Source organism: Sander vitreus, chromosome 10 (assembly GCF_031162955.1).
Source record: "Sander vitreus isolate 19-12246 chromosome 10, sanVit1, whole genome shotgun sequence".
Lineage (NCBI taxonomy): Eukaryota > Metazoa > Chordata > Actinopteri > Perciformes > Percidae > Sander > Sander vitreus.
Genome location: NC_135864.1, coordinates 14,806,037 through 14,947,112, shown reverse-complemented (window position 1 = coordinate 14,947,112; position 141,076 = coordinate 14,806,037). Strand labels below are relative to the sequence as shown.

The 141,076-nt window shown below is 40.0% G+C and overlaps 12 protein-coding genes and 1 non-coding gene across 23 annotated transcripts in view; 5 read left to right on the top strand and 8 right to left on the bottom strand.

The window, feature by feature from the left end:
• kcnk4a (potassium channel, subfamily K, member 4a) overlaps positions 1-3,019 on the bottom strand; it is a 14,487-nt gene extending 11,468 nt beyond the window's left edge. For both annotated transcript variants that reach the window (XM_078260461.1, XM_078260462.1), the window contains exon 1: positions 2,501-3,019. The gene's annotated coding sequence lies outside the window, so the exon portion shown is untranslated. The remainder of the gene's footprint in view (positions 1-2,500) is intronic.
• A 938-nt stretch (positions 3,020-3,957) lies between these two features.
• LOC144524302 (uncharacterized) lies at positions 3,958-26,152 on the bottom strand. 3 transcript variants are annotated; one of them, XM_078260459.1, is made up of 19 exons: positions 26,063-26,152; positions 23,987-24,078; positions 23,695-23,872; positions 22,971-23,167; positions 22,652-22,755; positions 21,552-21,616; positions 20,176-20,440; positions 17,823-18,016; positions 17,026-17,151; positions 16,687-16,815; positions 14,739-14,861; positions 13,669-13,804; positions 11,768-13,191; positions 9,935-10,804; positions 9,262-9,578; positions 8,969-9,068; positions 7,779-8,388; positions 6,894-7,025; positions 3,958-6,484 (listed from the first exon to the last, which is right to left on the bottom strand). In XM_078260459.1, exons 3-18 carry the CDS (start codon positions 23,854-23,856, stop codon positions 6,907-6,909), a joined length of 4,941 nt encoding a protein of 1,646 aa, XP_078116585.1. In that variant the 5' UTR covers positions 23,857-23,872; positions 23,987-24,078; positions 26,063-26,152; the 3' UTR covers positions 3,958-6,484; positions 6,894-6,906. The 3 variants fall into 3 exon arrangements, with proteins under 3 accessions (XP_078116585.1, XP_078116583.1, XP_078116586.1); XM_078260457.1 differs by having other exon boundaries at positions 25,954-26,144; XM_078260460.1 differs by having other exon boundaries at positions 20,176-20,437; positions 25,954-26,144.
• A 3,084-nt stretch (positions 26,153-29,236) lies between these two features.
• On the top strand, positions 29,237-32,095 carry LOC144524301 (protein RD3). The gene is made up of 2 exons (XM_078260456.1): positions 29,237-29,544; positions 30,284-32,095. The coding sequence occupies exons 1-2, from the start codon at positions 29,237-29,239 to the stop codon at positions 30,654-30,656; spliced, it is 681 nt and encodes a 226-aa protein (XP_078116582.1). The 3' UTR covers positions 30,657-32,095.
• A 216-nt stretch (positions 32,096-32,311) lies between these two features.
• stx5a (syntaxin 5A) lies at positions 32,312-40,800 on the bottom strand. Of its 2 annotated transcripts, XM_078260454.1 has the most exons (11): positions 40,709-40,800; positions 39,667-39,737; positions 38,060-38,115; positions 37,871-37,941; positions 37,614-37,730; positions 37,173-37,229; positions 36,992-37,073; positions 35,724-35,810; positions 35,469-35,572; positions 35,114-35,235; positions 32,312-33,663 (listed from the first exon to the last, which is right to left on the bottom strand). In XM_078260454.1, the coding sequence occupies exons 1-11, from the start codon at positions 40,769-40,771 to the stop codon at positions 33,504-33,506; spliced, it is 990 nt and encodes a 329-aa protein (XP_078116580.1). In that variant the 5' UTR covers positions 40,772-40,800; the 3' UTR covers positions 32,312-33,503. The 2 variants fall into 2 exon arrangements, with proteins under 2 accessions (XP_078116580.1, XP_078116581.1); XM_078260455.1 differs by lacking the exon at positions 35,724-35,810.
• A 6,651-nt stretch (positions 40,801-47,451) lies between these two features.
• Positions 47,452-62,910, bottom strand: vegfba (vascular endothelial growth factor Ba). Its single transcript, XM_078260453.1, has 8 exons — positions 61,881-62,910; positions 58,517-58,568; positions 58,227-58,423; positions 58,049-58,122; positions 57,910-57,945; positions 54,255-54,338; positions 51,580-51,798; positions 47,452-50,517 (listed from the first exon to the last, which is right to left on the bottom strand). The coding sequence occupies exons 1-8, from the start codon at positions 61,956-61,958 to the stop codon at positions 50,496-50,498; spliced, it is 762 nt and encodes a 253-aa protein (XP_078116579.1). The 5' UTR covers positions 61,959-62,910; the 3' UTR covers positions 47,452-50,495.
• A 2,618-nt stretch (positions 62,911-65,528) lies between these two features.
• Positions 65,529-70,226, bottom strand: dnajc4 (DnaJ (Hsp40) homolog, subfamily C, member 4). 2 transcript variants are annotated; one of them, XM_078260451.1, is made up of 8 exons: positions 70,150-70,226; positions 69,546-69,620; positions 68,687-68,811; positions 68,466-68,556; positions 67,892-68,073; positions 67,066-67,233; positions 66,518-66,604; positions 65,529-66,377 (listed from the first exon to the last, which is right to left on the bottom strand). In XM_078260451.1, the coding sequence occupies exons 3-8, from the start codon at positions 68,776-68,778 to the stop codon at positions 66,281-66,283; spliced, it is 717 nt and encodes a 238-aa protein (XP_078116577.1). In that variant the 5' UTR covers positions 68,779-68,811; positions 69,546-69,620; positions 70,150-70,226; the 3' UTR covers positions 65,529-66,280. The 2 variants fall into 2 exon arrangements, with proteins under 2 accessions (XP_078116577.1, XP_078116578.1); XM_078260452.1 differs by having other exon boundaries at positions 69,546-69,616; positions 70,150-70,202.
• Positions 70,227-71,613: 1,387 nt separating this feature from the next.
• nudt22 (nudix (nucleoside diphosphate linked moiety X)-type motif 22) lies at positions 71,614-77,783 on the top strand. Of its 2 annotated transcripts, XM_078260448.1 has the most exons (7): positions 71,614-71,832; positions 72,565-72,701; positions 73,098-73,785; positions 73,854-73,973; positions 74,933-75,030; positions 77,177-77,270; positions 77,428-77,783. In XM_078260448.1, the coding sequence occupies exons 2-7, from the start codon at positions 72,613-72,615 to the stop codon at positions 77,545-77,547; spliced, it is 1,209 nt and encodes a 402-aa protein (XP_078116574.1). In that variant the 5' UTR covers positions 71,614-71,832; positions 72,565-72,612; the 3' UTR covers positions 77,548-77,783. The 2 variants fall into 2 exon arrangements, with proteins under 2 accessions (XP_078116574.1, XP_078116576.1); XM_078260450.1 differs by lacking the exons at positions 71,614-71,832; positions 72,565-72,701; positions 73,098-73,785; positions 73,854-73,973; positions 74,933-75,030 and adding an exon at positions 75,037-76,977.
• On the bottom strand, positions 77,420-84,409 carry LOC144524296 (heterogeneous nuclear ribonucleoprotein U-like protein 2). Its single transcript, XM_078260447.1, has 11 exons — positions 83,774-84,409; positions 83,051-83,127; positions 82,667-82,909; positions 82,432-82,544; positions 82,009-82,275; positions 81,645-81,767; positions 81,438-81,539; positions 80,961-81,129; positions 80,209-80,436; positions 80,075-80,127; positions 77,420-78,081 (listed from the first exon to the last, which is right to left on the bottom strand). The coding sequence occupies exons 1-11, from the start codon at positions 84,292-84,294 to the stop codon at positions 78,004-78,006; spliced, it is 1,974 nt and encodes a 657-aa protein (XP_078116573.1). The 5' UTR covers positions 84,295-84,409; the 3' UTR covers positions 77,420-78,003.
• Positions 84,410-85,836: 1,427 nt separating this feature from the next.
• On the bottom strand, positions 85,837-90,839 carry LOC144524295 (transmembrane protein 179). The gene is made up of 4 exons (XM_078260446.1): positions 90,349-90,839; positions 89,039-89,176; positions 88,756-88,834; positions 85,837-87,943 (listed from the first exon to the last, which is right to left on the bottom strand). The coding sequence occupies exons 1-4, from the start codon at positions 90,669-90,671 to the stop codon at positions 87,746-87,748; spliced, it is 738 nt and encodes a 245-aa protein (XP_078116572.1). The 5' UTR covers positions 90,672-90,839; the 3' UTR covers positions 85,837-87,745.
• Positions 90,840-94,719: 3,880 nt separating this feature from the next.
• Positions 94,720-94,792, bottom strand: trnaf-gaa (transfer RNA phenylalanine (anticodon GAA)). The gene has a single exon. It is a non-coding gene; the product is annotated as a tRNA-Phe (tRNA).
• Positions 94,793-94,994: 202 nt separating this feature from the next.
• On the top strand, positions 94,995-98,254 carry hs6st2 (heparan sulfate 6-O-sulfotransferase 2). Of its 3 annotated transcripts, XM_078260445.1 has the most exons (3): positions 94,995-95,094; positions 95,440-95,913; positions 96,818-98,254. In XM_078260445.1, exons 2-3 carry the CDS (start codon positions 95,453-95,455, stop codon positions 97,644-97,646), a joined length of 1,290 nt encoding a protein of 429 aa, XP_078116571.1. In that variant the 5' UTR covers positions 94,995-95,094; positions 95,440-95,452; the 3' UTR covers positions 97,647-98,254. The 3 variants fall into 3 exon arrangements, with proteins under 3 accessions (XP_078116571.1, XP_078116570.1, XP_078116569.1); XM_078260444.1 differs by having other exon boundaries at positions 94,995-95,913; positions 96,821-98,254; XM_078260443.1 differs by having other exon boundaries at positions 94,995-95,913.
• Positions 98,255-99,362: 1,108 nt separating this feature from the next.
• Positions 99,363-122,388, top strand: mbnl3 (muscleblind-like splicing regulator 3). 3 transcript variants are annotated; one of them, XM_078260440.1, is made up of 8 exons: positions 99,363-99,670; positions 106,958-107,948; positions 113,856-114,020; positions 114,705-114,908; positions 115,002-115,241; positions 116,166-116,319; positions 121,169-121,263; positions 122,281-122,388. In XM_078260440.1, exons 2-8 carry the CDS (start codon positions 107,775-107,777, stop codon positions 122,296-122,298), a joined length of 1,050 nt encoding a protein of 349 aa, XP_078116566.1. In that variant the 5' UTR covers positions 99,363-99,670; positions 106,958-107,774; the 3' UTR covers positions 122,299-122,388. The 3 variants fall into 3 exon arrangements, with proteins under 3 accessions (XP_078116566.1, XP_078116568.1, XP_078116567.1); XM_078260442.1 differs by lacking the exon at positions 99,363-99,670 and adding an exon at positions 105,190-105,520; XM_078260441.1 differs by lacking the exon at positions 99,363-99,670 and adding an exon at positions 106,472-106,877.
• A 10,509-nt stretch (positions 122,389-132,897) lies between these two features.
• On the top strand, positions 132,898-137,177 carry rap2c (RAP2C, member of RAS oncogene family). The gene is made up of 3 exons (XM_078260439.1): positions 132,898-133,945; positions 135,062-135,347; positions 135,929-137,177. The coding sequence occupies exons 1-2, from the start codon at positions 133,673-133,675 to the stop codon at positions 135,338-135,340; spliced, it is 552 nt and encodes a 183-aa protein (XP_078116565.1). The 5' UTR covers positions 132,898-133,672; the 3' UTR covers positions 135,341-135,347; positions 135,929-137,177.
• The last annotated feature ends 3,899 nt before the right edge of the window (positions 137,178-141,076 follow it).

Below are 141,076 nucleotides of genomic sequence, written 5' to 3'. Positions count from 1 at the left end.
TTGAACTGTGTTTACCTTTGACACACACACACACGCACACGCACGCACGCACACACGTACGCACGCACGCACGTACACGCACATGCACACGCACAAACGACGGGAACTGCTTCTTGGTCTGGGTCAGCCAGTCCTGACAATGTTCTGATATTTCCCAGAGTCTAGCCGACTGTTAGCATTCTGTGCTAATGGACTGTTGGCTTTGGTTTGTGTGGACTGTCGCGCTCTCTGGCCCTGGCTTCAACACTGAGACAAATTATTAGTCATCACTGTCTAAACCTGCGCTGGCATATTTTGATGTTTTGCTAGGAAATTGAGTGAGGGGGGCTTAGAAAGAACAGAACTGTGGCTGAGTGATCTAATCTTAAATTAAACAGTGGAGGCAGGTGGGGAAATAAATCATGAGGTGAACTGTTTGAAAAGAAGCACGGGCCTGGGCGATGTACATTATTCTTCTAAGGCGGGTGTATAAGACAAATCTACAGAAAGAAAACTAAAAATATAAAATAGCTGCAAACGTTCCTCTCAACGTGATTACCTGCTAGGTTTACTGTCATGTTTGGGGACCTGGAGACCCAGAGCCCTCTTTAACAACTCAAAACAACAAAACATACTTCAAGTCAAAAAGATGTTTTGCATAATGTTACTTCAGTGGGATGTTTTGAGCTTCACTGGGCAGCGTTTATCACTCTAGAAGGCTGTTTTCATATTCATCTGTCGAAGGAAGAAAGTTTCTCTGTGCTCACTTTAAATATGAGTTACACCTGTATGTACAAGTTGGACTTGTAGTGTGATGTGGATATTCAAAACATTTAGTACACATACAGGTAAAATAGACTTTACAGTGAAGCAAGAGACATTCTGCGTCTAATAGATAGAAAATAAGATAGAAATAGAAAACAAACAATATTTGCATATATATATTTAGGAAGGAGAACAAACTGATGTAATTTTTAAGATTTCTTTAACTAGATAACTAAAATGTATTGGGAAAAACATGGGGGGGTGGGGGGTGCCTTTAACATTGTTTTACCATCTTCTTAAAAATGGCCTTTCCTAAGTTTAGAAGAAATAACTGCTTATCAAGGATTTAGACCTCATATGAACATAACAAAATAAAATGTAAATAACTTAATTATGTTCTAGGATAACAAGCTGTAGGTCTTATTCTGTAAATGACGTTTTGGCAAACAAAGAAATATAGACTTGCTAATATAACAAAACATTAACCGTTTTGCAGCCCAGATTAGCTCAGTTGGTAGTGCAGGCGCACACATAGAAATTTACTCCTCGACACAGCGGCCGCGGGTTTGACCCCGACCCGCAGCCCTTTACTGCATCTCATTCCCCTTCTCTCTCCCCTTTCATGTCTTCATCTGTCCTGTGGAATTAAAGGCCTAAAATGCCCCAAAAAATAATCTTAAAAAAAAACAAACATGAACTATTTCCTTGTTTCGTGTAATAATAATGCATTATGGTCATTTTTATATATTTATTTTCACCATCAAATGTGTAAACTTTGGGACAAACAAGGAAAGAGTTACTACTTCAATACTTCTACATATTGGGATTATATAAGGGCAGAAGAAAAGAAAAAAGTTGATTTATTCATATTATTTCATTTTCAATAACATTTTATTAAGTGTCAAATCCTGACATAAGTTTTCTTGGGACACTTTCCAGTTACAGTAGGTTCACACCACACTCTACAAAAAGAGGCCTGTTTGTGAACGTGACTGTCTGCCACAGCCGGAGAAACAAAGGCCTCTTTATCTGTGCCGACAATCCTCCAGAGATGAATATAAGCGTCTGTTGATGAGTACGTAGTATCTACTGAAGAATTTATAGTGCTGGGAGAAAATAAAGCTCCTTTAGATGTAATTACCACCAAAGTATTTGCCTCTTTTTCAGTGAGCCAACTCTGACGTCAGAGAGAGATCACAGGTTACATCTTTTGGTTCTCTGGTTTCATGCTCCGGGAAAGAATGATCCTCAAAAATAATGATAGGCCTGTTTGGGCTACAGAAGTCCCATAGAAAAAGATAAACAAGCAGACATTTTCCTCTGAGGCTATAAAACCAAAAAAGAATATTTCCAATTAAACGCTTATCAAATACAGAAGCTGCGCTCCCAGAAACACTGATGCCCGAATCTTAAAATACAGTTTTAAGCTAAGTTCCATTCTAAATGTTGCACTTCAATGACTGTGTTGTCTGTAGTGTCAGGGTTGAAAGAATTTGTATTGGCAGGGGATTGATCAACTCTTTTTAAATCAGTGTGACAGTCTGCTACTATACTTTGTAACCTATACTTTTAAAAAAAACTTTGGGGAAAGGCCTGACAGCTACACATGCAAACTGGATCTAAAATCAAGAAGCATGCATGAGGAAAAAAAAAATACATTTCTGATTATATAGTGACAAACAGAAGTCTTTTTTCAAAATAACTGATGTTAAAACTCTCAGAACCCCCAGAAAGAAATTATTTTTGCCTGTCTTACCTTTAGTTTGGAGAATTGTTGCTATCCAAGTTCGTCTCATGCAGCATGTGCTGTTCTCTCACCATTCAGCACTCAGCGAGGAGTTGTGTGTGTGTGTGTTGTGAAAGTGCATGTGTGTTTTCTCCTTGGAAGGTGTTTCCCCATTCTCGGGACCCTACATCACTCTGAAAGAGGAGAGCCGATTGTAGGAGGAGGAGAAGAAAGGGACGGGGCATGTGAAGTCCATTACGGCTTTGCGAGTGTGATTAAGTGCCGTCACTGCAGAGGAAGACCAGAGGGCCTCGGAGTTTCCTGAGATGGATGTGGGGGGGCTTAGTTCTCTAAATCCTTGCCTTTTCAACCTCTGTATTTTTGGGAAGTAAAAAGAGACACTTGCTTCTTCAACGTCAGAGTTATGGTCCACACAATTTTTCTTGCACTTAAGGAGTAATTGCATCATGAAATAAAACAGACTATAAAGTTGGAAAGCCAGACTCTTCCATTGACTCTTTCATTCTTTGATCCAAGTCTGCTTCTTTAAAGCTTTCAGCACCTTCTCAACAATGTGTTCATAACCAAGAGGCAAAGGGAGAGGACTTTGGTAATTGCGGAAATACTTGTGTGATTTAACCAAGATATTCCACTTAAACACTTTGAGACACTCCTCACTGGACCATGGCACTCATTTAGACTTAAATGTCCACCAGCTGTAAAAAACAAAAAAAAAAAAAAAAAAAAATCCTCACACTCAGCTGACCAAACAGGCCACATCACAGCATGAAATACAAAGTACACAGCCCGACTTCTCAGACCCAAAGGTGCTCAAAGATAAATAAATCCAAAAGAGAGACAACAGTTAAATTAAGAGCAAGCCTTTTATTCCAGCCGCAAACACAACACAGATACATTCACATGAAAGTGTCCAAAACAAGGCAACAAATGCACAGTGAGTCTGACAATCCTACCTCACTGCCAAAAGACTACAGATCCCAGAGATATGAAGGCAGCTGAAAGGGTGGTGAATGTGTGTTTGTTTTGTTTTTTTTTTGGGGGGCAGATAAATTGTGATGGCATCGAGTGACTCTGACTGAGTCAAGGCTGGGAAAGAACGACTCTACCTTTAACCCTTGTGTTTTCCTCGGGTCAAATTAGACCCGTTTTCAAAGTTTTTCATATCAGAAATATGGGTTTCTTTCAACCAAATTGCCCCAAAATAACATGGATGTACATTGTATAGAACCCATACGACATAAAAAAAAAATTATGATTATTTACATAACATTTTGGGTGTTTTAGTCAATTTCATCGCATTTACAAAAATGTTTAAATGGTTTCAAAACCGTGTCCTGAATACATTTTGACAGTCTGTGATCCACTCAACATCCTCCGGTCTTAACTAATAGTAAAAATAATTCATAATTTCTGCTTTTTTTTAGCTTAACAAATTTGGTATAATGTCATGTAAATTAGGTTTAATGACCAAAAACGTTTTAAAAAGCGTCAAAAGCATCAAAAAAAGGGGACAAAAACGTGGAGAAAAGGGCCCAAAAAAAAGTTCAGTTTCAGTTATGACCCCGAAGGACAACAAGTTCATGGTCAATGGGAAGACAACATACGGGTTAAATAAAATATAAACATAAAAAAAAACACTCCACACTTTTAACAAAAATATGTCCGCCGAAATAATCTCAAGTCATTGAAAGACAGCTCAGCAAGGTTTTAAAATGACAGGTTCACCTTTTTTTAAGTTTTAAAACATGCTCACATGCCAATATGTATAATTAATGGTCACTTTAATAGTTCCCTCTGTCCATAATGGGAACAAAGAGAACCTTTCTTAAAGCAAATTCAGTGTAATTAATCAGCAACAAAACCCAGTCTTGTTTCTGAAGCTAATATAAGGCTACAGTTTTGAATAAACTTTGTGATCTTGTGCCGATATCGACAGAGCTAAACTAAAGAAAAGAGGCAAAATCTCCAGGAGCTATTGTGACTGACCACTACATCACCAAGCTTTGAGACCAAATATTTTGCTGAGACACAAATTCATTTCACTTTACCACCTTCTGGTGTGACCAAACCTACACTCAGACGGCTCAAGTTTCATATTAGCTTCCATTAAACTTTATTTTAACACAGAATGAGGACTGTAGATTTCGTCCCCCTTTCTAACATTAATCAATTATCTTACTTCATTTTTCTAAGAAAAGGATCTCTTGTGGCCAGTATGGATAGGAGAAACAACTACAACAACCAGCAATTTTTTCAATGTACATGTGGACATGTGAGTATAGTATTAAATAGCCCATATTATACTCCTTTTCAGCATCAAATTTGTACTACTAGAATAGGTTTACATGCTTTGTTGTTAAAAAAAACATGTTTATCATATTGCCCAATGCTGCAGTGCCTCCACGTGAAACACTGTCTGAGCTCTTGGCCCTTTTTCTGAAATAGCCTAGTTTGCTTTGATTGGTCAGCTGGCCCACTCTGTTGTGATTGGTCAACCAAATTCAAACAAGCCACTGTGTGGGCTGTGCATGGTCAGGCAGCACCAATGGGCTCTGTGTCAATGGGCACATATGTAAAACTGGGATGGCATTCTCAATTAATTACATCACTAATTGAGGAATTTCAAACGGGAATGTGGGCGAGCCGTTTTTAGGCAGTTGAGAAAAACTGCTGCCTGTGGGAGAGAAAGCTCCATTTGGAGTGAAATGTGTTTTTTTGTATTTATTACATACACAAAAAATATATATAATACAATAAAAGACAGGAATAATAATAAAAAAAGCATAATAGGGGCTCTTTAAGATAGACCTGAAAAAATGTGAACCTCCTGAATCCTTTAAACTTACAAGGTCAAAGCAAGACAAGTGGTGAGATCCTGTTATAGGGCATAATACAAACTGTACATCAACTCCAAACGTATCTACAAAATCTACAGTGTACACACACGTGAGCTACTGTTGTGTATGGCACAGTAACAAATGTGCAAAAACCAAAATCTATCAAAAACAGTCACATCACTCAAATAAATTATATCTGATCAAATACACCAACTGAATTTATCTGTACGCTCTGCTCATAAAATAAAGCTTCAAATGATTAGTTTTTCGTAAGTTCAACCACTGAGTGCTCGTTAGTGTAAGACAGAGAAGCAAAGCAGCAGCAGGAGGAGAGAGGGAGCGCAGTGTGCATCACCATACATGGAGCGGAAACCAAAGCAGGTTAGACTGAGTCATAGACATGTGCTCGCCTCTCTCTCTCTCTCTCCCTCTCTCTCTCCCACACACTCACATATATACAAACAGTAACGTCAAGATGAGGACACACATGTCCATATTCACAGCTAACGTCACACACATGCTCACTATGCTTTCACATAATTTTTGTAAACACCGGCCTTCAACTAAAACACTTACAAGTGCCCATAAAGAAGCCACTTCAAGGATTGAAAAGAAAAAAATCACATTTTCACAACAGGCCTCTCTTGGTTTCACCCTCTGGGAAAACAAGTCACGCTTATCTTGACAGGCACTTGTTTAGAAAAGCATCCTCTAGGCACTGTTTTATTCAAAGTAGGCTGCAGCTAGACCCATAAGTTAATGCAGAGACACTAAAAACTAAACAATCCCTTTGGAAAAGTGGTTGTAAACTTCAAATAAACATCAACAAGCAACACTAAATCACTACCTCTGTACCTAAATATAAAGTGGGTGTAAAGTGACAGCATTGTGATGGCAAAAAACAGCAAAGTATCCACGCAGCAATTAGAGGATAAACTAGTGACCACACAATGGAAGTGTTTATTCTGCAGACCCAGTTACCTGCACATATACAAAAGTCCATGTGTGATAGCAGCCCTTTTTAAACTGGTCCTGTGTTGGTTTGAAGGTCTGAAGTACTTCAGGTTGCTGGTGACTGGAGTGTCCCTGTATGGCTGCTGTCGTCCATCACTGAGGTTTATCGTCAAGCCACAGTGATCAGTTCTTTTCACCAGATCTATAGACAACAACAATGCAAAAACATGCAAATGTAAGAATATATTTTAGGATAGAGTCAAAATCGTTACTAAAATAAAAATAATAGTTTAAGACAATATTTTCACTTGTTTGTGACTATATTTTTTAAACGATATGTCTGGTGAAATCTTTAATTTGCAAAAGACCTAAACCAATAATGGATTGCTCCTATGAGCCACACCGTTGCACTTGGTGACATGTTCCTTGATTATGAACATGGGCACTAGGGCTGCAAGTAATGATTATTTTCTCCGTTTCAAGTCGAAAGTTGGAAAATACAGAGACGAAAACTAACATAATGTTCATTTTGGTCTTTTTCTATTCAGAGCCCTTTCAATTTCTTGAGACTTAAAATCTACACCAGTTTTCTCATCGTCTCTGGAGGTTACCTGTAACTGTGTTTTAATCTGTTTCTTCCTCCTGTCTCGGGTCTTTCGGAGGAACAGGTACGACAGTCGTGCCTAACAGACCTCTTCTCACAATGTAGGGGCACGAGGGACCACTGGGGATGTCGGCAAAACCTACAGGATGGGAAGAGGGGGGAGACAGAGGAATAAGTAAGAGGATTAGGGGAAAGCAGATGAAGGACAGAGTGTGAAAGCACAAAAATAAAGAGCACATAAAGAGAGGAAGCACAGAGAGAAAACATCACTAATAGCAGGAACTTCTGTTTTCTGTACAATACAGGGTCAGAAAGTCACAACCAAGATTCCGATACTCAGAGACTGCACCCATGAACACTATTAATGATACTCAACCAATTTATAATCCAGCATTTGTTTTTGTTATTCCAACTACATTTTCTACCCTCACCTTTTTAAAGTTTTGATGTTCACAGCAGAGCAATACTTTTAATGATGGTGATTGTCAAATAAGTTCATATTGAATCCTCTGCTCTTTTGTTTTGTTTGTCAGAATGGAAATCCAAATATCTCCCGTTAAAAAAGCTATTTGGTTATACAAATTAATTAAGATGTATATGTATGCATGTCATTTTAATATATATGCATCCAGTATTGAGATAGGAAAAAAATATATGCCTTCTAACAACTCCAAAGCTGTTTGAGGACACTTTTGACAAAACAAGACACATATCTTGTTCATTTTCCTTTAAGCACAGTTAGCCAACAGAGGAGCTAGGCTGTAGGGATGATGCTTCTTTTCAAGTACTTTGTATTAATTGTGTGTTTTCGCAATTCTACACAAACCTAAAAATACTCAAGCCCAATGTTTTCCTTTTTTTCACCCCACAAACTTACAGCTAACAAAGTTACCTTTCATGACGACTTCCGGCAGTCCATAGGGTTCATACTCTGTGTCGTCAAAGGCCGCTGACAGCTGTGTCCTGTTACGGCGGATTCTTTCAGCCAGATGGGCCGGGTCAGCCGGGATAGGGAAGGAACCCGAAAACAACATTTTGTCTCCTAACTTTGCTCCCTCACATAACGGGACAGGAGAAACATGAGAGACAGGAGGTGATTCTACTAACTCTTCTTCATCTTTCTCCTCCTCCTCAGTCTGTGTGTACGCACAGTAGAGTTCAGAGGCTGTTGGAGCACTGCGAGGATACAAACTCTCCTCTGTTTGACTGCTGACGCTTTTCATTTCTGCCCTGACATATCTGTCTGAAGAATCGTTGGTTGGGTTTATGTCATTGGTTGCTCTGGAAGCATCTGGTTTGGCCCCAGGATTCCCTGTGCAACACTCAGCTGATTTGGTCCGCTTTGGTCCTGTGACTTTGTGGGAATCTTTGGTGGCATGTGGTTGACCCATTTTCTCAGATGACATTTGAATAACTTCAGTGTCTCTCCCCTCTTTGTGTTGTGTTTGACAGGTATTTGACTGATGTAACAGGTTGATCTCCAGGTTTTCTTTTTCAGATTCCTAAGTCAAGAGAAAAAAACAGAACAATTAGAGGCATAATCCTACATACCATATACAAAAATGTGTGCCCAATACCTGTAAGTCAAAAATGTATTTGTCAGGTCCGTAATTTCCTAATCATTTTATAAGAATTCATTAATATTTTTTATTATTGGAAACCTTGGTTCTCTGAGTGAAGAGACTATCTCTTCACAGTACATATGGAATAAGTAACAGTGTAACTGTTAGTTATACAGGAGAGAAGCCAGTCATTTGAGTTTGCGGCAAAACCATTCAGTGCTCGGTTTTCATTTTGTGACTTTCGATTGAATAGGAAATCCTTGAAAAGGACTATTTTTCCAGTCTTATTTCTTCACTGAAGTTTTCTGTAAAATAGTGTTAAAATCTCTTCTCGTCTTGATCTCGTGAACCCAATCTTGTGTCTGGTCTCGTCTCGTCTCATGAGCTGGGTATCTCGTCCCACCCCTACTTCTAAGCGATATCTACTTAAAATGATCTCTCTATAAAACCCTGATATAAAGAGCCTAAAACACATATGGTGGTCTGGTATGTAAGTGAGTGATGATTAAAAACAAATTACCTTGTCAATTGTGGCAGAGTCCTGATCGTATTCCTGAAGCGCTGCAGTCTTTTCAGAAGGATGGGGGCTCTTTGGTTCAAGGAGGTTGCTGTGCTGAAGCCTTGTGGTAAAACAAGACCAAAAAAGTTAATTCAAAGCTAAACAAAAGACAGAAGCATATACACAGACATACATTAAACTGTACATACATACATACATACATACACTTTACTTATATGCATTTAACACAAGCTTCAAATGTAAGTTATTGCAGTATTTTTCATCGTTCTGTCGCCCTGGTATTAGTGTGTTACCTGGAGAACAACATGCAACCCTGCAGTTTGTTGGAGGGGCAGGAGAGGAATAACTCATCTTCTCTGATGACTGTCACATTACCAGGGCTCTCCTGAACACCGAGGTAAGAAGCCTGAACCTGGCCAGTCTGTTGGTTTGACTGTGACTGTCTGACGGCAGATATCTGGTCCAGGGTCTCACTCAGTTTGTCTGTGTTGGGAAGGAACTGGTCAAATGTTGGTGCTGGTTGGGAGGCCAGTTTCCACATAACAAGCTCTCCGGCCTGCTGCTGGGTCTCCGCGGAGAGAGTCCGTAGCCTCATCTGCAGCTCCTCCACCTGGACAGGAGTGGAAGGACAGACTACATCAAGCAGACGTTCAAAATAAAACTCACTTAGGAAAAACACAAATCGTTTACAAGGAAATGCTGAAACTGGGAACAATTTTATGTTGGTGGAAAATAAATAAGATGAATGTTTTCCTCTTCTGATGTAATATAACACACCTCTATTCAATTCAAAGGAAGGACATGAATTCAGTTTCCCAGTGAAGACTATCAACATCATAAACTCCATTATATATTTAATTTTCCTGTCTATGTTAATTACTTAAACTGTTTTTGTCACCTTTTTTTCATTAAACATATCACATTAGATCAATGTTGTGATATTAAGAGGTAGTACACTGTCACTACCTGTTGCTGTAGGCGGTTGATCTGAAGCTCAGACACTGCCTCCAGCTCTTCTTCAGCCTTTGTAGTCCTCCCATCTTCCCTCCTCTTCACATCCTGCAACAGTGACTGCCGTGCGTCAGTGGTGATGTCATTCGGCACACTGGGTGACCTCTGCTCCACCAAGCAGGACAGAGCAGCATTTCCTGTGTTTTGGCTTTGCTTGGCTGGGTCTTCTTGGTTTTCACAGTCAGTGTGTAATAATGGGGTCCTGGTGTCTGAGACAGTCGAGCCTTCTAGTCTTTGTTTCAGCAGCTGATTCTCCTGTCGGAGAGCGAGTAGTTCTGCAACCACGTCTGCTGTTTCTCCATCTTGACTGCACTCAGTCTCACCCATCACACAAGCAGAGTCATGGTTACTCTGAGTCTTGGGCTGAGCGCCTGGATGCTGTTCCCCTGACCATAGGGCTTCACTGTCTGATTCATCACTATTAGGTGCTGGTCTTTCAGCATCAAATGTCACAATTTCTAGTTGACCTGCATCTCTCTGTGCATCAGAGTCACCGTCGGCCAGAGAGTTTGTAGTAAGGAGGTTGACAGCACACTTATTTTCCTGGTTTGCCTGAAGCCTTGAGATCACCACCAACCTCTCATCTTGTGTCTCTTTTTTTTGTTCTCCATCCTCCACCACTTTGACCGTCATCTCATCTCTTCTTTTCTTCTCCGCTCCCTCTTTTTCAGCCTGGAGTGCCTCCAGCTCTTGCTTGTAGCACTGCACTTCCTCTCCCTGGTTAAGGAGGGCACTCTCCTTCTCTTGCAGCTCAACTAAAAGACCAGAGATGTACTGACTCTGCTTCTCAAAAGCTGTGGTTAGCTGCTTTGTCTGACATGTCACCTGAGAAGAAAATAAAAGGACACACGAATAGAGAACACGTTGAAGATAAACGGGTAATAAGCCACTCCAGCCAGAACTTTACGGTGTTTTAAGAACAGCCACACAGCCCATTTAAAAAGACAAACCTAAGAATGCTCAGGTTTCAGTGTTGACAAGACTCTGTTGAAAAAGTTGTATGCTTCCTTTACTGAGTCAGTTCAAATATTTGCGAATATCTGTTGATTTGGTAACCTCAATCTACAAACCAAAGCTTAATAGGAAGAATTGTGAATGCATGCCTTTAAGTCGCTGCTGTGCATTTAAATTATTTTTACCACTTGTAAATGAGGGCCACACAGAAAGATCAGGTCATCTTATTGGACTCCCAGTGCCATTTACACAAAGAGTTGTATTTGCTTCCATCAGGACGGAAGTTTATTTCCTTAGGTGACAAATATATGAAGTCTTTATTCCATCAATTATTGTTTTTTTTTTAACAATATGTAATTTGGCCTGGACCCCTAGTTTGTGGCTTCTTTTTCTCACTGGTTTCTCAGATGGTTTTGGTGAAAGTTAGGCAATGCCAGTGATGTTGGCACTAACCTGTGTACTGTACTCTTTTTTTGTATTTTGTATTTATTGCTGTACCTTTCTATATGTTTTATTGACTTCTGCACTGAGTGTCTAGCTGCATTCATAAAACAGCTATAGAAAGAATATAGAAAAAAAACATATGTTTAATAAATCTGTTTTAATAACTCATATCTATTCAACAATACCATTCGGCTATCAAAACCAAAGTATCACAGTCAATAAGTGACATAATAAGTTTAACACTTAGATGAAGATGTCTACTTACAATGCAAGTGTTATGATGTAGTATATAACATAGTTTTCTTTGTATCTTATCAATATACAGTACATTGTTTAACTCTGGCTGGACAAACCTAAGTACTAAACTGTATATCACATCACATCACTTACCTGGCTTTGCAGGGCCTCCAGTTTAACCTGGTACTGGTTAGCACGTTCCATCTCTTTTGTATTCTCCTTCTTCAGGCGCTCTACCTCTTTTGCCAAATCTGAGAAGGCTGGCTCAACCTTCTGGAGGTCAGAAAGTGATCTTTTGTGGTCTGACAGGGATGGCCCTTTCAGATAGTTTTGTCTGTCGTCTTCCAGAGATGAGCATTCTGGATCTATCACTGTTCGCTCTTCCTGAATGAGACCTGCTGTGGCCTGAGATACAAGCATGTTGCGTTGGTTGGTGGACTGGCAGAAGAGGAGGTGCTTCTCTGGCGAAGGGAGGAGCTTGTTGTCGCAGCAAACAATGTTGAGCTCATCATTATGGAGTGTCAGGTATGTCAGCGGGCTGTTGGCAACTGAGAGATTTTCTTCTTCCAGTGAGTCTTCTTCTCTACTGCACTTCAGTTCTTCCAATTCAGCTTTGAGTTCTTCCAGTTTCATGCTCAACTCCTCCTTTACATCTATGTCTGTGTTTGTTATTTGGTTTCTCTCCTCTTCCTCTCGCTTTCTCTCTTCTTGTTCTAAAGCCAGCTGGGCTTTCACCTCTGACAGCTGTTTCTTTAGCTGGATATTAAGTTCTATCAATTTACTCTCCCGGTCTTCTAGTGCTTTGTTTTTCTCCTCCTCCTCTCGCTCCTTCCTTTCTATTTTCATCTCTGTCTCCAATGACGCCATGGCCTTCCTCAACCTTTCTGTCTCAGCCCTCTCACTCTCCAGCTGTGCCCTCAATTCCTTTTCTTGCTCGTCCTTATCCACAGCCTGGCTGGCACGTTTGCGGCTGAGTTGTTTGAGCCGGGTCCTGGCTTCTGTCTCGGCCTGTCGTTGGGCTTCTAGGTCCTCAAGTCGTTTTTGCAGTTCTTCGCGTGCATCATTTAGCTCTGAACGCAGTGTGGCATTCTCCCTCTTGAGGTCTTCAGAGGCCTTGAGAGAAGGAGTCTTTTCAGAGGAACCATCCATAGAGGCGTTAGTGGGCGTACTAGCAGCAGAGTGAGAGGAACTAGAGATTACTTGATCAAATGTGGAGTGCTCGTTTGTCCCAGAGCTGTCACTCTCTATCGCCTCATTTCTACTTTTGTTCTCCTCGTTACTTTTTCTTCTGTGTCCCCTTTGTAAACACTCAGAGGATGGGGAGATAAGGTTGCTGATGTCTTCCGAGTCGATGCCTTCTCCCGGCTCTCTGTCAGAGGGGCAAGATGCTGCGACCTCTGCCCTTCTCTTATCCACATCCTCTTCCCTCTTCTGCTCGGCTAGGGTGGTGGTGTTGGGCCCCTTGATGTGAGTTGATGGTCGAGAATGAAGAGAGTAAGAAGTTTGAGGGGAGAAACTCTGTCCAACAGTGCAAAACTGGACAGGTTGTTGAGGGTGTGCTGGGACAGCCTTTTGCTCTGGAGTTAAAAGAAAATAAATACAAACAGCAGATTAAAAGATTAAAGAAGATACAAGTTTTTTTTTTTACTACAGACCACATAGGCATTAAGAAATTATAGGCTGGAGGAAAAGCAGAAAAGACAGAGCTTATCTTTTTATCAAGTGTGCTACTGGAATAGTTTTTGGTATTTTTATTTGACAAAATAGATGTTGTATTATTGACCAGTAAGAGGCAGCACTGGGATAAGAGACTTAAGCGTTAGAGGGGATTTAACACGGCATGTATTGTACAGCATACACGAATGTCAAGTACTCATTATGACTTGTCCACTTAAATAATGAATGTGAAATGTTTCCAATTCTAAGTTTATCAACAGGACGGCATCCACCGACGAACACTGGTTTAAGCCAGTGTCAACAAGTATTTGCACATAATTACCATCTGTACATATCATGATATTTGTCCTCTCTCCCACCCACAGCTCGCTCCTCACCCTGCAGTTCTTTGAGGAGATGAAGGGTGTCGGCTCGTTCCTCTGCCAGTCTCCTCCCCTCCTCCTCCAGACCTCGCTCTCTCTTCCTGCTCTGCTCCAGACTCACTGCCACACCCTCTGCCTCACGCAGGGCTTCCTAATGATAGGGTAAAAAATACAAATAAGGTGGACTGAATCCAGTCAAATGCTCAGATTAGTTGGAGTGCTCAGCTGATCCTTCATTGTCCATAACAATGGTCTGTTTTGAGATTAAATTTTTAAATATGTGTCTGTTGACATTAAAACCTCTACATCAGCCTCTCTACAATATGTCTACCAGAATCCCATGATAAGGCAGATTACTTTAAAACTATATAAGAAGCAGGTATAATTCTGCCGGAAGTTTAAATTTGATTTGCACCTGCCTGGGTAATTGTATTTGTGCAGCAGGACTTCCAGATAAACAATAACTTTGTAAGAGCTTTGTATTGACAGCTATACAGTGTCACAATAGCAACAAACCACAGACAAACAAGTCACAGATAAAGACAGCATTAATGCTGATGATGCAAGCTGGTATACATGTAATGAACTGCCACAAACAAACTGCCACAAACAAACTACTCTGGAGTGTTATATCCTCTGCAGCGTGGCTGTACCAAGCTTCTGCAAATGCTTTACTTGTGTACAAGTTCAGCAGTTCACCATCTAGATTCATAATGATAGTAATAGTACAGTTGGGCTTTTTTTGAGTACAGTAGAATGAAGGTTCATTCCTTGCCATAGGAACAGGGGAGGCAATTTAAGAAATTAATATCAGACAACTCATCTTTTTAGCTCTGTGAAATGATACACCCACATCTATACCTTTATTAAAACATAATAATGCAGCTGGATGATTGAAGAAGCCACAAGTTACTTATAATTAATTTACAGTTTACTTATTATAAAAATCATGGACTGACATATTGCACATTAAGATGCTGTTTAAAAATGTATGGAGTTCATTTTATACCCACAGCTAATGAATAATTAAATAAAGTGAGACACTGACTCACTAGACTCTGGGTGTGTGTCTATGTGTGTGTTACCGTCAGCTTGGCTTGTGTCTGTGCCTCTTTCTTCTGGCTCTCCTGCAGCTGCCCCTCCGTCCACTTTAGTTTTTCTTTCAGTGTGTCCAACTCTTTGTCCAACGCCTGCTTCTGTAGAGACAGCTGATAGAGGATATTATGACTCAGTAGCTAATAAAAACAGGGAAAATGAAATCAAAGAAGATTAGAGGGAAAGGATATAAGAAAAAGACAAGCAAAACAACAAAGAAGAAATAAAGAAATTAATGGATGTTGTTGTAGGAGCAGGAATCAGGACCAGTGAAGGGGAAGCAGGAGAGCAATCAGTGATCAATAGCGAGCATAAGCTGTGTCTAATGTCTAACTCTCTGGGGAAAGTGATGAAGACTAAACAAGCTGATCGGCTTCCCACCAGTGCTCATATCAAATTCTCATGTCATGGTACATGTGAACAGTGTTAAAGGTAGCGTTATTGTGGAGTGCTGCTGTATAAGATTACTGATCCAATTTTAGTAATCACATTACATTTACTAAACCAACAAATGGGTTACTTTATTCAGCCTTTTTGGATTCATTATTCTTGTGTCTTATGCTACCTTCATGTCACGTTGGAAAAAGCAACATGTACAGTCAGTGCACATTAAATAGCAGACAAGGTGGCAGTTCAACGCTGTAGGCTTTGACTTCTAAAGTTATACTTTAGAGAAGGTTTTTACTGTGGTCATTAAGTACAGACAACTTCTGCCACTAATATGGACTTTGTTCTACAATATTCATTGACCCAATAATTCCAATTATGCCGAGAACAGTACATTTAGTGATTGAAGTTCATGTCATATTATGTAATCAGTTTAACTACTTTTCTCAGGAAGTAGTTCATTACTGTTTTTTTTGTGTTTTGTCATTTGTGTGCAACTTTAAAAACTGTGAACACAAATTCCACAAAGAGCTGTGTAAATGTGTCACTTGGATCACAAACTGTGCCTCTTTTGTGTGTTTTGTGTGTCTCTCTGTAGCGTTATCAGATATAACAAGATAACATCTGTGTGGTTTACAAAAGGCTTACAGTAAGGTAAAAAGGGACACTGCGGGTAGAATGAATGCTCACTTTTAACACCATGTCTAAAAAGCATAGGTTTTTTTTCCAAGAGGTTTTTGTCAAGAGGCTCACGCTTGTGCTGAGATTAAACTTTGTGTTATTGTTTTTCTGATACAAAAATAAATACCACAGCATTCCTTCAGGTAAAGGGTATTGAAAAAGAAACAAAAATTACAACATTTACACTTCAAGCGCAAACACATTCCTCAATATCTACATTCATGCAACTTGCCTCAACACACCATCATACAAATCTTCATCTACCATCATCCGCATCCTGCAGCCATGCCTTTACACCTCCCTTACTATGAACTGTTGACTATTTCTCACACACAAGTTATGAGTTTGTTTCACGCTTCTATAACTAAAGCATTCTGCACCTTCAAACGTAGTCACACGGTCATTACCTTCGCAGCTCAACCTTTCCACTGGGGAGAAACCAAGAGGAGAGGACGAAGCAGAGAGGACGAAGCAGAGAGAACAGCGGGTGGGGGGGGGGAAACAGAAACACAGAGGGCAAGAGAGTGAAACAGAGAGTGAGAGAAAACAACAAGGGAAAAAAGCAAGCGTGGGAGACGAAGCAAGATAAGTTTATTGACCTTTGGATTAAATAATACAAGTCCCAGGAGAAAGAGAGAGGGAGACAGGACATAGAAAGCAGGAAAGAGAAACAGGAAAACGCTGAAAAAACTGATCAGACATATGAACCAAAATATAAACAATATGTACATTTCAGTGCCCAGTTTCCAGTGTTGATACAGATCTGAAAAGGCTTTATCTTGGTAAATGTGTTTGTATGAAAAAGCATATTAGAAGGCTAGTTTGCCTTGTTCATGTGTATGAGTTTGTGCACCTTGTGTGTATATTTACCTTGTCAGCCTGGGCCTGCAGGGCATTGTGGAGCGTCCTGGCCTGCTGGAGCTCCTGGTTGAGCTTATTCACTTCCTGCTGATGCTGCTTCTCCAGACACTGCCTCTCCTTCTGAAGCTCCGTCAAATCCTGGAGGCAACACACACACCAAAATCTGAGTCACTATCTTCAACTGTAAAGTGGAAAAAATTTACTTTTTTCTAAGAGTGGAACGAAACAAAAAGCAAGCTGGAGACAAATCTGAAAATGTCTCTCGCTTCCTTTAGCCGTTTCTCCAAATCGCTTCTTTTAATTATCTCAGTCTGTCATCTGTCCATATTACCCATTCGTCCATCTCACCCTCTGATGTTGTTTCTCCATCTCCTTAGAGCGTTGTTGGTGTTGCAGTCGGCTGCTCTCTGCATTTTGCCTCTGACACTTCAGCTCCTCTTGTAGCTGCTTCAGCCTTTGCTCAGATCCTGATGCCTGCCACACAAACATGTTCTCTTTAATATTGACAATAAGACAACTTTGGGCTTAGATCGTGTACACAGCTAAATATATTGCAATTACTGTCATGCATTCAATTATTCTAAAGTGTACATGTAAATGGTCAAATTTGTTTCTTTGTATATGTAAGTCACTTCTCTAAACCTATTTTATCGACTTGCTTTTAAGTGGTGTTATATTGTTTTCACTTTGTTTTTATCTTGTGATGCTTGATTAGGGTTCTGCATTTGACATTCTGAAATCAGGAAAGCACCAACACTTTGAGAGCTTAGCCTAGTTACTCTTAAACAAGACAATGGGAGAATTGGCAGTCTCTCCTCGGCACTGTACATTGTTTGCCAAAAGGTTAGATTTCACAAAATATTAGCTAGATTGTTGTACACCTAAGAATAGAACAAAGGCACTGTTTTTCCAGCAACAACCTTTATAAAGTGCCCGATAATAACTGATTGTGTAACAAGTAAAATGTTCCCAACATGTTTGTTATTTTCAGAAAAGTCAAAGAGAAATGTTTTGACAAATGAGGGCAACACCCATTATGTCACAAAAACAATAGGGCTTATGGGAAATACAGAACATTAACACAATGTGTTTTCAGTAGTAGTAGCACCGCCAGTTGTATCAGCTGTGATAGTAGGTGTTTTTACCCGTTCTCTCTCCTGGGCCATGCCTGTGTGGGCCAGGCTGAGTTCGTCGCGGGCTTTCTGAAGGCTAAGCTCCCTGGCCGTGAGCTCCTTTTTGCTTTGCACCATTTCGTTCTGAATAGACTTCAACATCCCGGCCTTCGCACACAGCTCCTCCTCCAGAGCAGCTACACGACTCCGCACTTCTGATAAAGATGCTGGTGGATGGACCAAAACACACAGAGACATGTTGGTTATTAAGCTCATCAACTCACCTAAACACCTTTTAAGTACAAACGCAAGACAATTTTAAAAACAGAAATGAAAATTTCAACGTTTGAAACCAATGTGGGACTTAAGGGTGGACTAAGAAAAAGAACAGGAAATCAATACTTACAGGGATATAAAGTTGCATTAAGATTAGTAGATACAATGTTGATGAACATATTGCAACTTTGGTTGTAAATCTGTGTCTGTGTATTCATCTCAAAGTGGGTGTGTTGCACAGACAGTCTTCTCTCTCTCTCTCTCTCTCTCTCTCTCTCTCTCTCTCTCTCTCTCTCTATATATATATATATATATATATATATATATATATATATATATATATATATAATATTTGAGGAAATTAGAGTTGTAAAAATATTAGAATCCTAGAGTAGGAAGGATTTTACTTTAAATGGGGGAAGGGTGAATGAGTGGGTGGAGAGCGACAGAGAGAAACCAGGGGATAGGAAATACTGGGAAAACACATATTTTAACTGAGCATCAACATTATCAGCAAGAATACCCTAATTTCTTACAACTGACCACCAACAGTCAACGACACACAGTTCGGGTCTTCACAAATGAGGTCAATCCATACAGACTGGCTCACTGACGACCACAGCGGTTTTAACTCTGGATGATACTTTCACAGAGCCTGCGAGTGTCAGGCTGCTGGTTTCCAAAGCCAGGGATGAAATCAATGTCTGTCCGATATGTTGCCCTGTATCTTTTTTTCTGTTCCTTTAATAATACAACACTGTTAAACCTTTCAAGTGAAGAGCTGCTACACACTGAAGCATCTATAAATATTACCGTTATCACCATCTTCACTTGCCTATAAAGAAAAAATCAACAATCTACTAATACACATGTATGTATTTTACAGTTTTTTCCAGCTGTTGTGAATGTTTAGTATATATTTGTATATTATAATCACAATTTGTTGTACTACTAAGAACCCAATGTTGTTTTCTACAATTTTTACATTTACCAAATACAACCCCATTAAGAAGCAAATCTGAATAAAATCCAGCAGCATATACTGTACATGTGTGACTTCAATGATGTGGAGAGGAACATGATACAAAACACAGCAGCAATAGCCAACAAAAAAAGCACACCTAATGTAAGCACTGCACCGTCCCTCCCACTCTGTATCCCAGCAGCTAAAAGGATGTATTGTTTCAGATTGAACGGTCCCCTTCCTCCTCTGAACAAACACACACAGAGTGGAGCAGAGAGAAAGAGGAGTGTTGTATCACAATTATAAGTGTACTAAGAGCCACTGTACATCATGAAGCTGGCCTAAGAGCAAATACAGGAGTCTGTGGCTGAGCCAGTGAGTTCTACACAACCTCTTACGTAACAAGTACTGTTGAGGTGCCTCTGTCTCTCTGATCTGATGTGTGTGTGTGTGTGTGTGTGTGTGTGTGTGTGTGTGTGTGTGTGCTCAGCCTCGACACAAAGCAGGGGAGAGGCTGCAGCATGATGATAAATACTTTTTAGCCCTGGGGCCTGTTTAATACCGGGTTTCAGTAACCATCCCTAAATAGAATGATTTTTCCATAGTTTTTTTTAATCTTGTTTTTATTTATTTACTGCTGCTGCACTGGTTGCCACCAACGTAATTCCGTTGTGTCCATACAACGATAATAAAGTATATTCACTTTTATTCATGGCGTTTCAGGCAGTCTTTTACGATGGGTTCAGCGTGCATGTTCATATCACGATGGCAATGAAAATATGATTTATCGGTCAGCACTAAAATCAAGGGATTGTATCATAAAGCAAGACTACCAAGTTTAATGGATAACGGCAGAACTTCTTTTTACTTTAGTCCATGCTGGGTCCAGAGGCCTGTACTACGAATCAAGATCAACATGCCCTGGATTTCTTTCAGTAACCCGGCTTCGCTAACCTAACAACCGCGGTCCCGCATAAGCTGTGTCACCACGGTGGTTAACAACTAGTTCAGTCAACCCAGGGTTTCCCAATCCAGCGACGCCTGCATTCACATAAAAGGGGCGGTGTTTGCACAGCACGACCAATCGCAAAACATGTACCAGCCAGTCGTGCCATATTACCATGTTGACCATTTGATGTCACTCACTGTCTGTCTCTGTCCTGTGATCCTTCTCCTTCCCATAAACCCTCTGCTCCTGCTGGCCTTTACTGATGACATCAGCGCAGAGCGTCTGGGGAGCAGAGGGAGACAGTCTCCTGGCTGCTGGCCTCGAGTCATCCCGTTCCCACGGAAATGCAGACAAGGGAGTGGAGAAGGTATCTGATTGGTCGGACGGATGGCGGTGGGGTGTGTTGTTGTGTTGTTGTCGTGGTAACGAGGCTGTGCCTACTTCAGAGAACTGGAGCTGCTGCTGAAGCGAGGACAGCAGAAAGGATAAAGCAAAAAAGAGGGTGTGAGCCTTAACAGGATGTCAAACAAAAAACAACATTAGCAGAATTTACAAAACAGGGCTTTAGGGCTCAAGCTCATTCACTTTGACTTAAACAGCATTTTACCGAAGAATGACTCATTGCTGTTATGTTCTTGATGCTTCCTAAGTATAAATTTGACTCTGTACAGCCTCACCACATATTTGTGATTATGACAAACACTTTCTGAACAAAGGAAAGAGTGTGGAAGGCGAGAGATAAATCACAGATCAGGTGTGAAGAGTAAACTGCCACAATAGTTAAACAAACGCATTACAGTCTAATGGAGTTTAGCAGTGCACAAGTAGGAAAAACCTGTTTTAAAAGGATAATTCTGGTGATATTCTATATTTTTCTTATTGTAAACAAATCCCATGAAAACACCAAAGCCTGCAATAATCTGATGCTCCTACCAAAATACTGTCTCTGTAGCCAAAGCCTTATATAGCGTATACCTCTGTTCCACAGACTTCCATTGTTGTCCAAAACAATCAATGAGTACTTAGTGACTATGTTCCTTCATTATGATGAACATGGATGGGCACTGTAGGTTATTTTGAGTCAAACCCACATATGCAATCCTGCTACCTAAATACTCACTAGTGCACCAAATCCAGAGCTGAAAATAGTCCATAACAAATACACAATTTACTCCTGTTTGAGCATAATTTGCTCAAAACTACAATGCACAGCTGTTTTTAGATATTACTGAGCTTTTTCCCCCCAAGAATTTGTGACATGTTTAAAGATTGATGTCTTCAATAGAAACAAATGAGCTGAACCACAGACATGTTAGGAAGGTCATAAAGCCTGGCTAAAGAAAATGCACGTTGCTGTTAATAAAGGAGCAATGAAAACAGATAATAAGTAGTTAGTTAATTAGTGGAGGAAATAATTAAAGAAAATACAACAGAAAGACAAAAGGAAGTTCTGTTTAACTGACATGAAGTAAGCCAATTCCTACAGGTAGAGAACTGCAGCTTTAAGCTAAAACCCACATTGGTCTTGAACTAGCCTATGCATAGCTCAGCATAAAAACGTGCTGGTACTTACTCGGATGTGAAGCGCCCGGCTCTGTCCTTCATCTCTATGCCCTGGCCTCTCCTGCTTTCTACTCCCTACAGGGCAAAAACACAGCATATGGATTAGATTTGGTACCTAAAGCCAATGACCAAAGCTGAACAGAACCAACAGCAGAAAAAAAAAATGGTTTACTGACATAAGAGGAAAGAGAATATATAACAAGAGTCCTTAGAGAGTGAAGGGTTGGGAAAGGACAGTAGCTGAGGGAGTTTATTTATAACTGTTCATCTGGGAGTCATGCTGTTTTTCCGTTTAATTTTCCAAACTATACAGTAGGGCTGCCCCCTGAAAGTCGAATATTCGAATCATCAGTCGGTGACCCCTCAGTCGACTGAAAGTCTTCAAGTTGAGCAGTGGGTTTTTAGTTGTCTTTCAGAGGAGCGCTGTTCTCTGGGGTGAAATCAATTCACTACGTCAAGTCATCCCTTCTGCTCGGTGAAGATGTCAACGACGAGGACAAGCAGCTGGACCCAGGGTGAGTCTGAGTGAGACGGAGGCAGCTGCCTGGACTCGGGAGAGAGGCCTTGCCCGGTCAGGCTCTGAATAATGTTATCTTTTGCCTTCTTCTTAGAAGCTCACAGCAACTTAATATGATATAGTCTCTGGCTTTCGTTTGATTTAGTATCGACAAAAAATGTAATTAGCGTAGTGCAAGCTATTTTATTGGGTTAGCTAAATGCTCTCAATTTAAATTGGGCTTTTATTGTGAAGGGTAAAAACAGAAAAGGTGAAGCTGTAGCATTATGTGCTGTCGTTATCATATGGGAGTTAATAAAAGTGTGCTTTTCTCTATGTTTTTTTTTTTTTTTTTTACCTATAGAGGTTAGCACGCATTAGCTTGGAGGGCTAACTTGGCGCGTTTACTTTATTACGTGAACAACTTTGTCACGCTGAATGTCTGAATACCTGAATAAAAAGGAACAAATTGTTGAATATTCGTATTGAACAGCCTAATCCAATTTGACTGACAAATTCTGAGTCGGGTACAGCCCTATTATACAGTAATTAAATGAAAAGAAGAAACCACCAGAGAGAATAAACACAGGAGTCATGAAGTTACAGGACTGTACCATTGTGTTCCCAGGGTGAGGTTGTATTCCAGCAGGGTGTAGAAAACAGAGTGGTATCTGCCGATCTGCTGCTATTCTGCAGATTCTCCAGCTCTGCCTCCAGCCTGCCAGAGAGAGAGAGAGAGAGAGAGAGAGAGAAGAAGAAATAAGAAACCGATGGAAAGAGTTCAGTGGCGTTAAGGAAACTGATTACAGTTTCATGACATCTAAAAATCAACCAAAACCCATATGTTGCAAAGGTATCAGGAAAAACAATAAAAAAAAACTACAATGGGTCATTTTCATTGGAGTCCATGAATGTCATTCCACTGGTCCTTACCTTTTGATTTCCTGGGTGAGTTTGTTGTTGAGGGCGCGAGCAGCATCTCGCTGGCCCTCCAAAGAGCATACTTGGGCCTGCTTGGTCTGGAGCTCCTGGGTCAGGCGGTCACTGCTGGTCACTGCTGCCTTGGTCTCCTGTCGAACACTCTGGAGCTCTCTTTGCACACACTGGAGCTCCCCACGGACCTCCTCATACTTGGCAGGGGAGGAAGAAAAGGAGAGGGAAAAGTACATATTTTAGGATTATAAAAAAAAAAAAAATGGAAATAACAAATCCTGTCAGAGATGATTGACTATGCCAATGTATGGCAGGATTATACATGTAATCTAATATTTATACAACATATTTACAACTGCATTGCTCATTGTTTTTGAATGAAGAAAAAAAACATATAGGTTGCACCAAATATGATGATAGTGTTGTATTTAAGATACTTGGATACACTTGTACCTGGATACTTGTACTTGGATATGGTTCTCAGGGCACACTTCAGTACTATGCATCATAACATTTTATTAGGCACAATCAACCAGACTTTAACTTCACCTAGCTTGATAAGGATATTTATTTAAAAGTAAACTTTGATATGCCATCATCCATACGCAATATCGCATACTTAATCGGTAACAATTGTGTCTATATTTGTCATACTAATTTATTTTGTGGGGAACAGCCCCATTTACAGTAAGTGTTAGCCAAAAAGCAACATGGCTGCGTGTACCTTCACAGTCTGTTTTTCAAGGCTTGTATTGATGTTGTCCAGTTGCAGCTGTTTCTGCTTGTTCTCTCTGGACAGTCGCTCCTGATGGACCTGCAACTCCTTCACCTTTTGCAGGACCCGTCCAGATAGCCCCACCGTCCAGTCCTCCTCAGCCCAGCTCATCTCTCTTTGCCTGGGCCTGACAGGGTGGGAATATAATATCAGCACAAAAACTGGCAACTTGGTTTCTGAGGACTTGGGATGGCCATTTGTGTTCAAATGCATGCATCCATGAGACAACCTGTTAGCTGACCTGTCCTATTACTGCTTGACAGATCCAGAATCAGGAAGTTCCTGGAGCCATGGGAGTCAGTAGCTGGAGTAAAGAAACCAGCAACACACAGTCTGAAACAAAGAGGAAGTACAGGCCTGTTAAGTAAAATGCAGGTAGCTTTTGTTTCAATCATAAGTGCCTCTGGCTGTGTGTCCTGTCTTGAATATGTTATGTTGCTAAGGCTTTAATCCTTCAGGGAGACGCTGGTTGTCACTGCTGGGCAGCTGTGACTCAGTGTTTTCCAACACAGACTGCCTGCAATGTTCCAAGAGCACTTCAAGTTAAAAATGAAATCACTTTTCTCAAACAACAGTTACATACTCACATAAAAACTACAACCTTTTCTAAAATTACATAATTACACAATTGCATGTGAATGCAATTGTTTTAGTTAATAGTTAGATCTTTAAAAACTGCATTTACTAGCACTATATATATATATATATATGTTAACACCAACAAATGGACACAAACACAAGCAGAGTTAAAACAGAGTGTTGGAATGAAGAAAAGCCTGATTTTGACATGCATGCACTCTAGCCTCAAGGCTAATAACACCATAACACCAGCCAGATAGTTTCTCTGTCATAGCTCACAGGTTGGGTCACTGTGTTTACCCATTTCTGAAAACAAGAGCGGCAGAAATACTCAACTAAACTGGCAGATCTATTAGTGAAATAGGCACGTCAATATGACACCTAAATGGCTACAAACACTATACAATAACACTTGTGTACAGGGACGTGAAATCCTCATATTAAAGAAGATAATACCAGAGAATAGTACTGAATAATTGACTTCAATCAATTATGAAAGTTATAGATAATTCATTTTCTGTCATCAACTATTCTTTCTGCTCTAGACTAGTTTCATGAGATTTAAATATATTGATAAAATAAAACATATTTGACTTTGTCAGGGTCAGAATAAAAAGTAAACAATAGTAAAGCTAGGCTTTTTTCCATTGTTGTCACAAGTGTTTTCACGGTCCACTTACGGTACTTATCAAGATAGAGACAGGCAAGTGTTACCATGACCTAGTGGACACTATGTACCTCCAACATCCCTTGTTGAATTCTGGCAGGTCATCCCCCTGCTATCTCCCCATGTTTCCTGTTAATCTATAAATAAATAATTTGCCCAAATATACTATACTATATATGTAGATTAGTATTTAATATCTGACCTCAGAGATATTAGAAAATAGGCACTAAAACTAGCTAAATGAATCATATAAAAATATACAGTATATATATATATATATATATAAACAAATAATGACTACCCATCTTTGTCTTGAATCTATAAAGATGTATGTTTGTCACCCTAGCTCTGGTATCTAAGAGAGAAACTAGATAATAATAATAATAATAATAATAATAATAATAATAATAATAACAACAACAACAACAACAACAACAAAGTACAGCACCTTCAAAAACTGAGTTTACAAAGTGCTTTGATAGACAAAGCAAGGCAAAAGCAGGCTATCCAGAGGTCAATATAACAACAGAGAGCTAAACAGTGTGGCCCAACAATAGCAAGACAACATTTGGGTAAATAAAAACAATAAGACAAAAGACGCAAAACATAGTAAAATTAGAGAGAAGAAAAACATTTAAAACATAAACACATGACAATTAACGTTAATTATCCCTTCTTACTAAATGTTAATTAACTAATGTATAAGAGCAGGTTTAGTTTAGATATCCAGAGGTTGGACCCTGGCCTGTGCTGTATCACGAGGTTCAAACAGAATAACGTTAACTGACAACTTGCAAAAACTTTCAATTTAACGTCCATCATGAACACCGCCACCGAGTTAGCCAGAACCGCACCATGACCCGGTTGAGCCAGACCTTTGGTGCTTTGTCCATCAGCGGTCAGTGACTGACAACTAACCTAGCACTGATGCTACAAGCTAACCCCACACTGAAGCTACTTACCATTCCCTTTAGAGTTAACGTTTCAAAGGGCGCCAGCCTCCAAGGAGGCGCAGAGCCGTGACGCTGCTCTGATATCAACAGCCCCCAGTTCTTCAACAGAACAACTGACCTTAACTGACAGTTTTCATATCTTCTTAGACAAGGAGCAGCGCGTCCAGTTCGGCTGACAAGCCAACAGTCGTTGTGGCACGAGGCGGGGTGGGGGTTAATGACGTAGCAGGGGAATGTTTTGGGAAAAGTCCTCGCGGCGGCGTGAACCTCTGATGACCTCTAGCGACAATACCTCACTACAAATCTGTGAAACATCAATCATTTTTAGTTGTCACATGAAATCGTACAATTCCAGCGAAATTTAATATTTGACAGAGAACAAGACGGAAGAGAGGTATTTACAATAAAGTATCTGATTACTCTCTGCATTGGCATTAGCCTACATATTCATATTGGCTATAATTTCCGTTCCCTTGTTTCCGACAAGGCGACATTTCCAACTTGGCAGAGCTGGCAAAGTTGCTGTCATGAGAAAAAAACTATTAGCCTAACTCATGGTCCACTTATCATTTTTGTCAGCCTTGGTGTCCTCTGGAAAAACTAACTCATACACGTTTTATGATAGTGTAATTTGATTTATTGTAATTTTCTTTGGTAATATGGAAATAGGCGCTACTTTTGAACTGACATTAAGGCAGGTCTGCTTTATTAGGCTGCCAGAAATTGAAAGAAGTGACAAACTACTTTAAAGACTTCCTTTGCTGACACTGTGCTACATGTTATGCTTAATCAAATAAACACACGTCAAATGTTGAGCTATTAAATGCTGGAGAGTGGACACAAATAGTGGGAGGAAAGGGGGCTTCATAGGTACCTAGCAGCTAATTTCCCCCAGGGGTTAATTCAAAGTAATCCCTTCATGTTTTCACCAAAGGTGGCATTTTTCCTACCAGGTTACATATCCAAAGACACATTTCACACAGAAATATGAGATTTGCATCCAGTAAAGCAGGTTTTAATTACTTAGTTCAACTAGTGTTCATTCTAAAACAAATTGGACTTGGTTTTTGATCCCATTGAGATTTTGGGGGCATAAACAAAATTTGATTGCCCCTACCAAAACCCCAAAAGTGCTAATGACAGAAACACTTTTGCCAATAGAAATGTGGTATATGATTTTAAAAGTACTGTATACAAAATTTTACATAAAATACAACAAAATAGTATTTAAAACAAATGGTTCTGGAGCACCATTAGCATTACACCTTGTGCTTCACTAAAATGTAAATTTTAAATGTTTTTTCAAGGACAAAGTGCTTGCGGTAAACAGGACATTATCTGAGCAAGTATTGAGTGTGGAGTCCCGCAGGGTTCTCTTGTCTTTTGAATGTATATGAATTATTTTAAGACATGAAATAGGTTTCTTCTTGTCTAAAATGGATTACATCAAGTGGCCTTTAAAAGGTGGTTTGTAAGCTCAGCGACTCTGTATATGTGTTTGACTGGTGTCATGTTTTCGTGGTGTGTTGTTTGTTGGATGTTGGAGGACCACCATGGAAATACTCCTTGAGACATTTATCGTGTTATTTTTTCTGATGATTGTAGCTACTGTGCAGAACTCTAGTAATTTTAATCATCCATTACATTCAATTAATCAGTAAACATTGCTTGATCACTTACTGTTCCTATTTAATTACAGCGGTAACAACACCACTGTAGGCAACTGTAATTAGATTATAATAGTCATTATAGTCACTCATTCTTCCAGGTAGGCTCTGGATTTGAATGTAATCTGGGATTTGGTGGCTCAGTGCTGAGTGGTGCGGAAACCCAGGAACTAGCCTGTAGTTACCTTACATACAAAACCACATGATAGGCAGTGGGAAGTTATATAATCTTGGCCATAACAGTCTGGTAATGATGTGCCTGAGGAATTATTGTCTGTGAACTGGGAAACCATACTGTGTTATTTTGAAGGACTCTGCTGGGTGAAATGACAGTAGTCTAACAGTTTGAAACATGTAAGTATGCTGTTTAAAATGTCATGTCTGCCCAGGAATATCTCTGTCAGACACTGTGGAAGTACCTTTGAGCAAGACAATGTCCAGCATGATGGTGTGTATGAGCTGAAACCTTCTTTACAGCTTTAATTTATAGCTTTAAAACTGGGAAACATATTCAAAAGAAAAGTGGTTAAAGATCAAGTGAAATGAAAATAGCTTAATTAGCCAATAAACCCATGCTATTATATAAACAACCCACCTACACAAACACACACTTCTCACCCAGGTGCACACTCATGTGAGGTAAGCTCCTCTCGTCACTTGCACTTTATTAATACAGGATTACATTTATTCTCAATCCCAAACTCACATACACAGTCCACAGGCTCCTCACAAGCCCTGTCTGCCAAGGGCCGTCAAAGGTAGCAAGGCAGTCAGGTATCTGTGTGCCACCAGCTGGAGTCCGAGGCGTTGTAACCTTTTTTGAATGCCACAAGCCCATGGAGGCCTGCTGTGCATCTGGTAGCTAATAGAGACTTTACGGAAAACAGGTGGATTTCTGACAACAATACACTGCAGCTTTGAAAACTCAGTTTAATGACGGTAAGACAATATTTAAACTTCTATGAGAGCGTTTAGAGCAGGAGAATAACAAGTGATAACATTTTTCTTAAGAAACATGGTTTGTATTGATCAGCAATATGAGTTGTTTGCCATTCACATATGAGTCATGTTTTACTTGAACAAATCTTACTGATAAGATGTATCTGGCATAAAGGTTATATAGTATTTCTGAGGTTTCTTGCTGAGTATGGAAGCTTAAATTCTCTAAACATTTACGGTAGCTTTGATTAAGTCCCTACATCAATGTAATTTGCATCCAAAATGTAAAATATTCTTCTACAGAGTGTCTGCTGAAGTGAGATTTAATGGGCTCTAAGTCCTTCTGACCTTTTGCCTTGTCTTTATTCTCCAAAATAATTCTTAATTACTATAACCTAGAGCAGTGGTAGTGTGCACATCCCCATCGGTGAGGTGCAGGGCAAAAAGGGGCTGGATACAACTGAAAAGAATGAAATGCTCGTACTCTGCTAATACTCCCATACATTTATTGTGCTGCAACGTTTGTCTTTGTATGGGAATATTAGCAGAGTGCGGGCATTTCATTCTTTTCAGTTGTAATTACTATAACCTCAAATATGAACTTGCTTGCTTGTGAACGCCACATCCAGATAATAAAAAATAAAAGATTTCTTTGACTTTCTACAAATTCTGTCCTACTTTCCCAGATGTTTCCTTGGTCTGCTGTTTTCTCCCTTGAGCCCAAAGTGCCCGGCCAGCGCACCTCTCAGGAGTTGGTAACCAATACTCTGATGTTAGAGCTAGGAGCCATGGTGAAGCGAACAGAACGCATCCGTTTGGAGCGGGCAACAGAGGGTCAACGCCGCCGTCGCAGCTCTTCCGCCACTGCGGACTACAGCTGGCTGGCCACCGCCCCAATGCCACAGCCCTACGAGCTGACACCCAACGACCTGCTGGAACTGCAGGATCTCTGTGCCAAGATCCCTCCTGCACAGTGTGGCCCTCTGATCGTCAGGTGAGAAAGACAGGGAGACACAGAGAGAGAAAGACATATTGTACATACAAGACAAGAAAGAGAGGTATAACTATTACTGAAATAGAACTGAAAAAGTATGAGGCAGACTGAAACAAAGAGTGGGACGTAGAGCCGGAGACATGCAGAGACATTATAGATGGAGAGCTACAGAGACAACATTCAAAATTCAGGCAGAAGGAAAGCTGCAGGGTCTAATGCCTGTAACACCCTTAACTATAACTTGGAAAGTAGTTGTCTAAGAGACTACATGCATGGCATACAAATGCCCATGATAACCCAACCAGAGATCCTAAACTGTGCTCAAACACTGTTCTGTTTAAGACTCCTGCTCACAACTTTTCGCTGCTTTTGCATTACAAAGGTCTGAAACTGAAAGGATAAGTCTGCAAATCAATTAGTTCAGTGTTTACATTTTCAATTATTTAATAACATTATGCTGGTTTTATGTAATCCATCACCTTCCAGCACCTGTGTAATCAGGGTTCATATCCTACCAGGGGTGTAGCGGGGTTTTCTGGAACACTTTTAAAAGACTGCACTGCCCACTTGGTGGCGGTGGCACCTGCACCTGCACCCTTCTGGCTACATCTGCCCTTATTTTTGCTTGCCTGACCTTGCTTCTGTTTTGTTTTGTCTCAACTGTAAAGTACTCTGTTAATAAATGTGTTATTTTGCATCAGACTGTTCCTAATAATCACAGTTATTCTTCCCCCTGCAGGTTCAGGAGGCTGGTGTCACAGATGGAGCCTGAGGTTCATGAGGTTCCCCGGCTGTTTCGCTCAATGCTACGCGAATGCCTGGACGAGGTGAACGAAAATGAAGATGTGCCGACGCAAGACGCCATCTTTGATAAGCAGCAGCGCAGCAAGAGCCTCTCTTTTGTTACTTTCCGCACCAAGTTCTGCACGGGTCAGTTCTTCAAGGGCAGCAGCATAAGAGGCTCCAGGGGGAATCTGGAGCAGCAGGTGGATTGGTTCGACGAGGAGGAGGATGGAGAAGGGGAGGAGGAGGCCATCAAGGCCAGGGCGACAAAGGGAAGGAGCAGGAGCATGCCAGAAATCACCCCTATGGAGCAGAGTTCCCAGGGGTGAGAGAGTCAGAGGAGAGACAATGCAAACAGGATGGTGGGAGGGAGAAGATCTGTAGAGATGTTCTCGTAGGGGGAGAAAATGAGGAGTAAGACAGTGAGGGAAAGTAGAGAGATAGGTGAAAATACTGTAAATATGGGGAGGGAGTAAAAACGGGAATTAGGCTATAGATTTGGGAATACAAATCATCATTTGTCCTCCTTCAAACTTTAAGTCTTTAGTTCATCCCAAAAGCATTGCTGTTTTGGTTTTAGGATTCTGAAGCATGTGGTTAGCATTTAGATGTGTTGTCAGGTACAAACCTGATAAAAACAATACTGCAGCCATGCTAGCAGCTATGTGAGGCTGTACTTGGGACAGGGAGAGTGGTAATTTGAGCTAAATGCCAACGTCTGCATGCTAACATGGTGATGTTTGGCTGGCATAGTGTTTACCATGTTCACCATCTTAGTTTAGCATGTGCTAACATTAGCTAATTAGCACTAAACACAAAGTAGGCTTACAGCTGAGGTTAAAGGGAATGTCTATAGTTTTGCATGTATTTGCTCATAAAGCAAATTATTGGACATATTATTTTTTTTTACCCGATGACCATGCGAGAATAGTCAGAGGATGACCAAAGGGATTACAATTCATCCTTTGGGGATATGAATATCTATACCAAATTTCATGTAAAGCCTTTCAATATTTAAAGAATCATCTCACTCAAAACCACAAATGTCAACCTCCTGGTGGTACTACAGGAAATGTGAGAGGATAACCAAAGTCATTAAGGTTCATCGTCTGGGGACCATTAATGTCTGTAGAAAATGTCATGGCAATCCACCCCCAATAGTTGTTGATATATAGATATAGAGCAATTAAAATGTGCTGCATGGGGTTTTGTTTGAGTAAAATTGTCTGCATTGCTAACCTACACATGCTTCTCCTTAAAAACAAACAGCTGATGCAAGGGCTCTCTAAACAACAGCTCTGTCTCATGATGGTCCCTTTAAAAACATGTTACGCAACAGACATGACAGCTGTTTTCTGCAGTAGATGGGAGGGAAATATAGCCAAGGCCACGTATCTGTATATTCAGCAGTCACAGTTTGGCTCCAGATTACCTGCTCAGTTAGTGGGTGCTCTCATAGTGTTTGTACCTTCAAGGTTTAAAGCACTTAATTGGAAGTTGCTTTGGATAAAAGCGTCAGCTAAATGACATGTAATGTAATCATTAAGCAAATCCTTGCAAGCAGGAAATAACTACAGTCATCTATAATCTTTTTTATTGTGAATATATGTATTTGGGGAAAGAAATATGTTCCCATTACTTCTATGCAATTAAGACGTGTTTTTCCCCCACTAAGATGTCTGTTTTTTGGTTTAAATATACAGTTGACTAAGTGTGACTCTTGTATTTTTGCCCATTTATGTCTGTCATGTGTACATTTTTAAGTCTAGTAGCCTTGAAACCTTTCTACAAAAGGAATAAAAAGATAAATGGACCTTCATCACTATTGTCTGAGGCCTGTACAAAAATACATGTCTTTCTAGTGTAAAGCAGGTAGAGCACCTGCTTAGCACCTCTCTGTTAGCTAGTCTTAGCCTCCCAGCATTGCTAATTATACCACTGCTCCTGAGTAATCCGCTTAACCGTAGAAAATCTCAGCCATGAATGGCAGCACCCCATTATCATTTTATTAATATGCACTTTCTTATCAATACATCATTATCACTATTTGCACTTTATACATTGAAATCAAGGCATTTGGCTAAAAAAAGAACAGACAGGGAAAAAAAATTCTTTCTCAAAAGTTTTTTTAAAAAGCGGTGGTCATTTAAATAACATCCGATACGTTTAGATAGCTTAAGTGGGGAAGTGATTACAACAGCAACATTCACCCAGACACTTCCAGGGAATCTGGCTGATTAAGTCACTTCATTAGTGAGCCTTCACAACCGTTCTAACCCCTTCATAAGCACTGATGTCAAACCTGGGTCCTTCAGATACTTTACTTACAGTATATGCTGAAGTCTCTCTGCAGCACTGATTGTGCGAGGTTTACACTTTAACTATTTAACCTGCCTAATGGCTAACAACCCAAACCATTTCATTTAGTGTTGTTACATAACTTAGCATCAACATTTCATACAGCTTTTTTCTGAATGACACCAATCCAAACAGTCCATTAAGCTGTAACTTCTTGTGCCTTCAGGACAGGACATCCTAGACCACAGTGAGTGTCTTCTTATTGTATCACAGTTCTATATAAGTACCCATTTGGCAAATAAAACTTAGCATAACAGAATAAAAAAAAAATGAAAGTGATGAATTGTTGATAAACAGTCATACTCTTCAATAAAAGGTAAGTAAACTAAGAAGCAAAATGATCTGACAATAAACTCCAGTTCTGTTTGGCCTTGAAATAATATTAATGTATGACATGTGGGATGAACAAGAAAAACAAAATTAAAGAGTTTGCAGAATCAAACCATTAAATTATAGCCATTTTGATTAAATGTTTATGAATAATTGGTCAAAGTACAATACTGAGCAGTTTTTGCTTCATTTCTATACAAAGTGGGGATTTAAGATAATTTATTCTTTCATTTGGACAAAGTTCGACATCTTCATTCTTCACTGAATTGTCTAATTAAGAGTCTGTAGCTTGGGAATAACCGGAAAGTCTCTATTAATGGAAAAGTCTATTAGTCCGAGCGTCTCCCAAGCCTTTATCAAACTGTCACTTTGATAGAGAAGTCTGCCCTTCAAATATGTCGTCTGGACATGTCGTCTCAGTCCAGCTTTAGTTTCACTTCCCCTCATTTAATGTGCTCTTCCCCTTCTCTCAGCTGCTCCTCTTTTCTTTAAGCAAAGAAGACAACAAAGATGATAAAGAAGATGACCAGGACAAGAAAGATCTTGATCATCAGCCAGCGGTTGGAGGAGACGGACTGAAAGTATTTGAGGATCTCTGTGTGGGCGGCCTCCACGTTCAGCTGGGTGTCCTCCACATTAGCGTCAATCCTGTGAGAGAAGCACAACAGGCAGTTCAGTGAGACAGGACTTCTAATTCAGAGACTAATTATGTACCTGTGTATGTGATTCAATGTTTTTATATTTTAGTCCACAAAATGAAAGATAATACAAACTGATTACAAGCACCTAAATTCTGCATGAAATCATTTAAAAATAGTCATCACCCAAATTCTAGCAGCCTTTTCCTTATTTACTCCCAGTTTCATAGTTCCTATTGCTTGTTTTTATTAAAAGAATAGTTCAACATTTTGGGGAAATCGCTAGTTCGCTTGCTTGCTGAGAGTCAGACGAGAAGATTGATGCCACTGTCATGTCTGTACGGTAAATATGAATCTACAGACAACGTATTAAACAACTATATATCACTTGTTAATCAATGAGCTTTAGAGTTGGTAGGGAGATTTCTTATAGATTCACTGATTCTAATGACATGGATTGTGTCTGATGACATTGTGTCTTACATGGATTCAAGGTTTTCTAAACAAAACTTATCAAAAGAAGGAGCAAATCCGACCTTTCGTGAGTTGGGGAGCGCAATGTTCCACGACACATAACATTCCATTCGTGTTGACTATTAGGCCTATATGCGAGAGTAGCCTACCTGTGTAATGTCTTGTATCGGAGAAATGTCACACGGTAGGAAAGGCAAAGACATTTCTCCGTTCTCAGCTGGGATAGACACATTAACATTACAGCTGCAGTGTTTACCATTGCACTTTAGCCTAGCAGCTAACGGAGTTTCCGTATGTTTATAGCTTTATCCTGATAAAACGGCACGGTTGAATTTCAGCCTGCATGCGTGTTTCGTAGCCTAAATTAGAGCGGCTTATATTGGTTAGCGGAGAGAGCAACAAGTTAGCGGACTGTCGAGTCGCCCTCTCTGCTCAACTGCTAGACGGGCTGCACTCGGGCAGCAACATGTTGTACGGTTTAAGCCAATGTTTTTCGGGGGTAACGCCATTCACTTTACCGGCAGTATTGACAATAGATAAAGCCACCGTGTCTTGAGAAGCTCTAGCTTGTTGTTTTATTGTTCACTTTTTAACTCACTTTACATCAACTTTGCTATCCATTTTTCCTCTCGCTTTTCCTCACAGCGGCACTCATACGCTACTCCCCGTTACCGCTCGCTCTCCTTGCGCGACCACACGGGCACTGACATCACTCACTTAAGGCACCCTGCCATTCTCGCTCTAACTTACGCTACTCTCGTAAGGGGGTTGCGGTATACCGCGGTAAGAAAAAATCCATACCGTCCCAGCCCTAGCAGTTTCCCACCGTTTCCAGTCTTTATGTTAATTCAAACTAACCTGGCTTGAGCTTCATATTTACCTTACAGACATGAAAGTGGTATTAATCTTCTCAAGTTATTTGATTTCCTTTGTTTCTGATTGATCTCTTTTTCTCAACCCTGTCTCCATTTCTATCTCCATCTTACCTCTGGATGGTCTCCTCTTGCTCCTTGACCATGTGTGCCAGCTGCTGGAATATAGAGCCCAGTTCCACGATGGTGCTTTCAATGTTCTGCATGGTGTCTGCACGGCTTTGGATGTATGAGTCCTGTAACGGCACAGCCAGCAAGATTTCAAAAAGGGCCACATTAAAGCACATAAATGCATTTGATTAGAATGTAGTTTTAAGGTGGATAAATGTCCTACTTATAGTGACAAAAAAATAACACTGCGCATCAACTAGCTTAAAAATGAACAATAACAATTTTTCCCGTGCTAGCAAATGCGACGCACACATTCCTCTCCATCTGCCAGACTTTGACAAATAAACAGACAGTCTACCTGCTCATCAATAAGCTGGAGTTGCAAGGGATTGGTCTGAGAGTCCATATCGATGGCTACATCCCCCATACTCCTGGACTCATCCTGCATCAGGACCGAGCTCTCTGAAGGGAGACAGCAAGAAAAAAAACAAACACATGTTCAACAACATCAGACAGAAATCCTCAATGGTAGAGGGGAAAAACAGAAAGAACAGCAGGCACATACAGTAGCTAGTTATACCCGCTGGGAGAGTCAGACGTTCCAGGGAAATACCTTTTAAATTTGAGGTTGTATTGCCCTGGTAACCATTGCGCGGCTCGCGAGCTGCATGCGGCTCCTGGGCCCCTTTTTTTCGGCTCCCTAAAATATTTTTTAATTTTTGCATTATAGATGACCAAATACAGTAATAATCATTCACATGGACTTCGAGCAGTTCCCTATCACAACAGCTGTTTGAAAAGTACACTGCCAGTCAAAATGTTTCTGTACATCTATGGCATTTGTGGCTAAGTTTCAACCAAGTTGCTCATTGTAAATAACCTCAAATTTGAAACTCTAAACAGGTATATAAGACAGAACTGGTAATTTTATTGTAATAAAATTGTTATTTGCTCATCTTTTCTTTATTATGAGCAAATTTGCCTTCACGAGTGTTCCAAAGATGTTAAACTTTCTATTATTAAAACGTTTTAATAATAAATAAACACAACTATGTTGTCTGCTACAGCGTTCAATTGCAGCCATAATAATCAAACTCGTTTTTAATTAGATACAGGTTACTTCCATCCAATGAAATAAAATATTACAAAGATTTTTAATTCAGATATCATTATCTATATTTTATTGTAGAATATCAACAGTGAGCACACTGAGTTTTTACCAAAATATAATATATATATGTAGGCTGTTCATAAACATTATACTGGCAGTGTAAATGCCCACACAGGAAGCATCTGAGGGAAACGTTTAGCTTTTTGTTTAGCAAATTGGTAAACTGAGCAGGAGCCAGACATGTCGAATGTTGCCTCAAAGCCATTACAAATAAACAATAAAGGTGTGTTCACTCTATTCAATTTTCTCAAACTGCCAGCCCAAATTTCATGATGTTGATGTAGATGAACAGGAGGAACTGTTTTAGGTTGATTTCAAAAGATGGGAAACATTTTTAGAGGAACGCAGATGACTTTGTGCTGCATGTTATCATTACACCAGTTTGTAGAAAACCAGAATGATATTTTGAGTTTAACCTTTCACCCTTGTTTGTCCATGCTACAAGAGATTATTTTTGTGATGTGATTTGAATACAATACTGTTGCTTGTTGGTACTGAAAGCAAAACTGCACGAAGAGTTTAATCAGCACAAAATGTGGCGGAGACTAAACTTTACCCACCTACAATAATCAGTATAGAGTGAACACACCCTCATGAAGCTACAGCAGCATGCTGTGTTTACCTGTTGGGGCCATTACTTTAATGCGAGACTGTTGTAAAAGTCATAGTGAGGGACTACAAGTGTGAAGCTAACATGTGGATAAACTTACTGAAGTTGTTGGCCATCAGAGGAGAAGACGAGACAGGGGGCTGGGAGAACTGCTCTCTCCTGCTGCGCTGCTGCTTCAGGTTCTGCAGGAAAAGGTGACAAATGATGCAGGAGAAACCTGAGCCCGATTCAAAACTTTTGAGTATTTCTGCCTTTGAATGATAAAAGTAAACACTTCTAACCTCTGTTCTGACTTCTAGGACTGATTTGAAGTCATTGGACATTGAAGCCAGTTTGGACTGTGGACAACAAGACACGGCAAAGTTAAACAAAGTGGATCTAAAGTCTGTTGTGTACATTTAATACAGAGCACCAATGTGTGAACAAGCATTCTACAAACATTTTCTGATGCCAGTATATATAAGATCAAATACAATACTATTTTGATGAAAATAAAATTATTCATAATATTAAAATGATATGCTTTCCTCCATTTTGCTGTGCATGAACAAAAGCACAACATGATTAAAATGTTCAAGAAAACAATATAAAAATGTTAATAAAGAATATTTTAAATAAACAAAAACATTAGCCATAAAAGGAACATTTACCAGGATTTAAATAGTCCCATTCACTTGGACTCAATGCACAATATAGTCTTAATTGGACTTTAGTGACTGTACCTGTAATGACACCACTATAGTGTTAGAGTGGGTTTGGATGTGTCGGCCACCCGGAGCTCCACGGGACCTCACCAAGTCCTGTAGCTGTGCTATCTGTTTGTTTAGACTGTTGATGTCCTAAAAACATAAACACAGAAGAAGAAACCAGGGTGTGTAGTTTTACAAGATATTACAGAATTATATATAGCTGCTCTTTTCATAAATAATTTACATGTTTGCAAAACCACATTTCATTGAATGTTAACAATTCAACGCACTTGTTTAATGATGTACGTTAGTTCCTCGATCTCCACTGCCTTGTCGTCAAATAGAGATTTTCTTTTTGCCACTAAAACATCAAAACGACAGCATGTAGAATCAGCACTTTGAACGATATGGCACACAAACAAAATATTTTGTATAGCAATTTAAATAATGCTAAAATAACATTAAAAAGGAACACTTACAAATGGTGAGCTTTTCCAGTTTGGCAAATGTATTGCTCAAGTCTTTTCCAATTCTCCTACGAGGCAAAAAAAAATAAAATAAAAAAATGTAGCTTTCTTTGTCATGCACATACTAATAAGAGTACTCCACCAAGTGGGGAAATATGCTTCATTTAATTTCTCATTTGCATTGTTACTGGAAGTAAGATTATATCAATGTATCTCTGTGCTCAGTGTCTCCCTCCTTACAGTCATTGTGCTATGCAAGGCCAAACATGCATGCTCATATCAATCTTATTCATTATTATTCATATCTTATTCAGTGTGCCGATGTGCTGCAATAGCAGCAATCGGCATTATCGGTATAATAATCATTAAATATACATTTTTTACCTGTCTCAGATACTGTCTAATCAAATTTTAGAGCTAGAGTGAAGGACAGAGTGGGGAGCTGCTGTACGATCCTCTGACATCATTCTAAACAAATTGCTCTCTCCCCCACAATGTTCACCCTTCATACATCATTGTAGGTCAAAATGTAGGAAAATTTGTGCCGGTCACAGACAGGTAACCCTAACCCCTAACCCTAACCCTAACCCTTGCTCTGTGTCGCATATATTTGACACCACATCAATGAGTTCTCTGGTGATGATAATATTTTGATGTTTACATCCCCCCCCCCCCGGCGCACCTATGATAGTCCTGCTTCTAGATCGAAAGCCCTAACTCATATCCTGTAAGAGATATGACACCCTGCTGAACAGCCTGTGCAAGAATGGTGTGTGTTTTGTAAGAAATGTGAGGACGTAGCTATCTAGCTATCTGTTCTCCTCCTGGTATTTCTTGTATGATTTAATACAGGAGGCAGTGTGGCAGTTGGTGGACACTGCTTCGCTTGGAAGCTCACTGTGCCTCATGTTAAAGTCTGTTTGCTTCCCTGAGTACATTGTTAGAAAGGGAACAACATTCCCTACATTTTGATGTAAAATTAATGTATGTGGAGTCAAAATTGTGGATGGTATAGCAAAGTAAAAATAAATTTGCATTGGCTGCTCCTCACTCAGTCAGTTGGATCCTGCACTCTGAGTCTGAACATTCCATCCGAAACACACTGTCAGAAGAGCATTTTTTCAAAGCCTCAAACAGTGTTCAATATTTTAAAAAATATGAATGTGATTTGAAAGTTGGATACTACCATGAATGTATGAAAGATGTGGAACATTTTAAAGTTTGAATGGAGTTTCTCGAAAATTCTGAATAATCAAACACAAACTCCTCCTCCTATCATAGAGACTCTTTACTGTAGGCTGTGTTGTCCTCTCTTTTCAGGATATGTCCAACAGCAGATTTACTGTTGGCTGGTGTTATTGGGATGTGCACCAAGTAGTAGCCACACTGTCAAAATTTCTTGCCGAAATTATTCATAAGATTGTATTTCACGTGCAATAAGTATGAGGAGGAGAATAATGTGTGAATACAAAAATGCAACACACAAAAAACACACACAATTATATATATATATATATATATATATATATATATATATATATATATATATATAAATAAAAGAACAAGTACATTCAGCAAATATATTCATGAGCTGTTCAAACACAGAATGAGCAACTTACTTGGCCATAACTGTGAAGTCACTGCGCTGCCTGAGAGCGCTAATAATTGGTTTAGTGGGCTGGACTCCATTCTGCCAGGAGAGGTAGAAAGTGGAGAGTGTGAGATAACATAAACAAGCTTTTATATGCTACCCCTTAAATTTGTCTTTTAAATAACTATGATCACAATATGTACTGAGCAGGACATTTTACAGTTAAATGCTCCCTAAAATAAACGTGTCAGTGTTCTCCGGTAAACATACTATGTAACTGAAAAAGCATTTTTAAATTACCTCAAACGTATCTTTGGCATTTCTGTCCTGCAATTGGTTTTACATAAGCAGACACATACACTGAAATCAATATTTCTGTGATAACTAATCAGCCAATACATTGGCAGACTACATATAGCAGATTACCCTTATTTTTTAGATTAAAAAAAAAAAGACATGTTGGACACCCGGATAGCTCAGTTGGTAGAGCGGGCGCCCATATATAGAGGTTTACTCCTCGACACAGCAGGCCAGGGTTCGACTCCGACCTGCGGCCCTTTGCTGCATGTCATTCGCCCTCTCTCTCCCCTTTCATTTCTTCAGCTGTCCTGTCAATAAAGGCCTAAAAATGCCCAAAAAATAATCTTTAAAAAAAGAAAAAGAAAAAAAACATGTTGCTGAATGAAGACAACAAGAACACCAATTTGTGCTAACAGAGTAAAAAAGAATGTATATGTAATTTACCGTTGTGGGATCAATAAAATCTTAATGTCACCAAAAATTTGCAAATAAGAGGATGCCATGGATTATTTGATGGTTTTTTTTGCATTGACAACTACATTTGATCAGACTATTGCAACCCTGTGTGGAACCATAGACAGTAGACACAGAGAGAAGTAAGGAACCAAAACCAAAAGTAACGAAAACAAAATTCAACTGTGCTACCAAAAACTACAGTGAAAACACATCAGTTCACTTGTAATGTACATGTTACATTTGGGGTTTATGTAAGTGACTAGTTTTACATAAAGTGATCCCGTTATTATTGTTTCTGTGATGTATCAACATACCGGCCTGCCCTGGAGAGATTTACAGGCTGACTGGAACTCGACGGTCCGGTCACGGCACGTCATCTTGCCGCCGGTAAAGGGTCACCAGCCCGCTGTAGACCAGAAACCACCTGGGACTGCCGGGTCTTTACCTCTGCTCTGTGTGATGGATTAACAGGAAGATCTCTCGGTGTGCGGAAACTCAAATACAAGGCTGGGTATCCTTCATGGACATATGTACACACGTCTGCGATAACCGAAAAAGAAGACGTGTCAAAACAACATGTAAGCTGACATTTAACAGATAAACAAACAAACAATTTGAGGTTAGGTAACGTTAGTAAGTTAGCTAACAGCACGACTAAGAGACCGACTAAACCACAATAACCAGACAATAAATAACAAATAACTGCCACAACTCACACATAAAGCCATAGACGAGCTAAATATGCATATCATTAGGTAACAATGATTATCTGGACCAGCTCTCTGTGAGTAAAGGCCGCCCATCACGACACACAGCTGATCACGGCCTGACCGGCTAACGTTAGCTTCAGAAAGCTAACCGGGCTTTCAATACGGTCTCTCCTGCTTTACCTTGGTATAATTCGACCTAAACTAATGATGTGAGGTTTAAGCTTATTTAAAAGACACAAAACGATCAGTATTAACTTACTTCAATCGATATTACAACATATTCCGAGAGCCCTCGATGTTTCTGGTAAAAACTAATCAACCCAGGAGTTAAAGTTCCGGTCGTTTCCGGCCTTGACGTCACTGCCACGTCTACTTTAGCAGGGCGGAAAATCCCTGCATGTGCAACACGTCACCACCAGGGAGCGCCACACACCTCATTCTTTTATGCAGTCCATTTCATAGTGTAGTTTCATCCTATTTTATACAGTCTATGGTTTCGTCCCATAGCATAGGATACCTTAATAGTAATACTTTATTTATTTAATTATTTAGTTTATTTGACATTATGAGAAGGATGACAGTAAATCACAAACACTTCCAAAATGTCACAATAAGGTCTAAAAGGTATCTCCATTGTGGTTCTTGATGTAAAAAATACAGGGGACATCCTTTTACCAGCAAACCAATAAAATAAATTGCTACATTTTTCAATGAAAACCCCCCATGACCAGATTACCCTTCTAGGAGTCCCCAGTACAAAAAATATTAGCAAGGCTCTTAGTTACCCTCATTCCTTCACTCCCTGTGCGTTGTGTATAGAGAGGGTGCAGAAAAATGACATAACCTCAGGTGTGTGGTAATTTGATTTAACAATATATACTATATACCTTATGGAAGCAAAGTATAAACTGAAATAATTAATGTCTTAAATCTAAATTTTGATACAGGGTCTTAAGGTCAGGTTATAACCCACCTGGTATTCCTGTATTCCCAAACAAAGTTACAATAACTACAAATAAGTTGCCAAACAGTGAATTGCCACCTGAAGCTTTGGGCTCAGGCCCTGGATAAAAAAAAACAACCTCAAAGAACAAAGTGGTAATAGACATTAGGCAAGCACAAGTCAGCAACACTAGAAGTTGTACATTGTTTAAATAGGTACGAATAAATATCTTGGACTGGGAGTTGAAATATCTTCCACTGGAAGTAGAATCAGAAGGTTATTTACCACATATACATGTTTCAGCATACAAGGAATTTGACTCCAGTAACACATAAAGATTTACCCTTTGATTTATTATCATATACCTTTTAAAAAATTATCACATGACTACGGCTCTGAATAAAATATGCAAATAGTAATGAAAGGCTACATAATTTCTTTAATCTGACAGGCATGCATTACATTATTTTAGCCAATCAGGATTTACTTTACTCAGGAGATATATTTGAGCATCCTCCTACAAGATCATTTTGAGCATGTTGTAGCCTAATGGTGGCACAAACATCAGAATCACAGAGGAAAGAAGAATACGCTCTTAACCTAAATTATTAAGAGAGGAACATATAAGTGCACTTATAGAATCATAAAAGGAACCAAAAGATCAATTGGTCACTTCAGATGGATGCCTGCTGCAAGCAAAACATGACGTGTCATTATGTTTATGCTGATGTAGGTGAACTGAGGAGGAGACAGACATACAGAGGACTTGATTGGCTGCTGCCTTAGGTGAGTCGACCTGCAGGTATGGTACGGACAGAGAGATAACATTCAGCAGGCTCTCTGATCTCCTCTCACTTCTACTGGTACCCGCATCCTCCCCCTGACAGGATCGAGCACGCCCAGACCACAACTATGCCCTCGCCTATTTACCTGCTAGGCCCCCAACCACAAAAAAAGCTCCACCCTCCCCCTATGCCCTGCACCACCCCTCATCTACGCTCCTTCACCTTTTATACCACACTATAATCCATCAAATGTATCTCTTCCAATGAAACACTCCTCTTTATGCTTTCACACATTATTTGATGTTTTGCTGAACATCGGGACAAAAGAAAATAGTTTTTTCTTCAAAATCTCCCTTTTCTTTTTGATTTTATCTCATTTTCTTCATGCATTATTCAGTTGTTAGCCAATCTCATTTTATCACATATATTCATAGCCCTATGAATGACAATGTTGGTTGGTTGGTTCACCGGATTGCCATGATATCTTGTACAAACATTCATGTTCCCCAGAGGATGAATCCTACTTACTTTGGTGATCCTCTGACTTTTCCTCCAGCACCGCCACAGGGTTCACATTTGTGTTTTTGAATGAAATGGCTTAACACCTATTGGATGGATTGGCATGAAATTTGGTACACACAGTCAATCCCCCTTTAGAATGAATTGTAATAACTTTGATGATCCTCTAACTTTCCATCTATGATCATCATCAGGTCAAAATATGTAGTTATTCAATAATTTGGTTAATGACTAAATAGCCTACTTGCAAAGCAAATGACATGCTCATCAGCTTCAGCTGTAGGCCTACTTTGTGTTTAGTGCTAAATAGCAAATGTTAGCATGCTAACACGTTAAACTATGATTGTGTATTTGATAAACATCATACCTGCTAAACTTTAGCTTGTTAGTATTATTCATTTGCAAAAACATATACAGCTGTAGACCTACTTTGTGTTTAGTGCTAATTAGCAAATGTTAGCATGTTCACACACTAAACTATGATTGTGAACATGATAAACATCATACCTGCTAAACATTGGCTCGTTAGCATTGCCATGGTAAGCATGTTACAGTAGCATGCTGACATTAGCATTTAGCTCACAGAGCTGCTAGCATGACTGTGACTGTTAGCCTTGTTAATGAGAAGCTTTAAATCATGTAGTATAGTGTATGTTAGCGTATTCATGTAAAACCATGTGTACAGCAAACTTTTTTCTTTTTTTTGTGTACAGCAAACTTTGGCAAAGCTAGACTTAATTATGGTCATGTCAATAGAGCAAACCATTTGAACTGATATTTTTTCTTTTCTTTTTACAAATGAGGGGAATTACACTTCTTCATAAAGTCTGTGGTGTTCACACTAAATTCTCAACCCACTGACTTTGCAGATAATGTTTCCCATGTAACAAGAGCTGTAAATCTTTTATCAAGGTTGATGTCCTTCAGTGGACTGAGACAGACAAGGCCTGTGGATCCATGTTTCTGTTGCAGATAACACTGTTTGCTTGTCTTGTGAAATAAAATAAAAAGTTCTTTGTATTCACAAGAGATGTTAAAAAACACTCACTTTCCTGTCACCAGCAAACACACATGGTTCTACTTTACACTGCACACATTATAATCAATCTTTCTCTTTCTCTTTCAGTCTTTTATCTCTCTCTCTCTCTCTCTCTCTCTCTCTCTCTCTCTCTCTCTCTCTCACACACACACACACACACACACACACACACACACACACACACACACACACACACACACACACACACACACAAACAGGGCTGCTGATACCATCTAACAAAACACACTTGCAGGCCAGATAGCGTCCAGTACCTGCTTCAACACAGCTGCTGCTACAAAAGCAGGGTGGACAACGTGGCTGGAGTTATTAGAAAAACATGACGCTGAACGCAGAGAAAGCAAGGTGGAAAAATACAGGAAGTCCTGATACAAGTGCAAAGAATGAGAGGTGCAGAGGGAGATGGATGATGTGCGGGGGTGCAGAGGGATGGAGGCAGACAGACATGTGAGCTACTGGTTGAAAATACACATAGGAAGTCAAATTACAGTAATGCATGAAATGTACAAGAACATACAAAGAAATAGTCAAAGAGCCCCATAAAAGTCTGAGCAGTGTTTCTGCCTCTCCTTTGTTATTCACCAGTACGAGGACATATTTTTTGGGGTTTCTGACAAGTGCAGAACTTTAAAAAACAGATTTTGGAGTAAAGGCATCTTTTCTGTATATTGAAGGGTGACTCAGTGTCCTCTTCTCTCTCTTTCTCTCTCTCTCTCTCTCTCTTTCTCTCTCTCTCTCTCTCTCTCTGTCTCCCTAATCTTGCAGCTATATTTAGTACTGGCGTATTGCCATTCCAGACAGATAGGTTGGCAGCAGCATTTAGCTCCTCTTTCCTCTCCTCTCCTCTTTCATCCTCTCCTCTCTTCACACTCTGTAAAGAGTAATGACGGCCAAAATAAACTGCTGCTAATTTACATGCAATCAGTCATTATAAGATGATAATACTGCCATGTAAGCTTGTCAATTTATAGCCAGTAACTGTGATACAAATAGGCATAGTCATTAGATTATCATCCTTATTTTGGTCTAAAGTTTGCTCTGCAATGTGAAATGATAATTAGGGGACAAATGAGAGCTGAACGTCAAATTGCCACCAACTTTAGTCATCGTCATAGTCAAAATAATCCATGCCAGGGGGATAAAAGGCACAGTGCACAGAATACACAAACAATATCTTCTCTCCAGACTGTGTCTCTCACACAGTCATTACCCCTCATGATTAATTGTAATAACGTTTATGATGTTTTTTGACTATATACCTGCAAAACTAATGACATTCCCATCAACCTCAGCTGTACTTTGTGTTTAGTGCTAAATAGCAAATGTTAGCATGCTAACATGCTAAACTATGATTGTGTATTTGATAAACATCATACCTGCTAAATGTTGGCTTGTTATCATTGTTCATTTGCAAAAACATACATTACATTCTTAAAATGAATATACCAACACCAGTTTGACTGATGACCTGGCTTGCACAAAAAACATGATTTAGGAAGATAATAAATACGAGATAACTGTTTTTGCAAATTAACCCCTGAAGTGAAAGGACTCCGTTACCTAGCAATATCTATCTAATGTTTGCTAGCATTATTAGCGCCATAAGCTACTGGTCTTACTAGCCTGAGTAAGGCTGCAGCTGCTGCTTATGAATTCAACCTTTCATTTGTAAAAGGAAAAATTGGTTATTTCGTCTTTTTAAAAATCCCATATTCTCGCTTTAAGTAAAAGAAGTAACACAATGAAAAATATTCCATCACCAGTAAAAAAAAAAATCTATATAAAAGCATATTGCATTTGTGAGATGATGATGGCTATGTACTCCAGGTTTGAACTGACGTAATGCTGGAAAACATGATGCACATTGTTTTATGTGAGCTGGGTTTTTTTTCATTTATTTTTAGATAGTTTTACTGTGTTTTATGCATTTTATCCTGTTTTATGTATTGTATGTGTGAGTCTGTATGTGCCTATGATTCACCTTCCTGCAAGTTAAAGTAAAATGAAAGTTGAACTGCTCATATGTTTTGTATGTAAAATCTTAATTTGCAAAATAACAAGTAACTATTAAGCTCTCAAATAAATATAAAGTACAATATTTGCCTCTGATATGTAGTGGAGTATAAATTACGTGCAAGTGCCTCATCAGCGTCACTGTACTTGAGTAAATTAACAGTTATTTTTCTCCATACATGTGGGGCTGCATAACTTTGTACTGGACCAGCTTCTGACTCAGCAGTACAAACGAGAGGAGGAGAGGGAACAATATTATGTCTCATAACACCACGTTACGTCACATACACACACACTTTCTCTGTACCCAACTCCCAGGGTGTCGCTGTAATCAAAAGTGTCTGTTTACCTTTCATTACCGTCAAATGAGAGATTAAAACAAAGAGATGGGGGAGATGAGGTCAGAGCAGAGGGACGTTAGAGTGGATAAACAGTGACAGGAAGAAAACAAGAGGTTTATATGAAAAATAAGACATTTCCTTTAATAACATCTGTAACATCATGGTTGTATCCTGGTATCATTTTCAATATATTTGACGATGCAGTATACACTTTTATGTGGACATTGAATCGATTAATTGGCATTTATATACTAATACAACATAAAACTGCATTGTTTTCTACAAAGACATCATAATAGGGCACAAATGGTGTAGCAGCAAAAAAAAGAGGGTTTTCTTTATACATAGGCTACAGTAGTACAATGTATTCACAGAGAAGAGATTCATTACGAAGTATAGCTAAAACAAAGTTACAAATACATCTCTAAAGTATGCACTACGTCATACACAAGGTCATGGCATTTTAGAGATTATAAAATGTTACATAGTTTAGTAAGGGGTCTCTATAGGCTAAGACACTGGAGGCTAGAACAGGGCTACCTTTACAGTGCGATGTAGACTGTGCAGATATAAAGCACACTGATGTTTGATACTGACACAAAATCAGGACATTTGAGTAGGATATTAATATGCCCAAGCTGTATAACTTAAAGAGTTGTGATGTTGAAATGATTGGAGGCTACAGCAGATATTAATGCTTCCTGATAGGATTCGCTGTTGCTTTTATTGTTTAGAATTTGTACTTTGAAATAAGAACATTTGGGCAAAAGAGGAAACAACTGGAACCCCAGAGGCCCTCAACAAATTATCTCAGCACCTCAACTCTTTTAGGTGGAATGTCTTCGATATATCATACATGTCTGCTTGAATGGAGCTTTTTACTTCTTCAGTGTTTTCTTCTATTTTCCCCCAGTGGGCTAATGTACAGTATTTGCTTTGCAATTTCAAACACAAGTGCAAATTATACTGAGGTTCAGTGACTTAGTTTACCCTAAACATTTGTTCACAAAATGCAACATTATCAAGAAATGAAGGCTGGAAAATTGGAATTTTTGAAGTTTCCAGTCTTTATGCTAAGCTAAGCTAAATGACTGCTGGCTTTAACTTCATATTTACTGTACAGACATGAGAGTGGTATCAATCTTCTCATCTAACTCTCAACAAGAAGGTGAATAAGTGAATTTCCCAAAATGTCAAACTATTCCTTTAAAGCCAAGATCACCAGTAGTTTTAGGCTATAAACACTTTGGGAAAATCATCTCCTGTTCCACACTATCACACAGTGTCTGGTCTGTACTCAGAGGACCAGTTTAGTTCTCCTCATATGAAAAAAAAAATGCTTCCCTTCAGGTTATTAAGACACACACAGAAAACTCCTATAGGTTCCTCTAAACCAGTGATAATCACTATAGATCTGCTACAGCTCCACATCTCTACACTGGAGACTATGCTTATTGCTAAATGTAAATAAAAACATTATTATCTTAAAAGAGGTCTGACATAACAAAGAGAAAGTAACAATAATACTTGGTCATTAATATGTTGTGATATAGAGGTAGTGATTGAAGCATTGATTGATGGTTATAACAAACACTGAACAATGGACTCAAGCAAGAAAAAAAAAAAATCTCATCTCAGGAGAGTATAAATACAGAGCTTATCACACCAGCCCCTGAAACAAAGTTATTTAGCTCAAGGCTGACACACAAATAATTCAGACTCGGGACAGTTTCAATTAGCAGGATCGTATGAATCCTGGGGGAGAGTACAGACATGAATTATAGAGTTTCAAAGCTACTGTTTGTCATGGAGATACAACGTCACTGATAATGTTTTGAGTACAATTTTGCACAAAACAAATGGTCTGAATGAGTGTCAAAAATGGGTTTAAACTCCATGACCCGTCATAATGGGTCCTCTGAGCTCTGGCTTTAGCCTGTCACTCTGACTGACATACTGCTCAAGACTTTGTCCTTTCTGAAACTGAATCACAGTTTAAATCCCTGTTCCTACCCAGCATCCATGCAGTCATGAAGTAAAATGGAATTAAACCGTGCGATTCAGTTAGAATATAAACAAGTTATGTTCCAAATGAATAATACTCTTTCCATCCCAGCTTTAACATGCAACAAAAACAGCATTTTTTTCCTTCACTGCACTGGGAACGGCTATTTGCTTGGTTTATGTGTTGCGGAAAACACTGCCCCACTGATTGTTTGAATTACACATTATAATGTATATAGTCTCCCATTTGTGTCCCGTGTTAGCCGCGTCTGTTTAAATTCAATACATTTGGGTATCGGTTTAGATGCTGAGTGTATACATAGCCGGCCACCCAGCTTGACTCTTTATGCAGACGGATTAAAGATGAACAAACAAAACAAAGACACACATTCAGCAATATAGAATGTCTTTCAATCAACTTGAAATAATTATAATAAAATATAAAACAGAGGCATATAATACAATATTAAATGAAGACTTTGCAGTAAATTGCAATAACTGACATATATTTGTACACTTGGTGTGGCACAAACAAATGCTTATGGCTACCTGCATTCATTTCACATTGCATGTGCGTGTAAATATGAATGTATGTGTGCCTGCTATAGCACAGAGTGAGTGAGCTTGTGTGTCTTTCTGCATTTGCAGTGTTGTCTGTGTTCCTGGTATTATAAGTGTGAATGTGTGAAGCAGTGGACAGCCGCCAGCCTCATTATTGTCATTCTCCTCACTGCCTAAAAGAGAGGCAAAGAGAGGCAAAGCGGCTGCTTTCAATCGAGGAGCCGAGGGAAGATGGAGACAAAAGGCCCAAATTAAACAAATGCCGGAAAGCGGCTTGGAGAGCCAGTCCGTGGTCATACGATTTGAATGAAAGAGATGGCTGCAGGGATATCCCATCTGGGTCTTTCAATGGGGAGACCACACAGATACTCTCCATCCCAGCATTCAGCTCAACTATAGGTCCACGCACACTGGGGTGCCAGTTCATGTGCATGTCCTATGTTCTTCTGGTGTGTCTGAGTGTGGATATGTCCATCTATAATCTGTTGCTGCTGTTTTTCAAATCCTCCGCACAAAAATTGGCCTTGACTTTACCCTGTAATCCATCTCCATGTGCAGTTTGTCTTCGAACAACAAATTACAACTTCCACTGAAGCGTTGACACGAAGAACCCCTGCGTAAGACTGATCCTCTTTATATCCATTGTTCTTAAATAGTGTGTGTTTCCACTGCTCTCTTGTATTTGTATAAGTTCAACTGCAGACCTAAAGAGCGGAGCAGGAGTTTGTGTAATTGTATCCACCAAGAACAAATTGTCTAAAAACCACGTCTCTCAAAGTTGCCATTAAGGTGCCTGTCATCCCTCCACTCATGGAATGTGTTTTGTGACTATACATGTCTGTACAGGCATGCACATGTGGACTGACAGAAGCTTTGTCGCAGAAGCAGAGGTGATGGTAACATGTTTGATTACACACACACACACACACACACACACACACACACACACACACACACACACACACACACACACACACACACGCATGTAGATATTTAGGCTGTTACGCTGCACGTGTTGCTTAACTAAGAGCGCTTCTACAGGTTGTGGGTGCTTCCGCAAATATTTCCTTCAGTCTGATGTTCCTGGATGTCCAGGCGTCTGTATGCTACATGGCACTGAGAGTGGGTTGGTGGAAAGAAGTAGGTGAAAATCAAGTCAGTGGACACATCAAGTCCTCATGGCCTCACACCTGGAACAATAAACAATAAAGAGATGAAGTTTTAAGCATGAAAACTTTTTTTGACAGACACAGGGCTGATTCTCACATGTACTTTTCCTTGACGTACTCGTCCAAAACGTCTTAATTTATTTCTGTCAAATGTACCCACTTTGGGAGCAATTTTGGGTTCAGGATCTTGTTCAAGGACACTTAACACGTAGAACACGTGGTCACCCACTCTACTACTTGAGTTACAGCTGCTCCCACCAAAGCTTATCACTGCAGCAAAAGCTCAAGTATCTGATTTCCTGTCTAAAAATCTCTAATTAGATATTTTCAAATCGTTATAGAAAATGGATTGTGAGTTGGGATGATCTGGAGCAAGAGAACATACAGCTTCAATTCGTAAAAGAAACAGCCTGATGCAGCTCAAGGTGCTTCAGAGATTGCATTTATTTATTTAGATTTCTAAATTATTCACTTTTTTCATTTTCAATACTCTAGACCCTTGTCTGTGTATTGTTATGTTTCAGTAACATTGTTCAAAAACAAATAAATAGAATTTTCTTAAAAAGTACAAGCATCAGATGTTTATGTTTTGGTAACATGTGGACTGGTCTTGCTTTGCCAGACCCTCCTCCAAAGCGTGCTGGAGGACAGTCTGGCTACTCCACATAGCATTTGGGGATGGGAGGAACACATGCTCTGGTTTATTGACATTTCTTTAAACCAATCACAAATGTCTTGGGCGGCACTAAGCAACAGAGAAAAGCCATGGTGCTGCTGCAAAATGTGCTCGGAAGGAACTTGTTTTGGTGGAACGTGTGTACGTTTAAAAGTTGTTTTAGTCGTGCAACAGAAAACTCAGATTGGACAGATAGTCTAGCTAGCTGTCTGGATTTACCATGCAGAGATTTGAGTAAAGGTTAACCATAGTCCTCATAAATCCACCGGAGTTTGAAATGCCAACACAAAGGAAGCCCAAGGCAATGGATATCCGGCCTAAATGAGTAAAATCCGGTGGATTTTCCGGGGACAACGGAGCAATCCCGGAAGTGGAACGTCAAGGATATAGACTACATGTGGACTGACCTGCAGCGGTGAGGGTTGAGCCTCCGGTCTTTCCGACTGCAGCTCTCAGCTCTGATGGTGCAGTGGCACTGACAAGACGTTGCATTCAGTGCCCACTTCCTTCCTCTGCAGGGTCGGCAACTAGGCCTCGGAGATGGCGATGGAGAGGGAGCGAGGCTGGTGGGCGGAGGTGATGGAGGAGGAGAGGATGGGGGAGGAAGAGGTAGGGGAGCATGTGTCCTGGATGGAAGGAAGAAGGGTGAAAGAACAGTGTGGTTAGCTGCAGAATGTATTCATTCATTGATTAACAAGAATCTACAGCTATGCAAGCAGCGCTGTGAGGCTGCACTTAGGCACAATGCTTTGAAACTAAATGCTAATGTCAACATGCTAACATGCTCACAATGACAATGCTAACATGTTAGCAGGTATACTGTTTAACATGTTCACCATTTTATGTTTAGCATGTTAACCTTTGCTAATTAGCACTAAACACAAAGTAAAGCTGAGGTTGATAGGAATGTAATTAGTTTACCTAATGGTAGAGCTAGATGAAAAGTTACGGGTTAGGTTAAGGGTCTTTAATTTATCCTGAGGGGGACATGAATGTCTGAACCACATTTCATGGCAATCCATCCAATAATTATTAAGACATTTTATTTGCAAAAACCAACGTCCACCTTATGGTGAAACTACATGAAAAGTCAGTGGATCATTACAGTAAGTTTGTAGGCTTCATCTTGAGGAGATCATCAATGTCCGTACAACACTTAATGACAATCTATCCAACAGTTGTTGAGATGTTTCAGTTTGGACCGACACACAGACACACTGACACACTGAAAGCCACGGTGTGTGATCAATACAGGGTCTAAAAGATTTTACTACTTTTCTATTGATCCCACACCACGTTGCTAGCATGGCTAAAAATAAAATGCAAGGCTTGTTTAAACATGCAGTGCCAGACTGAACCAAACCTACACAATGCAGTGTGTGGGAGATGTGTGACTAATGTGGTATACTGTTTCCTTTGCTGCCGACAAACTTTCTTCTCTTTCTGTCAGTCTGTGTTTCTGTCCGTTACCATGGCTATAGTCACTTAGCTGCCTATGAGGCTTTCAGTTTCTCCCTTTAGACACTCTGTACTTTCTCTGAGTCTGAGAAAGTTGCCTGCGTCAGTTGGTCCATTAACTGAAGCTGGTTCTGCCTCAGTCTTCCTGCGAGGCTGGCAGCTTTAATGAAGTTACTTAATGAGGCAGAGAGGGGCCATCTTTGTTCAGACCTCGATGACCACGCCTGTCACTGGCATGGATAGAGGAGGTAGCATTTGGGAGCAAATTACACAGATTTTACCCCTGCCAGAGTCTGAATAAAGCCTGTTCTGAGTGATGGATGGGTGCTGAAGGACATCACACCCAAACCAAGTCACCTCTGGGCCCCTGGAGGCCAGAAATGAAGCAAAGTCAAGGGGAAGCAGATGAAAAAAGAAACTTTTTCTTTTTCTGCTCAGGACTGAATCATGGGACTCATGTACATGGTGGCAGAAAGACATACACACAGACACACCATGACACACACACACACACACACACACACACACACACACACACACACACATCTGTTCCTCTAAGATCACAGTGGATAATCATTTCAAAATGTTTTTATTGTCCTTGAATGTTTCTAAATTACCTTCTTACCAGCCAGAGTTGTGAATTATATAACATGTGATATAAGTGATCACAGTAAATATTAAATATGAATGAATAGTTGCCATATACTGTGTTGTTTTTATAAAGCCTACTAGTCTTAGACAGACATGAGTCCTGTGTGTGTGTGTGTGTGTGTGTGTGTGTGTGTGTGTGTGTGTGTGTGTGTGTGTGTGTGTGTGAGAGAGAGACCTTGAGTGCTGTGACTGAAAACCAAACATTCACACTGAGGCTTACTTAAAGTGCCCATATTATGAAAAAAACACTTTTTCTGGGATTTGGGGTGTTCTTTTGTGTCTCTGGTGCTTCCACACGCATACAAACTTTGAAAAAAATCCATCCATGCTGTTTTGAGTGAGATACGGTTTCTGAATGTGTCCTGCCTTCAGTCTCCGGGTGAGCTGTTCAAAATCGGCACGAAACGAGCTGGCTAACCACAACTGTTAGCTCGTAGCATTAGCGTTAGCATGCTACCTCATTCTCAATAGCAAAGCACTGCTACAACACACACAAGTTCACCATAATCTACAAAAGAACTACTTACATGTGCGCCCTCATTTAGAAGTCTCCCAGCTAATCCTGCCTTGTAACTGACCGAAGTTGGAGAAACAGCCTTTCTTTTACTGTCTATGGAGCTAGCTAGCTGACATGATCTACATCTGAGCTACTGCGCATGTGCGAGTGCAATCAAAGATAGTTCACAAGAAGAAGAAGAAAAGAGGTCTCACTCTGTAGCTAAAACAGAGACCAGGTGAAAACAGGATCTGCAGCAGTGAGAGAGAGCTGTGCAGTACAACAAAAATATGGTGTTTTTTGAAAATTAAACCATGTAAACCTATTCTGGTACAACCTTAAAATACAATTATGAACCTGAAAATGAGCATAATATGGGCACTTTAAATAATAACTAACAACATCAACTTAAGGGTTTTAACTGGGATTGAAAAATAAAAATAAATAATCAATGTGTGTACTGAATATTCAACATACGCAGCTCTGATGGCTCCAGTTGTCTTATGTCTGGACTTTCCTCTCTCCTTTTTCTTGTCTGTTCTTGATGGCTTCAAATAGGGCCTGGGAATATCAGACAAACAAAATGTTACACACATTAAATAGTCAGGAGTTATTATATTTTTTGACACCTGTTGGAATTGAAAATTAGGTTGAAAAAATGAATAGCCCTGTGTGTCCACCACTAACTAAGTGAATACATTGAATGTATGCATATTTTAGTCTAGATTCTATTTAAGAAAAGTTCAGCTTTTAACATTTGAGAAGATATCAGAAAACAGTATTATTTTATAGGATTGGTACCAAAAGTCAGGTTTCTTGTCTGCACTAAGTTATTGGAAAATGTCGAACAACACCCAGCCTCCATATATTTCATCTCCAAATGTTATTTTCACAAAACGCATAGATTGTAATGCCCTAATACAGGGTTTTTCAAACTTTTTGTGTGTGTGGACCACTATTTGTAATCAAGAATTTTCGCGGACCACCTCATAATACACATAATAAAATATGTCTACACACAGTCCTACCTGAATTAATCCGCACCTCTTAATAGGCCTACTAGCACTAAAACTATAACTGGTCATCGCATCAGTACAACAGACGTGTTAAAAGAAAGTTTACTGCACACAACGGCTGCCACATATTTAATTTATTTATTTACTCAAGCGCCCGAGGCATAATCAGGTTCATTTGAAGAACAGGCTTATTTCCATAGCCATGGAGTATTAAATATATACAGTATAAGAACACTTGGATGTAGTCAAAATTTAAAAACCTTTGCCGATTTTAGGGGATTATTAATCTTCAGAGTTTGGACTTGAATGTCACGGCCAAGCGCCACTAGCCTATTTTAGTAATCACACACATGACAATTTAATTTAAATTTAAGTTGTATATCAATATACATATTTCCTGGTAAAATGAAGGTTAAAAAACTATTATTTTATATTTTAGTTAGCTTTTCCACGGACCACCTGCAGTACCCTCACGGACCACAAGTGGTCCGCGGACCACAGTTTGGGAATGACTGCCCTAATACAAACATGTAGGCCTTCAAACACTATGATAAATCTCCTTTTCAAAACAGGAAGCTCACAGCAGAGACTTTCAAGTGAACTTCACATACTGTACATTGCGAGTTGCGAGTAAACAGATATTATGGTCGAAAACAAAAACCAAAAAAAGAGCGACGAGTACAGATGATGAATCTTCAATAACAAGTGAAAGTGAGATCCAAAAACACGCCTCCAATTACCGTTTATCGCCATACGTGCCGCCAAAGAGAATGTAACGATCTTTGAGATTGTAACTTTAAGTACAATTCTGAGTTTTTTTTATGCTACTCTACTTCTACTCCACTACATTGCAGAAGGAAATATTGCACTTTTCACTCCACTACATGTATCTGGCAGCTTGAGTTACAAGTTAATCTGCAGAAAAAGAGTTTCAAAACCTGTGATGAGCACATCAAATGCAAATTATTGTTCAAAATCAAATCAAACTGCATAACAGTATCACATAAAAATGCTGCTTACATGTTATTGTACTAGCAAAAAATATCCAGAGGTATAATATATAACTATTATAAGTCTGACTGGGGCCATTCTGCTGCAATGACAAGTAAGTCGATATGCTGATATTACTTGTAATTTTACTTAAGTACAATTTTGAAAGAAGGACTTTTACTTGTATTGGAGTATTTTTACAGACTGGTATTGCTCAAAGTCGAAGATCTGAATACAGATCACTGCCCAGGGAGCTCTCAGGAGACACTCCCCAAAAACACAGAACACAGAACACAACCTATTACTGTAGCTTTGCATTTTTGGGCACATCGTCCACCTTGTCTGTGGTTAACTAAGCTCTGTTCATATCCCTATCATACTCCAGTCTTTATTGAGCACAATCTGTTTTACTTTAATATATGCTGGTACCCTCAACAGCAAAGTGCATCGGCTCACAGTTTTGGTTTTTTGCTTTTTGATTTAACTTCCCTGTCTCTTTAATCCGATCTGCTGTAACTATATTAAACGTTATCAAATTATGGAGGGCCGTGTTTACCAGCTTAGCTCTGGCAATAATAACTGAGTTGAGCTGCTTCTGTTGTTGTCTTTGGAGCTCTAATTTACTATCATGGATGTGTGACTCTGCTCCGTCAGTCTGTGAGAGAGCACATGGCAAGGGAGATAAAAATCATCGCTATGGTGACAACAGGATGTGGGCCATCCCAAGGGATGCTGGGAGAGAGTCACACAGATGCTAACTCACTGAGGGGCACACACACATAAACAAATATTCTCACACACACAAAAACTTTTGCACACATTTATACTAGCACATAGAAAATGTACAGTACACATGTGCAAAGACATGCAGAGATTCAGCAAACACAGTCACGTAGACACATGAAACCTGAACAGGGTAAAACAAAAATGTATACACACGTACAGTACACATACATACAGTACATTGGAATCGTTTATTTATGTCCACATCCTAACAGGAAGTAGGAGGACATAAACATTAAAGATGAAATCACATGATTGCATAGCTGGAACTGCCAGTATGAAGTACACAAACAAACATCAGGGATCCAACAAAAATGTTCCTTTCACAGTGTATAGCTGTCAGTCTCGGCTGAACCTCAACAATTCGTACAGTACAGTGTCTACCGCCGGAACAGGAAGGTTTATTTACTTTTAGTATATGTTGACCTACAGTCAGAGATTTCCAATGATCCACAATAGTTTTCTATCATGTTTTAGTTCACGGACAACAAATCTGAAGCTCTAAAAGAAACATACAGAAGGTACTTGCTTGCTTTGAGATATGTAAACTATCAGATTCAACTATTTGTAATCCCAAATTAGTTTTGACAAAGTTGCATTATGATAAGGTATCCAAGAGAGCCAGCTCTCCAAGAGCCATACAGTAACCACAATGTGCCTGGATTGATTTCACCTTTACCACATTATCTTTTCATGTTTCCTGTCATTTTCAACTATGTGATGAAGGCAAAAAAAAATTACATTACAAAATTACATTTTTGTTGTGTTTTGGAAACTCAACAAAAGAGTTGTAGTAACAGCCTAAATTGTAATCAGCATCCCACTAGTTGATTCTTTATTATGTTTAATTATAATTAAACCTGGAAAGTGAACACTGACATGTTTCATGTACTGACGTGACAATGATGATGTGAATTTGGTTATTTCTTGCATTTAAGAGGTGAGACATTGATCTGAGATGTTGGACTTTTGCAGCAAGGAATGACCAAATGTTTGAAATCGATTAAAGTCTTATGTCCTCGGATAATGCAAATGAGAACAAGTAACCTCTATTCAACACTATTAAGCCACTTATGGCTACTTAGGTTTCATCAGAACAGTTTTTGACTGTAACACTCCTCTTAATTCCTCCTCGTTAATAACATCACCAGCAGAATTATAAGAGCATCATTAGTGGACATGGCTTCACAGACAGGGCTTCATAAAGTCATTAGAGATGATGGAACATGACATTTCACAACAACAGCTCACTCACACACGATTAAACATGAACAGACAAGGAGAGATAAAAAGGGTAAGAAGGGAAGAGGAAGGGTAAAGAAGTGAAAAACAATATGTGTTACCTTGTTGTAGGTGTTGGCTGGGAATGATCTTTTAATCTGCATACAGATACAACAGACGGTGTCAGCATAAAGGTGCAAGGAGGTCACTCAACAACAGGTATACCATGCATCTCTGAGCACAGGCTGTGTGTTTTATTACCTGCACTCACACTGGCTGTGCTCGACGAACGGCAGCTCAATGAGCTCATGTTTCATGAAGGAGGTTCTCATCAGCTGCACACAGATCAGAAAATATTCACACATCATCTCACTGTTTCCAACATTATTCGTCTACACTGAAGCAGGGAGGGATTTAGAGGGTGTCTGTGTGTATATACCTCCATTGTGAGTGTGTGTGTAAGCAAGGGAACACACTCCAGGGCCTCGTCAGCACAGCAGCCACCACATCGCCTCACCGACACACAGGATGGGACGAAGAGATGGTGCGTCTCCCCCGGCAACTCCCGCCAAACCTCCACCAGAGTGTCCCGAGGCTCACAGCCGCTCCGCGAATAAACCTCCAACCACCGTCGCACTGGTGGAGATAAATCAATAAAGGCATGATTTTATTTCTCTCTATCAGCTCCATTAAGTAGTGCAGAGTTCTTTGTAGAAACAGGGAGCATACCTTCTCGACCTTCCCTGGATTTTGGGGAGTCTGACGGCCGCCAGTGAGCGAGCTGGAGGGAGAAATAAAAGTAGTGAGCTCATGTGAAAAGCACCGTTTCAATAAGTTTAGGGTTTCCTGGTCAAGTTGACTTGTTAGATAGCATTCAGCATTGCACTTCGGAGTCAGAACAAGTGGTTCAATATCAGTCCCGAAAAAAGATGGAGGCCTATATATAGCATAGTCAAAAGGTGAGTAAATATGGCCGGGTTGACTCAGTGGGTAGAGCAGGCGCACGTATACATAGAGGCTTATGCCTCGGCGCAGAGGTCCAGGGTTTGAATCCGACCTGAGACGATTTCCTGCATGTCTCCCCCTCTCTCTCCCCTTTCTCACCTAGCTGTCCTATCAATTAAAGGTAGAAAAGCCCAACAAAAACAAAAAAATAGAAAAAAAAAAGGTGGGTAAATTAGTACTTTGGTAGGTCATCATTGAAGAAAAACAATAGTTTTCTATACTTAAAATACATATAATAAAATATATCTGCTATTTATCAATAATCAAGATTTTTTTTTGAACTAAGCATTATATAACAGTAATTTAACTGTTGAGCTATTGCCTGCAACCTCCTGTTTGACATTGTTGTAAAAAGGCTGCTGGTACATATCAAAGTGTTTCCTGTCAATGAACACCACAATAGTTCACACCTGGCATCTGAATACAACAGGCTCAATAATGCCTAGTGGTAAATGACAGGAAGAAAGTGAAAACTCTGAACTTTGATACACAGATACACATGTAGGAGGGTAAGAGCCACCCTACAGTTGTACAACAACTTAATAAAACATGCCCCATTTTGGACTATATTTTGAAATATTCTGCAGTGGGGTCCATTTGAGCATGTACTGCAACTGAAAATGTCTACGTTCAAGACCAAAATCCATCCACATTTTCAACAATATAAGGGAGGGAACTGCTGAATATTCGAACAAGTTGTACCTGCTACCTTTGCCCTCCCAACCCCACCTGATTAAGGTGAAAAAATTTCAGGAGTCTTGCAGTAGTAGATAGTGAAAGTATCTACTACTGGATTTCGCAACAATGAACAGTTACAGTCAGAGTATAGCTGGGAGTTGACCGTTTAATAAAATGAGCTGAAGGGAGACCACCTGCTGCAGCTTTTGTAGTAAAGATAATTTGTTCCGACAGTTATATCCATCCCATATTTACTACTTTCATGTTGCCCAGATGCAGTTAACACTCATATACAGCTTCTTATAGTGACCTCTGAAAGGGAAAATAATCACCAAGTACAATTTTGATGTACTTATACTTTACTTGAGCATTTTTTCTGCTACTTTATATTTGTACTCAACTACATTTCAGTGGCAAATGTACTTTTTATTCCACTACATTTGTCTGACAGCTAGTTATTCGTTAACTTGCAGATAAATATGTTACATTCAATAGCATAAAATAACCTTAAAACCCCAGTATAATTACATGTTAAACCAGTGGTTCCCAACTTGTTTGGCTTGTGACGCTTAACAAAAACAAGAACAGTGTGTAGTTGGGGCCTCTTATCATGTTTCAGATATCTATGAGCTGTTAGCAGTTCCACCAAAGAGAGATTACACTTCTCAGACTTTTCATTAAACAACAGTTTGAGGCCCAAATTTCACTAATAACAGAAAAAAACTAAAATGGAAACAGATTTGCGTAGCACAACTTATTTTATTTCTTCTTTCCTCTCCCATTAATCATGTTATGACCCCTCAGATTTATCTTGTGACCCTTTGGAGAGGCCCGAACCTCAGGTTGGGAACCACTGCACTAAACCACCTAACAACCTAAGTTTGTATAAAGTAGTCAAACCAAGCTCCACCTCGACCTGCTACGACAGTAAAATGCCACTTACAGATAAATCAGTATTAACTATTTAATTATATCAGTCACAGGGGACATTTTAAGGCAAAACAAATACTTACTTTTGAGACTTTAGGTACATTTAGCTGATGATACTACTGTATTTTAGGATTTGGAATAAAGGACTTTTACTTGTTTACATTGTTGTATTGGTAAATTTACCCAAGTAAAGGATCTAAATACTTCTTATGCCAATGAAAAAACACAGAAAAAGAAACTGAATTGTATAGCTCCCTAGAAAACCAAGGCCACTTGTAAGGGAATGTAGACTTTGTCCAGTTGCCCCCCTTTGACTGCTCTACCCCCTTCTAGACACACACACACACACACACACACACACACACACACACACACACACACACACACACACACACACACACACACGTTTGGCCCACATTGATTCTGAGTTAAGCTGTGACTAAGGACATTTTGTGACTGGTAGGATGTGAGCTTAAGTAAGTGTGTCTTTTCTGTATCAGAGACTGGGATGAAATTACCTCCTTTTGGCGCGCGCACACACACACACACACACACACACACACACACACAGAAAAAAGGATGACCCCTTTTCCAAATAATCTATCAGAAAAGCAGACAGCATGAAACCAGAGAGTTTCAGATGTGAGCAGGTGAATAGTCACGCTGCTGTGTCATGTAGCGTCTAGGATGATGCATCACTAAACAGCAGCACAGAGTCAGGGCTGGATCCCACACCGCTGCAGAGCTGTGTTCCTGATACAAGTCTCCAGACATAAATAAAGAACCAGCACACGCAGTTTTCTCTTTGTGAGCACCTGCTGCTGTGGAAACTGTCAGTAGGCCTATATGAACATTTCTTATCAATGATAAATAATTAAAATAGCTTTTTAAATTAAATATTTCAAGAATTATTGGTCCCACTGTTTAATGAGGTGCCCTTTATAAAGTAGTAGTTTATAGGAGTTAAAAATTAAATAATTAATGAATCTATCATAAATTGGCAGAAAATGAATTTCCAACTATTTTGATTTTGGAATAAACACTTTTTGGATGAGAAGAACATTAAAGGTGCTGTAGGTAGGATTGTGAAGATCCAGGACTTAGCCAAAAATGTTGAACATCGACAACTTCTCAGTTTGTTTAAGGTGCCTCACTAGAAAACGGCACTGAATTATGAAAATGATGAGGAAACAATACCATAATGTCACCTTATAAATCATATGGCTGTCCTGAATAATAATGTTAGATAGACTAGTGAATTTTCCTGTCACTGGACACTATGGCTTAGTGACAGGTGTCATTGACCTAGGGGATAACTTCCACCAAGCTAAAAGTTCCACGTTCTTCACCAGAGCAAATCCATACAAAAGGGATTTCATCAAGTGACTATAAGATGGAAATAAACCGCACAAGCTCATAGCTGATGGCTGACTAACCACCTCAGACATGCAGTCATTTAGGGCCAAATATATAGGCCTACCTTGGCATGGGACGTCGGTATTCTGGTGAGCAGCAGGAATTGAAACATTCCTAGAATAACTTGAAGTATAATCCCCATTGTGCAGAAGTCCAAGGGACACGCAAAAAAATATTCTTTGGACCAATCCAAAAAAAGAAAAAAGGGCTTATTCGGCCGTCTCCTTCCTTCGCTTCTGTGTCCGATTAAAGACGCAGAAATCCCGCTTTCATTCTCCAGTCTCCCTTCCTTGACACCCAGGGTGGCATCCTCAGTGTTGGAATAATATATTGTTGCATTTAGACTAAATTATCGAAATCATCTAAAGCAGCTCTCAATCTAAACTCTAATGGTAGTTTGTAGGCTATTTCAATTAGTCAGACACTGTAGGACACTGTGTCTAAAATAAGCCTCCATCCACTCTTTTTAACACAGACAGAAAAATCTGCTACTCTCAAGTAATAATTTATTAACTATGTAATTTTTTTAATGAGACTTGTTTAAACTTTGACTGATGGCTCCCTATATTTAAGCTATTTCAGGTCAGTCTGGTCCTGATCCCATGAAACCGGTGTGGAGGTCCAGGGTGACGTGACTGGATCATCCAGATTCCCGCTGAAACGTGGTGCGATCATAAAATCCTGGAGAGAAAAAAAATCACATCATCCAGCTAGGCTATAGGACGTTTATCCGGCAAAGATCCGACGCTTTAGTCCGACGTGCAGGGCTGGACAGTGGCGCATATTCCGCTCCCTGGCTCGGTCACAGTCTCTCCACACTGGCGCTCCCACTGAAAATGTGACGCTTCCCATTTAGGCGCATCTTCCCGTTTTTTTGTCCTCTTATAAATATGTCTAGAATAACATCCTCCACTGACATGGTAGCACAGCTAGAACAGAGCCGGAGCAGCAGGGTAGTCCGCAGACAGAGAGAGGTCTAGAGAGGTAGGAGTCTTCATTAGTTGTTGTGATCGGTTTCCTCATTTCCTTTGCCCTTGAGACGCACGCAGCGTAACCATTGCACTGCCAACTTTTTTCCAAACGGGACAGGCGCACTGCATACAGGTGCAGCGTCTCTACTGGTCCCAGGATGGTGGTGGTGGTGGTGGTGGGGTGGGGTCAGGGGCTAGCTGCCACTGAGACACTGCGAGGTCATGTCCTCGGTGTTATTTCTGCAATTGTGGTTGTTTTAGTTTGGCCATCTGCATGGGAATTAAAGTCGATTCCCAGGAAATTAATTTGCAACTTTTGGTAATTGATTAATCGATTATTCTTTCAAAAGTGCCAAAAATGAACTAGTTCCTACTGTTCAAATGTGAATATTCACTGGTTTTATTATATAGCTCTGATGGTGTTCTGATGCTTTGGACAAAATAAGCGAAGATGTCACCTTGAAAACTGTGGTGGGGACTTTTCCATTCTGACATTGTAGACCAAAACGATTAATCAGGGACATTATCAGCAGATTCATTTGTAATGAAAAGAATTGTTAGTTGCAGCAATATGGCAAACAACACAATAAAGGATTCAGTATTTATTCACCACAGTTGTTTCCTGGCAGTGTGGAGAGGGCTGTGTCCAAGCCTTCATGTTGGGTAATACAGTTTGGCTCGTTATTTAGTCCATAACTTCTTCATCATCATTTCCTTATAAATTCCACTAATATCAAATAATTTCCTAGGACATTTTCTGGAAAGGGCCATATCATTTAGTAATTATTAAAATTATGAAACACTAAAATGATTAGGAAATTAAGAATATTTTGATGTCAGGAGGTGCGTTGGTATTGTGGTGTTGTCTGGGGATTCTAACATCCTGGCTACGGCCCTGGTTAGGATTTTTATCGCATAATATTTTGACACTCTAAATGTGAACATAGTGAATATTATGGTTCACTGCCCCCTATGAACTTATTCAAATAAGAACATCAAATGTTAGTTTTTAGGACTAAATCACATCAAATAAGGCAGTATAGTGTAAACGCCTGAGGGTCACTTCTCTATTAATGATTTATTTTTCTACTTTATATGACTATCTATAATATTCCAAATAATAAATCAGAGGGCATTTCAAACACAGAGTATTATTTCAGAGCATGATCTGACACACTTTCCCTCTGCAGCTCATTAAACTTAAGATAATAGTCAACGTCTTCAAGGCTGGTTCTCCTGCATAGAGTGTGTGTGGAGGCATGGCGACACCAGAATCTCAGGCATTATAGTGTGTTTGGGTTATGACAGGGCACTCACACGCCACATGAGGGTGAGGGTGTCTGTAAGCTATGCAGGGATATGTTATCTCACGCTGAAGTCTCAGGTCAGTCAAGAAAAAAGGCAACATCTCTAAAACACAATTCACATGGTAGTTCTGGATTTCATAAATTCAGTTTATACTTGTGCAAGCATTCTTTAAAAAACAATAACTAGTAACCAAGCCTCTTTTCCATGATGTCACCAACAAACAAATGTGTACCCAGGATGTCCTTAGGAATTGTTTCATAACCAAAATGAAATAGAGCTTTCATGTGAATGTAAATATGCAAATAAACATGCTGTGTACTTTATCTGTAGAGTCAGTTTTGAGTTAATCACATCTGCAGCTCCAAATGTGAAATTAGAGGTTTAAAAGAGCAGTTCTTCAAATTCACTTTCACTGAGATAATGGAAAATAAACTTGAATGAAACATGAAGAATTATCTAATTACAGCAGTACTGACTCTCCTGTGTGGTTGCTCATTAAAGGACAACTGTCTATCTGGATGTCAGTCAGAGCCTCCTGCTAACTCTGCCAATAAAAGGAAATTAATTTCACTGTAGAAAGATAATGCTAAAATGATTAATTAACCTTTGATAAGTCCTTTTTCCAAACGGAGCTTAAATGTATTAGAGAGAAATAAATGTAGTCTGTTCTGTATTACAAAACCAGAACCAAAGCATACTTGAACGAGAGAGAAAACAAAAAAGGGGAAGTAATGATTGATGAGAAAAAGTTGATCTTTTAATCATTTCCCTCCGACATCCCATCAGGGAATAGATAAGGCAGTCAAAAATTGAAAAACAACAATCTCTAATATCTAAAAACAGAGGTAAAGTGGTAAATGTTGAAATAACCAGCAAACTTCTTTGTATTCAATGTGAACATGTTCAGTCTCATTATTAATACAATAGTTTGACTCTAAGTAAGTTAGTGTGTCACTCTTTTCATGTGATAATATCGATTTTCTTCTCTGACTCCATTTCTAACAAATGGAGGACATTTTATTATGCGTTGCTTTTCAAACAGCAACACACGGTCAACAGAGGGAACAGTGAGGAGTTTGACAGTGATGTCCCAAAATTCATAACTGTGACCAGCAAACAGGCATTGTAGCATATTTCGATATTTCGACCACTTTGCTTGACAAACCATTGTTGCTGAAACGTTTGACTCGAACGTGTCATACTTCACCCCCTTCAATCACGCCCTCGCTCATCAAACCTAGTCTGACTCACAGGATGTAGACTGTAGGACCCCAGGAAGAATAGCTTTTAGCTTACGCTGAAGCTAATGGGGATCCAAATAAAACAAACAAACAAACTGTGTGTATGCGCCTGCTATTGGCCGCCTATTTCAGACACAAATCTCCTCCTGACACTGTTTTGCAAAGGGCACCGTCGCTTCATCCTAGGCTTAGCGCTGCCCAAGATGATTGTGATTGGTTTAAAGAAATACAAACAAGTGTTTGTTTCCCTTAGTGCTTAATTATGATGGGTTCAGGCGGACCTTTCTCCAGCGCTGGCACAGCACTAAAATGTATTGTGGAGATAGGTCTGGCTATGCGAGACTACAGCAAGCCTAAGAGAACATTACGGCGCGTCCTCTTGTGTGCAACCCAGGATATGATTTTAATCAATACAATTTTCTTTCAGCAAGAAACATATCGGCATTACAGTTAGTCTGTCTCGTCTTGACTTGATCAACTCAACTGCTGTCATCTGGCGTTAATTTGCTGTTATCTGTGAGCCCCACTAACACAGCAACGAGGCAGAGGACAATAAATAGCATGTTCCTGTGAGTTCATAAGAGGCAGTTTGAACAGTGTTCATTGTGGTTCGTGTACATACTGTAGGTGGATCCTTATGACCGTCACATCACTTCAAATATTCTACAGTAGGTATACAGTAAATGCTTCAACAGACCGGTGCAGTCTGATGTGCAGCTTGGCTTGGTCACTAAGAAACACTTGTATGACCAGATGAAACATTCCCACATCACGCCCATGTTCTGTGTGTCTTCAAGTACTCAACTGAGGACAAACACATCAACATGTTTCATTTAAATAAAAAAAACTTTAAAAATCCTAAAACAGGTACCACATCCAGTCCACTGCCTTTCACCTGCTGGCAGTTGAAACTCCATTATCACAGAGCACAGTTAAGGACTCTCCTACTTGTCCTCTCCATCCTTGCGGATCTTGTATTTCTCCAGAAACTCAGCATGTTTCTGCCGCAGGATTTCAGTCTGTTTCTTAAAACCGTTGGCCCTGAAAAACAGCACAGAAGACACCCTTACACTTAACTCCATATTCAAGCGTTACAAAACTCAAACAAATGTACTGCTACCACCCAAATGTGCCATCAAACAAAGGAAAAACACAGTTTAATTTGAAGATTGTGCGCTGACCTGGCCCTCTCTTTGGATTCATTGTAAATTTCTGTGATGACTCGATCTTTTTCGTCCATAAAGTTATTGTGAACTTCTTCCAGTTTCCTGAAAGAGTCGGAGAAACACTTGAGTTAAGACACCGTTCGCAGAAAAACTTTGCTTAACCTAAAAACTTGACGTCGCTCAGCAGGCACTGTGTATGCTCAGTTGTCTTTATGAGTTTGTACAGCTGTTCTAACAGCTCTTCAGCTCACAAAGAAGGGAATCGCCACGAACATAAGTGACACAGAGTCGGTGTGTGAAAACAACTACAAGGCCACATGCCATGAGGTTGTGCCAACACACATGGCACAGAGACATGTCCACAATCATCATCTGGATGTGAATGCACAGCAAAAAAAAAACAAACACAGGAAATAAGATAGACGCACCGCAGTGGGAAGTTCGATACAAGGTTCTGGTACAGTATGGAGACTGTCACATCATTTCTATTGTTCTAACATTCACCTTTTAAATGCTTGAGACTTTCCCTTTAAAAGTGTCTTCATCATGTGGTGGTTTTGTACCTGAAGAAGACTACGTGGGCTCCGACGCTGAGCACCATCGTGATGAAGCAGTAGCTCACCAGGCGGAAGTTTCTCCTCCTCCTCCTCTGCCACTCCTCTGCCGTCATCTCCTGTGCTTGAGACTGACGAAACTGCTCCCAGTAACGAAAGTTCTCCTGGGTATCCGTACTGATGGTAAAGTAGTTGAAGAAGAATCATGATTGGTGACATCAAAAACAGGAGATGGGACAGATGGTACAAATGTTAAAAACAGTCTTAATTAAAGCGTTAATGAGGAAAGTCTGAGGGACTATTATGTAGTACATTTCCATCAAACTGTGACTGACAAGAAACTTTTTCTAAGTCTGAATCTTCCACTTGACTGTTGGAAGACAGTAACCTCTTACTGATTTTCTGTCTTTTCTCAAAAACTAGAAAAAAGATGTTTAAGATGTTAAGTGTCAAGTCGTTTATCCGAATAAAAAACAAAAAACACAATTTGCTGAAGGCTGGTTACTGCACAAGGTTAAACAAAACCTGAAACATCAAATTATGCAGCGCCTCCATCAAGAATTATTTAGAAATATAAATCTTAATTTCTAGTCAGAAGTTGCAGAAGTAGTTTTCCTTCTTTGGCAAAGTACAGAGATGAATTCTTTATTCAGCGTTGCTGCAGCGCTTGAGAGTTGTTCAGTCTTCACAAGAATAGCATTTTCAAGAGTGTTCCAGCAGGAAAAAAAAAACAATGCCACAAGCCAACATTAACAGTGTTAAAGAGTGAAGAGGAAGGTCAGGTTACATTGGACTAATAAGCAAGCACAAACGGACATATTCTGTATATCTTCACCTAGATCTGTAGCTGGTGTGACTGGAGGCAGATCTGAAGGCCTGGCCCCCACTGTATGGGCGTCTGATTTTGAAGTCATACTCCTTCCTGCTCGACTCTTTGCTCAGCACTCGGTAGGCCTCGTTCAGCTCCACAAACTGGCTGTGCAGCGCTGGGTTGGATGGGTTGCTGTCTGGGTGCAGCTGCATGATGAATTGGTCAGTTGTAATGAGGTCTAAACCAACCAATAAACCAAGAGATATATTCTGGTGCTAACATGTGCTAATCTGGACATGCATTTCTTGAATTAACACACAAACATGTTTCTCTGTTAAACAAATGTATTCAAATGTATGGTTTGCAGTTGCGCTTAAAACCATGCGTATTTCTCTTAAGAGTGAGTTGTCTTACCCCTCAATTACGCCCAAACCACAAGGTAAATACACATGCACATCCTTATTTACACTGGGAGCCACAACCTGAAAACAAACAGTCAGGAAGCTAACTGTGGGAACAGTTAATAAGTATAAACTACGCTGTGAAAGGCTTCCCTCATGTGGCCATACATTTTATTGTTCACAAATTAGGACCTTACCTTCTTAGATTTGTCAAAAAAGGCATTTTTTATTTCCTCCAAGGAGGCATCAGATTTGACTCCCAGAAGATTGTAGTAGTTCACAGCTTTTCTGTGGTTGAGAAAGCAAAGCACTCAAAACCAAACAAAATACAAAGCAGAGTAACTAAACACTATCACCAATCACTATCACACACACACACACACACACACACACACACACACACATATATAAAGTCTACCTGTGTGCATAGCTCTGGGAGAGCAGGCGCAGCCCGCTCCTGCAGCCCCAAAGACAACTCTGACAGAGACGCAGCTGAGCGTCTAAACGCATGATGGAAAAAGTCTGAGTTTCCACACAGAGGACCTGTGCAATAAGGGCAAATGTTAACATTATCTATAATACAAAGAGCACTACAGGAGAAACAGGAAGATATTTAAAACCATAATAACTACCAAGTTCACAGACTCCAGACCCAGGCCTCACACCATTTTAAATATATGTATGTTGCACTTTGAGTATACAAATGTTATAAATCTACTTCTGTTGGAAGGACATAATCTGGTGTTTTATTACTCTAGTGTACATCTAGACAAAGAGGCACTTAGGGACAAAACCAACACTGAAGGCATTGTGCTTAAAAAAATGGCTAATTGTTTTCATAATTTCTAGACATGTTTAGTTTTGGGGTTTTTTTGCCATATAAGATATATCTTTAAAACAATTCTGGCGCTAAAAACAAAAACAAAACCACGGAAATGGCAGCTGGCCACTCCCACAACCATGGCCAACTGGATTTAAATTGTTAATTAAATACATTGTATGGGCTATCTGGCATTTACCTTAAGATTACTATATGAGCAATATATGAAATAATAAAATAATAATAAAATGTGACTATTCATGTGCACATGAAATGTAATCTATAGTATTTAGTCATTGAAAGATACTGAAAAAGTATTTTCTTAGTTTGTTTGTTGACCATGTCTTCGGACCATTTAGTCTGACAACATATTAATAAATGTAAATATAAATAGAGAGATACACTGTTGGTAGAAAACGTGGTTAGAGTTTCTGTGAAACAGTTCTCCTGTCTTTACCTTTCTAGTGTGTTTCCATTGAAAATGATGCTGTCAGCAACTTTCCCCTCATCTGTTGAGAGGTGATCTGACTGGCTACGGACAACAACAGGGGACGAGGTGAGTGAAGTATCTTTGATTAAGGACTTTAACACTTTTATGATCAAACAACACTAGCAGTTGGTCCTCGGATCTCTCTTATTATCTGCTGAAACGTGAAACACAACTTGTCACTCACTTTGACACTTTGACACATTGATCTTGGGGTCGTGTTGACCCAAACTAAGTTAACGTTAGCTTTATACATACTTCTTTATTCATTTTATTTTATTCAGCTACACAATACCAGCTACAGACTGCTGCTGCTGCTGCTGTTTGCACATTAATCACTATACACTATCAAATAAAGGGCAAACAGTGCCAACGAGTTTCCAGTAGGGACACTTTGTTGTGCTACCAGTGCAGCAGAACTAACGGTAGCCTGACAGCTAACGTTATTTTGTTCTACTGTTAGTTTGATAATGATTTACTTTAGCTAGCGGTGTTGTGTAAAAGACGAAGAACAAACGTTAAACAATGCGACACAATGGTAAAAGAAGCCAGAACTTAGAGAAAAGTGACATACCACCAAGACTCAGTTTCATAACTAGCTGTTCTGTGGGTCCGTTGACTCAGCTGCATCATGCTAGCTGGATTAAAACCGGAACACTGAAGATTTATCCTTCAAAATAAAGTGCCGTTTTTCCATTTCAATCTACCGCAGGGGCGGAACTACGGGCGGGGGGCAAGGCACTGTAGGGCCTTGCCCCCCCCCCAGCTGCCCCCCTAACTTTGGTGTTCAAAAAAACTGTGCTTGTAAAAACAAACTGCCACTATGTCCACAAGCTAATAATAAATAATAATTGCACACGTGCAGGGGCGTGTAGGGGGCGTGGAATTTAACTTTAAATTAAACGTGTGGTTAAACTTCACCTGGGGAAACTGACTTCACCTTCAGAGGCTCGGGGGCAGCTCTGTCGCTCCAGTCTTTGCAGGGATGCAGGGCCGCCACACCGCAGAAGACTTGCTGTGTGCGACGAGCCAGACTGTGCGAATACCGCTCTAAACGTTTGATTCAGGGACCTAGCTATTTGAGGGTCAGGGGGCTAAGATTACATTTATAATTATTATTATTTATTATAAATTATTATAAATGTATTGTTTGTATTCATGGTTTAAGAAGCTTGTGGACATAGTGGCAGTTTGTTTTTACAAGCACAGCTTTTTTGAACACCAAAGTTAGGGGGGCAGCTGGGGGGCCAAGCCCCCTTCCCATATCATTGCAGCGCAGCCGCCCTCAGACCCTGATGTGACAGGTGCCTCAGTTACTGTCAAGCGATAGCCACACATCCTAGTTAGACGTAACTCGTGTAACGTTAGCAGTTTTTAACGTTAGCAGTTTCTAACGTTAGCTTAATGTTACTGCTCTAGCTAGCTAAACTTATTAAAAATATTTTATGAAAATAAATGGGCAACTTAACTGCTTCAAGAAATGCTATATTTGCGAGTGCTGACCCTGTTGCAGCAGCGTGGGTAAAGCCTGGGTAAATTAGTTAATTTTAGCCTACTTTATGAAAAAAAAATCGCCCCCTCGCAATTTTTACCTGCCCCCTTAGTCATTTTATACTTGCGCCGGGCCTGGTATTTGAGCGACAGTGCCTCATATAGAGTGTAGGGACACGTCATGCAGTTTGTTAATAATAATAAAACTATAATATTCAACATAGCAGACAACACAATTATTATAAAATATGTAATTATTATCTGACTTTTTTTGCCAAAAATTAACCTAAATTGTAATTAAGTGTAATTACTGTGAACAATAACTGCAAAATAACATGTCTTACATTTTCTTTGTAGTACTGTTTACTTGCAACACATTGCCAAGAATCTTATTTTGATCCTGACCGGAAGTTGACCAGAAGTATGAGCAGCTTTAGCTTTATGGCTTTATACAACATAAACACGCCCCTGCACGTGTTTGTTTCCCCAGGATTTTAACCCTGTTGCTGCCGTGTTCACCTACTAAGGTATTTATTTATCGTAGCAGTAAATCTTGAATACTACATAACACGTAAATTGTTTTTTAAATATGCGCAATACTTTTTTACAGCTGTCGGTAAAATATTTAGGAACATAGATAATGATGTGACATACATGTAGTTCGGGCTCTTGGTCACTGGATGGTGATAATGAACACATTTTGCCGTCTGTCTGAAAAAGAGGAAGATACTACACAGAGCCATTGTATACGCTTCCACCTAGGAAGGTAAGATCAAAACAGCCGTGTGTCCACATTTAACAGATTAAATAATAGTTGTCCAGTCTATTTAGTAACGTTAGATTTATGAAATACAAGTAACATGATGTGATTTGTACTTAATAAATGGTACTTATGTCTGTCTGTGCTCAGTTGCAGGATGTGCTGGAAGTAGCTCCTCTCTAAAGTTGTCAGTTAACACTTGAGGCTAACTTAAGTAACTTACGAATATAATTAGCATAGCCACATATGTGTGATCCATGGCAAACTGGACACTAGCTAGCAAACGAAAAAAAATATGATTTCTGTCTAATTGTGTCTCTTTTTAAAGGACTGGACAGTTCTAGTCCACATTATGCCAGCTTTTAAGTTGATTACTTAATACTACAGCTCGATTACATATCAGGTCAAATAAACAGTAAACCATACACATACGTACGTTGCTCTATGGGTTAACATATCGTATTTTTGATAATGCTGTGCAGAAAAATACTGGCTGGCTTGTTAATAAAGCAGCAAAATGACTTGTGCTGTCTCTGAATGTGTGTCTGTGTTCTGTTTGTGTATTGGGAGTGGAGGGAGAGGCCAACAAGACACACAGTTTCTTACCTGGACACAGTTATTTACTGCATCTAAATGTTATCAGATTCAGCTCTTTACAACATGTTTACAGCTTCTGTTTCTTTACTGTGAAGTTTGTATAAGATGAACAGAAATATTAACAGTTAAAAACACTTACAGAGCTGCAGCAGTGTGAGTGAAGACTTCACTGATGATCCACAGTGAGACATGATGGACCCGGAGGTGTCTGTGCTGCTGCACTGTGCAGCCTGGAGGGGCCTGCTGGAGTCTCAAGTACAAGTGGAGCTTTCTGAAAGGTAGGAACATTTAATTTCTTTATTTTCTTTTCTTTATTTGCGCATATAAAATAAAAAAAGAAGAAACATACAATAACATAAAAATATGAAGAAAAAAAACGAGGACTTATAAAAGGAACCCACCTAACACATTTGCAAATGAACATAAATATTTATAAAAATAAATCAGGCCTCTGAGAGTAATATAATTTTAAGGCCTTTCTACCTAACACAATGGATTAAACATGATATTATTAGAATTACATTTTCAGCCCCAGTAGGCCACAGTCATGGTATAAGGGTCTTTTTATGGGATATGTGAAAAATATAGAATAACACCTTATCCTTATACAGTATGGGCAAAATGTAACTGTAGTAACCTAAGGATTTTGTCATGCTTCCTCTCCCTCTTCTTAGATTCAACAGGCAGACTGATCCGGCTCTAGAGCGTCAAATAGAGGAGGCGTGGACAGAGCGAGTATCCAAAGAGTCGTGGCTTTTCAACGGGATGAAATTCAGACTGCACTCTTTCTGCTTGGCCTCATCATGTTCTGTTTCTCCTAAACACCAATCCTGCACTCATCCACCCCTCATCCCCTTCTTAGACCTTGGAGAGGAACCGGAAGGGGAATTACAAGACAGCAGACAAAGGGTAGAGGAGAGTTTGTGTGTCACTGATTCTCTGCAGGATGCTGTTCAGAGCAATTTGGACAAAAGAAACAGACCTGGGAATCAGAAAGAAAATGTAGATAGTGTCCGTGCATTGTCACAAGCTTCCTCTAAATACAGTGAGTCTAAGAGCATTACAGCTGAACGTCCTTCCAAAAATACAGAGGATCAAGGGACCGGCCACCTCCTCACTCTGAGACTAGGCCTTACATGCTACAAAGATTACCTGGGAACAAACTGGTCGTGTAGAGTGGCAGAGCTACGTCAGCGTGGAGAGGTGGAGTTCGGTGATCCTCTGGCACTGCTGGCTCAGCCTCTGGGTGTGGGTGCAGTCCTATGTACAGACGACGGTCAGGTAGTGTTGATCAGGAGGAGCCAGAGAGTGGCAGAGGCAGGAGGGCTCCTGGACATCCCCGGAGGTCACCCAGAGCCAAAGGTGAAGTAAATAAAGTGTCATTCAAATATGCTTGATATGTTATTTATACCATTGATGCACCTCCTCAGGTGGTGTGTGAGCGCCTGGGCCAGGCAGTGTGTGAGCAGCAGATCAGTGTGGACATGATGTCGCAGAGGCCCGTCGTCTCAGAGCTGTTCTCGTCTGTGTGCGCTGAAATCAGAGATGAGGTGGGGGAAAAAAAAGTCCACTGTTAACTTATTTCATCAAGTTGATGTTTAGTTAGTTATTTTATTTATATGACTTAAGATGACTTAATAGAATAAAAACCAAAGGCTACATTTCCATATTGGCATAAAATAAGTCCAGAGCTTTAGGAGTTGTTGGTAAATAAGAGTCCCTGTTTTTCACTCCCATTCTAAACTATGGCTGAAAGTCATTATACTTTTTTTTTAAGCACTTCATATTGTTGATTTTATTAATTGGTTAATCATTTAGTATATTAAAATGTCAGAAAAATGTGAAAAAGTTCCCAGATGTCTTTGAATCACTCAACCAACAGTCCAGAAAATATATTCAGTTTATTATCACGTAAGACAAAAAAACAACAAATCTGCACATTTGGGAAGCCGTAACCAGCAAAAATTGTTAATCATTGAATTAGGTGATTCATTTATTATCCAAATTGTTGTTGATTAATTTAGTTAAAGGTCAGTCTGATTCTGTCCTTCAGCGATAAACAAAAAAATCTGTAGATAAGACCAGTTCAAAAGACTTGTTAAAAGATCAATAAAACAACCAAGAATAACTGTACTGGCTTTCTGAAAGATGAACTCTGGTGACTGCACTTAAAACGTCTATGTGTAGAATATTAAGTGATTATAACATCTTTCAAATGAATTGGAAAGCATTTTAGTTTTTCCTGGTGAAAATTGGCTTTATTGATAATCTTTTTGTTAACCTTACTGATTGTTGAACCAGTTTTTAAAACAAATTCAAAGAAAATATAAAACAATATTCACATTAGCTTTTTTCCCCAATACATTGGAAGAGCTCAGTCATCATTTTTTGAACATGACTTCATAAAGAAAATGTATGTTATTCACTTGAGAAATTCTTTGAAAACTAAAAGTGTTGTATGTTGTTTGTCTCACATACTTCATCCCGTCTTCCCTCGGTACGTGTGCAGGTGAATATTCCTCTGAGCTCCCTCGGAGAGCCGGTCCTGATGGGTGTCGCTCTGAATCACACCAGCGCCGGCAGACCAAGTGCTGAGTTCTATGTCAGGTATTCATTCCTTCAGTTTTGATATGATGGAAGTTTGCCTCAAATCGCTTTATTAAGATATAATGTAGAGCAGTGTTTCTCAAATGGGGGTACGTGTACCACTAGGGGTACTTTGGAGGACTGTAGGGGGTATGTGAGATATTTAACAAAATGTTTAATAGTTAGTAGGCTGTTTTCCAGAACATTGTTCCTCTTTATGTAGACTTTTTTTTTTTTTCTACCAAAAATGTGACATTTATGTTGCCTTCTTTGGACCTAATCTTGCCTTCCTTACTTCCTTCTTTCTACCATCTTTTTCGAAGTTTGTCTTTTTTACAAAGTGCTCCTTTGTAAGGATTACCTAAGGAGGTAATAGGGCGGTGGAAGGAGCACTTTGAGGAACTCCTAAATCTGACTAATACGCCCTCTATGGTAGAGGCAGAGCTGGAGGATGATGGGGGATTGTCGTCAATTTCCCTGGTGGAGGTTGCTGAGGTAGTTAAACAACTCCACAGTGGCAAAGCCCCAGGAATTGATGAGATCCGTCCAGAAATGCTTAAGGCTCTGGGTGTGGAGGGGTTGTCTTGGTTGACACGCCTCTTCAACATTGCGTGGAAGTCTGGGACGGTGCCTAAGGAGTGGCAGACCGGGATGGTGGTTCCCCTTTTTAAAAAGGAGGTGCCAATTACAGCGGTATCACACTTCTCAGCCTCCCCGGTAAAGTCTACTCCAAGGTGCTGGAAAGGAGGGTTCGGTCGATAGTTGAACCTCAGGTTGAAGAGGAACAATGCGGATTCCGTCCTGGTCGTGGAACAACGGACCAGATCTTTACTCTTGCAAGGATCCTGGAGGGAGCCTGGGAGTATGCCCAACCGGTCTACATGTGTTTTGTGGATCTGGAGAAGGCGTATGACCGGGTGCCCCGGGAGATACTGTGGGAGGTGCTGCGGGAGTACTGGGTGAGGGGGTCCCTTCTCAGGGCCATCCAATCTCTGTACGACCAAAGCAAGAGCTGTGTCCGGGTTCTCGGCAGTAAGTCGGACTCGTTTCAGGTGAGAGTTGGCCTCCGCCAGGGCTGCACTTTGTCACCAATCCTGTTTGTAGTATTTATGGACAGGATATCGAGCGTAGTCAGGTTGGAGAGGGGTTGCAGTTCGGTGGGCTGGGGATCTCATCGCTGCTTTTTGCAGATGATGTGGTCCTGATGGCATCATCGGCCTGCGACCTTCAGCACTCACTGAATCGGTTTGCAGCCGAGTGTGAAGCGGCTGGGATGAGGATCAGCACCTCTAAATCGGAGGCCATGGTTCTCAGCAGGAAACCGATGGAGTGCCTTCTCCAGGTAGGGAATGAGTCCTTACCCCAAGTGAAGGACTTCAAGTACCTTGGGGTCTTGTTCGCGAGTGAGGGGACAATGAAGCGGGAGATTGGTCGGAGAATCGGCACAGCGGGTGCGGTATTACATTCAATTTATCGCACCGTTGTGACGAAAAGAGAGCTGAGCCAGAAGGCAAAGCTCTCAATCTACCGGTCAGTTTTTGTTCCTACCCTCACCTATGGTCATGAAGGCTGGGTCATGCCCGAAAGAACAAGATCCAGGGTACAAGCGGCCGAAATGGGTTTCCTCAGGAGGGTGGCTGGTGTCTCCCTTAGAGATAGGGTGAGAAGCTCAGTTATCCGTGAGGAGCTCGGAGTAGAGCCACTGCTCCTTCGCGTCGAAAGGAGCCAGTTGAGGTGGTTCGAGCATCTGGTAAGGATGCCCCCTGGGTGCCTCCCTAGGGAGGTGTTCCAGGCATGTCCAGCTGGGAGGAGGCCCCGGGGAAGACCCAGGACTAGGTGGAGGGATTATATCTCTAACCTGGCCTGGGAACGTCTCGGGATCCCCCAGTCGGAGCTGGTTAATGTGGCTCGGGAAAGGGAAGTTTGGAGTCCCCTGCTGGAGCTGCTACCCCCGCGACCCGACCCCGGGTAAGCGGACGAAAATGAATGGATGGTCTTTTTTTACAGTTTTTGTCTCCTTTTATCATTTAAATGTTTTTTTTCTACAGAAAGTGATTAGCGCTAGTCAGGGGGTACTTGGCTTAAAGAAACAATTCAAAAGGGGTACATTATAGAAAAAAGTTTGAGAACCACTGATGTAGAGTCTTTGTTATCGGTGTGTCCTCAGTTGCTCGTTGACAACTGATGAAGTCAGAAAATTGTACTGGAAAGGAGGAGCAGAAGCCCATGAGTCCACAGATATTGTCTTCTTCAGCAGGACGGTGAGTAGTTACAGATGTATAACTGAGTACAACTGTCTGAATACCAACTCAAGAATGAGCTTTCTTGTTTTGGCAGTTGCATTAGAAGGAAAGTACGGTATATAACAAGGTATAGATACACAAGACTGGATTTTGTTGTCCCTGAAATGTTTTTAAGGAGGTATTGCAGCTGGACAGAAGCAGCCCTCTGTGGTCGGAGCTGTGTCCTTCAGCTAAAGGAGCCATGCTGCTTTATCAGACCGTGAAGCCTGACAGCGAGCGAGACCAGAGCAGATGACATGACGTTCAGCTGATCGCATCAGAAAATTGATCCAGATGATCAAATGTACATTCACAAAGAGAAACCTTTTCATTAAAATTCAGGGATTTATTACTATTTGACTTTAAGCTCTCTCTGACCATAGTGGTGGTAAAACTGTGCAAAATACAGTAAATGTTTTCATACTTTGTACACTGTAGAGTAAAAACATGTTGACATTTTTAAAATATTTGAATAAAAATACTACAAAGTGACCTGGTTGTCTTCGGTAAAATGAATAAATACTAAAACACTGATTATCTTTGATTGGTCAAAGCAGCGAGTGCAACATATACACTAGTCATTAGTTCTCTGTATAATATAACTTGCTGATGTAGTTAGCTTTTCTTTTTCTTTTTTTATTAAATGACATCAGAGTGATCGTCAATGTAAACAGATCTCAAACGCATCCGTTTCCTCTTGCTCCAGGTTTCTTCAACAGTACCCTTCATATCTGTTGTTACCAACATCTCTGTAGTAGTAGTAGCTCTGGTCCAGATAAGGCACACTCCACTGAAATGTAAAAAATGTAAAATGAGATTTGATTAAGAAATGAAGATAAGAGGGCTGTTGCCCTAAAAAACACTGCACCCTGCACACTTACTTAGCATCTTTCAGCGGTTTTAAAAGCAGTTACATATTAAATTGGACCTGATGAGCTCAGCTTCAGCTGAACCAGGAGAAGAAATGGAATCAGGGTTATTAGTTTAATAGTATGTTCGATTAAAATAGCTGTGGGAATTGGGTCCTTTTATACTTTTAATACGTCTATCTTATTTTCTTCTGACTATTATAGCTTCGGGTGAGTGAACAGTTCACCTGCCTATATTACTGACAAACTGTCCTCATGTCCTCACTGGGTCATTGATTAAACCATGGCTTTTATGAATTGACTTCTTCAGCTTGTCAGATCATCATTAACTTCTTTTCTGAATACTTTTTTTTTTTTTTTTTTAAAAGTCACCCTGTTCAAATGTCATAAAACATTAGTTTGACACTTGTGGTGTTTCCTTCATAAGAACTTTGAAAAATAAATGGATTTCAGTGTAATAATCTTCCCTCACACTGAACTTCAATGATTTCTACAAGACACAGCGATGAGGTCCAGGTGATTTTGTTAAAGGTCCTATGACATGCTGCTCTTTGGATGCTTTTATATAGGCCTTAGTGGTCCCCTAATACTGTATCTGAAGTCTCTTTCCCGAAATTCAGCCTTGGTGCAGAATTACAGCCACTACGAGCCAGTCCCACAATGGACGTGCCATTTCTGTGTGTGTAGCTTTAAATGCTATTGAGGAGGAGAGAGGTGGGGCAAGGTGTAGGGTGGGGGTGTGGCCTTGACCAGCTTGCAGCCACGGTTGTAGCTCTATTTCCTCATGGGCGGGCCAAATTCTCTGGGCAGCTGTGGGCGGCGGGAAAGCAGAGAAAGGGGAGGTAACCTTTCCCCTTATGACGACATATAGGGAAGATTCCAGATCGGCCCATCTGAGCTTTCATTTTCTCAAAGGCGGAGCAGGATACCCAGGGCTCGGTTTACATCTATCGCCATTTCTAGCCACTGGGGGACTATAGGCAGGCTGGGGGAACTTATATTAATGTTAAAAAACCTCAAAGTGAAATTTTCATGCCATGGGACCTTTAAACACAACCTCTTAAAGCAACACCAAAGTACTTTTCCTCTTCGGTCCCCCTACAGGCTGGAAGCGGAATTGTCCATAACAGTTCTCATTCGAACTACAGATCCGCTACCCGATCTGGCAAACTTGCATAGTGCAGTTTTAGCCGATAGAGGGCCACAAAGCGAATGCAGAAGTGCCGTTCACCCTGTTACGAGTTGATGAACCACTGAAACGATTTTGTAAACATTATTTTAAGGTACAAAAGAATCTTTGGTGTTGCTTTAAAGCAAGAGTGCTGGACCTTTACATATAAATGAACGTCCGTTATATCAAAGCCATTGCCAAACAAGTTCACACAATGCCGATTGAGCCTATCGCTACCAGGGAACACTCTGTATTTCTCAGTATACCGAAGTTGTGGTGACTGTGGTGCAGCAGAATGATGCCGATACCTCTTATTTGTACTCTTGTTGAGTACACAACCTTGTTACATGAGCAGTACACGAAGTGCCATAACCCAACCTTGCTCACTCCCTTACAGTTCTTCACAGCGTAGCTGCTTATTCTGACTCTCTGATTGGCTACACGGTATGTCAGTCTACCTGTATTTCCCAACACCTTGACAGGCAGGAAGGGGGGAGAGACCTCCGGAGAGACCTCCGCAAAGCACGTCAACAGTGTTTGTATAATTACTCCCACTGCCAAGAGGGGGAGACAAACGTTCCACACTCCAGCTTTAAAGTGCAGCTAAGCTAACGACAACGCAACAGCCCCAAATTATGTAACAAAGAGGTTTGTTTTGTAGGATTTCACGGCTGCATAACCATAGATATAAAACATTATTATATGTATATATATTACTGTATATCTATGTGCATAAAACTCACATATCTTGGCTGTTGCCTCCATGGCTGCACGTTGAGTCCTGTGTCATTCCATCCTACAAAGACCATAAAGAAATTAACTAACATCTTAAAATATCATGTTTCCCCAACAAGCTGCCATCACTTCTCATGCTGACCATGAAGTCCACTCCACTGGGTCCTATGCGAGGGTAGAGGGCCGTGAGGGTGGGGTCTTTTCTTGTGAAGTCGGGCTTTCTTCTTCTCCTGTTTGGGGATGGGGGGCAGCAGTCTGCGGGCCTCATCTTTATACTCCTGCAGGAGTGGCTGTGCCTGTTCCTGAGGCAGCTCGACATACTGCAGCTCCTCCAGCAGGTCGCCCTGCTGCTCTGGAAGACTGCAGCTCACTGGAGACGAGCAGGAGAGTTGAAGGTGTTGGTATCATTCACATGTACACCTCTGCTGTCACAGGTTTAATTATGATTGTCTGCATTAAGAGAAGCTTAAGTTTGTTGTGTAGTCCCATACACTTCAAGCCTGGTTCAAGACCTCTAAATGGATGCCCACGTCAGTTTTTCAGCAATTCAAATAGAATAATAAAATAAGTAACTGAAACCCAAATTGCATTTCAGTGTGATTAATAGGCTAAACACCTCTGTTAAACTACTGAACTACCTCACAAAGTTAGAAGTCAGTTTTACTTTTTCCTTCCCTGTGAGTTAAAGAAATCCCAAAGAGAGAATGGTATTTAAAAGGTAATTATTATTACATTAAAAGTTTGTATCCCTAATAAAAATACCTTTCACATCGCCTGCCAACACCAGTTTCACCCATGTCTCTGACTGACTGAGTTGGCCTTCATTGGCACTGAGGTATGCTCTTATTATTCACTTAGATGTTATACTTCCTATAAAATGGGCACAAGTCACACCTTGGAGTTTGAGCAGGGCGGTCTCAGGGACCTGCTCCCCGTTGCTCGTCTGGTGCCGAGACAGTCGTCTTTTCCACTCGTCTGCTGAGGGAAAGACCACCACCACCCGCCGCCTGAAGCCTATGAACAGCTGCAGCTTGTACCGCCGGGCAGAGAAGAGAATGTTGCTCTGGAAACAGAGAGATGACAAAAAGCATATGGCAAGAGAGCTGGAATACAACGTCCAAGTGCTGGTACGCCCATGCGTGTGTCAGTGATTCAATGAATAAATAATTCCACATGCTTGCGACTAAAATGACATTTCAGAAATACTGAACCCCTTACAATATCAGTCTCTCGGTTGTTTCAAATACACTTTCTAACACTACCACTGGAAAAAAGTTTTTGAAAATATCCAAATATATACAGGTCAGGTCAGTTAACAGAGTCAAATCGGTTTCACAGCTACTAAATCGATGTGTTAAGCAGTGAAGTTACCTGGTCGAGAATATAGTTGCCAGCTGTCTGAGCAGCCATCTTAATCAACTCAGTTAGACACTGAGAGGCCTGCTGCAGCCTGCTGTCCCTCTGTCCGCCACTCTACACACACGCACAGAACATTTTGGGATCATTTGATCAGAAATTAAACATCATCTTTGAATGTGAATATAAAACATGAGAGTGAAGACTGGAGGTTTGACTGACAATCATACATGCGAGCAGCTCCTCAGTGCCCAGCAGCTTGTACTGTTTCTCCGGATGCTGCTTCATGTGAGTCCTTGCCCAGTGGCTTTTCCCAGAACCAGGAAGACCAACCATCAACAACATCTGAAGGGAAGGAGCGTAAGATTCAAATGTAACAACTACTTTTGTATCTTGTCTGAAAATAACTAAATTAGCACCGCTAGCATTATGGCTCTATGGCTAGCAATGTCCCCCACTTTGGTCCATCAACAACAATCTTTTCCACCACAGGGATGCATAAAAACACCTTGGGATAACAGGAATTCTGTCTTTCCATTATACACATTTAAATAGTTTGGATGGAACCCCAGCTACTGTCTCTCACCTCACAGTTTTCCCTGAAGGTAGGAGGCAATGTGGTGCGCACCCTCTGCCCAGCAGAAAGAGCTGCTAGCGGTATGAACCCTGGAGGACCCGGGTACCAGGGAGAAGCTGTGGGGTCTAGGAGGAATCTGACTGAACAGCTCTTACAGAGGACGTGAGGGAAAAGAGGACGACCCAGGAGCATAGAAGCGTCCAGGGAAAAGGCGTCACCCATGAAACGACCGTTCTTATGGAAAGAGAGCTCAACAGCACCGTCTGTGGAGAAAGACTGTCGATGTGCATGTGTAAACATGACACACAAACACACACACACAGTTGGGATTAGAATAAGCAATGTCCTCTAACTCACAAGACAACAGCAAAGCAGTCAAATTTTCGAAGAATGCGGACAGAGGAAGAATTGAAGAGAAAAGCAATCACTCACAGCATAACAGCCAATGATATCTCCCTCTGAGAAGGGTTCTCCAAACTCTTCCTCCTTCCCACCTGACACCTTTTTACCGCGCCCATCGTAAGCAAAAGAGAATTCATCTTCACCTGGTATGATACGGATAAAAAGCCAGAGGGAGAAAGAACAGAGGGGTCTTAACGAGAAGAAACATCTCCAGAAAACGGGCCTCTGTTCAAATCAATTCTCCTAAAATGAACCTATTCCTTACCCAGCAGTAGAGAGGTGTTGGCCATAGACCAGCCGACTCTCAGGCCGTAAGGATCCATGTCTTCTTGTTCCTCCAGCTGTCTAGTCAGCAACTTCCTCTCCAGCCTCATCTCAAAGCTCACTCTGCCCTGCAGCACCCCGTGGGTGAGCCTGCAGCCTGACCACAGCGAGGGGAATCGAGCCCAGAACCGCGGCTGGCCACATGCACAATCAGGATCCACCTCAAAGTGGAGGTGTCTGTCATCTGTACAGAAAAACAAGTAAAGTCAGGGATTCAAAATGCCTCTGCACCGCTCTAATGACTTGGGACAAAGGTAATCAAAGTTTAAAACACTGTCACTCAATCCTGCACCCAAAAGAGAGTGAGTGTTGTCCAAAGACTTACATGGATCTAGTCTGACTTTATCTTCATCTTCCTCCCCCGTCTCTTCTGTGTCCACTGGAGATTGTGGTGATTTGGTTCTGGTCGACAAGAGATAGAGATGCATGCTGCTTAATAACACCCGCTTCATTTTTAAGATTCAAGCTTAGATAGCTTAGATATAGTTTGGCTATATTTCAACACAAAGCCTGTTAAATTGTTGTTTCCCCGTCATGTCTCGTGTGCATATTCAGACAGGCTTATCTTGTTTACCTTCTACTTTTCTGGAATTCATGCAACTGAAAGATATAAAATCAATGAAACCTAATAGGAAGTGTGGTTTGCAACAGTCTTTTTTTTAATCAGTAAAATATATAGACATGTCTGCCTATCATGTAAGCACATTTGTGTTTTTTAAATGCCTAAACAATTGCCCCATTTAATGTTTTTTAGTCGTGAGAAGCTGCAGACTGAATGTTTTACAATGCTGACGTAGTAACAGTGCTGCCACACCTGTCCAAAACCTACATTTATCGCAGTAGCATAAAATAAAAATACTCAAGTAAAGTAAAAGTACCTCAAAATTCTACTTTTCACCTCTGCCTCTTATAAAACTCATTAAAACATCCTGAAGCACATGTTATGAAGTATAATCATAACTTATAATGCAAGTGTACATTTTGACTGAGCCTGATGCTTTTATATGCGTCTTTACAAAACTACTAACTAAAATCTAGCTTGCATTACCTTTTGTATCGTATCTCCTCTTTGAACTCGTAGAAAGCTCTTCCTCTGCCCATCTCTTCTGATGAAAGAGTTCTCCTGTCATCTCCAGGATCCTCTGCACCTCCCTGCTGCATTTCAACTTCTCTCTCCTCCGCTTGGTGCACTGGCCCACACTCTGAAATACACTCGGAGACTTGTAGAGGTGGCAGACCGGTATCGGTCTCTGTCTGCGTGGCGGTGTCTGTGTACTCTCGGATACAGTCCGGTTTAACGTTACATCGCTCAGAAACACCAGCTCTTGTCGGGGGTGATGAGGACTGAGTGCAGATGTCCACTGTCTCCACCGGTGCTGAAGGTGTCTGTGAGCGGTCATTTTGTAGTTGTATCTCTTCATCGCCGTCCTTCACACTTTGTCTTGCCTCTAACGCGGACCACAGCCTGCCTAACAGCTCAGCTTTCAGTCCCTTGTTGTCCAACCCGAGTTCTTTAAGTCTGGACCGCAGTTCGGCCACTTTTAGCTTTTTAATGTCCGTTAGCTTCATTGCTACCGCGTGAGTGCAAATTCAGGTGATTTTTTTATTCGAGTTGTGGCAAAATATCGGACTCAAAGTAAACTATAGGAGAAGGGCAGCAGCTTGGATCAAAACATCGGTTCAATATGGTGCCCTGGTTTGTGATTGGCTCTTTACTTCTTCTCTTTTCTAATTTATGGCAGATCAGACACTTGCAGGAGTCTTTGCTGTCACCAAACGTTTGGAAATGGTACTACACTTGGTGTTGAAACACGGAGGGTCTACATTTTCCAGGCTCAATATAAAACCCATCTTTTATCTGATAACCACTACCGTACAGTACAGTAACTTACAACAGTGTAACCAAATGTACTGTTCTGCAGTGGTGGAAGAAGTATAATAATACCACATTGTAAAAATACTCTGTTACAAGTAAAAGTCCTGCAGTGAAAATGTTACTTAAGTAAAAGTATGTAAGTATCATCAGGAAAATATACTTAAAAGTATTACAAGCACAGTACTCAATGCAGAAAAATCCTCACATTTTAGAAACTGGTAACGATCAAACAGTTCGGTCAATCAACTAAGTGTTTAATCGGCTAATCATTTTAGCTGTACTTGTAGGCCTGTATATTGTTGGGTAGTTTAATTTATAATAAAACCTTGTATTTCATAAACTACATATGTTTTGTGTTCAGAAATCTTAATTTGTAAGCTGTCAGATTTATATCATGGAGTAAAAAGTAAAATATTTCTCTCTGAAATGATGTGGAGTAGAAGTAAAAAATAGCATGAAAAGAAAAGACTCAAGTAAAGTACAAGTACCTCAAATTTGTACTTTAGTACAGTGCTTGAGTAAATGTAGTAAGTTACATTCAACCACTGATGTTCTGTGCTGCTTTATCAGAATGTGAAGGCTGACAGCGAGCGAGGCCAGAGAATGGATCCAGATGATCAAATGTAGATTCACAAAGAGAACATTCACTTTAAGCACTCTGACTGATACTGTTGTTAAAACGGTGCAAAAATACATTATATTTATCATAATTTGTACAGTAAATAAAGTATACATTAAAATAATTATTACATTATTCTTAATTTGTACACTGTACAGTAAAAACATTATTACATTTTGAATAAAAATCCTAAAAAGTGACCTGGTTGTCTCCGGTAAAATTATAAAATACTACAAAGCAGCGAGATATATATATATATATATATATATATATATATATATATATGTACATATGACGGAGACGGTGGCTAAAGCCTGTAAAATACATTTGAAATAGTACTGTAGCGACCGTGCAGGACTAACATGTGAGAGACTCTTGGGGTGTTCATGGGGAGAAGATTGTGCCTCTAGTCCTCCGGTTAAACTTCAGCCACCGTCTCCTCGTCATTATATATATATATATATATATATATATATATATATATATATATATATACACACATACATATATATATATACACACATACATATACACACACACATACACACACAATCAGTCAATATTGATGTATATGGACATACTTTTTTAGTATAGATGATTTGAGACAACATTCTTTCATAATGGGAAGCTTTTTATTCAACAAACAAGACAAAAAACATGATTGTGAATGAGCACAAACAGGTATAAGAGGTAAAAAGCAATACAAAAAACATTTTATATATTACAAGTAGGGCTGCCCCTCTTAGTCCATTAGTCAACTAATCAGTCGTGTTGGTCCTAGTCAACGATGATTTCTTTAGTCGATTAGTCATTTCTTATGCCTTTTTTCATGGTGAATGACTTTTTAAAGAAACGTATGAGTACGTCTCTGGTAAACATTTAAAGTGCTGCTTTTGCATGATTCTTTGACAAAGAAACTCAGTTTTACAGATCTGTAAATTAAATCAACTAATTGGTTAGTCGACAAAATCGTATGCGTGTAAGTCGACTAAGAATTTCGTTAATTGAGGACAGCCCTTATTACAAGACATTACTAATACTGTCTCATCTCTCTTTACTTCAGATTTCTTGCTCCGCTGTCTGTGTGTCATTACAACCACTTGGGTCGATGATAACAGGAGAAAAGTTTAGAAACAACTTTGAATCATTTGTTTTAGGAACTCAGCAAAGTTAGTAACTTCATGCCTCTTCACTGACCCTTCTGGGCTCCGTACAAATCTCTCTCAATATGAAAAACATCACAGGTACTTGAAGGTTTACACTCTGCAGACTTTACAAGTATCATTTGAGAAGATTTGACTGCTTCATTAATGCCCTGAAAGCGGCTGCGTCCAGACAAACAGCATCATGATAAAAATCGTCACAAGAAGAGAGAAGGTCAGCAGAGATTTTTCCGTTACACAACAGAACATTCGCGTCATGCTCACACAGTGAGCCTTCTACTTGGTGGTTCAGTTACACTCTCACCACGTGCTTCACAATAAAAGCGCCTCAGTGCTACATCTCAATATTACTTATATATTACTTATTCAAAAAAGTGTATTCTCCCTGATGAGGACACAATTGTGCAAAATGTCAGACTCCAGCAGAAATGTAAACAACCATGCATATTAAATATATTCAAAACAGACAACAACAACAACTGGTTGCTTTTCAGTGATGTCAATAAACTGTAATGCATTGATTCACAAAGTCACGGTCTAATGACAAGGATAATTATTAGCTTCAAGATAACACTGTGGTTATTAGATAGTTATTAGATCACTGAATACATCTGCTTCAACTATTCTGATGAGTGTCTTTTTTTATTCTGTAAAATCCCCTTTGTCCCTAGACAGAGTTGAAGTTAATCCCTGTTAGTGGCTCTCATGTATCACCGTTACATGGGCGCTTAAAATAAACAAATTCTCTTAACTGATATGACGTGAACGCAGCATACTTTCCGACTATCTAGACGGGGGAACTGTGTTTTATCATGCAGGGAACTGAAAATGTAAGGATTTCGAAAGAAAAAAAAAATAGAGATCAACTGGTATTGATCATTCAAAGAAATAGATGCTTAGTTCTGTGACTCAAATTGAATTAATACAAGAGGCACAAACTATGGCTAAGTTGTGGTGCTTGTTGGCCCTGCTCAACTATCATATCATTATATAATACAGCCTGACCACTTACTGGATGGTGAAAATAAACGAGTCAGTGCTCTCTGGAAGACAACTATACAGGCCTAGTGGACACACTTTCTAAATGACCTGAAACAAATCTTTGGCATTTCTATACTGAAATTTCTTAGCGACTGACATATACGCTTATACCATTTATCGGTCAGGCTCTTCTTTTATAAAAAGATGAATTATGAATTATATCGAAATAAAAACTTTCATGCCCATATTCTACATGCAGTAGTAAGAACTGTAGACCTTGTGGGTATTAATAATAGTGATGTGAAAAAAAATGAGGTTTAAAACACAATTTAGATAGCAGAGTTAATTGTATCATCTTGTATCACTACCTCACACTCTCAGTTAGACAATGATGGTGGGTGTTGCTGGAGGATGTGGAGGTGTGGGGGAGCTGTTCTCAGATAGACTGTGTCCTAGCAGCAGCTCCTTCTCTCGGGGACCACACGGCCCGCTGATGTGCTGGCTGTGAGAGTGGTAGAGCCGCAGGAAAGCCAGGATGGACTGAGCCAGCCACAGAGCCGTCACTCCCCACAGAAACGCCTGAGGACACAAGATGTGATTAATTAAGCTTATATAATGAAAACATCAAGGCTATGATTGCTGGGGTGTGTGTATGTATGTATGTATGTGTGTATGTGTGTATGTGTGTGTGTGTAGGCTGCTGCCAAGAATTCTTCAGTTTTTTCCTGGTTTGGAAAAACCAAAGAGCTAATCAGAGCTTCATGAATAGGGATGTTATCTTTCTTGCGAGAGCCAGAAAAATAGCTACAACCATGGGGGAAAAAAAGCGAGTGTGCGCAATCCACAAAGCTGTAAAAGTTGTTGTAGTTCGACTGACAGAGATAATAACTTTTATATTGCCATATTTTCTACCGGTCAGCTTCCTTTTTTCCTTTTTTAGTATTTGTAATTTAAAACAGCCTTTCATAATAGGAGCTTTTTATTCAAACACTAAAACTAATATGAATGAGCATAACGTCCCTTAATTGTTACTGTGCTAATTCTTATTCACTGTATTTTACTGTTGTTATATTTACTTCTTTTAAAATTTCCCATTTGCTTTCAGTAAAAACTTCAAATTTGTTTAGAATACATAGCATTAGCTGTGCACCTGCACACATAGTGAAGGAAGAAGATCTGTTGAATGCTAACAAAATAATAATGCAGTACAGTAGTAGATACCTGTAGCACAGAATATCCCAGCATCGTGTCTTAGCATTTTAGAAATACAAATAAAATTAGAACCTCTCTAGTCTGGTCGAAATGCTATGTTGAAAAGTGGGTATGACTTTGGCTATCTATTGTACAGAATGTGTGTGTTATTAATTGTGTGCACTTGTGAGCGCTCCTACCTGTGCCAGACTGAGCTCGTTGTAGAAAGAGGAGGTGTCCACATCCAGGTAAAGTGGAACAGACTGGGACTCTGAACAGCTGAAAACAACATGACAAACAAACATGAAGGGATGAGAAATGATCCACACTCACAGAATGTTTACTGTTTTTATTTTGATTTGCTTGGTTTTGATATCAGTATGTTCAGACAGAAGATCCTCTGGTTTTAGAAGAACTCTTGGCTGATAGATCACCATCTAACTCAACATACAGGATGTTCCACCATCAGATGATGTACCGTACCTGTATGGCCGTGTGTTGTGATCAGTCACTGTGTCACACCAGGAGACGAGTCCCAGAGACAAGATAACACTGGCCCCTCCAGACAGGAAGAGCACACACACGCTCAGCAGCACCGTCAGGAAGGACGAAAACAGGGTGCTAAACAGAAACACACATACAGACAGCCATCAGATATAATAAACAGAGATTAAAAGCTATAAATCGGGTATGTGGGTAACCACAGAGCTTAAATGATAAGTAGAGTTGATCGATCGCCAGTAAATTAACTGGCGGCAACTATTTTGATAATTAAGTAATCATTTATGCTATTTTTTAACAAAATAATCTCAGGTTCCTGCTTTTGAAATGTGATGATTTGCTGCTACTCTTTGACATGTCTGATAGTTAAGTGACTATATTTTGCTTTTGAACTGTTGGTCAGATAAAACAAGGCGTCTGAAGACAGCATCTTGTGCTCTAAGAAATATTAATGTGCACATTTATTTTCATTTAATAGACAACATCAATTATTGGAGCTCTGATACCCAACTAAGTTGTGATGAAGAAATAGCTATAATTCGTATTTTCAGCTTCTTTGTTTGCATGACTGCATACTCCTTCAGACTACTTTAGGCATATCTATAAACGGTATTTATGTAAGTACATAGCTATCTAGGTTTTGTGTAAAGAAAGCAGAGTTTGTAAAATACATTTGAAATAGTACTGTAGCGACCGTGCAGGACTAACATGTGAGAGACTCTTGGGGTGTTCATGGGGAGAAGATTGTGCCCCTAGTCCTCCAGATAATCTTCAGCCACCGTCTCCTCGTCATTCAGTTAGCTAGATAGCCAGCCGTGCATACGCTACAGTACTTTATACCTCTACAACTGCCATTACACTATTACTGCAGCAGCAGTAGGTACTACAGCTAGTACTACTACTATATATTACCAGTGGTAGAATAAGTACTGAGATATTTTACTTAAGTAAAAATAACGTTACTCATTAAGTATTTCAGAATGGCCCATTTCAGAATAACATGACGTTACTAGTGGATGCAATTATTGATGCGTTGATGTGTAGCTACACTACATCACTTTAATGTTGCAACTGGTAAAGATGGAGCTACTTTTAATTACTTTATGTACTGCTAAATGGTTTAAACTATAATCATGTATCATAATTTATTTTCTAAAGCTTTAAAATAAATGCAGTGAAGTATATAGTAGCCTACGATCAAATAAAGAAGCAGAAGTACGGCAATAACAGAAGTAGGCTAACTGTAGCATAATTAGGTCAGTAGGCTCCTGCAGTTATCTGTGAGGACTCACTCATCATGTCGCCCGTGCAGATAGAAGAGACACCTCCAACCCTGCGCTGCACCGTACAGCACCGTGAAAATACCGACAAATGTGGCGAGCTGGCAGGCAGCCGGTGGGCCCCACTGCTGTACCACCAAGTGAGAGAGGTCTTCCGGCTGTCCCGTCAGCTCCTCCCGGTCCTCTGTCCTCCAGTAGCCGATGGAGAAGAGTGCGCAGCGGCCTTTGAAAGCGGAGCCGTTGAGAGCCATGGGGACGACAACCAGCAAGCCCGCTACGATCGATAGGCCGTGAGCCGTACAGTGGGCCAGCAACAGCCGCCGGTCCAGCTCCATGTTACAAGTTAAACCAGAACTAAGGTTATACGTTGTTAAAACCCAATACCGATTAATGTCAGCACATCCCCGTATATTCCCAACGGTTCACTGTGGTGGTGGGTATTTAAAGAAATCAGGGCGGGGACCAAGTCATGGCTGCGCATTCCATCATACACACAACACACAACACACCGCCCCTCACAGAGAGGGGGAGGTTAAGAGGTCTCACTACGCCGGAAAGAAAAAGACAGAAACACGAGTCATCAATATTATTGTCAAAATCAGAATCACAAAGGGATTTATTGCCAAGTAAGTAACACTTACAAGGAATTTGCCTTGGTTGTTGGTGCGTACATAAACATATTTAACATCCATATGAAATAAACAAACAATAAATAGCCTACAGAAACAAATATGTACATATAACTATAATAATAACAAGTTATACAAATTAGTAGTAGTTACATAGCATGATTACTGTATGAAGAGCCTTCCTTGTGGAACTCATATCTAGGGACCACACCAAAAACAAAATAAACAAACGTGATCATTGTTATGGTCTATCTTTTTGTAATATCTACAAGTGTTTTATTTATCTTACTAGCAGACAAACAGGGCCGAAAAGAAACTCTTCTACTATTACTTTTTATGTATTTTAATTACGTAAACTCCCCTTTTGTAGACTGGGAGGTCACTTTATTAATGAGTAGAGTGAAACATCTTTTGCACAAACGATCGTTGGTAAATTCCTCCAGCAGTGACGTAATCGCAGCGGTCTGACTTTACAAACTGATATCTTTGAATCAGCTCTTGCAGATTTAATCAGACAAACAGATTATCTGGATGATCATTGATGAAGGGGCTGATTAATGGCGCTAATCAGCAGTCATTTCAGGCTTGACAACACTGTGGTGGTCAGTGTGGACTTATTGTATACGTTTTATCCGAATTTAGTTCAGCAAAATGCTAGTTTCATTGGAGACACAGATATTCTCAAATGATGGGACATCATATGAGTCAAATGTTCTGCAGTTAAAGAAGCTGATATAGAGAAGCAGGTTTAGAGACTGATAATTCAGGCACTATAAAGAACTCAGGTCTACAGTGTATTATGTCTTTTTAATTGCCCCAGACTATAGATGTCACGGTTTGGTAGAGAGGAATGTGGGTGGAGCTGGGGTGAAATTCTTCTCTGTGGGACGGACTGGCATCCAGCTTGTAATGGCGTTTTCCATTACATGGTAACTGGTGCTGGTTGTAATGCAGAGCCTTGTTCAGAAAAATCATATTTGGAAAAATCATTACCACATCAACCTTGAAATATGCGAAAAGAGGGAAACTGAAGTCAAAGGTCACCTTCAGGTTGATGCACATTCAATTAAATACTTTCCAAATTGCCAGATTGAATTACCACAGAATTGAATGAACATGATGTCTGTGACACTTAAAGTGAACCCTTATGAGCCTCATAATGTTGCTGTATAGGGTAGGCTGCCATTCTAGAAACAAGGCCAATACACATACAGCTCAATATATGAAATATATCATTTTTTTAATCGCGATTAATCGCTGAATTTATATATTTATATATATTTTATCACATGATTAAAATTCTATTATTTTGCATTTCAGAACTGTTTTTAAGTACATATTAACAATGGAAAGCAATTATCACCAGTGTATCTTGATTGGGAATCAAATGAATGCAAAGACATTGACTTTATAAACTTGATTTTAAGATTTGTATTTGTTTATTATTTATTTATTTACTGTAAACAAAAGAAAAATGTCTGAATCTAGTCACACATTTGAATCTAGAGTCAATATAGTGTGCAGTAACTCCTAAATAATTTTCATTACTCACTGACGTCCAGTGATCACCTTGCATCACTTTGCAGCAGTTCCAGTTTGGCTGCTTTTTCCGTGTTGTACAGGCTGTGTATGCGTGAAACTACTGTTCGAGTCTTCTACGATGCTGACAGGTCTGCAGTTAGTTGCCACCCATTTTGCAAGAGCGGTATTATTTTTTTTGGATTTGGTTTCATCCACAGGTCGGCAAGTAGCACGCTCCAAAATAGTGCTTTGCCTGAGCCCGCTAGCATCAACCTGAGTCACGTTAACTGTTCTATGCTTAGCTCGTAGGTGGTAGCTCAAGCTTAATGTGCTTCGGTGATATTTCAATTCAGCTTTACGCAATGTGCACATGGCTTTCGACCCGTCCGGGAGTTTTGGAAAATAATTGTGTTGCTGTCTTTCTCCATCATTCCTGCAGCCTGCAGCAGCAGATGTGCGGCAAAGGGTCAAAATAGTAGCCTGTTATGCACGACGCGAAGCCGAGTGAAGTGTAAAATAAATAAATAAATAAATGGCGGCGTGCAATTAATGCGATTAAAAAATTAACGCGTTATACTCGGCCCTTAATCGCATCGCGATTAACGTGTTAATGCTGACAGCCCTAATTTATTTACATATATATTTCCTTATTTGTATTGGCCTAAAATTGGTTTAATTTAAGGAGAGTAACTCCTGACTGGAGATTCCGTCTCCTAATGTTGTTTATGAGAATGTGTATATTGAGAGTTTGCTATATGTTTATATGTTTGTTCTTCTTATTTTTTTTTACTTATTTGTTACATATTTGAATACAATAAAATAAATCTAAAATCTATAGAAATTCCATTAATTTGTGCTTTAACAGATCTTGTCAGGACAGAGCTAGTTCCTTAATGTGACCAATGCTCCAAACAACATCCCTACAAATAATTGATGGAAACTGTGATTTTACTGGAAAATGTTGGGTTTGTTTGCTGTCACAAAATGCTAAAACCCAGGATTGAACCAGCAACCTTTCGACCTTCAGTCTTATTCTCTAGCTCAGGGGTCTTTAATGTTTTTTAGGCCATGGACCCCTTAGCTGAAAGAGAGACCGAGTAGGGACCCCCTACTGCATATAATAACAACAACAACAATAATAATAATAATAATAATACATTTTATTTATAAAGCGCTTTTCTCAAAGACTACTAAGAGTACTCAAAGACACTTTACAGTAAAACCATGGTAAGTAGGCTACAATAAAAGCAGGTGAAGCAATAAAACACAAAACATAAAAACAAGCATATTAAACAAGTAAAACGATAAAACCAGCAGCTAACAATAGATTAGATATATTGTATACAACTGAGTTGCATATTACACTGTGCAACTCACATTACCTTATACTGGGCTGAATGGATGAAAATAAATGGTTATTATTTATACATCATGTTTTAATGTTAAACATACATTTGGAAGGCACAGTGACTCCTTAATCTTAAGTGTATGGCTACCAAAGTAACCTATATAGAAAGCTTATCTTCAATCTGGCGCATGTTGATCTCCCACCTGACCCCTCAGTTCTCTGACCCCTCAGTTGCATGGGCACTTTTTCTATCCGATCATGAACATCTTACTCTTCTTTTACAAAACATAATCATTGACTAACAATATTGTTACCACGACTGTGCCTGATTAATAGGCTACCTATTGTCAAGTTCCCCCAAGAGTTAATATCCTGCTAGAGTTAGTTTGGGCCTACTTTTTGTTGGTGTGTCCTGTTTGTATTCATTTGCTTTTTGTCCATGCCCTCCATGCAATCTACCATTTCTATTTCAAAAATGGCCAAGAAAAGTCAAATGTAAGTAAAGTGTATTGTTTCAGAGGTTTTTGATTAATCATTTATTTTACCTTATAGGAGCATGAAGGCCTGTTGCCAGCATTTGATGGCAAGGCAACTAGAAAGGCAAATTACTTCTTCCATAGCCTTGTGTGTCTTCTTTAATGCGATTTTCTGAAATAATATAGCTATAATGCACAACTTAGCAGTTTGCTTTAAGCAATCAAAAATGTCTCATATGAAGCAATGGCAAAACAATTCACATGCCTTACAAATCGTAAATCTTATTTAATGCACAATGCCTAGGGCGTACGGACTTTTGACTTAGATGCTCCAAACAACGTGCCAGCAAATATTGACACGATATGTGTCTTTACTGGAAAATGCTGGGTTTGGTTTGCTGGAATAAAATGCCGAAACCCGGGATCGAACCAGGGACCTTTAGATCTTCAGTCTAACGCTCTCCCAACTGAGCTATTTCGGCGGCGGAGCTAACTAATAATGCATGGCAAGTTTACAGATGGCCAAAACATGTCTGACTACTCTTCATATCTACAATTGACAAAAATATTATGCTAAAGCGTGAAAAAAGCTTCAACCGGCTGACCGCCCTGACTTACTTTGTGTTCTCTATGGCTCTGGATTCGCGTGTCACACGATGACGTAATTTTGACGCCCATATTGAGCGCAGAGGCTGCTGGGAAGAAAGGTCAAGAATCGATGGTCGCGGAAGACATGGGTTTACTGCTGCAAGAAAAGATTACCACTTTGTAGAACTAACTAATGGTACTGTAAAACTACTTTACTATTTCAAATGAGGCATTTGCTGCCTACAATACAACGAACGTTACAATAAGCTATGCTTCGGGGTTTTTAGACTCAGACGGGCTAGCTGTCGTTAGCTGGTTATAGCAACTGCATTGTTTTTGCTTCATTTGGCGGCCATAAAAGACTATTTCCCGAGGTTCCCCAGCCAAGGCAGGGGTCCGGACTGCCATAGTGATGTGTTTTTGTCCGTCCCGTGAAGATGGATGAGAAGTCCAGCAGTAACAGCCACCACCGGCTCCTTATCGTCCTGCTCATGGTGTTGCTCTTTGGCGTCATTATGATCCAGTATGTGTGCCCGAGCAGGTCTGAGTGCCAGATGCTACACCAGCTGGGATCCTGGTTTGAGGGCGGCAGTGCAACTGGTTCCCGGAGCAGTGGCAATGAAATCCAAGACGGGCTCCAAAAGGACCCTTACATTGCAGAAGACGGCGCTCTGGTCCGCTTCGTCCCTCGCTTCAATTTCACCATAGCAGATTTAAATCGTGGTGTAGACTTCAACATCAAAGGAGATGATGTTATTGTTTTTCTGCACATTCAGAAAACGGGTGGCACGACGTTTGGTCGACACCTGGTGCGGAATATTCAGCTGGAGAGGCCCTGCGAGTGTCACGCAGGTCAGAAGAAATGTACCTGTTACCGGCCAGGTAAAAAAGAAACCTGGCTGTTTTCCCGTTTCTCCACCGGCTGGAGCTGCGGACTTCATGCGGACTGGACTGAGCTGACCAGTTGCGTCCCGTCACGCATGGACTCACAAGAGGCTCCCGAGAACCTGCCCAGGTTGGTGTAGGAGGATGCTTGGGATAGGAATCTTAATAATGACCTAAGTGTAATAGTAATAGTAGTGTACTGTATGCAACAGTTGTTAATATGTAATTGAACCCTTTTACCTGACCCATTGGATGCAGCTGTTTATTTGTTAAATTTTGAGCTGGGCGATATGGAGAAAATCAGATATCACGATATTCTTGACCAAAAACCTCCGATATCGATATATTCTAGGGTTGACAATTGATGCTTTAACAAAATATCTTCACACTTCGATTTTAGATAAATAATCATCAGTAATGTGGACATAATGTCTAAGTGGAGAAAAGGTAAATGACAGAACAGCTAGAACAGTCTGGTAAGTTCAGAAAAGTACATCACTTTACTGTAATGCAGCCTTTAAGACCAGTAAAAGACAACACTTCTGTCATATTACGATATTACGACATCCAAAATCTAAGACGATATCTAGTCTCATATAACGATATCGATATAATATTTAATATATTAGTTCAATTGATGTAGCTAATTCACCCTCATATTGAGGGTGAACGTGACGCTTGGAGGAAGTTTTAACACTGTGAGCAGGTGGTCACAGTCTGTTCTACAAATATTTGCTTTTTCACAAAGAATGTAAAAACATCTTTATAAACGTTATTTAGTGGCTAAACTTTGTTCAACAAATAATTCCAGGAGCTTCGTGCCAAACTAATCCAACCAATCTATTCTCCAAGTGTAACGATGGCTACATCAAATACTTACTTGAATATTTGAAAAAAAATTAAGAGATGAATTAATAATGAATAAAAAAACATTATTTGCAGCACTAATTCAAATAGACATATTAATCGCAGTAACATCTTGAGGCTATTTGAGTTGGCTTATTACAGACCTAATGTCTTCTTTTTCTCCCCAGTAGGAACTATTATTATATAACCATCTTAAGAGACCCAGTATCACGCTACCTGAGCGAGTGGCGTCACGTGCAACGTGGTGCTACATGGAGGTCCTCCAAACATGTGTGTGATGGACGTTCACCAACACTGTTTGAGCTGCCAAGCTGTTACTCAGGAGACGACTGGTCAGGTTGCTCCCTGCAGGAGTTCATGGACTGCCCCTACAACCTGGCCAACAACCGGCAAACCCGCATGCTGGCTGATCTCAGCCTGGTGGGTTGCTACAACGTCTCCACCATGAGTGAGGACGAGCGCTGGGCAGTGCTTCTGGAGAGCGCCAAACGTAACCTACGTGGCATGGCCTTCTTCGGGCTGACCGAGTACCAGCGTAAGACCCAGTATCTGTTTGAACGTACCTTCAATCTGGAGTTCATCGCACCCTTCACACAGCTCAATGGCACACGAGCCTCCAGTGTTGAGGTCCCTTCTGACACACAATACAGAATCCTCCTGCTAAACCGATGGGATGTAGAGCTGTACGAGTATGCCCGTGACCTTTTCCTGCAGCGTTTCCAGGTGGCGAGGCAGCAGGAGCGCAGGCAGGCCAGGGCGAGGCGGCAGCAGGAGAGGAGGCGTCTCCGTGGAAGGCTCACAACAAAGCAAGGGAGGCAGCTGAAGCCCACAGAAAAACCCCGTCAGCCTGTGAGCCTCTCTGTAGTAACTGAGGAGCAGCTGAGGGGAAAGGCTGGTGGAGACACTGTGGAGTCAGAAGTACTACTCCCAAACTGGTGGGATCTGGATGAAAACGGCACCATGGAGGATTACACGGACAATGTGGAGCAGTGGTAGTGACGGAAACAGGCAGTAGGGTTTCTTAATACTAGGTGTGCCAAGTTCTGCCTTGTCTGTTGTTAATGAATCAAAGTTATTTTTAGAATATGCCTTCCACTAAATTTTCTTTGTTCTCACCATGAACAAATGACACACATTTATTTATTTATTGATACTGATTGTATTTCTTTGCCACAACTGACATTCATAATGGAGACATTTCCCTGACTGGTCTAGGTACCTGCAATCATTTACCTTTCAGTGATCACACAAGCCTTCTAGACTGTTCTCCTGGCTTTTAAACACATCTGAACTCTTGTAATGTAGCTTGGAATGAGGGGGTGTTTTGTTTTTTTCTTTGTTAAAAAGAACAATGTAATACTTTTTTCTATAAATAATATGCTACTGTTTGTGATTTACAATCTATATGTTTGTGAAATTGTTGTCTTGTCTGAAATGCCTACATTTTAAAATGTACCTGTGTTTTTAAGTGTCTTTTCAGTAACAGAAAAGGAGAATGGAATTTCCATAGATACCTCATTGTGTAGCATAAACTGCTAATGTTGTAAAATTACTGAATGTGTCCCAAGTCTAATTTTTTTTACATAAAAATGTTTTTACATTCATTGTTTTGTATTGTTCTATTCTTGACATACTTAGACATCTTCTTTCTTTGTCTGATGTGCTTCTGACCGTGTGCACAAAAGACTGCAAGCTTTTATGGTTCACTTGCAAACCTCTGGAACACCAGCAGGGAGCGCTGAAATAATTTTAATGAAATCAAAACTTCCTGGGTGGAGATACTGAGGTGCTACTTGACATCACAGCTTATTCTTCAATTTGGTTGGATAGGATTTAAAGCATTTTCAGCGTGATCGTCAGAGGCTTTAATAGAGGGATCAGCTGCTCCTAAATTTTGAAAAATTATTCAGCAATATACTGAAAATGCTCAAGAATTCATGGAGGTTATAAGATTGTTAAAAAGAGATTTTTTTTTTAATTTTTTTTTTATCAGTCACATGCATTTGGCAGAGATCGTTTGGGGGATGAGAACAGCGTGCTTTTAATTGTCTACCGAAATATATAAACTAAGTTTAAGGGCAGATTTAAATTCGGATTAGACTTTGAACAACCTGAATCATGTCTTCAGTTTTTGTCTCTGTCAAATTTAAAAACCAATGCCAAAAATCTGAAAGCCCAAAATACATTTATACACAAGTTATTATCTCTGGCCCTCGACCTCTGCTAACGTAACTTCATTTGGGATCAACTGTAGCAATTTCTACTTGGCCTATATACCGCCTGTTTTCAATATACAAAAAAATATTCAGTATGTCTATAGCCAAACAAATGTGAACAAGTGTGATATTTGACAGGGAAAACTGTGTTGCTGCTAGCATGCATCCACTATCCATAGCATACGTTGTTTGGCTAATGTTAATCTGACAGGGCGAAATATCTACACTTCAGTAATAATGAGTCATTCATAACCATGGAAGTCTTTAATTAGCCTTTTATAAATGTAATCCTATACCTGTCTTGTTTGTGTCTACCTGTGACGTGTTTATGGCAGCCTACCTTGATTACCTGCCGTGCTTTTGTCGTGACATTGATTTCCCCCCAATGCTAATCATGTTATCTAATTAATACACGAACGTATACACTCTCTCTCTCTCCCTCCCAACTCCTCCCTCACCATTTTTCCCTCCCTCTGATTTTTTTTACTCAAATCTGTTATTTTGCTGTGTATGTTTAGTCAGTGTTGCAGCCGAGCAAATTTAGTTGCAGCAAACATAGCCAGACCCCGCTTCTTTCTTTCTCTCACTCCGCGGCGGTATAACACGTTTTCTTTTTACTTGCTTCGACTTTATTATTCCTTCCTAGCGATAACGCTTTTATTTCTTATTCCGCTTTCACTTCTACGCAATACTTATTGCATACCAGACTAAGAACGAGTCTTTGTGGATAAAAACCATCAAATACATATTTTAACCGACGTTAATTTAGGAGAAGACATCTGAATCCGATTTGACTGTAAACAGGTAAGAGGCTGAGCACGTCTGGCGCAGTTTGCAGCAATATTAATGCGACCTAGTCTTATATTTAATCCATGTTGCAGTCATTTAAAATGCCTCTTCCACTCTGTTACGTGGAAGTGCAAAGCTGTCTTTGTTATTGTTAATTACGGGCGTAATTGCGTTGTTACACATAGGCACAGCAGTAATAACATTTACGTGTGGCATGTTTTGGGTAGGTTGGCTGATAGCTGACGGTTATGCTTTGTGTGCATAGAAATAATGCCTTGAGTGCGGTATCTGCAAACAAGGGGTTTGGTTAAATGCAATATGCAGAGTTTTGTCTCAGTGCCACGGTTTAAAGTGCAAGTTCTTGTTTTGTTGCCATGTCAGAGACTGAAGTGCAAACAATGTGAAATTACTTTCTGAGTCTATCTGTTCACTGTAATGTTAGGTTAGAAGCGAAGAGCACCTGCAGTTTCCTTCCTGGATATCTATCTGTATGTCTGCAGCAAGCCTCCATGCATGCAGTGCAGAGAGGTCTAGTCTTGTCCTTGTTTACCCTTAGGGGTCAGACACCATAGTGTACTGTGTTGTCACTATTTGCCTACAGTACACATACTGTACACACCTCCAGTAGATGTATTGCCATCATCTAGCCTCATTTACCAATACAGCCAGTCCAGACGTGTTCATGCTCCCATCAGGTTGTGGACTCTGCACCTGTCTAGCTAGTTTTTCTTTACTTAATATAAACACTGCTAAACTGGCAAACACACATGGGCATGCAGACACATTTTCCACATAACCTGTTTTCATTTCACCTTTGACACAGACACACATTAACTGCCTGGGAAGCTCCATATTTTATGTTGCAAATAAAACCATTAAACAACCAATAACAAATCAAAAATGGTATGCTGACGATACGTTATTAGTTCAGCTATAATATTTGCACTGTTTCTTCACACAGTTACTTTTCATGATCTCACCACAGGGATGTGAAAACCCCAGCTCACAGCCAGCAAAGTAAAATGAAAGCTCCAGGGCCTACACTATTCAGTCTCTTTTCTGAATTAAAAGTGCAACAGGCAAGTCAAACTGCAAGTATTTCACACTTTGTGCAGGCTATATTGTCCTGTATGATGGGATAGGCTTGTTGAATGTTTGCTTGAATGTGAACTGTGGTGCTTTAATGAGCTAAAAGGATTACTGATACTTAACCTAATTACTTGTCTCCCTCCCTCCAGGCTGCTAGCTTTCACTCTCATTATGATTTATGGATCTTCCACCTTGTGCTTTTTAATCAATCACATTTGTCATTGACATTATCCTGTTCTGTACTCATCCTTGTCGCTGCTCTCAAAAGAGTTGACAGTGAACTATAACGTTCATAGTTGGAGAACAGATATGAGCCAACGTTTTTTTTTCCAATGTATACATGCTTAAATCACTAAACTCCATAGTTTTGTGATCTCTTTGTTCTCTCTCTGTCAACCTGCTGTCAAGCCTAAATCAGCCTGTAATCATATTAGCATACAATCAGACTAAAACCCCATTAAACATATTCACAAAATGCTCTTAATCTAGAGCAAGTCACAATAATAATAATAGCAAGTGCAATAATGTGACATTTTTAAACATAGACTCCTTTCACTTGCAGGTCATCTGAATCTTCATCATCGTTTTAGCACTTGCACTTCAACTTTACTTAGCACTCACACCTAAATTGAAACTTTAACTTTTTTTTACCTCTTCCATTTTAACTGCTATTTCAATATATGATACTTTCAGTGTTTTGACTGCCACTTCAACTTTTTTTTAATTATCTCGTTTTGATGAAGATGAATTTTCTTCTAAAAAACACTTTGCATTCACATTTATCACATTTATCCAATGCTCTTCATTTGGAGGAATTAAAAAAGGTACAACAGTAGAATTAAAAAATTTTGAAATCACCAAAATTGCTGCTGAAGAAATTAAAATGACAGACACTTAAACTATTCCCCCTGGCTACACCCTGATTGTGCAAAAGAAAAAGGGAACTAAAGGAGATGACTAAAAGGAGAACTAAAAGGGTTTTTGTATTTTATTTATTTGTTAATGTGTCACTCACTTTAAATTTCACTTAATGCATGCCCAACTCAATTTTATTGATATAAGGCTATCTATTAGTGTGAGCAGATAAGGTGCAGGGCTCCCTGTCAAGGTGGCAGGCACCCAGCCTGCACACCAGCCATAATGCAGACGTCAGAGCTCCGGTGAAGGTTACACTGCCGGTAGCCCTTTGGTGCACTGTGTTTGATGATGGACGCAGTGCGCTGGAGTCAACAGCAGCCACCCCCATCTGTCCTCCTTATACTTCCCCCCATCCTGTTCCACCTACATGTTGACCCCCACCTACTGACTGCTGGAGCCCCTCTTCTCACTGCAGACACCTGGAGGACCAGCAGCAGCACAATGACTGTTATAACTGGGGCGCTCTATATTTATTCATCATGCCGCATCCCTTTAAATGACTGTTTATGCTGCATTGTAAAGGTCGGACAAGTTCACTAGGCCAAGATTATTTCTGTACAAAATGTACACTCTTCATTACAGTTTTCCTATAACTATAATTAAATTTATTACATTTTAAGTTTATGTGTTTATTAGCGTTGAAACTATCAGTCTATTTATAGATTAGGTGATCTACAGAAAATGTATCTGCAACTATTTTGATAACTGTGTCAGATTTCCTTGTCTTATATCATGTTAAATACATTAAATATATTTAAACATGTCACTATTGGCTCTAAAAAAAAATGATGGGCATGTTGTCACTATTGATCAAGAAAATAAACTGCAGCTTAGTCGATAATGAAAACAGTCATTAGTCGCACCCATATCATGTATATTAAAAGGTTAAATGACACATTTTTATTTTTTTACATGTACTGTTGAGTAAGTAAAGCCTATTTATACACTTTCCTGTATATATTATTTTTTTTACTTTAGAGCTTTAACCCAGTCGTCAGTGTTGTAGGTACAGCACAGAGATAGTTGTGGCAGCCTCAAGCATATAGCATCAAGCCTCCCTTTAACATAGCTCTTGATCAATGTTTAGCTATAAGAGAACTTCTCACTGGTATCCTTGCGCTTCATCTACCTCATAAGTATTTGCTCGTTGGCTGTGGATGTTGTGCTTGTGTATTTTTTGGCCTCCTCATGTTTTATCTCTGCTGTGGTAGGTACAGTACTGTTGTTTAATGTTGCAGCTTGGCAGTCGGTGTTCCATCCAATCCTTCCAACGATCTGTATTTCTAAAGAGTGCTATCTCTGAAAAACAACTGCTGATTAGGATTTAAAACATTAAATAAATGCAAGTAGACCTTTTTTTCACCTAATACGGACAAGTCATGTAAGAAGTGTCATCTGTATAAATTAGGGTTAGATTACGTTTTTATAAAGATGGCATGATGTTGGATTTAATCTGGTGGTTATACCGGTCTGCTGTTGTTAGTAAACTATTCATTGACTAATGTGAAGATTAGTGGTATGGTACTACTTTACACAGGGGATTCAATCAAAGCTGTTGGTGAGGTGACTGCTCATTACTAGGGGTGGGAAACACAGGGTACCTTACGAAACGATAAACGATACATGGCTCACGATACCGATTAATATCAGGATACAGCAATTCTGCCATAATCAATATATTGCTGACAATCACGATATTGGAAAACAAAAAGAATACAACATTCCCCTGAAAAGGTTAGGTGCAGGTTTTCTCTCTTTATTCACTGCAAGTCAACAACACATCACAATTGTGCTGCATACGTTTTTCAGTCTATAACTTAAAATTACAGAACTATAGAGCAACTATGGGTCCAGACTTTGAAAACCTCTTCCTCTTCAGCTAGTTACCTTATGTTCAAGTTTCTGTCATTCATGTGTTTAGCGCCACCTCGAGGAGCCATGAAGTAGCGACCCTGGGAGCAGGGAAATCTATCTATTTTATTTATTAAAATATCGATATTTGGCGCCAGCGAATTGATTCTCTTATCACACGAAGACGGACAACGATGTTTGTCGTTTGTCAGTCAACTTTGGTCAAGACTGAAATATTTCAACAACTGCTGGATGAATTGCCATAAAATGTTTTACAAACATTCATGGTCCCCAGAGGTTGAGTCCTAATCTGAGTTTTTCTGAGAAACTGAGTTTTCACTTGTCCTTTGAAACATCTACTAGATGGATTGAAACAAAGTTTTGTACATTCATGGTTACCAGATGTTGAATCCTAGCGTTGTTGGGGGTCTCCTAACTTTTGCTGTAGTGCCAACAAGAGGTTGATATTTTTGCTTTTTAGTGAAATACCTCATACCTTATGTTCCCCCATGATGATTGTAATAATGTTGGTGATCTTCCGGAGTTTTCCTCTGGAGTTATCATCAACACTTTATAAACAAATGCCTGCATAATTAATGATATTCCCATCAGCCTTAGATGTACATTGTGTTTAGGGATAATTATCAAATGTTAGCATGCTAACACTCTAAACTAATATGCTGAACATGGTACACATTATACCTGCTAATCATCTGCATATTAGCATGCTAATATTTAGCCTGAAGCACTAAAGCTGCATAAGTACAGCCTCACAGCGCAGCTAGCATGGCTACATTAGTTTTAGTAGTTTTGTTTATGTGATGGTCAAGGTTACAACCACTTATTCATTAAAAACTAACTAATTAAATATACTTACTATTTAGTTTGAATGTCAGATGTATTAGCTTACTAATAGCTCTAATGGGTCGTTTTGTCTGTTCACGAACATGCTGTAACAAACACAACCCCCAAGTGAGCATTTCACATTTTACCGACATACAACTTATGAGAAGCTCAGTTATCCGTGAGGAGCTCGGAGTAGAGCCGCTGCTCCTTTGCGTCGAAAGGAGCCAGTTGAGGTGGTTCGGGCATCTGGTAAGGATGCCCCCTGGGCGCCTCCCTAGGGAGGTGTTCCAGGCACGTCCAGCTGGGAGGAGGCCTCGGGGGAGACCCAGGACTAGGTGGAGGGATTATATCTCTAACCTGGCCTGGGAACGCCTCGGGATCCCCCAGTCGGAGCTGGTTAATGTGGCCCGGGAAAGGGAAGTTTGGGGTCCCCTGCTGGAGCTGCTACCCCCGCGACCCGACCCCGGATAAGCGGATGAAGATGGATGGATGGATGGATGGACAACTTATGCCATGGCGTGATTTTTAACTGCCTCCATTGTCTTCCGGTACCTGTAAAGGCCAAAGGTGAAGTTAACAAGGGGAGGCTTGGTTAAACAGGTTTATCAGTGTTTTAAGCCCCCAACGTCTCCTTCCAGGCAGCGCTGCCTGGAAGGCACTAGGATTAGGCAATGGTTATGGTTATGGTTAGGTGCCTTGAAGTCAACAGTCGCAGCGCTGCCTGGAAGGAGACGTTGGGGGCTTAAAACACCATTGAGCGTTAAACAGTTGGTGAAATTTTCCTGAGGGGGAAACTCCTGGAAAGCAAAGTCACAGCAGTATATTTCAGCAAGTGAAAGGTCATTACTGTGTATATTTAAAAGCACATGGTGCCGTATAAATTAGAATGGCACTGGAGGAGAGCCAGCATTGCTGTGTAGCTTTCCAAGAATGATCGTAATGGCAACTATGCGCCATTTGGTGTCTGGTGTGGCGAGGCGAGGAAGTGAGGAGTGTTGCTGAGCATTTTGATGATGCGGGTTGCATATTTCTGAGCTGCGTCGTCAGAGTGTGCGTAAGCAAGGACGCTTGACACTGATGTGGACCTGAATGCAGGACAGGCAAAGCAGCAGGAGGAGGGCTTGTTTTATCCCCCTGGGAAAAGTTTCTATCGATCTGTAGGTAGGCTGGGAGGAGGAGGAGGCACAGACAAGCATAATGGTTAAGCAAGCAAAGCAGTTGCTGTACCTGCTCATTTCTCTTTCCTGCCTCTTTTTTTTGGGGCTGGGATGTGTCTTTGTTCTTGTGTTTGAATGTGGTGGGTGTATCAATTCAGCTCCCACCTCCCCCTTATCCCTCCTTCTCCCACTCCACTGCGGTGTTCTCCTTCTGGGCTGTCTATCTGCACACACACACTCGTTCTCTCACACCCCCCCCCCCCCTGTCTGTTCCTCCGTCTGTGTCTGCCGCCATCAAACGCAGGGACTGATATCTGCTCCAGTCCCCCTCTCCTGTTTTGTGTTCTCATCTCCTGCATCTCGCCTATTGTTTATTGACTTTGTGCATTCATGTGCTACTATGTTTCATTCATGACAGCCTTCCTTTCTCTTAATTTTTTACCAACTCCAAAATACAGTTGGGGCTTTACCTTGTCTTGTGAAACAAAATTGTAGTTTCTTCTCTGAGTGTATGTTTATTGAGCCACCTCACTGATTGTTATCTGTAGTCAGTTAGTGTCTGGACACGTCGTTCTGCTCCCTGCACAGCATGCATCCTCCCTGCTTGCATTACACTGCAGTATAGTCCACTTCCAGTTTCAATAAGGCATGACTTACTCCTCCACGTCTGTGTGAAGCTGTTTGGAGTTGTTGTACATTTTGAATATTAGCATGTGGCTCAGCCATGACTGTGAAAAAATCCTGGGAGGAACAAGGACAGGCTCTGTTGAGGGAGGAGCTGCTGTGGAAACTGCCCTGTCATTGGTCAGTGATTTTCTCTGTGTGCCTGCAAAAGTCTGTCCGATTGGCTGGAGCCTTGCTTGAGCACAGCAGCTGCAGTTGTGAAGAACTACCCCCCCCTCTCTCTCTTTCTGTCCTGTCTATCCTATTTTTTTTTTTACTTCTTCTCTTCACATTAATAACTGTCTGGGAATCATCAGCGTTGACCACACACATACCAGCCAGTGCGACTTCAAGGACACGGCTGTTCACAGTATATTGCAGCATGATTCATGTCAAGTTAGTCAATTACTTTTTGCTCCGTGGAGCTCAGGGGAGTTAAAGTGACGTCTCTGTCCTGCCTGCAATCTCCCTCTCTCTCTCCCTCTCTCTCTCCCTCTCTCTCTCTCTCTCTCTCTCTCTCTCTTGTATCACTTAATCAAGACATAGCTTGCCCTTTCCTGTTCAATGCTGCCTCCCTCCCTTCCGTATGCTCTGTTCCCCTATTTGTTTGTCCTCGCTTTTTTCCCTTTGGCTCTTTCCTGTCCACCGTCCTGCCTCGTGGTCCTCATCACCCTCCGTTTAAACAAGCTTCACACGAGGTTGTAGCTTCGACATTTTTCTCTTCAACAGGCTGCTTTTTTGTCAGTGCTTTGAATTAATGTTCTGTTCTGTTTTACAGTCCACAGCTAGACAACAAGCAAGGGCATGCAGAAGAGAGGTCAGTGAGGAGGATGACAACAGAAGAATAGACAACGGCGAAGGAGGGATGAGAGAGAGACTGAAATAACAGGAGGAAGAGGAACTCCAAAGTGCCTACTGCGAGGAGTTGTCTGCTGCTGTTTACTGCTGGATGAAAGCAGGACGGGGCTCAGTGTGTGCTTGGCCTTGAATGGAGGCTATATTTTATCCTGACAGCCACAAAGTCATCCATCCCACGTTGCTAAGCTGCAGTCCCCACATACCCTGAGCTGAGCTGCCACCTCGTCTCATCACTGCAAGGACACCATCCCTATAAAGATTCAGCTTTTCTTTTTGTTCTACAGAAATCTTCTTTCTCAGGCCATTCAAACATAACTGCAGTGACTGCCCCAGCCCTGGCCATGTTGACGTGAATGTAACGGTGACTTACGGTGGGCGTCAGTCGATTCAGGTGAAGGCACAGACGCTGTGTCACATGCCAGAGTGATGTCCTATGTGTAGCTTCTGTTTTTTCTTTTTTTTCCCTTTCGAAACAGAGCTGGCCTCTGCCCACAGTCTACCCCCTCTATCTCAAACTTCAGCTGCCACTTTTCCCAGGAAGAACAAATAAACATCCACTAAAATACACCAACCGAAAGGACTCGCTGCCTATTTGCGCTGAAGAAAATATTTTTGCTTCTGTTTCTGATTTGTTGGGGATTTCTTTTTCTTGCATCACTATTAGTCACCCTTGCTCTCATCAGACAGTTTTCCGTCCATCTGCCCTCACCGCTGCTCAGTGTTTTTGAGCAACTTTGATGGCTGTCAGCATGACCATGGGGCGGGACACCAAATGGCTGACCCTGGAAGTGTGTCGTGAGTTTCAGAGAGGCACCTGCTCGAGGTCTGATGCCGAGTGCAAGTTTGCTCACCCCTCCCGAAGCTGCCATGTGGAGAATGGCCGAGTCATCGCCTGCTTTGACTCACTCAAGGTAAAAATGCAACAGACATCACACATCTTGTTTGTTTAAACACACCGCATTGTGACCAGTGTTAAGTTAGTTAATGCCTTTTGGCTCGGCATAGTATTCACACACAGATACACACAAACCAGGGTTTCCTGTTGTGTTTTGCAGCAGAGGTGGTCTTTGTTTCAGGTGAGGTGGCCCACCTCCGCTATAAATATATTTGATGAGTGTGACTGTCGTTTAGGGTGTCATCTACGTACTAACTGAATTGTTTAAGAGAGGAGATGTGTCAGGATGTGGGTGGCTCGCCACCTCAGCTAAACAATTTCCTGGACACCTAGCAAACTATGTCAGTTGGTCAGATGATCCGCCCTTTTTAGACTTAGAGCTATTTTTGTCAGAATTTCTCTAATTTCATATATAAATATAAATATATATATATATATATATATATACATATATATCCTTGTGATTCTGTGTTTTTTAATATTGTGAATTCCGACAAACAAGTTTGTTGTCTATATTAACAATTTAAAAAGTCTCTCGCAGAATGATCTTTAAAGAAAATTGAGAATACCAGCTCAATATAAAAAATTTTGGCCTGTCATCATCCTGGAGTGATGAAAAAGGGTGGGTGATACAACCAGATATATTAAAGGGATAGTTACTACAGTATACATGGTATTAAAAAGTCTTTGATGGTGGACAAATTTCATCTCATAGTGTATGTAAGGGTTAACACTCGTTCGTTCGTACGTTCTGTGATTGTAATGGATGTAATTTCCTCCACGGAATAGCTAACGTTATTTTCAGAAGTCCTCTCTTTCCTCTTATTGTTGGCCTATGTAGACGCCCAGACTCACAATCATTCAAAATGAAATGTACATGGTTCTCACTGTGCAGCTATCTATCCTGTTCTGATTTTGTTTTTTATTAGTTACACAGAAGTCAGAGTAAGGTCTTCTGGTTATCAAGATATTCATTGTTTCGAATTTGGCTAGGCGTGATGGAAATTTCTCATAAAGCCACTTTGCCGACAGTCTGTCTGTCCATCAGGGATGTGGGCTTGTCGATCATGCTGCTTCAACATCACTTCAGCTGCTCTCCTCACTCTCGTCTCCACCACAGAACCACAACACTCGCTCCACTCATACACAGCGGAAAAACTAACAGTCTGAAAAGTGATGATGCTTTACTGTATTTTAAAAGAGCTCCGCCTATCGAGGGCCGATTATGCTAAAATCGAGAACAGGCTGTTGCTGTGTCGGTGTGTGTGTTTTGCGCGACCAGCCTTCATGCAGAGAAAAAGTGAAACCCAGACAAGGGGCTTTCTGTCTAAGTGCAGCTGCCGTCTCCTCGTTTATTGAGTTAGAATTTATTATTCAGCCATTTTTCTGTGTTATGTCCTCCAGAGCAGGAGGGAGATGGAGAGGGAGAGGGAGAGAAACAGAGAGGGGGGCCTAGCAACAGCACTGGAGTGCGTACCGATTGGATAGTTTGATCTTCCTGAGTGGCACGGCTGTTTTTAGCACAGAGCCACAGCCTGGCTCTCAACTGGTTGCATTGATGGGAGAAAGAGGCAAACTGCTTTGTACCAAAGGCAGTGAACAAGCATTAAAGGCCACTTTCAATGTTTGAAGACCCAGGGTCATGTTGTTAGTGAGAGAAAGAACTGAAGTTGGTGACAGTTGAAGGTCAAAGTGGCTTTCTTTATCAGGAGCTGTAGAGGGGCTTTAGTACCAGCACAGTATGTCAACAACCTCCTCTTTACAGCAGTGTTTCTATCCCCGTTGTTGTTCAGGATTATTCTTAGCTGACAGCCGTTCTTTTTGGGCGACTGACTGGAATAAACAAAGAAGCACCTCGCTCGAGCCGCTCTAAATCATCACTCCTTCCTCCTGCTCTCCGCCCACCCCTCCCTTCTTTGTTAATTTTATGGATTTATCTGCTAATGGCCTCCCTCTTCACCGTCCCTCCCATATCTGGCATCTCCGGCCGGTCCGAGCCGACCGCTGTCAGTCCCTGTTGCTCCTCCATTAGCTCTGTCTGGTGGGTCTGAACCTGCTGCAGGGGAGGGAGGCAGGGAGCTCACCGCCTAGGTCTTTTTATGTTGTTAACTGGAGTGCTGCTGTCATCCTAAATGATTAGTGTGGACATCACATCTGCACAACGTACAGCATATATAACAGCATTGTGACATTAGATGACAACATGGTAGGGCTGCAACTAACAATTATTTTAATTTACGATGAATCCGCAGAATACTGTAGATCAATCAATGCATTTCTTGGTGGATAACATGACAGAAAATAGATAAAAATGCTAAAGACGACAATTCTAAACCCAAAGAATACTTAGTTTACTAACATATCAGATGAGTAAAAACAGGAAGTAAAAATCTTGGAACCAGCATATTTTTGGCATTTTTCCACGAACAAGACTAAGAGTTTGGAGTAGCTTTGTGAGGCTCTGTGAAATGTCAGGGGACCACCAAAGTGATTATGATTCATCGGCTGAGTAACATTGATGTCCATACCAAATTTAATTTAATTTATTAGTTGTTGAGATATTATACTAAAAACCCAAAATGTCAGCCTCGTGGTGGCCCTAGATGAAAACTTTGAACAAAATGTATCAGATAGATGTTGAAATATTTCAGTGTTGTTATTTTCAAGTGTTGGACCGACCAACAGACCGACGCTGCCGTCCCAAGAGTCAAACAATCATCAATTATCAAAATTGTTGCCAACTAAATTTCCGATCAACTAATCGATTAGTCAACTGTTTCAACATCATCATTGTCACATATAAGAATGAACAAAAACTTGAGCATCATGATCCACTTACTGAAGATCAAGGTTGTCCTGTATCAATATGGGAACTGTTTAGATCTGTTTATTCATCATTTCATTTAATCAGCGTCTCATCTCTTTCGTCTCTCTGAATGCATCAACAGCACACTACTGTATTGAACTAACGGGGACTTTCTGTGTTGCGTAGTGTGTTGCTATGGGAACCAAAAGGAGATTCCTGACTCATTACTCACCTCGACCCCATGTTTCATTGGCCTCGTTCTCTACACCAGGTTTTATAACGTTTATAAAGGTTTTGTATCCGTAGCAATGTTTTTGGTCCGTTTTTGCATATGCACACAATGCATAAAGTGCTTAGTTAGGCTTATTAATAGGTACTTTGCTTTCCCTGTGAGTTTGAGCAGGCTTGCTGGGCTCATGGGACTGCACATTACAGACTCATCCCTAAACACACAGCTCGCTGATGCAAAGCTTGCTTGCATCTCCAGTCTAGGCAACAGCGTTTGTGTAAGCTTTGCCCTTGTGTACCATCCTGACCATTTCTCGGGCTGCTACATGTTTTGCTTGTATGCTTTTTGTCCTGTGGGTGAGATCCTGTGAATTCCTTCTGGAAGCTGGTATGGGAGACACTGCAGTTGTCCTATAAAGCTGTCCTGCTGCTGAAACCCTTTTTTTATGTGTCCTCATCTCAGCGCGACATCATCCATCACCGTCAAAGTCTCTGCACCATGACGTCAGTTTGTCTTCAGAGTTCTTTATTCTCTGTCACCAGTTGTGCAGCAATCTCACCATCACCTGATTCGTGCGGGTGTGGTTTGACGACAGAGCATGTGGCTGACACTCAGTGGAGGTAGTTTAGCGGGTTAACAGCTCATCTGCATCTGCAGGGCCGTACAGCTGCTGCCGGCCCAGGGGTTTAATGGAGACTGCAGTTTTTTTGTGTGTGACCTGCAGTGTTCCTGCAGCACCATCTTCACCTTCCCCACAAATTCCAGCAGGGAGGAAGGACACTGCTTTAACAACATTCTGTGGCAAAATTAATTGTTTTTGAATAAGTGGCTCAAAATCAGATTTAGGGTTTGACATGAAGCCAATAATGACAAGTGGAAAAAAAAAGTAAAATGGTTTGTGGGTCCTGAATCAGGATAAGCCTCAGCTGACTGAAATACAGAATTATAGCACCCTAAGTTAGTGAAACTCTTATTTTGGACCCATAGTTTCACAACACATGGCACTGATCACAAGATTAATCCCCTATACCGTATAGGACAGTTTAGACTTGAAAGGGGAGAATGACATGCAGCAATGGGCTGGAGTCGAACCCACAACCACTGCGTCGAGGAGTAAACCTCTATATACAGCCACCCCCTCTACCAGGTGAGCTAGCCAGTCAATATACAGACATTTTTATGGTGTTATCCACTTGTCAGAGAAACTACAACTGCAGTTCTTCATTGTTCAACTTTTACCCAATATTCACTTTAATTTATAATCTAAAATGTTAAAGTCTATCTATCTGTCTATCTCTCTATCTCTCTGTCTATCTGTCTATCTCTCTATTTATCTCTCTATCTATGTTGCTGAGCTATGTGACCTCTGGGAATGATTTTTATAACCATTTATTGCTGCTTATTTAGATTTATTATAAAGAGAATCTACCTTGCTCAAACACGTGTACGACTTTGGTTACAGTCACACAAACTTTTTTTTTTTATAATTAATTGTCTTTATTGGGAACACACAACGTTCCGATACAGAAAAGTACAACACTTCATAAAAACTGTCCTTTACTTGAGTTTAACATGTTAGCCAACCTGTTCTGACCTAGAGGTGAGCAGTAATAAAGATCATGAAGAAACCAATAATTAGAGATTATCTTTCCAACAATACTTTATAAAGCTGGTAAAGTCCAGTGGTGGAAGTACATTTACTTAAATACTGTACTTAAGTACAGATTTGGTACTACTACAAACGTATGTTTGACATTTCTAGCATTTCTTTACTTGATTATGTAATACTTTACATATAAAATATATGATGAGCTTATAAGATATGTTGCATTGTTATATATCTTTAGCTAAAACAGTAAAAAGCTGCTGACATCTAATCTAATAATAATATATAATTGTGTAACATTCACAGGGGCCATTTTTCTGCATTTAGTACTTTTGATACTTTTAAGTACATTAAGCTGATAATACTACATACTTTTGTTTAAGTTTGAAAGCAGGACTTTTTCTTGTGTATCCTTTTGTGGTGTTGCTACTTTTACTTAAGGGCTTAAAGGCTTTGAATACTGCCACCACCACTGACAGTATTATGCAAGTTTTAGTGCAAATGCAAGTAAACAAAACGTTATTACAAAGAAAATAAGATAACTAGTCTCTATTCTCCATTTAATCCCATTTTAGCTCTTCTTTGAACCAAACAAGTGCATCTGCTGCAGTCAGTCACATATACTTGTATTATGTATCGTTTTTCTCTTCCTGTAAAGTCACTTATTTATCGACTGACTGATAACTACCAGGTAGAGATACAGAATCCGTCGTACAGGACGGTGAGAGTCGAGCATGTGTTTTCACTCTCCAGCTTTATCTGTTGTCAGCGAGGTTCATCTTTTGTCTGATGTGAAAAAATCTAAAGCGGTCTCAAATACTCCACCTGTCATTTCACATTGCTTTAAAAAAAAAGTTGTTAACAGTATAAAATGTTAAGTACAGATTGACTGTAGCTTAATGATCAAAATCATTTGCTTGTGGAAACAACTTTAAATGACGGCAATTCAATTTCTACATTTCTGTTTTTCTCAGATTGTTTGTTTACTCCGATTACATAATTTTAATGATGAACACTTTTAGAAAGTGGTTTATTTCACCAGAATATACTGTACATACTTTGTAGTTCTGCTCTGTAAACACGCTTGACTCTTGATATTTAGTTTGACAAATTGAACTTTATCATATTGATAAGTGCTTTGCTAAACTTATATGAGTTACTGCCTAAGGTGAGCTTTCTATGTTAAGGCACACCCTGATTGATTTAGTGTCACATTATTCTCAGTGTCACCCCGTCGGTCTGCTCACACTCTCATCTCTCTTCCCGCCTCTCCCCTCCTCAGGGGCGCTGCTCCCGTGAGAACTGTAAATACCTGCACCCACCGCCACACCTGAAAACCCAGCTGGAGATTAACGGGAGGAACAACCTGATCCAGCAGAAGGCCGCAGCAGCCATGTTGGCTCAACAGATGCAGTTCATGCTGCCTGGAGCACAGTTGCAGCCCATAGTGAGCAGCCCACACTAAAACGACGACTTTTCAAATAATGCAGTGTGTTCAAAAATGTTGTTTATTTATCAAAATACTAACTGCACTCAGTGGACTTTGAGTGATGTTTTTCCAGCAACGGAGTGGCAGTTATTTTGTAATAATAGAATAATATTTAACTCTCTGCTAGTGCTGGCATCAAGTTATGAAATTTCTTCTAACTTTTGTCCTCCAATAAAGATAATATAGGGAATAATATGGCTTCCTTACAGTGTGAATTATATACAGACATGTTTTTAAATTAATTAAAAAATGATTAATAATTGCCATGTTACACATCAGTTTTTGTTTATTTTTGTTTTTGTCATATCTTTGGTTAAAACTCTTGCACAAAGTAGATTATGATGCAGAGAAGTTTTATTTAGCAACAGTGAAGGTAGCTTGATCTTATTTTGCGTTTTATAAGGAAATTTGAAACTTGACATGCAAAATCTTTTATATATTACTCATGTGCAGGTTTTATTAATGTTTAAAGTAGTAGTAGCATAGATATAGGCAACTGCATTGGTTCATGCATGGTTCTCATTGCAGTAGAAAACCTACAGCATTGATAATGTTGCTACCAAATCATTCACAAAAGCCAGAGAAAGCTCTGTCATAACATGTTTTTTCTGTCCCATCTCTGCCTTTCTCTCCCTCCTTAAGACAACATTCCCAATGACACCCTCCCTGGCAACATGTCCCAGTATGGCATTCAGTCCATATCTGAGCCACATGGGCCCAGGCATGGGCTTGATGTCTGAGCTGCTGCCCAGTACTCCCCTGCTGGTCCCTGGGAGTCCCACCGGCCTGGCAGCCATGGGCAACGGTACCTCTGCACAAAAACATATGCGCACAGACAAGCTGGAGGTATGCAGCCTGCACGCAGTTGTTGTGTTTCTATGTTTGGCCAAAGTATGATGAAAGGTAAATGTTGATCAGTGTTCCTGCTGCCCCTCCCAGGTTTGTCGAGAATTCCAGCGTGGTAACTGCACGCGAGGCGAGAGCGACTGCCGCTACGCTCACCCTCTAGAGGCCGGCATGGTGGACTGCAGCGAGAACTCAGTCATCGTCTGCATGGACTACATTAAAGGTCGCTGCAGCCGAGACAAGTGCAAGTACTTCCATCCCCCAGCTCACCTGCAGGCCCGGATCAAGGCTGCACAGCACCAAGCCAGTCACAACACAGCGTCCACAGGCTTGGTGAGTCCAAATACTGAGAACTCTTTGTTCTTTTTACAGAAAAAATAAACATAAAATGATGTTCTATGATATGCTAAATACACACAGGTGTAAACCAATACTCCCCTTTTCAAAAGTTCACCATATCTGCTTAACATAGCAGTGAAACAGTAGAAGATTTTCTTGTCCCCTAATGGATATTGTTTACTGATGGAATGAAGGATCAGAGTATCACAGTATCCCTCAGCCAGGATTATGTTTTTTCATGAATGTCTGCTACCATGCATGTCCCTGAGCCTGAGCCTGTACTTTCAGCTACAAGGGCTAAAGTTAGCATTGCGAGCAGCTGTAACATAATCAGGTCAATCTTCAGTGCTGATGCCGAAAAACAAGAAAGACACTGTTAGAAAAATATGCACAATAGTAGAATGAAAGGAATTAGACACATTTTGTACCCAAAGTTTATATATTCTGGCATTCATTCGGTTTTTGTTGCTGTTACTATTCACTGATTTAATGTTAAATTAATTAAGAACAAATATAATTTTGAAATAAAATATGATATCTATGTGTGTATTCATGTTATATTTCCCTGTTATGAGCAAATGTTTATCTTAGTTAAAAAAAAAAGGAGGTTATGCTTCAACAATGAATAATCTTGGTAGAGTGCAAAACCCAAAATCCAATAGGCATGTTCCAAAAACTGAAAAAAAGGTAGCACATCTCTCATCTTAGTTATGTTCCACTGCAGTTTGATGTTTCATCCCCGGCCCTATCAGTGAATGAAATCATAGCAATCCCATTTCGCTCATGGCCTGACCTCTGGGCTGTCCTACATCACTTCAGATAATCTGAGATACGGCAGTGTCCTCTTGTGGTGGTAAACAGAAACATCCATGCCGACTGGATGTCGATTCTAAAGAGCCCATTCTCTTCTCCTTGCAGGCTCTGCCTCCAGGTGCCATGCAGCCACTACCAAAGAGGTCGATCTTAGAGAAGAGCAACGGAGCTGCTGCCACCGTCTTCAACCCCAGCATGTTCCACTACCAGCAAGCCCTGGCTAACATGCAGCTCCAGCAGACAGCCTTCATCCCCAGTGGTGAGTCTCTACACACACACACACACACACACACTGAAACACAGCCCATACAGTTACCATACATGAATGAGGTAAACTGGAATCATGGAGCTTGATTCTGGGCAGACTGAATGCAAGGGTTTTTATGTGAGGCGACTAGGTGATATTGTGGAATACAGGGAGTTACAGGTGTAGTTGCAACATTATGCATGCTGTGGCTTCTCTACAGTGTAACCATTTGCCTTTACTCCTTCTATCACTTCTACACTATCTGTTGTGTGATTGCATTTGCTCCACTCTGGCTTGACGTGTGACGAGAGCTGTTGAAGCCAAAGCAAAGTTACATTACAGTAATCACTCCAAAAAAGCAGACTATAAACACATCAGAGTCGAGCCATTATGTGGGACTGTTTGTGCATGGATTGGTGGGTGCATGCATTGCAGGTTCCTGGAGGTTCTTTGATTTAAAAGCAAAGTTGCATGTTTTTTCATGTAAGTAGCAGCTGGCAGCGTAAAGAAAGAAAGTGAGAGGAGATAGCCAACACCAGGCCTACTACTCTCAACCATATGTAAGGTCCTCTGACATGATTTTGAGATTGTTTTGGTTTTCATGTGTTTTTGCATTAAACTGGCTGTCTGGTTGTTACTTAACAATCAGCAGAGACTTGATGTAAAGGGTTTAATTTAGATTTGAAGGATGGGTTGGCTGGAAATGTATAATCACTGTTTATTGGATAAAATCACTGAAACAATTAGTCGAGTAATTGATTTGTTGATTGACAAAGAATTCATTGCCAACTATTTCTAAAACCGCTTAATCGTTGAACTTATTTATCAAGCAAAAATACTGAATATTTACTGGTTCAATTTTGTCTGTTTTATATACATATAAATTAACTTGAATATCTGGGTTTGTCAATGTACCATTGTCTAACCTTTCATAGATTAAATAATTAATTGATTGAATTGAATAAAGAGTCACTGATTAAACCAAAGATGAGCCAGTGAAAAAAGAAACCTTATAGGGACATAAAATAGTGTTATGAAAATGCATTTTCTTAACATATATTTAAAACATAATGAAACAAGAAACACTTGCGGGTGTCTTGTCATGTTAACTGTAAGCAAACAGTGGTTAGTGAAATGCTTGAAGGCTTTCAGACATGAATTATTGATATGCAACATGCCTAAATTATACAACACTAAGGTCTACAGCAAAACACCCACATACCTGCTCTGTGCTGAATATATTCATGCACATTTTATCTTCATGTATTTCTGCTTTGAAATACCACTTCTACAATATACTAATACTGATTAAAGCCTCAATGTCTTGTGTGTGTTTGAGTGCCGGCACACGTGTGCTCTATCTGTGACAACCTCGATGTCGCTTGTGTTACCTGCACTGACCTGAACCTGTTGACTCGCCTCGACCTGCTGTTGCCGATTACACCTTTTTCTTTACCACAACTCTTTCTCCTTGTTTTCTTTTTGTTCTCCTCCTGCTGTCCTTCTCCTCTGCTCTCATCCATCTCTTGTTTTGTTTCTATACATAATGTGACAGGCTCTGTTCTGTGCATGATGCCCTCAGGAGACATTGGTAGGTCAGCTGTATCATAGCTGGAGATCCGTAACTATACTGTATGTTGCAGTGGACAGGCGGCCTTATTGAATGATTGATGGATTAATTGAAACATGACCATACTGGTTAGCAAGTTTTTGTTCCAATTAACTACAAATCATGTATGTTTTACAGTTACAGTTACAGCACAACTTTCCAAAGCCATAGTGTATTAGGGTTTCAATGCATTAGTTTTAATTCATACCCGTACAGTATAATTAACTTGAAGAAAGTTGTCACTTTCCTATGATCGGTTATGCATCACATTTGATCCCTATTTAGACCATATGGCCCAAACAGACTTTCATTTTGGAGCTTTCAGCCCATTGTCTTCTTCAATGCATCATGTATATTGTCTTCAAACACATTGATGTCCTGTTTGTTTAACAAGTCATTGTTTTTGTGTAAGCAAGTAATTCATTTATGTCTATGTGCGAGCATGCCTGGTGTGTGTGCATGCGTGTGTAAACTGTATGTGTGCTATAGGAATTATGAAAACCCCAGTGCCTGGACTGTGTGGTGAGGGCACTCCCTGTAGGCCTGGCCTGTATCAGCCCCCTTAAACCTCCCAGAAACTAAGATAAACAGGTCTTAATTGAGTCAGGTGTAAAGCAGTGATTCCCAGTTTTCATTGAAGCTGTGTGAGGAAAATATTCACAAAACTGATACTAAAAAATAATAAAATATTAGTTTATTATTATTATTAGTAGTAGTTTGTACAAGTACAACGCAGCTACTTTTTTGAACAATTTACTCATTAAACATGTTTATTTAAGTCTATCCAGACCAGTGAGCCAGGCTTCTTATCTGTGATAATCTAGTGCTGAGGTGGTAACAATGATTCAAAAATATATTATATGCTTCTGAAATAATCAAGACCTATCAGAATCATGACACACATAGAAAAGGAAGAAACAGTGTCAGTTGTGGCGATGCTGATTTTAATTGCAGATCTCTCATCAATCCACAAATCTTGTGGATGTGTGTGTGTGTGTGTGTGTGTGTGTGTGTGTGTGTGTGTGTGTGTGTGTGTGTGTGTGTGTGTGTGTGTGTCCATCTATATTACATTTACCACTGCTGCATGCTGATATGATAATAATATACATTTGGAAAATAATTTAGCTGTCAGTAAAAGTATAAACTCAGAAGGCAGAACAAATGTGACTGTTGGTGCATAAACCACAATGAAATTGATTGATTGCTTTTTTTTGTTAATTAAAATTAAATTAAAAAAAATAAATACAGGATATGGGCCCTGTGAACAAATTTTCAAATTTTTTTTTAAGGATAACTCAAGAAAGCTAGTATGCTTATTTCCATTTTGGTCCTTGGGTTAGGGTTAGTGACAACTCATACATAAAAATATAATTTTTTTTAAATCAGGATGTGTTAAGAGATAGATTAAAGGGTTAGCAGCAGAGGTCGAGATATCCTGATTTTTAGTGCCTTGTGTAGGGTCCAAAACACCAGATCCTACATTTCCCATAATGCATCCAAAAGCATCTCTATTCTCCATACCTGGTAAATGCATGCCACTTGCAAAGTTTAGAAGATAAGGTCTGTATTTGAAACCGCCTATTGCATACTACCGACAAACGCCATATGTCATTAGTAGTATGCAGTATGAAACTGTTAAATTGATTTATTTTGCTGTATGCTGGTCCAAGCTTGGACAGTTTCCAGTTTTGGAAAGCGGAAGTCAACACGGTTGTTCCAGCACTTTGCATTGTGGGACACTGTAGGCGAGGTATACTTGTCCGATGCATACTGGAGATTTTCCTTTTGTTTGCATACTAAATGCTATATTTTGGCCAAATCAGCACGTACTGCTAGTATTCTAGGCGGTTTAGAATACAGCCAAGGGCGGAGTTCCAAATTGCATACTTTTTCTATTTACTCTTAGAACGTGGTGTAGCTACCCTTACAAAGTATGTACTGTTGCATGCAGTATGCATACAATTGGGACATACTACTTCATAACATTGCGCCTTGAACTTTGACCCTCTGCGCAAAGGATTCTGGGTCAGAATAGCCAGAAAAACATGCTGGCATGCATACTGTAAAATCTGACCGGATACAGTAGGACATCCTAGTATTTTTGGCATACTGTATTTGACATACTAAATCTTTTTCTGGCATACTAAATAGTATGGTAGTATGGGAAGCTTCTTTTAAAGGCTCTGCACACCCACACAGGTGTTTTTAATCACTCGGGTTGATTAGATCTTTGGTCAGGTGTAAGTTATCAAACTCTATGTATTATTATAGCAATGATAACAGTGTATGTACAAAGTACAACAAAACCAGCAGAAATGTAAGTGAGATGTTTATTAAACGCAGTTGAATTCGTCCACACAGTCCTGAGAAGAGGTCTAATTAGGCAACATTATTGAAACACCTGTGTGGATGTACAAAGGCTTTAAAAAATAAATACCCCTCCTGACATCATAAGGGTTTATTTTCTCAGACTTGCCAAACTCGAAAAAGACGACTTAATGTATCCGTTTTCAGGGTTAGTAGTGCTTCCAGTGACTTGTAAACTTGAGTTTTCTTTAATTCACCCCAAAAAATAGACCTTATCTTTGGTAGCTCCTTTTACCTACATGCTTTGGATATTATTAATTAAATTGAAAATGAAAAAGCAGAACACACTAGTGTGAAATTATATTGGTGCTGTCTTTGTCTAAACCCCCTTCATCTCTAGACATGTATGAAGTGAATACAAAGTGAAAGTGAGATGTTAAAATGTATCTTGCAAAGCCAATCAGTCACTAAATCTGACACAATCCCGAAATTATGATTATCAACTCACAGACTGCTTTAGACTCTTTCTAAAGAAGAGATACACTACTGTCACATTGAAGCTGTGACATTATTAAAAAAGGTTTTTCGTTTCTTATGGATCATTTGCTCTCTCCATACACATGCCCTGTCCATTTGTATACAATATATCAGATACTCTCTGATTAGATTGTATGACTGTGTATTGCCTTGTTTGTTTAACTACCATTTTTGGTGAAACAGTGCATTTTATTTTATTTTTAACCGGTTGGCTGATTAAATATGTAATTTATCTCTTATTTTGTTTGCATGTGTCTTGATATTTGTTCATCCTGGCAATATCACTTGACTTTTTATCCGACACATTTTGCCATGGTAACCATATCATTCCTGTCCCCCCCCTTCCTCCTCCTCCTCCCCGCCCACATCCTCGTCCTCTGTCTTTCGTCTGACTCGCCTGAATAAAAGTTCCCATGATGCACGGTGCCACCACCTCCACTGTTTCGTCAGCTTCGACGCCAGTCACCAATGTTCCTTTCGCTGAATCTGCCGCCTCGAATCAGGTTTGCTCTTTCGTTTCAGTTCTCTTTTATTTTTTAGCTCAGTAGGTTCGAGTCCTATACGTAGTCTTCTTTCATCATGTTAAAGAAACACCTGCCTGTAGTGTTTTATGTTCACATTTCATCTGTCTTCACTTTCCACTTTGTTGTAGTCGGAGCAAGTGATAACAGTTAAAATAGGTATCTCTTTTCATCTATATGTCATAGTTTGGTGTATCATGCCCCACTGTCTGTCTCAGTCTCCTATGTAATCTATGGACGTACAGTATGTGGTCTGGCATCGGTAGCAACCCTGTTATAATTTAAATGCTTCTCCTCTTCTTTTTTTTCTTTCTTTTAACAATTTCTTTTTGGATTTTTTGCACTCACAAGTTGTACAGTTAACAAATTCCCCCTCCCCTCGATCCAACCCACAACTCTCCTCTTCTTTTAAGTAAATTCCCTTTAATATACAGTCTTCTATCATACAGATTGGGACACATTTCATGGCAAAATTCTCTAAACAGTAAGGAGGTTTAGCAGTTGCCTTTGGCTGAGCAATATAGGAAAATATCTTTGCTATATATATATATATATTGCCAATATACAGTGTGCTATGTTGATATTATTTGTATTTACTTTAAGGAGTTGTTAACCACCAATCCCATTTTAGTGCAACTTGGTTTCTAATGGAGAGATTTACATTCTTTTAATGGTCTGAATGCTTTTTTAAACCTAGAATAAAGGAAGAAATTCAGAAGGAAAATCCTAATCCACATAATTTGGTAGATTTCTTTACTCTAATATAATGGCTATATTCAAAAAATGATAGTAACAATTATTCAAAAATACATTGTCTTATTGCACCTTGACCATATCCTGTGGTAGTTATTTGAAAACCTAATAGTCTCAAGTCTTAGCTTAAATACTTGCTTTACATTATAAATATTAATGTAATGTTACTGAGTCACTGCATCTTACTGTTTTGAAGTGTGAATTCACTGCTCATCCTTTCATCCCTCCTTTTCTCTTTTCCATTAGACCCCTCCGAGCTTCTAACTCCTGATCCAGTGGAGCTCCAGTGCATTCCCATGGAAACCCATTACTGTCCTGTCCCCAAACTGCTGGTGGCGGCTCCTGTGGCACTTAACTCAGTAAACCTTTCCCGAAACTCCAGTTAAAGTCCCTGTTACCTGCGCACTACCAGGGTGGTCATCTTTTCTGAATGCAGCAAATATGTGCCTCGCCTACAGTGCACACTGACTGAGTGTCAAACTTCTTATAAGATATTATGAACGTAAGAAAGCTGCGATGGTTCACGCAATACAAGCCCGGACGTATTACTGTTGCATTAAAGCAGCCATCTTGATGCATACTGACTTGATCAGGCTGAGCAATAGAGCTCCCTCGTTCTTACAGCCATACATGCCCACACCTTAAAAGTGCAGCAGACATGTGCACACACATGTGTGTGTGTGCGCACACGCACACACACACACACACACACACACACACACACACACACACACACACACACACACACACACACATTTAAGACTAAATATTCTTAATAGGTTGGAGCCATCACATGAGGCGACCGAACACTTTTGACTGTTCCAAAGTCAGGAACTCTGAAAAGCTAATACTGGAAACTGAGACCATTTGAGTGACAAACAGACCTGTTGCTGGTCTGCAACCAGTATGTGTTGTCAAAATAGTGTTTCATATCATGTCATGTTTACCTTTAAAGATGGCTACAAATGTAACATTTGTGTCGTACCATGTATACCATTCAGTTTGTTCTCATGGTCTCATCTTGCCTGATGAAACGCCAACGAGTTGTTCATTTGTTTGTGCCTTTGATTTATCTGCTCAGCTGCAGAGGAGACTTAGTTTCCCAAAATAATTCAAAACACTTGACAGCATACATTGAAATATGTTGTTATCTGCAATTAAAGGCAATATTTGTTGTTACAAAAATACTATGTATCAACTTTTAGCTCCTATTTTAAAACTAAAACAACAGTGATCGCCACTTTAAATTTATATTGTTTCATGAATGTTAAGTATGATTTGAAACGTTTTCTTGTCTCCCAGTTTCACAGTCAGTATCTGGTACTGGATAATAGCATCATATGAGACATTACTTTTTATGTAATGCAACAATCTTAAGGAACTACAAATTGAAAGAGTGACATAACATTAGCATTTAATCACTTCTATACTAAAGGGGCTGAGTTGAGAGATTTTTAAGAATGCGCCTTTCTTGATTTAAGAAACAAACTGCCTTAAAGCAGGTGAGGTCATGTTATTAAAACAGTTGAATTTAAGTGATGTAGTATCTTTAGTCATGGCTGTGATGGGTCATTGTCTAATGACTGAAAAGGAACGTTTGTTTGTCCTGTTTCCTCCATGATTTGATATCGAAACATGGTGTAAAAGAATGACAATCTCCAGGTGTAGTCAAGTTCACTTCTTGGCCTCCCCCACAACCCCAGATTTCCTGTGTTCAACTCACCTGAAATCACAGTAAAGACAAAATGATAATTCATCACGCGATGAGAGTCAGATCTAAGATTACAGACTTTTATAATTGGCACTTCTTCAACTTTTACACCTGATGTTAGAGTTATTGCACAAGATGGGAGCTGGATTTGTTTCCTGTTGTTGTGCCTAAAGTCTGCATGTGCCAAGTCGTGGATGGTATATGCAAGTAGCTGCCCCATTTAATGCAATACCTAAATAATTCCTCTAAATGAATGTCTCCCTCTCAAACTCAGAGATGTGTTTTACGTAAAAAGGCAATTTGTTTGTGTAATTCTCTTCTTTCATGCGGCTTTTGGATTGAACACGTGGCACAAGATTTTTATGTTTTATGGCTCTTCAGGGAGAAAGCTTAGAACTTGAAAATGTCCTGTCTGACTTTATAATGTGTCGTCTTTTCTACTGATGTGTCCTTTTTGTCAAAAGTAGTCAGACTCTGAATATTGCAGCCACACCAGTTTATAGCCAGAACTGATTTATGGTAAAGTCAGGAGATGGAGGAATAAATCACCTGTTTGATGTCTGATGGTAAGAAATTATAAACCAGTTGGATATTTGGTTTTCAAATGTCTGTAAGGAATTGCTTTAGGTGCGAAAAATTGAACGTAACAGCCTGGAAACCGGGCTGAAATAACTTTTATCCAAATTCAAATGTGCCTCTTTTAAGTCTCCTCAACCCACCACTGTCAATACACTGTAAGAACAGACCAGTGCTCAAAGATAGATATGTTATTTGGAGTGTTAGTATAAGAGTAAATCACATCTGTACTAGTTTCTTCTCTGAGACAGCTGTGCTGTCTTATCGTTAATGTTCAGAAATAGATCAGTGAGTTGTGTGCATACTTAAGTGTGTTGAAAAAGACAATGGATTACATACTTGTTTAGTTGTAAATGCTGCAGATATTATGGCATTTGCCACTGAACATTATTCATTTTAAATAATGTTATTGTGTCGTGAATGTATCTAATGCAAAAACTCTACACATGCCCTTCTAAAAGACAGGCATGTTGAAATGTAATGATTCACTATATACAGTATAGACTATTTCTGAGGTCACATAGGTACCATGCTGATACTGTGTTAAGACATATTCAAAATTAAAATGTGTATTGTTATATAGATTTATATTTAATGTCAATGGATGGTGTGACTACTTTTAGAAATATCTTTCACTCCCAGAAAAGGTAGAGCAGAATTGTACTTTTTTAAGTACAAATGTACACCGTACAGGTACATCCCAGTACCATTTATTGCTTGTCAGTTGTCGTACCTCTCCCTTGGAAAGTACCCAAAATGCACCTATAAACAATGGTATAATCGTGGGGAAAAATTTAAGACATTTACATGCTACCCTTTTTTAGCATTTGTTTTTCCACTGGAGGGGCTGTACACAGAAGCAATAGTGTAGACAGACCACCCAGTAGGAGTTGGTAGTGCTGCGACAAAGATGTAATCCCTCACCAGTTACCACCCATTAACACAGCCAACTGTGTTCAATGGGGGCGACATGGAAGTACAGCTCCCTGGAATTGACCCTGGTTTGGATGGGTGAATGCCTTTTACCATCTGGGAGCCCCAATCATTGTGCTACCTTAAGTTCACATTGAATTGGTATCAATGTGTCTCTTAAAGGAACAGTGCGCTTATTTGTTTTATTTCCGAGTTAGATGAGAAGACCGATTCTGTTCTCATGTTTTTGCTAAATATGAACCTTGAATCTGCAGAAACTTAGCTTAGAATAAAGACTGTTCTAGAATAGATATGGCTAAAATACACATAACAGCATCTCTAAAACTCACTCATTACCACATTGTATCTTGTTTGTTTAATCAGAAATGTAAAAACAACTCGACGAGCTTGGCGATGACTCAATCTCAAGCTCGATTTGTAGCTTTATAAATTACGTCAAACCTAATTTGGCATTTCTGTACACATGACATAAATACCAATACGATATATCTACAATAAACTAATATTGGCCGATATACTGCTCTCATTCTACTTTGGACAGAGCTAAGCTCGCTTATACCCGTTTCCAGTCTTTATGCTGAGCTAAGCTCATAAAAACTGTCTTCTGGTTCAATCTTCATATTTACTGCACAGACGGGAGATTGATATTAATGTTCTTGTCTAACCTTCTAAAGGAAAGTCAATAAGCATGTTTCCCAAAATGCAGAATTATTTATTTAAACTGTCATTTGCTTTTTATCTCCATGGTGGATCAAACATTTTGTCGCCTGTTAAATGCCTATAATCGTACATCTGTAAACACATTTTTTTTTGGTAGAGAAATGTACTTCTCCTTTACCCCTGTTTTTGAGTGTGTTGAGTAGCTACATTTTCACAAGTCTTTGAAGTCTTTCAACAGAAATATGTCTCTCCTACTCGATGAAATTGATGATTCGAATGTCCTGACAATTTAGTTTGTCTAAATCTTACAGCTTTTTTAAAGACTAGCTTTGTCCAGCCAAGAAAACCCCTCCCTCTAGCCTTCGTCTCACTCCCCCCCCCTTCACATCATTATGCCTTCATTAACTGCTTTCCAGCTGGAAAAAAACAAACGGAATACTTGATTAACAAAATGTGCCTCTGAAGGCATTTGAATTTTTAAGTACATTTAGACATATGTATTGATGCACAAGAGTATGTTAGTTAGGGGAATTGCGGTGTGGCATGAGAAAATTTTGTTTTTACATCTTTCCCTTTCTCATTCTCTTGTACTTGATTTCCTTTAGGCCTCACTGTAGTTTTTCCTATACAGTCATGAATCATAACTCTGAAATATGCAAAATGCTCTGATCATTGTGTCAAGTGACCAGATCCTTTAGCATGTGGACAGTTAATTCGGTCCTGAGCATACTTCTTTTGCCCGGGCCACAAACAAAGGGCCTTATTTCTTGATCACTGTATAAAGATGTGATAGCTGTGTATGAAAGTGACATGTATTAATGGTAAGTTAAGCTTCTTCTTTTTTTTTAACTGACATAAAAAAGACAGCATGGAAATAAAAAAAAATCATTTATACATAGTTAATAGTTTGTGTAAACCAAGAAGAAAAAAAATATAATATGAAAATCATTTGTACACAATGATGGAGTCATTGTTATTGGTAATAGCTGTTGCTATGGCAACAAAATGACAACATGGCTACCTTTCTATTACCCTAATTGTGATTTTTTTTTCACGTTATTTGAAATAAATAACATCACTAACTTATTCAAAAAGGGAATGTCTAATTAGTTTGTCTTGTTGTTGCAACGCAATTAAGTATTTTGTATGGGAAACTTAAATCCTTGTAATATCCAAAGGTCCTTAGGGGAGATCAGGTGTTTGTTTTGTTTTGTTTGTTTGACATTCATTTTTATTTTTTTTGTTCTTGTACATGGTGTTTTTGAGAAATAAGAATGGACTTTGGATTTTAAAGCAAACACCTATCTGTCAGGAAGGTAAAGAGGCTTTTGGACTTATTGAAAGATCTTCATCTTTTTCTGTAAAATCAAACTAGTCAGCATTTCTCACTGTTCACCTCCTGCAGACTGGATGGCCCTTGTTCAGGTGTGTCTGTATGGGGGCTGAGCTTGTATTAGTGAGTTCTGTTTCAGTTTGGCCAAGAGGGTGGTTCAGAGGTCTCTTTCTGCCCAGCTGTGCTGGGTGATGTCGATCCTTGCTAAGGTGTATACGAATGTGTGATGTTCACCTTGTTTGCACTTATGTACATAACTATGTCAAAATACTCAAAATTTATTTTGAATAAATATAGATGAAAGAGTTGATGACAAATCCAATCAGTGTATTGTTAATGATATGAGTATGTCTATCATTTTATTACGGTATAAAAAGATTGCTTTGAGATATCTGTCCTATTGTTTGTTTGTTAGCTAGAGCTCTGTTCTTTGCCAAGCATGACTTTGCCTAGCTGTAAATCATGAATGCTTTGCTTTCAAAAAGGCTTTTTTTCAGTGAATTTACTGTAATATCTGACCCTGTTATCAAACAAGAGAGGTGGATTAGAAGAAACAGTCAGTCTGGAATATATATAATAAACCAGTGCTAACTCTTGGTCTTAAATGCTCATCAAGAATACATGAATGCAGGTGCATTCCTCTCTCCAGTAATGTACCCAAAAAGCATAGAGTAGCTCCACCTGCAGGCTGAAAAGCAGCCAGGAAGAAAAGAGGAGCATATATAGAGCTCAGCCTATAGAGGCACATGGATGTGAGATGTATTCACAGGGTTTTGAATTCACTTGACTTTTGTCATTTTGTGAAATGAGTTATTCTTTGCTCCCTTGTTGTCATCATCCAAAACAACAATACATCTGAATTCTCCTCAGGATTTTAGTTAAAACTGCAAACAACCTGGTTTTCCAATGCTATTGCAGCAGCAGCAACATCCTTACACAACTCTGTTCCTGCAGATTTGGACATGTGACGTCCTTCAATTGCTATTAAAGCCAGCGATTTTGTTGCCATGGCACTTAGGTCCTAGTGGTGGATTGACTGAGTCATCCTGGTGAATCAGTTCACAGCCCTCTGACTCCACATGTGGAGTGGACTTAACATACTGTGGGTTTCCAGTGACAAACGAGTAAATAAGACTGTGACTTTGTTTTGAAATTGATTTATTGTTGCCATTATTTTAAAATGATTTGTTTGTAATTGTGCCTTTATCATGCAAGATGTAGTTTTCTTTTACACTTTACATTTAAATTGACTTAAACAGCACATGTGTGTGTAAGACTATTCCCTTTATTTAAAATCCTTTGTTGCTGAGTCATTATTAAATTGGGTAAAATCCTAATACATCCATGGTACAATCGCAGACTGAATGGCAACCCATAGAAGATGACGAGGGCCAAAGACTGTTCAGGACTAAGCCATATGAAAAACTCTCTCTGACACTCTAGGACAGATGTGAGAGTGACTGCTGTTTCTTAGTCATCTATCGTTTCACTCTGTTTTCTGCTTGTGGTGCTTGTATGTGCTGCTGTGCTACATGCCAATTTATTTTGCAGTGTATAGCTATTAAGAGTAAGTTACTGTGCCTATGATGAGTTCTGCGATTTCTGTTTGACCTTTAATAAAACACATAATTGTGATCCTCTTGTGGTATGTTTTGTTGTTCATTATCTTTTTGTGTCACCTTTAAAGAGACATTTTCTATTTGTCTCCTGCATTGTTTGTTTTCACCTGTGTATGACTTGATGTTATCTATATGACTAAAGGTTATATTTACAGTGGAAGTCATGAATGTCTCATGAAAATAGACTTGCAGTATATGAAAATATTGTCTAGGAAACTGCAAGTCCACTCAGTTAAAGAGATATATGCTCATTTTCAGGTTGATACTTCTATTTGGGGTTTCTACTAGAACATGGTTTACACGTTTTAATGTTCAAAAAAACATTATTTTTTTGTATACTGTCTGTCTGAATATACCTGTATTCCCCCTCTGTCTGAAACGCTCAATTTTAGCGCCCATCTCTTTAAGCCCCTTCCTGAAAAGACCAGTCTGTTCTGATTGGCTTACAAGAAAAATATGGTGCACCTTTGCAAAGGTATAGTTCTCAAGCCATAGGTGAAGATAATCAGATGGCGGTATATTAATGAGCCTGCATTTGACATAGGAAGGGGAGCCAAATCTGATAACAACCATCTCCATTCACAAAAGTGAAGTTACCATACTGTTTAGAAGATAGAACACCCACAAAGCAGCCAGACCAGACTCTGTCTGTCCCTCCACCCTGAAACTGTCAGGCCCGCTGCCTCTGTGTAGCAGTGCTCTCTCTCTCTCTCTCTCTCTCTCTCTCTCTCTCTCTCTCTCTCTCTCTCTCTCTCTCTCTCTCTCTCTCTCTCTCTCGTGTCTTAATTGCAGGGGTGGATACAGGTGTGCGGGAGTCAGGGGTCCAGCTGCTTCTCATCAGTGGATAATACTTTGACAGTTAGTCACGGTCCATCCAACTTTGCTCATTTGTTCTACTTGTGTGTTTCAACCTCTAATCCTGTCTCTTGTGCCTGCAGTTTGCCATTTGGACCTGACTCTGCCACCACTCCACTCAAAACCAGAAATCTCATTCACTGGATGCCGCCACAAGCTTCCTCATCTGCCCCCTCTGCACTACCCCGCTCTCTCTCCGACTAACTCAGACCTGCCCCCTCCTGAAAACTTGGACTCTGCCCCACTTGAGTATATTCAAATAAACCTTGTTATCATGTACACCCCTGGCTTTGAGTTCTGTCTGCATTTGGGTTCAAATTGTCATTCCACCGTAACAGGAGCACTGCGCTGATCAGCTGTGTTCACAGACATCTTTAACACCTCACTGGAGACATGCCATGTACCAGCCTGCTTCAAGTCCTCCTCTATCATCCCTGTCCCCAAAAACACAAGGATCACAGGACTGAATGACTACAGACCCGTCGCCCTGACCTCTGTGGTTGTGAAGTCTTTTGAGCACCTTGTTCTGTCACACCTCAGAACCCTCACCAACCCAATCCTGGACCCCCTGCAGTCCGCTTACAGAGCCAACAGGTCTGTAGTCAACACTGTGGTGTCCTTCTACCCTGGAAATCCAGAGTTCTCGCGAGAGCACAATTGAATTTGCTCAGTGAGTCACTCTGGCAATGAGTAATGATGCTCATTACCCATGCCCTTGGAGCCTAGCTGCACCAATCACATAGATGAGACGAGAGACAAGCTAAACAGATGACGACAGCGCTGCGATGTCAATGTCCGGAATCAGTCAGTAAACATTGGTCGTTGTGTTATCCAATTGCGTGCAGTGATATTTTCAAATTCATGCTTGGTGCCGCCCCTCGAGTTGGGCCATTTTCATTACTCATAGCCAGACCCTTAATCTTTCGGATTTGAGTCTGGATTTCAAGGCTAGTGTCCTTCTGCTTCCTGGGCTCCACCATCTCACAGGACCTTAAGTGGGAGCTGAACATCAGCTCCTCCATTAAAAAGGCACAACAGAGGATGTACTTCCTGTGGCAGCTGAAGAAGTTCAATGATGGTGCACTTCTACACTGCCCTCATCAAATCCGTCCTTACCTCCTCCGTCATCATCTGGTACGCTGCTGCCACTGCCAAGAACAAGGGCAGACTGCAGTGTATCATCAGTAAATCTTTCTGATTCTGATCCTCTCTGCTGAGAAGGTCATTGGCTGCAATCTTCTGTCCTTCCAGGATCTGTACACCTCCAGGACCCTGAGGCGGCCAGGAAAGATTGTGGCCGATACCTCCCACCCGGGTCACAAACTTTTTGAAACACTCCCCTCCCGCAGGAGGAATTTCTTCCTGACTGCATTGGGCCTCATCAACAAGGCCCGGGACCCCACTGACAATCTCTGACATAACCCCCCACCATCAGTCACTACACAATACATAAACGCACTTCCTGGACTTTTATCCCTGACCATTGCACATATTATATATACTGTGAATTTTTGCACATCCGATCAATATTATAACCATAAACTGTACATCCTTCCTTATTTCCCTTTCTAAAACAGTTACATTGTACATATTTGTTATTTTGTGTTTGTGTGTTGTCTTTTTACAAAAACATTTCTTTTTAATATTCTGTATTTATGTTCTTAACTGTAGCAGTTCTTTGTCTTGTTTATTCCTTGTTTATTGTATGCACCAAATACACCAAGGCAAATTACTTGCAAGGGAAAACTTACTGGTAAAAACTTTAATGCAATGAGTTTTTTTATATGATATGTGCCCTCTAAAAAAGCGTCTTGATCACTTGTGAATACTTGTGATGATATAGGCCAATACTTACACCTTCTACAACCCTCCAGTCTACAATGTTTAGTTAAGATGTATGCAAGTTTGCATATCAGACCAAAACAATCAACTTATTTTTGACAAATTCATTTTGGAATATTTTGAAAAGAAACAAAAGCATGAATCATTGCAACCTAAATTTATCTTTAATACATTGTGAAGAGTATTGTAATAACAGGTCTTTCACTGGCCTCTCTGGTTCAAAGTTTCAAGCCTGTTGGATCTTTACTGACACCATTTGGCGTACACTTCTACATCACTGTAGCAAGGGGAGAGCAGATAATCCACTGGAGGACAGCAAAACACATGATTTTCAGCTGGCGGTTAGATAAATCACTTCCTGTGACACATCTGCTCACCGAAATTTAGAGCATTTAAGCTTAAACAATGCATAAACAAAGTATAGGTTGAACACTAACAATTATCATTTAGCAATACATTTAACATTTATCATTCAGTAATATAGTATAATAATTAGTTTTTTTTTTAAGATTACTGCCTTTATTTTTTTAGTGACAGTAGAAATACAGAGAGGAGAGAGAGGGAGGATTGGAAGTCTGTGGCAGGCAACAAACTTTCCCCCAGCCAAAAACAAACTAGGAACATTGCAGTTATGTGGTATGCGTCTACACAACTATGGACATTTATCAATAAATGTTTTCATCTCGTATTTTTTTTTCTTTTTCCTGTGGGATTTTATTGCATGACCAATCAAAACATCTGACTGAAATAAACAGTAAACAAACAATACATGGTTAAACATGTACATTTGGCACTCCTCAGTAAATTATTAACATGTCCAAAAACTGACTACCATGAAATTAAATTTTGCATAGGGTCAAATTAAACTTGGTGATGGTGATGTTTCCAGTATTCAGGCTCATTGCTATAACGTTAGACTCTTAACCCCCCATCCAGAATCATTACATGTTACGGTAACACACATCCTGGACTTTTATCCCTGACCATTGCACATATTATATATACTGAATATTATATATATATATGACAACTTTGTACATACCCTGATTAATAATTTTGCACACCCTGCTGAAAAACGTACAGCCGTCTTTGTCTTTCTAAAACAGGTAGCCTACATATTTTAATTGCAATATTTATATTCTTTATTTATTTTCTTGACTGATGCAGTACTTTGCTCTATTGTTTATTCATTTTTCATATGTGTATTGTATGCACCAAACACGCCAAAGCAAATTCCATGCAAGTGAAAACATAAATTGGCAATACATCTCATTCTGACTCTGATGTAGCGGAGCTTTTATTTTGAAAACAGTCACACTGGAAGTCTTGTTGTCGTGAGCGGAAACCAGACGGTTAGCTTCAGGAAATCAGTTGGTAGAAAAAGCTTTCCTTTCTGTAAGCAAACCTCCCCAACACAGAGTCAGATATACATTGGAGCAGCAACAAACTGTAGCCAATGGACCCTCGGATTATAATATTGAATCTGTGGTGTGTCCGTCGATAGCACGCACGATTGCCGACGCCGGAACCAGAACCAGGCCCGGACGGACGGACATAACCAGCGCTGCGTTTTGCGACACCGGCGGGCTTGTGTGTGTGTGTGTGTGTGTGTATGTATGTATGTATGTATGTGTGTGTGTGCGTGCCGTTCTCTTAACACATCCATGGTGTGTGCAGGAATTGGCATGCTGTCTGTAGAGGAAGTGTAATGTGTATTACCGTGACTTGCTGTCTGTAGCTAGACAGCAAGTTCGTCGATGAGTCCCCGGTACCTGTGGTTTAACAGATCGGATGTAAAGGTTTGAGGCTCGAGCATGGGACAGCGTGAATTTAGCCAGAAGCGAGCTAGCTTTAACGCTAGCTTACGTCAGAGTTAACGTCAACGGACATCAACTTTTAACTCGCTAAACTAGCGAGGCAACGTAAGAAAAACAACGAGTATGAGCGCTACACCCGGGTTTATATGAAGGAAGAGAAGTTATTGTATATTGCCTAACATTTGTCAGTTCGCTTCTTGGCTCTTTAAAAGGCCTGATAAATGTTTCTGCAGCGAGTATAACAGTGAGGCTAAGTCGTTAGCTGCTAAGTTAGCCTGCCTTGACCGCCCCAATGAAAGAATACAAAGTGGTCGTGCTGGGCAGCGGCGGCGTCGGCAAGTCCGCGCTGACCGTCCAGTTTGTCACCGGCACCTTTATCGAGAAATACGACCCGACCATCGAGGACTTTTACCGAAAGGAGATCGAGGTGGACTCGTCTCCCTCCGTGCTGGAGATCCTCGACACTGCGGGGACGGAGCAGTTCGCCTCCATGAGAGATCTGTACATAAAGAACGGACAGGGGTTCATCCTGGTCTACAGCCTGGTCAACCAGCAGTCATTCCAGGTACCAGATGTCACCTCACACACCTTCAACTGTTCATAGCTAGGTAGTTAATCACAGCATTTAAACGCTGTACTGGGGTGTGATTTATACTACCTGATTGCGGAGCCCTGCACCATCCAAATGTTACTTTATTATCCAAAGACGGAAATGAATCTGATTTAAAAATCCAATCCATAACGTTACATCCATTTAAAGCCAGTGGTGCCGTAGTAATCTTAGGATAGGATCTCATGGTGAATTGGCATCATTTTATAGGCTGTTCTGTGGTATCGGGTGAATTGCAGAACAACAATTGACTATACGTCACAATATATTTGTAATTCTAGAGAAAAAAATCCTACAAAAACGAGTAATCGTGATGTTTTTTACACTGCACAATTAAGTGGTCAGTTTTCAGTCTCAAGCTATTTTTATAGATCTCTTTTTTATCTTTCAAGAAAACTGCACAGAAACATGCGAGTGTGTGACAGTTACCTAAGCTACCAGCTTGCAAAACAGGTTCATATATGTTTAAGTGTAGAGGGAAAGGAAGACGCACATTTGTCTCATAGTAACCAACACTTTTCAATTTGGCTAAACTGTATTTAATAGAAAACTCAAAATAGTGAAATGCCACAAAAACCTAAAAAAAAGTACAGTGATCTACAGGTTCAATAAAAACCGTCAATGATGACGCTATGCCAGGGAATGTTTCATGACATACGCTTTGTCCTGGTTTCCATACTGCTAATTGTATACAATATGTAATATATTGCAATTCCCATTGTATACTTCTTTTTTTTTGCAGTTAGTATACAAAAATAGTATACTTAAATATTGTGTACTAACAGGAAATGATGCAATACCAAAAATGTACCTGGCACTTTGGAAAGCCATTGGCAAATAAACTTCATAAGATAGGAATGCATATTCTTTTTAGCTGTGTCACCACAGTGAGGAAGTTACTGTACCTAATACGTTTCCAGTATGAACTGCATATTGAAAAGCTGCTAAGAAAAAGTTATATATATATATAAAGAATATATTGGCCTACTGATTATTTGTGTCAGTGCTACAAACAGCCTGCAGGTTTCATGAGAAACGCACACTCATATCCTCTCCCTTTTCACCTTTCAGGACATCAGACCAATGCGAGACCAAATAGTGCGAGTGAAACGTTTCGAGAAGGTGCCGTTGATCCTGGTCGGGAACAAAGTCGACCTGGAATCTGAGCGTGAAGTGGCTGGCTCAGATGGACGAGCTCTGGCTCAAGAGTGGGGCTGCCCTTTTATTGAAACTTCTGCCAAGAGCAAGACTATGGTGGACGAGCTGTTCGCAGAGATCGTCCGACAGATGAATTATTCCACGCTGCCGGAGAAGCAGGAACAGTGCTGCACAGCCTGTGTGGTACAGTGAGGAAGAGGTACAAACACTGCAATTCCCATCCTCCTTTGCATGGTTGCATTTATATTCGGGCTGCCCCAAAGAGCTCACAAGCACAGCACAGTTGGCCACTCACTAATTTACAAAATGTGATTAAATGTCCCGGCAGTGTCTGTGTATAATGGTTCACAAGCTGAGGAGAAATGTGACAAATGGATGACTGTGTGGGGTTTCAGTGCAGTGTGAGGGAGAGGAGCGGTTCAGTTGGAAGTGAGAAAGACGAGTGGGTGGTGCTGCTCCGTGCAGTCCGTTGGTTTAGCTTGTTATCATAAGATCGCAGAAAGTATGCAGCATGAAGAACACAACTGTATGAGCAGCTCAGGGCCGTAGAGACCAATGAAGCAGATAGTCCTGTGAACCGAGCCAGAGAAAGAGGAAAATGTGACATCCTGAAAAAGAAATTATGTTCCAAAACAGGAAGGAGATACTGTGAGAGAAATTCCCTGTGTTCACCACACAGATGCACATTGAGTTTAGCCATTTAAACTTGTAAACTTGTATTAATAAGCTGTTTGGGTTTTCTCTCTTTTTCTTTTTTCTTTTTTTTTTTTTTTTATACAGATGCATCATTTGTCTGGATCACCACAAGGATTTTGATGAACCATAAACCGGGGGACAAACTGACAAAAACTTACCGCAGCTGGTAAAGTTTCTGTTCAATGTGGTTTCTGACTGTATCACAGAGCATCTGACAGGAAAGACGTCGGTCCTATTTTTGATATCATAACTGTTAGAAGACGTTTCTGCTGCAACCTTAACGGCCTTTGCGTTGACCCAGGATGTAGTCAGATGGACTTGTAATGAGCGAGAATGATCATCTGTGAATTTCAGTCTTTTCTTTTCTCTCCTTTTAGTCAGAAGTATCCCTGAAATAAGCAGGAGTGTTTGTGAGGTTGCAGCTTCTTTTTAAAGCTGCTATAATCACTATTATATACTTTATTACTTGTATTATGTCTCATGTTTGGAATTTGACAAAGTATTTCATAATATTGAAACATTTTGACTTTTAAACATGCATACTTTGACCAGTTTGCTGCACAGGTGCTGCTCACTTTATTTTGAAAATCTTGTCTAAAATAGTAATTTTAACTGACACAAACTACAGTAGCGTGTACAATGTTTGTTTTTAGCATCAGGAAATTGAGACAGGATGGACAACTTTGTGGATTAAACCTGTAACATCAAGAATTTACCTTTTTTATTATTGCAGTAGCCTGAAGCCGCTAAACTCATCTGAAAACATGCATGCTCAAAATTGAAAATGTTGTACTAAATCAACTTGAAGTGATAAGGAGGACTTATTTTACTGTTTTTAGCCAGGATTCTGTTAAACTGTCTACAAGGCATGAATCGCGTGGACGCAGGTCTTCCATTTTTAGCTTTCTCGAGGAGTCTCTGTGGGAGAAAGATTTTTGGAACGACTAAAGGAAGCTCACAGTACATATTTGTGTGTTGCTTTAAATTCAGGAGACGGCGATTTCTTGTCATCAAATAACTCCCGTTGCAATGTGGTTTGATAAAAGTTCCGGCACAGTTAATCAGATTTAACTATGTATTTTTCTTTTCCTTATAGTAACCTATTTATTAAAAACTAACGACATGGGTAGCCAGTTTTAAACTTTTAATTTTATACTAGTTTTTTCGCTTTTTGTGACTTTTCAGGATACATGGTACATTGTTTTGGTTTTGACGCTGAGGATTTAACAGAGCCTTAAATAATTTCTGTTGCACCCTGGTCTCATGTTTCTTTCTTTTCTTCGTAAAGATATAAAAAGCTGTTGTCATTTGGTAATAAACATGTTGGCATTTCTGCTTTTGTCATTGGGCACAGTTACAGTATTATCTTTGCTCGACATGCATCAATACACAATATTGGACTTGCATTCATCAGGTGAACAGAGGCACGGTTATAACATAATAATAATGTTGCTACATAACAGTAGTTAAACAATAGGGTTATGAGGGACAAAAGCAACAGTCCTCTCTTTGTGCAAAAAATGCATTACAAAGTTATGAGGCTTTAGCAGTCGATATTAGACGAGTCAAGTGAGGATGTGTTAAAGTTTGTGATCAATTTACAGCCACTATGAACAGGAGGAACCGCTACAGACCAATAACTTTCAATGTACATGTGGGCATGTGAGTATTGTTTTATACAGACTTGGGGAAAAAAATCATTTAAACTTTTTGCAAAATGTATTTCTTTCTCATGATCTTCATCACCAACTTATTTCTTAATCATTACAATATTTTGCCTTCTCATGCATATTTTACACAATTTGGTTTGAAATAGCAAAAATCTATTGTTAGGGGGTTTACTAGTACAGTCATGACATATATAGAAGTTTTAAGATTTAATTTACAGTAACTCTAGAGTAGTAAGACCTAAGACTTGTTGATGTTTGTGGTCGTATCTGACGAAAAGAAAACAAGGAGTTAAATCTTTTCTGAAACTACATTGTTCAAAAATACCAACTCTCAGAAATAGGCTACACTTTCCACTTCCTTATGTGTGTGTTTTCATGCACCAGGCTGGCAGAGTTGAGTGGACCTGGTGTGTGCTTAGCAAGTTTTTTTCTTGCATTTGTCACACATGGTGCTGCTGTAGTTTCCACTTCCTCCAGAGCACAAAGCTGCCTCTTCTTTTCGTTCTGGGGTTGTCGGTGTGGCTGCTGGGTGCTCGCTGCATCCTGCACTGAGCTGGCAGCAGCAGCAGCAGCAGCAGCAGCTGTGTGACGTCTCTGGATCAGCAGGGTCACCACACCTCCTTCCAGCTCCTTAAGGGGGGAAAAAAAAAACTCAACTGAGTGTCCTGACCTGTTTCCTGCTGGGTTTATCTCAGTCCAGAGTTGTAGGCAGAGGTTGTTTGACACTTGCTGTCATACTCTTAAGACTTTGTTACCTTTGTAATCAATTACTATTTTATAACCATTTCCCACAACAACATTTCAACACAAATTGTACATGTTCAGCTTTTATATTATGTTACACATTGACAGTAGTCAGTATCTCTGATTGCAAATTGACTTTGTTTATATTTACTACAGTCCATACATTATTTACAAATAGTATTTATGTAGCTCCTGCATTTGCTTTATTGTGAAAAACGTACAAACTAATAACACATAATTGCATTACCTTTCTGTATCACCATTCTTAATGTAATTTACAGATTTGGTGACTTACCTGAGGTAATGCTTGCTTGCTTGACAGATTCACCTTCATGCTTAGAGGTACATCATTTGTGTTATACATTGTTTTATAGCTTGCTAAAGAAGATGCACTTCTTTTACTGTCACTATGCCTCGCTATAAATCAAATCCTATAAAGCACAGAAAAAAAGGATGCAGAGAGAAAGAATAACTCGCATGAAAGGAACACTACAACAAGCCGAGTGTCATCAGGAACTTGATAGAAAAAGGAAATGTCAACAAATAGCAAAAGAGACGCCAGAAGCTGTAAAGCGTCGTAAAGAATCAAACAAAGAAGCAATGGCGCGGCACAGAGATCAAGAAACACCAGAGGCTGCAGAAGTGCATTCTTTGTTGAAAGAGGCAAAATGTGCAATTTCCATTGACTCTTGCATGAAGCTGCACTATCCCCAAAGTTCAAGGAAAAACATTGGACCCCATTGTAGTTTTTATGAAGGGCAGAGGCCATGTCATGCCCTTTTGTTGAAACATTCTTTCAAGATGGATTTAATCTTCATCATGGAGCTCACATCCTACCAAACTCCACCGGCTTCAGAGCACACAGACCACTTGCATCAGGAAGAGGAGGCAGCATCATGACACTGGTCTCAAATGACCTTTCACCAATGCCATTGAACAACTCTATTGAGCAACCAGCAGTGGTAGTAACTAAAGCTTCAACTAAGGCCAGTATTGTCACATTATACAGACCACCATCAATCACCCCTGCAATCTTCAATGACAAACTGCAAGCCTCCATGCAATCAAATGAAAGAAACACTTACCAGTCATTGTAGGTGACTTCAACTATGACCTAAATGTAGATCAACCACATCACCCCACTCTACAAATGATGCATCAGTTTGTCAAAACGGCAACTACACATTACGGGTCATTCCTGGACCATGTCTATCTCAACAGAAAGAACAAAATGTCCATAATCATTGTACTACTCAGATCATGACCTAACGTGTATCTTTGGACCTTGTATGTCCATCTTTTTTTCTTTTCTTTTTTTTTAATATTGTTTGTATTCAGCTATATCTTAAAAAATACACATAAAACTGTCTACTGTGTTTATACTAGGTGTGAATATGTTTGTAAGAAACCATTACAATTTTATGCTAACATTCTTCTGTCTTGTGTTCTACTAACATCCCGCTCCAAGTTGCCTTGATCTTGACGTGGTGGACGGACTTTCTACCAACGCAGGCATGGTTTGGTCTTATTTTTACAGTCTATGGATCTGGTACTATATACATGCAGCACAGTGTAAAAAGTGAATGTAGTAAAAGCTAACTGCAACAATAAAGAAAAGGAAAATATAAAGTGCTAGGAGGCTATGGTATTATGGAATTAAGAGTGTTTATTACACACGTGATAAATGATAACTTGAACCTGTTTAAAAAAGAGGATGTTCTGGCTTTGCTGTGATGGATGTGATTTGTTGACTAAAATCTCTGTTGCTCCAATGATTTAACAGCTGTTAATGTTTGCAGGTGTGTTTGCTTGTCATAAATTGAAAGGACAGGGCACTTATTCACAGTCACTTAGACATGATATGAGAGGTCTGGAGTGACATGTTGGTCCAGGAACTTGATCTGTGAGAAATAGGATTGTGGTAGACTGAATCCTGATCTGTGCAGATCAGTACATTTCATGTTCATCCAGTCATCTGAGTCATCACCAGAAATATGTCTTTCTTCAATGTTTGTCTTCTCAAGCATAATCTTTTCAATGTGTCCCAGCAGCTTTTGTCTTACAGTTAAATATTCCCCTTCTTCAACCTGAGTTTAACTTCCACCACAGCAGGAGCCTCTTTCTTATCAGGTGAATGCTCCTCCCTAAATGCTTCATAATGTGGATGACGTTCAGTATTGTCCTGAACTTCAGAAACGTCCTTCTTATGTGCACTGTGTTTGTACTCTGTCCCCTTAAAGTAACTATCAAGTACAGTAAAAAACAGTTTACACAACAGACTAGTCATATATCTCCTAGAGCTGGAAACCTACCAGCTCTCCTACCTATACTGGAATATGATCTGGCTGAGGATTTGCTTTGTATTAGTTTGTGGTCATTTGATTAAACATAACCACATGAGCACAATATCAACTGAAATAGTAATGGTCTTTAAATAAAGTTTGACTCATGACCTTAAGACTGCAGAATCCCTGTCATTTTTTTAATTTATCATATTGCCACAAAGTAATGACAGAGTGGACCCTTCTCTGGTTGGTAATCCAACTTCAGCCTCAGCCACATGTCTTACTTAGAAGTCACACCTTTATTGTAGTGCTACAGAAATTCTGTACCTTTTTTGTAATAAGCGTGGTGTAAACTGCGAACGGGACCAGAGGAGGAGCTTTGCAGGTGTGTGTGTGTGGCAAACTGCTAATATATTTTGTTTACAGTGTCATACTGTTATGCTCCTGTAACAAAAGCTTGACCATTATCTGAGATCAGTTCTATTGTTGACCATGAGTAATGTATTATTAAAGCCTTATTATCAGGCCATAAT

What these genes read in the sequence shown, in the direction of transcription:
- nudt22 (XM_078260448.1), top strand. Translation starts at nt 72,613, where the DNA reads ATGATGGACCCGGAGGTGTCTGTGCTGCTGCACTGTGCAGCCTGGAGG. An exon ending in GAGGTCACCCAGAGCCAAAG is followed by an intron (nt 73,786 to 73,853) that starts GTGAAGTAAATA and finishes GCACCTCCTCAG; the next exon opens with GTGGTGTGTGAGCGCCTGGG. An exon ending in GCGCTGAAATCAGAGATGAG is followed by an intron (nt 73,974 to 74,932) that starts GTGGGGGAAAAA and finishes GTACGTGTGCAG; the next exon opens with GTGAATATTCCTCTGAGCTC.
- stx5a (XM_078260454.1), bottom strand. Translation starts at nt 40,771, where the DNA reads ATGACGTGCCGTGACCGGACCGTCGAGTTCCAGTCAGCCTGTAAATCT. An exon ending in GACTTCACAGTTATGGCCAA is followed by an intron (nt 38,116 to 39,666) that starts GTAAGTTGCTCA and finishes TTTGCCTCGTAG; the next exon opens with GAGAATTGGAAAAGACTTGA. An exon ending in CTATAGTGGTGTCATTACAG is followed by an intron (nt 37,230 to 37,613) that starts GTACAGTCACTA and finishes TGTTGTCCACAG; the next exon opens with TCCAAACTGGCTTCAATGTC.
- hs6st2 (XM_078260443.1), top strand. Translation starts at nt 95,336, where the DNA reads ATGGATGAGAAGTCCAGCAGTAACAGCCACCACCGGCTCCTTATCGTC. An exon ending in GCTCCCGAGAACCTGCCCAG is followed by an intron (nt 95,914 to 96,817) that starts GTTGGTGTAGGA and finishes TTTTCTCCCCAG; the next exon opens with TAGGAACTATTATTATATAA.
- LOC144524295 (XM_078260446.1), bottom strand. Translation starts at nt 90,671, where the DNA reads ATGGAGCTGGACCGGCGGCTGTTGCTGGCCCACTGTACGGCTCACGGC. An exon ending in CTGCACGGGCGACATGATGA is followed by an intron (nt 89,177 to 90,348) that starts GTGAGTCCTCAC and finishes GTTTCTGTTTAG; the next exon opens with CACCCTGTTTTCGTCCTTCC. An exon ending in CACAACACACGGCCATACAG is followed by an intron (nt 88,835 to 89,038) that starts GTACGGTACATC and finishes TGTTGTTTTCAG; the next exon opens with CTGTTCAGAGTCCCAGTCTG.
- vegfba (XM_078260453.1), bottom strand. Translation starts at nt 61,958, where the DNA reads ATGGGGATTATACTTCAAGTTATTCTAGGAATGTTTCAATTCCTGCTG. An exon ending in ATCCAGGGAAGGTCGAGAAG is followed by an intron (nt 58,424 to 58,516) that starts GTATGCTCCCTG and finishes TATCTCCACCAG; the next exon opens with TGCGACGGTGGTTGGAGGTT. An exon ending in ACTGGAGCCATCAGAGCTGC is followed by an intron (nt 51,799 to 54,254) that starts GTATGTTGAATA and finishes CCTTCCATCCAG; the next exon opens with GACACATGCTCCCCTACCTC.
- rap2c (XM_078260439.1), top strand. Translation starts at nt 133,673, where the DNA reads ATGAAAGAATACAAAGTGGTCGTGCTGGGCAGCGGCGGCGTCGGCAAG. An exon ending in TCAACCAGCAGTCATTCCAG is followed by an intron (nt 133,946 to 135,061) that starts GTACCAGATGTC and finishes TTCACCTTTCAG; the next exon opens with GACATCAGACCAATGCGAGA.
- LOC144524296 (XM_078260447.1), bottom strand. Translation starts at nt 84,294, where the DNA reads ATGAAGCTAACGGACATTAAAAAGCTAAAAGTGGCCGAACTGCGGTCC. An exon ending in CCAGTGGAGTGGACTTCATG is followed by an intron (nt 80,128 to 80,208) that starts GTCAGCATGAGA and finishes TGGTCTTTGTAG; the next exon opens with GATGGAATGACACAGGACTC. An exon ending in GGAGGCAACAGCCAAGATAT is followed by an intron (nt 78,082 to 80,074) that starts GTGAGTTTTATG and finishes TTTACATTTCAG; the next exon opens with TGGAGTGTGCCTTATCTGGA.
- dnajc4 (XM_078260451.1), bottom strand. Translation starts at nt 68,778, where the DNA reads ATGCGTTTAGACGCTCAGCTGCGTCTCTGTCAGAGTTGTCTTTGGGGC. An exon ending in CACACCAGCTACAGATCTAG is followed by an intron (nt 67,234 to 67,891) that starts GTGAAGATATAC and finishes CTTTACCATCAG; the next exon opens with TACGGATACCCAGGAGAACT. An exon ending in GCCCACGTAGTCTTCTTCAG is followed by an intron (nt 66,605 to 67,065) that starts GTACAAAACCAC and finishes CGACTCTTTCAG; the next exon opens with GAAACTGGAAGAAGTTCACA.
- LOC144524301 (XM_078260456.1), top strand. Translation starts at nt 29,237, where the DNA reads ATGTTTCCTTGGTCTGCTGTTTTCTCCCTTGAGCCCAAAGTGCCCGGC. An exon ending in TGTGGCCCTCTGATCGTCAG is followed by an intron (nt 29,545 to 30,283) that starts GTGAGAAAGACA and finishes TTCCCCCTGCAG; the next exon opens with GTTCAGGAGGCTGGTGTCAC.
- LOC144524302 (XM_078260459.1), bottom strand. Translation starts at nt 23,856, where the DNA reads ATGAGCTGGGCTGAGGAGGACTGGACGGTGGGGCTATCTGGACGGGTC. An exon ending in TGCAGGCCCAGGCTGACAAG is followed by an intron (nt 14,862 to 16,686) that starts GTAAATATACAC and finishes ATCCTCTATCAG; the next exon opens with CTGTCTCTACAGAAGCAGGC. An exon ending in TCAACCGCCTACAGCAACAG is followed by an intron (nt 9,579 to 9,934) that starts GTAGTGACAGTG and finishes ACTCCTGTCCAG; the next exon opens with GTGGAGGAGCTGCAGATGAG.
- mbnl3 (XM_078260440.1), top strand. Translation starts at nt 107,775, where the DNA reads ATGGCTGTCAGCATGACCATGGGGCGGGACACCAAATGGCTGACCCTG. An exon ending in CCTGCTTTGACTCACTCAAG is followed by an intron (nt 107,949 to 113,855) that starts GTAAAAATGCAA and finishes TCCCCTCCTCAG; the next exon opens with GGGCGCTGCTCCCGTGAGAA. An exon ending in GACAGCCTTCATCCCCAGTG is followed by an intron (nt 116,320 to 121,168) that starts GTGAGTCTCTAC and finishes CCTGAATAAAAG; the next exon opens with TTCCCATGATGCACGGTGCC.